At 43.2% G+C, this 103,288-nt stretch overlaps 1 protein-coding gene across 2 annotated transcripts; it reads left to right on the plus strand.

Moving 5' to 3' along the window:
* Positions 1 to 16,993: 16,993 nt before the first annotated feature.
* MAPKAPK5 (MAPK activated protein kinase 5) lies at positions 16,994 to 89,632 on the plus strand. Of its 2 annotated transcripts, none has more exons than XM_044275792.1 (14): positions 16,994 to 17,944; positions 21,052 to 21,125; positions 25,720 to 25,795; positions 48,474 to 48,572; positions 49,673 to 49,825; positions 50,532 to 50,621; positions 56,298 to 56,393; positions 58,631 to 58,711; positions 61,083 to 61,270; positions 68,004 to 68,124; positions 70,900 to 71,030; positions 72,060 to 72,175; positions 79,839 to 79,943; positions 82,727 to 89,632. In XM_044275792.1, the coding sequence occupies exons 1-14, from the start codon at positions 17,909 to 17,911 to the stop codon at positions 82,822 to 82,824; spliced, it is 1,464 nt and encodes a 487-aa protein (XP_044131727.1). In that variant the 5' UTR covers positions 16,994 to 17,908; the 3' UTR covers positions 82,825 to 89,632. The 2 variants fall into 2 exon arrangements, with proteins under 2 accessions (XP_044131727.1, XP_044131726.1); XM_044275791.1 differs by having other exon boundaries at positions 48,474 to 48,571; positions 49,717 to 49,825.
* The last annotated feature ends 13,656 nt before the right edge of the window (positions 89,633 to 103,288 follow it).

Here is a 103,288-nt window from a genome sequence, read left to right on the forward strand (position 1 = left end):
CCATAATAATAAAGTGATGTGCCCTGCCAGAAAGACATCCCTAAGGACCCCACTGTTAATAAAGTGCCCACTTCCTAATAAAGTGGGCACTTTATTAACAGTGGGGTCCTTAGGGATGTCTTTCTAGCAGGGCACATCACTTTATTATAATGGGTGGCACTTTATTCACACTGGCATTCCTTAGGGATGTCTTTCAGCATTTTAAATATAAAGTGGGGGGAAGGAAATGTGCATAACGCCAATCTTGACAGCCCCCCCTCCTAATAAAGTGCCCCCCCCCTAATAAAGTGCCCCCCCTCCTAATAAAGTGCCCCCCCTCCTAATAAAGTGCCCCCCCTCCTAATAAAGTGAGCTCACTCCTAATAAAGTGAGCTCACTCCTAATAAAGTGAGCTCACTCTTACGGTAATAAAGTGAGCTCACTCCTAATAAAGTGAGCTCACTCCTAATAAAGTGAGCTCACTCCTAATAAAGTGAGCTCACTCCTAATAAAGTGAGCTCACTCCTACCGTAATAAAGTGAGCTCACTCCTAATAAAGTGCCCCCTCTTAATAAAGTGAGCTCACTCCTAATAAAGTGACCCCCCTTATTAAGGCATCATGCAGACATCCGTGGAGCACTGTCCATGATATCCCAGCTTGCCGTCCTGCTGAGTGCACGAAGCGCATGGCATCATTGGTTGCTATGACGCTGTGCCCTTCGTGCACTCAGCAGGACGGGATTTCACGGACCATGCTCCATGGATGTCTGGATGACGCCTTAAAGTGTCATTGGATCCCCCCCTTTCCCAACAAGTACAGTACTGTATGTCAGCAGCATATCGCCCCATAACATTGTGTTAGTGGCAGATCCCCCCAATAACATTGTCATCCACTGATGTTCTTAGCTACAGTACCCCCATAATTGTAGTGCTAACAGTTCTTCCATTACTGTATTCTATTGCAGAAAATTACCGTAGTCTCCTGCTGCATATTGTACCGTACATTTCTGAGCGATGTCAAAGCAGAAAAGGCTTTCCTATAAAATTCCTTTTAAACTAGAGGTGATAAAGTACGCCAAAGAGCATGGAAACAGGGCAGCGGAGAGACATTTTGGGCCGCCTCCAACTGAAAAGATGATTCGTGCATGGAGGAAACAAGAGGATCAGTTGGAGAAAGTGGAGAAAAGTAAACACACTCTTCGTGGGTGTGCTGCAAAGTGGCCACAGCTAGACGTGGACATGAAAGAGTGGATCACATGTCACAGGAACAACGGCTTCTCAGTATCCACAAAAATGATCATCTATGAAGCCAAACGTCTTGCTGCAGAGAAAGGCATTGACGACTTCACTGGATCGGCATCATGGTGCTACAGATTCATGAGAAGATGTGGCCTTGCTATGCGCACCAAAACAAGAATAGCGCAAAAAATGCCCAAAGAATATGAGTCCAAGATTCTTTCTTTTCATAAATTTGTCCTGGATTCAAGAAAGAAACATGGCTATGAAATAGGCCAGATTGGGAACATGGATGAAGTTCCGTTAACCTTCGATGTTCCATCGAATAGGACCGTCGATGTGAGAGGCGCAAAAACTATAACTGTGAAGACCTCAGGACACGAGAAAACGCATTATACGGTTGTCTTGTCCTGCTGCGCAGATGGCACCAAACTGCCACCAATGCTGATTTTTAAAAGGAAGACCATGCCAAAAGAGGTGATCCCACGAGGAGTGATTGTCCATGTTCACGACAAAGGGTGGATGGACGAAAATGGCATGAAAGTATGGATCGAAAAGGTGTGGTCCATACGCACTGGAGGACTTCTGAAGAAACCTGCCCTACTAGTGCTTGACCAGTTTCGGGCACATATCACCGAATCCACAAAAACGAGATTTAAGGAAGTGAACACCCATCTGGCGGTAATTCCTGGGGGGCTTACCAGCCAGCTACAACCTCTGGACGTTTCCATTAATAAGCCATTTAAAATGTTCATGAGGGAGGAATGGAACAAGTGGATGGCAGCTGGGAACCATGACCTGACTCCCACTGGACGGATGAAGAGGCCCACCATCACCCAAGTCTGTGAGTGGGTGAAAACATCATGGCAGGCAGTCAACGATGAAATCGTCGCCAGATCCTTTAAAAAGTGTGGCATTAGCAATGCCTTGGATGGCACTGAGGACAATATGCTGTACGACGAATCTGAAGGCAGCGATACTAGTGATACTGAGCCACAGAGTGTGATTAACCTGGACAGTAGTGATGAGGAGTTTTTGGGGTTCCCTGATGAATAGAGGAGTACTGTACCTGGACATTTAAGTCAATAATGATGGTTATTAATGCTGCTGGTTACTACTGTTAATGTTTATAGTGTTAAAATATTGGTCTGTTAATTTATAAAAAGTTTTGACACACCTTTTGTCCAAAATCTTTTTTTTTCCTATTTTCACCCTCTAAAACCAGGTGCGTCTTATGGACAGGTGCGTCTTATAGGGCGAAAAATACGGTATTAACTGCCTTACTGCACCCATCGTTGAGATTTACATATCCTTCATGCTTCTGCCTCCTGGATTACTTTTTTGGAACTCGAGAGATTATATTGTTATGCATATCCGATGGGTGCATTATGGTTTTATTGGTAATGTTGATTCATATGACTGGATTAGATCCATTTTGGATCACGTATATTAATGATTGTATGAATATGACTGAGAGTACTATTTTATATATGTAATATTTCTATTGATATAATCTTTTCGTCTTTCTTCTATGCACGATACTATTATTTAACTGTATGATTATGGCACTGGTTATTAATGCGGTTCTACCGCTATGAACCCTGAGCACATTACACGTTTATTATTATTGTTACTATGTATCAACTATAGGGCCTCATTATGGTAGCCACTATTGTGGCTCTATCTGTACGGACCCCTTATATGTCACCTTTTTTATTATTTTTTGTTATATGATATGTCATTATATGTGCATATCAGGTAGTCACGTCACTAATGGTTATACTTATGATTATGTCATAGTTATTACGCATTGATGCATTTCATAGGCCCATTGATGCTTTCTTCTTATATGATAATTCCTGTGGGTGTGGGGCCTGGTGAGGTCACGACTGGTGTGTACCTGTAGCATTGTGGCAATTGCGTGATCTCTGGTTGAGACATGGATTGCGGCTCACCTGCGTCCCACGGGGGTCGCGGGGTGCGCATGCGCTGGGTGACGCCATCTCGATGCGCTCCGGTTCGTCTGCCTTAGTCGCCGCGCATGCGCGGCGCGCGGACGTGGACGCGCTGAAAGATGGCGCTGCCTATCATGGAGCCTCCCGCGCCGAATCCAGGTAATTTTGATCCATTGTCCCACCCCCATCACGTCCTATATATACCCTGTCTATGCAATGCAAAGTACCTCCTGACGAAGCCGTGAGGTGAAACGCGCGTCGAGGTCCCGCGCCCAGGGTCTGTCATCTCAACTGCCGCCATGTCCTCAGGTACGGTCTGCATTAGCATGTGCTAGATTTATGTGGGGTCCCCTGTATGTGTCCTCACCAGGTTCCATACATTCAGGCGTCTACTAATTGTATTTTTTTAGCCTAGTCATTATCTTACCATTACATTGGATTGACAGTGACGCCCACATTATTAGGGCATATCAGCTGAGACTTTGGGTTCACCCACTATCTGTGGTGCCGTGTGTACCATACCCCTATTGGGGTGACCACCATATCAGATATCTTTTGGGGTTCCCAGAGCCTCAGTCTTTACCCTATCTTTTTGACCGTACCTTACTGCACATCAATCTGTGCAGGTCCATGGTGCTCCTTTTTAATGTACTTACCCTGTGCTTTTCCGTGTACTGTATTATAACATCCCGTTGTTCTCCATCTTTTACATTTTATAATAAATGATATTTTTTGATACAATATTCCACTTGGTTGGTTTTTAGTTTACTCTGGATTTGGTGCAAGTGGTCATTATAGCTGTCTTAGTTGACAGAGCTGCCTTGTTGTAGGTTAACAATACCCTGAGGTTAGGACATAATACTGAAATACTGGAAAAAAACTTTAATGACCATTTTAAAAGGGGTTGTGCGCAATTTTGAAACTGATGGCCTATCCCGGGATAGCTTTTTCAAGCTTGAAAAAGACTCTGTGAAGTCGAAACGTTGCACAGATGGTGAATAAACCATATATGTCTGAAGAAAGAGTGCTGCGGTAATTATTTTCTTTTATGGATTACTGGAGGCTCGTTGGGCTTGGACCTAACACTGCTAGCACCGCCACCTTTGGGACAGATTTTTTAATACTTTTAGTGAGTAGTGCTGTTTTCTTCTGTAAATAAGCTATACCGGGATAGATCATCAATGTCTGACTGGTGGGGGTTCAACTCATAGTAACCCCGCCAATCAGCTGTTTTGAAGAGCTACTGCTCAAAGAGGTCGGGAGCCGGCTATGTGATTCTGCAGCCAGCTCCCACCTCCTGTATATGAATTAAAGGGGTTGTCCCATTTCATTAATTGCTGTTAATCAGTTTCCCCAAGTGTCCTTGAATAATCTTCTAAATAACTTCCATTTCCTAACTTGCACGGTTCTCCTGAAAAATGCCTTCATCTGCGCCTCTGTTGTCTACCTGTATCCCATGGATACGGCCAGATACTTGCGGGGCTTGTATGTGCCGCGCCTGCGCACAATGTCCTACCTTCTCCCCAGCCGGCCGCTCGAGAACGCGCACGCATGGCTGTTTTACAAGCTGGGGAGGCGTGTCCTGCATGCTGGAGATAGTGCCGGGGAGAGAGACTGTCTGCCTGCTACGCTGCTGTCCTGCAGATTCTAGAGGAGGAAGGAGGGCCCTGGAAGATCACGGTGGCAGAGGTTAGTGATTGATATGCTCCCCTGGGCCCTATTAGTCACGGGCCGACTCCTTCTGGGCGCCGGAGCACACGGCGTCCTCGGTTGCTATGACGCCGTGCGCTCCCTCCTGACACCGGAATACAGTGATACATCTTACAGATCATAGCAGTGTATTACTGTTTTCCGGCAGCATGAGGGAGCGCACGGCGTCATAGCAACCGAGGACGCCGTGTGCTCCGGCGCCCAGAAGGAGTCCAGGCAGCAATCCACAGATGCCCCCCCCCACCCCATAAGTGCCCTCCACAGATGCCCCCCCACCCCATAAGTGCCATCCACAGATGCCCCCACCCCATAAATGCACTCCACAGATGCCCCCACCCCATAAGTGCCCTTCACAGATGCCCCCCCCCCATAAGTGCCCTCCACAGATGCCCCCCCCACCCCATAAGTGCACTCCACAGATGCCCCCACCCCATAAGTGCCCTCCACAGATGCCCCCCCACCCCATAAGTGCCCTCCACAGATGCCCCCCCACCCCATAAGTGTCCTCCACAGATGCCCCCACCCCATAAGTGCCCTCCACAGATGCCCCCCCCCCATATAAGCTGGGTAATAGGTCAGTGATAATATCAGACACCGGGAAAGCTGGGTAATAAGTCTATAATACTTATTACCCAGCTTTCCCGGTATCAGATATTATCACTGACTTATTACCCAGCTTTCCCCGTATCAGATATTATCACTGACTTATTACCCAGCTTTCCCGGTGTACAATATTATCACTGACTTATTACCCAGCTTTCCCGATGTCTGATATTATCACTGACTTATTACCCAGCTTTCCCCGTATCAGATATTATCACTGACTTATTACCCAGCTTTCCCGGTGTACAATATTATCACTGACTTATTACCCAGCTTTCCCGGTATCAGATATTATCACTGACTTATTACCCAGCTTTCCCGGTGTACAATATTATCACTGACTTATTACCCAGCTTTCCCGGTGTACAATATTATCACTGACTTATTACCCAGCTTTCCCGGTGTACAATAATATTACAGACTTATTACCCAGCTTTCCCGGTATCAGATATTATCACTGACTTATTACCCAGCTTTCCCGGTATCAGATATTATCACTGACTTATTACCCAGCTTTCCCGGTATCAGATATTATCACTGACTTATTACCCAGCTTTCCCGGTGTACAATATTATCACTGACTTATTACCCAGCTTTCCCGGTGTACAATAATATTACAGACTTATTACCCAGCTTTCCCGGTATCAGATATTATCACTGACTTATTACCCAGCTTTCCCGGTATCAGATATTATCACTGACTTATTACCCAGCTTTCCCGGTATCAGATATTATCACTGACTTATTACCCAGCTTTCCCGGTGTACAATATTATCACTGACTTATTACCCAGCTTTCCCGGTGTACAATAATATTACAGACTTATTACCCAGCTTTCCCGGTATCAGATATTATCACTGACTTATTACCCAGCTCTCCCGGTATCAGATATTATCACTGACTTATTACCCAGCTTTCCCGGTGTACAATATTATCACTGACTTATTACCCAGCTTTCCCGGTATCAGATATTATCACTGACTTATTACCCAGCTTTACCGGGAAAGCTGGGTAATAAGTCAGTGATAATATTGTTCACCGGGAAAGCTGGGTAATAAGTAAGTGATAATATTGTTCACCGGGAAAGCTGGGTAATAAGTCAGTGATAATATCTGATACCGGGAAAGCTGGGTAATAAGTCAGTGATAATATCTGATACCGGGAAAGCTGGGTAATAAGTCAGTGATAATATCTGATACCGGGAAAGCTGGGTAATAAGTCTGTAATATTATTGTTCACCGGGAAAGCTGGGTAATAAGTCAGTGATAATATTGTACACCGGGAAAGCTGGGTAATAAGTCAGTGATAATATTGTACACCGGGAAAGCTGGGTAATAAGTCAGTGATAATATTGTACACCGGGAAAGCTGGGTAATAAGTCAGTGATAATATTGTACACCGGGAAAGCTGGGTAATAAGTCAGTGATAATATCTGATACCGGGAAAGCTGGGTAATAAGTCAGTGATAATATCTGATACCGGGAAAGCTGGGTAATAAGTCAGTGATAATATTGTTCACCGGGAAAGCTGGGTAATAAGTCAGTGATAATATTGTACACCGGGAAAGCTGGGTAATAAGTCAGTGATAATATTGTACACCGGGAAAGCTGGGTAATAAGTCTGTAATATTATTGTACACCGGGAAAGCTGGGTAATAAGTCTGTAATATTATTGTACACCGGGAAAGCTGGGTAATAAGTCAGTGATAATATTGTACACCGGGAAAGCTGGGTAATAAGTCAGTGATAATATTGTACACCGGGAAAGCTGGGTAATAAGTCAGTGATAATATCTGATACCGGGAAAGCTGGGTAATAAGTCAGTGATAATATCTGATACCGGGAAAGCTGGGTAATAAGTCAGTTATAATATCAGACATCGGGAAAGCTGGGTAATAAGTCAGTGAATATATCTATCTATATCTAGCACAGATCATATGGCTACTAGCTAACATGCATTTGGGCTGTAGTGATTTATTGTTTTTGCTGCACAGAATGGGTTTGTAACACAGGTTTTATGTGTAAAAGTGTATTAGAATGCAGGACAGCCACAAGTTACTCCATTAGTTCACTAGCATTGGTCAGTGGTCACTGAGTGATTCCCCAGCAGGGGGAGGGGCTTTACATACTCTGCAGGCTCCATGTGGATGACTCATCCACATGAACGAGCACGGACTGAGCTCTGAGGGTGAGTCATGAGGAGGCGTGGCCTTCACTCAACTGCCTGAGAACCAGGAAGTTATCAGGACATTTACTGCTGGTAAGATTGAAACAGCAAAGTGGGACAACCCCTTTAATGACAGAGTTATCTTCATTGGTGGCGCAGTGTGCCCCCCCAATCGCAGTATTAAAGACATTGGTGGCGCAGTGCGCCCCCCCCACCCAAGCCCCCCAGTATTAACCCCTTAAGGACCGAGGACGTACCGGTACGCCCTATTTCCCGAGTCCTTAAGGACCGAGGACGTACCGGTACGTCCTGACTTAAAATCTGAATTCCGGCGCCGCGGGGGTTAATCGGAACGGGATTTCGGCTGAAATCATTCAGCCGGCATCCCGTAACAACGCAGGGGGGGGTCATTTGACCCCCCCGTGTCGGCGATCGCAGCAAACCGCAGGTCAATTCAGACCTGCGGTTTGCTGCGCTTTTTGCAGTTTCTGATCCCCGCGGTCCCTGACCGCGGGGATCAGAAACTTCAGAGTGCCTAAGATCAAGATTTCACCTTCCCCCTGCACCCCTGCACGATTTGATGGCGGCGGGTGGTGCAGGGGGGGTGTCGCAGGCAGTGGGGGCGTCGCGATCCCCCGCCCGCCTCCCCTTGAATAATCGTTGGTTTCTAGTGGATATACCAGGGTGCCAGCACATTGCTGGCACCCTGGTATAAACGGCTGACATCGTTGATGCGATGTCAGCCGTTTAACCCTTTCCATACAGCGGTCCGTATGGACCGCTGTATGGAAAAGGTTAACAGTGCATGGAGCTCCCTCCCTCTCCCATCGGGGGGCTGCTGTGCCTTTGCAGCCCCCCGATGGGAGAGGGAGAGAGCCCCCAGGCATCCCCCCGAGAGCCCCGTCCTTACCCTTCCCCGTCTGCGAAGTTGTGGCAGACGGGGAAGGTTCCCATGGCAACAGGACGCCTGCTCAGGCGTCCTGCTGTCCATGGTGCTGAACAGATCTGTGCTGAAAGCATAGATCTGTTCAGTGTAAGTAAAATACAGTGCAGAACCCTATATAGGTTCTGTACTGTATTATACAGACATCAGACCCACTGGATCTTCAAGAACCAAGTGGGTCTGGGTCAAAAAAATAAAAAAAAAAGTGAAAAAAGTTAAGATAAAAAAAAAAACATTTATCACTGAATAAAAATTAAAAAAATAAAATACACTACACATATTAGGTATCGCCGCGTCCGTAACGACCTGATCTATAAAACGGTCATGTTACTTTCCCCGCACGGTGAACGCCATAAAAATAAAAAAATAAAAACTATGAGAAAATTGAAATTTTGCCCACCTTACTTCCCAAAAAAGGTAATAAAAGTGATCAAAAAAGTCGCATGTACGCCAAAATAGTACCAATCAAACCGTCATCTCATCCCGCAAAAAATGAGACCCTACTCAAGATAATCGCCCAAAAACTGAAAAAACTATGGCTCTTAGACTATGGAAACACTAAAACATGATTTTTTTTTGTTTCAAAAATAAAATCATTGTGTAAAACTTACATAAATAAAAATAAAGTATACATATTAGGTATCGCCACGTCCGTATCGACCGGCTCTATAAAAATATCACATGACCTAACCCCTCAGATGACCACCGTAAAAAAAAAAAAAAAAAAACGGTGTAAAAAAAGCAATTTTTTGCCATCTTACGTCACAAAAAGTGTAATAGCAAGCGATCAAAAAGTCATATGCACCCCAAAATAGTGCCAATCAAACCGTCATCTCATCCCGCAAAAAATGAGACCCTACTCAAGATAATCGCCCAAAAACTGAAAAAACTATGGCTCTTAGACTATGGAAACACTAAAACATGATTTTTTTTTGTTTCAAAAATAAAATCATTGTGTAAAACTTACATAAATAAAAATAAAGTATACATATTAGGTATCGCCACGTCCGTATCGACCGGCTCTATAAAAATATCACATGACCTAACCCCTCAGATGACCACCGTAAAAAAAAAAAAAAAAAAACGGTGTAAAAAAAGCTATTTTTTGCCATCTTACGTCACAAAAAGTGTAATAGCAAGCGATCAAAAAGTCATATGCACCCCAAAATAGTGCCAATCAAACCGTCATCTCATCCCGCAAAAAATTAGACCCTACTCAAGATAATCGCCCAAAAACTGAAAAAACTATGGCTCTTAGACTATGGAGACACTAAACAATTTTTTGGTTTTAAAAAAAAGTTATTGTATAAAACTTACATAAATAAAAAAAAATTGTATACATATTAGGTATCGCCGCGTCCGTGACAACCTGCTCTATAAAATTACCACATGATCTAACCTGTCAGATGAATGTTGTAAATAACAAAAAAAAAAACACGTGCCAAAAAAGCTATTTCTTGTTACCTTGCCTCACAAAAAGTGTAATATAGAGCAATAAAAAATCATATGTACCCTAAACTAGTACCAACAATACTGCCACCCTATTCCGTACTTTCTAAAATGGGGTCACTTTTTTGGAGTTTCTACTCTAGGGGTGCATCAGGGGGGCTTCAAATGGGACATGGTGTCAAAAAAACAGTCCAGCAAAATCTGCCTTCCAAAAACCGTATGGCATTCCTTTCCTTCTGCGCCCTGCCGTGTGCCCTTACAGCAGTTTACGACCACATATGGGGTGTTTCTGTAAACTACCGAATCAGGGCCATAAATAATGAGTTTTGTTTGGCTGTTAACCCTTGCTTTGTAACTGGAAAAAAAAATAAAAAATGGAAAATCTGCCAAAAAAGTGAAATTTTGAAATTGTATCTCTATTTTCCATTAAATCTTGTGCAACACCTAAAGGGTTAACGAAGTTTGTAAAATCAGTTTTGAATACCTTGAGGGGTGTAGTTTCTTAGATGGGGTCACTTTTTTGGAGTTTCTACTCTAGGGGTGCATCAGGGGGGCTTCAAATGGGACATGGTGTCAAAAAAACAGTCCAGCAAAATCTGCCTTCCAAAAACCGTATGGCATTCCTTTCCTTCTGCGCCCTGCCGTGTGCCCGTACAGCAGTTTACGACCACATATGGGGTGTTTCTGTAAACTACCGAATCAGGGCCATAAATAATGAGTTTTGTTTGGCTGTTAACCCTTGCTTTGTAACTGGAAAAAAAAATAAAAAATGGAAAATCTGCCAAAAAAGTGAAATTTTGAAATTGTATCTCTATTTTCCATTAAATCTTGTGCAACACCTAAAGGGTTAACGAAGTTTGTAAAATCAGTTTTGAATACCTTGAGGGTGTAGTTTCTTAGATGGGGTCACTTTTATGGAGTTTCTACTCTAGGGGTGCATCAGGGGGGCTTCAAATGGGACATGGTGTCAAAAAAAACTGTCCAGCAAAATCTGGCTTCCAAAAACCATACGGCGCACCTTTCACTCTACGCCCCGCTGTGTGGCCGTACAGTAGTTTACGGCCACATATGGGGTGTTTCTGTAAACGGCAGAGTCAGGGCAATAAAGATACAGTCTTGTTTGGCTGTTAACCCTTGCTTTGTTAGTGGAAAAAATTGGTTAAAATGGAAAATTAGGCAAAAAAATGAAATTCTCAAATTTCATTCCCATCTGCCAATAACTCTTGTGCAACACCTAAAGGGTTAACGAAGTTTGTAAAATCAGTTTTGAATACCTTGAGGGGTGTAGTTTCTTAGATGGGGTCACTTTTATGGAGTTTCTACTCTAGGGGTGCATCAGGGGGCTTCAAATGGGACATGGTGTCAAAAAAACTGTCCAGCAAAATCTGGCTTCCAAAAACCATATGGCGCACCTTTCACTCTACGCCCCGCTGTGTGGCCGTACAGTAGTTAACAGACACATATTGGGTGTTTCTGTGAACAGCAGAGTCAGGGCAATAAAGATACAGTCTTGTTTGGCTGTTAACCCTTGCTTTGTTAGTGGAAAAAATGGGTTAAAATGGAAAATTAGGCAAAAAAATGAAATTCTCAAATTTCATTCCCATCTGCCAATAACTCTTGTGCAACACCTAAAGGGTTAACGAAGTTTGTGAAATCAGTTTTGAATACCTTGAGGGGTGTAGTTTCTTAGATGGGGTCACTTTTATGGAGTTTCTACTCTAGGGGTGCATCAGGGGGCTTCAAATGGGACATGGTGTCAAAAAAACTGTCCAGCAAAATCTGGCTTCCAAAAACCATACGGCGCACCTTTCACTCTACGCCCCGCTGTGTGGCCGTACAGTAGTTTACAGACACATATTGGGTGTTTCTGTAAACAGCAGAGTCAGGGCAATAAAGATACAGTCTTGTTTGGCTGTTAACCCTTGCTTTGTTAGTGGAAAAAATGGGTTAAAATGGAAAATTAGGCAAAAAAATGAAATTCTCAAATTTCATCCCCATTTGCCAATAACTCTTGTGCAACACCTAAAGGGTTAACGGAGTTTGTAAAATCAGTTTTGAATACCTTGAGGGGTGTAGTTTATAGAATGGGGTCATTTTTGGGCGGTTTCTATTATGTAAGCCTTGCAAAGTGACTTCAGAGCTGTAGTGGTCCCTAAAAATTGGGTTTTTGTAAATTTCTGAAAAATTTCAAGATTTGCTTCTAAACTTCTAAGCCTTGTAACATCCCCAAAAAATAAAATATCATTCCCAAAATAATTCAAACATGAAGTAGACATATGGGGAATGTTAAGTCATCACAATTTTTGGGGGTATTACTATGTGTTACAGAAGTAGAGAAACTGAAACTTTGAAATTTGCAAATTTTTCAAAATTTTTGGTAAATTAGGTATTTTATTATGCAAAAAAATTCATTTTTTTGACTTTATTTTACCAGTGTCATGAAGTACAATATGTGACGAAAAAACAATCTCAGAATGGCCTGGATAAGTCAAAGTGTTTTAAAGTTATCAGCACTTAAAGTGACACTGGTCAGATTTGCAAAAAATGGCCTGGTCCTTAAGGTGAAAATGAGCCCGGTCCTTAAGGGGTTAATCATTGGTGGCAGTGGCCACAGGGTCCCCTCTCCCCTCCTCCTCAGTGGCAGTGTAAGCCTGGGGCTCCAATCGGTTACCATGGCAGCCAGGACGCTACTGAAGCCCTGGCTGCCATAGTCGGCTCCCTGCTGATGTGTGCACAAAGCACAGAGCAGCAGGGATAGTGTGAAGTCCTATTCACCCTGATAGAGATCTATCAGGGTGAATAGGACAAGGGTTCCAGTCCCTGAAAAAGAAAGATTTACAAAAAAAAAAACCTACACGTTAACAGTAAACATTCATTTTCAGGAGATTTGTGTAGGAGTTAAAAAATAAAAATAAATTATCGGCTATCGTCCTGAAAGTTCACAGATTCGTCTCTAAAATATCAATATTGGTCGATCCCTAGTTTAGATACATATAGCCATCATATAGCTTAGATACATATAGCTGCCATGTGGCTCAGATACATATAGCCGTCATATAGCTTAGATAGACATAGCTGTCATATAGCTTAGATACATATAGCTGCCTTAGAGCTTAGATACATATAGCCGTCGTATAGCTTAGATACAGTACAGACCAAAGGTTTGGACACACCTTCTCATTCAAAGAGTTTTCTTTATTTTCATGACTATGAAAATTGTAGATTCACACTGAAGGCATCAAAACTATGAATTAACACATGTGGAATTATATACATAACAAAAAAGTGTGAAACAACTGAACATATGTCATATTCTAGGTTCTTCAAAGTAGCCACCATTTGCTTTGATTACTGCTTTGCACACTCTTGGCATTCTCTTGATGAGCTTCAAGAGGTAGTCACCTGAAATGGTTTTCACTTCACAGGTGTGCCCTGTCAGGTTTAATAAGTGGGATTTCTTGCCTTATAAATGGGGTTGGGACCATCAGTTGCGTTGTGGAGAAGTCAGGTGGATACACAGCTGATAGTCCTACTGAATAGACTGATAGAATTTGTATTATGGCAAGAAAAAAGCAGCTAAGTAAAGAAAAACGAGTGGCCATCATTACTTTAAGAAATGAAGGTCAGTCAGTCCGAAAAATTGGGAAAACTTTGAAAGTGTCCCCAAGTGCAGTCACAAAAACCATCAAGCGCTACAAAGAAACTGGCTCACATGCGGACCGCCCCAGGAAATGAAGACCAAGAGTCACCTCTGCTGCGGAGGATAAGTTCATCCGAGTCACCAGCCTCAGAAATCGCAGGTTAACAGCAGCTCAGATTAGAGACCAGGTCAATGCCACACAGAGTTCTAGCAGCAGACACATCTCTAGAACAACTGTTAAGAGGAGACTGTGTGAATCAGGACTTCATGGTAGAATATCTGCTAGGAAACCACTGCTTAGGACAGCCAACAAGCAGAAGAGACTTGTTTGGGCTAAAGAACACAAGGAATGGACATTAGACCAGTGGAAATCCGTGCTTTGGTCTGATGAGTCCAAATTTGAGATCTTTGGTTCCAACCACCGTGTCTTTGTGCGACGCAGAAAAGGTGAACGAATTGACTCTACATGCCTGGTTCCCACCGTGAAGCATGGAGGAGGAGGTGTGATGTGTGGGGGTGCTTTGCTGGTGACACTGTTGGGGATTTATTCAAAATTGAAGGCATACTGAACCAGCATGGCTACCACAGCATCTTGCAGCGGCATGCTATTCCATCCGGTTTGCGTTTAGTTGGACCATCATTTATTTTTCAACAGGACAATGAACCCAAACACACCTCCAGGCTGTGTAAGGGCTATTTGACCATGAAGGAGAGTGATGGGGTGCTGCGCCAGATGACCTGGCCTCCACAGTCACCGGACCTGAACCCAATCGAGATGGTTTGGGGTGAGCTGGACCGCAGAGTGAAGGCAAAAGGGCCAACAAGTGTCAAGCATCTCTGGGAACTCCTTCAAGACTGTTGGAAGACCATTTAAGGTGACTACCTCTTGAAGCTCATCAAGAGAATGCCAAGAGTGTGCAAAGCAGTAATCAAAGCAACAGGTGGCTACTTTGAGGAACCTAGAATATGACATATTTTCAGTTGTTTTTATACTTTTTTGTTATGTATATAATTCCACGTGTTAATTCATAGTTTTGATGCCTTCAGTGTGAATCTACAATTTTCATAGTCATGAAAATAAGGAAAACTCTTTGAATGAGAAGGTGTGTCCAAACTTTTGGTCTGTACTGTACATATAGCCGTCGTATAGCTTAGATACATACGGCTGTCATATAGCTTAGATCTTAGAAGAGCTTCTGCCTGTGTGAGCTAGGAGATGATCATGTGACAGTTAGGTTGTGCAGAGCAGGGGGAGGGGAAGGTCAGATTATGCACACCCACAAATATTCATGAGGAGAGCTCAGGCTTTGTTGTTACACGTCCCCACAGCTTTGCTGCAGCATGTAAACAAAGCAAGAATAACAGAACCATGCAAAGGTGTAAGGCTCCATTCACACATCCGCAATTTTGTTCCGCAAAAGCGAAACCATTTATTTCTGTGGGGCAGCACGGATCTGGAATTGCGGGTCCAGAATTCTATTCCTGAAAAAAATAGAACATGTCCTATTCTTGTCCGCAATTGCGGACAAGATTAGGCATATTCGATTATAGTGCCGGCGATGTGCGGTCCGCAAAATGCGGAACACACATCGCCGATGTACATGTTTTGCGGATCCACAAAACACACACGGACGTGTGAATGGACCCTAAGTATGGTTTTTTTCTCTCAAGAAATCAAGCTTAAAGGGAACCTGTCACCGGGATTTTGTGTATAGAGCTGAGACATATAGACATGGGTTGCTAGATAACCGCTAGCACATCCGCAATACCCAGTCCCCATAGCTCTGTGTGCTTTTATTGTGTAAAAAAAAATAACGATTTGATACATATGCAAATGATCCCAAGAAGAGTCCTGTCCCTGACTCATCTCACGTACAGGACTCATCTCAGGTTAATTTGCATATGTATCAAATCTTTTTACACAATAAAAGCACACAGAGCTATGGGGACTGGGTATTGCGGATATGCTAGTGGTTATCTAGCAATCCATGTCCTCAGCTCTATAGACAAAATCCCGGTGACAGGTTCACTTTAACCAGGGTTTCTCAACTCCGGTCCCCGGGACCCACCTAGCGGTCATGTTTTCAGGATTTCCTTAGTATTGAGCAGGTGATATAATTAGTGTCAATGCATCAGGACTTACCACAGGTATTCATTCTGTGGGATAGTCTCAAATCCAGACTGGTAGGTGGGTCCCGAGGACCGGAGTTGAGAAACCCTGACTTTAACTAATGTATCTGTATGTCCTGATGAGTTTTATAAGGTTTTTAATATTTTTTTTTCCATAACTCAGATAACCCCTTTAAGGATCCAGACAATTTCTGCTACATATGTGGCAAATAAAATACTTGTGATCAGCGCAAGAATCTGACAAAGCGGGTGCATCTTGCAGCTTGGGATGCATTTGTGCAGAACTTCCTTGGGAACAGACGAGCTGCAAACTATGCTGAATGAGTAGACAACATGCTTTCAGCATATGAACAACTTGGCTGCTGAATGGCAATGATGTGCATTTCTTACATTCCCATCTTGACTTTTTCCCACCCAATTTGGGACACGTAAGTGACGAACATGGTGAGCGGTTCCATAAAGATAATTCTAGGATGGAGAACAGATATCAAGGCCGCTGAAATCCCAACATGATGGGAACCTACTGCTACAGAAAAAGATGACCGTTCACAAACGCAAAAGCAGATGCCTGAAGCACTTTTGACAGTACCGGGCCTTGCTCAAGTAAGACTTCTAAACTGAAAAACCAGACTTTGAATTTTTTTATTCCATTACATTTTCATACACTGTTTACTACGCAAACTTTGATGTAGATCAGTAATTGTTGGAGTAAAACTCGTTCTGTTCAAAATTATTCAATGCTTCCTAAGTGCTTTATTCATTTAGGCATACTCATGCATAGCAAAATTTGGTGACGTGTTACAACAATTCTGACTTTGGATTTGAAATCCGCACACTGGATTTAGTATAGGACAAATGGTTTCTGCCCAGTAGCAGACAAAAAGTTTTTTTGTGTTGCGTGGTGTATCTGGAGGGTAGAAGAATAGATTGCCACCTGCTCCTCTTTATCTCCCGCACACAAAGCCGGTAGTTTTTCTCTGCGTTAGGCCTCATGCACACGACCGTTGTTCTGGTACGCATCCGAGCCACAGTTTTGGCATTCACTTCAATGGGGCTGCAAAAGATGCAGACAGCATTCCGTGTGCCGTCTGCATCCGTTACCCCGCTAAAAAAATATAACATGTCCTATTCTTGTCCGCACTTTGCGTACAAGAATAGGCATTTATATTGAAGGCTGTCCGTGCAGTTCCGCAAATTGCGGAATGCGCACGGACGCCATCCGCAATACGGCAACGGGGCGCACACGTTCGTGTGCAGGAGGCCTAATACAGAGGCTCTAATCTGGGTGGAGGCACTGATGTACTTTACCTATGTTCCCACTCTTCCATTCAGCGAAGGCTCTAGGCCCAGTATACACACAGGTCAGCGCCAGAGTCTGTGGTGGGAGGGATATTACCCAAATAGGGCTACACATTTCACTAGTAGCACCACCACAGTACATATACATAAAACGCGGGGGCTTCATCCATGGCTGCCCTAGCACTAGTCCACTAGACTGGAGCTTCTATGAGAAGTTCCTCCTGGAGGAACCTGCCAGTCACCAGCAGTAACTGTGCAGTAGTGTCTATAAACCCAAGTGACATCACAAGGTCCTTACGGCGCATAGAGTTTAGACACAACCTGTAACTTGAACGTCCTCCACATTAGAGCGCTCATCACAATGCGCCGCCGGATAAGAAAGCCCCACGTCAGGAGATTATTTCACACAATACACCGAGCGGTCCTTACAAGCGGTGGCGCGTATTGTGGTGCCCTAACAAATGCCTGTTTATTTTTCCCAAAACAGCCGGCAGTACAAAGCCCATACGGGAGTGTTTCCCTCCTTGCGATACTCCGGTCACACCGGACTGTTCAGCCAGGTAAGGGTTCTGTAGCTGTGGAGCAGGCCTCGCCGCGGTCACCCCGGGAGGGAGGTGACATACTGTAGCTGGGGGCGGTCTCTTCACGCTCCTGTTACAGCTCCGGTCCCCCCGCTGCCAGTGTGTTCTCTGTTGTCCTCCCCTCGGTGACATTGTATGGACTCTCACACCGGTGGCTTCATGGTGTGTCACCAGCTCTGACCCGCTGTCATTACGCCTTTGCTAGCTGTCCCGGGGGATGTCTTACAGTCACGACATGGACAAAACAATAAAGGTAGGACAAGAGGACGGCGCTCGTGTGCGCACGGTGTGGACTGACACATGAGCTGATTGTGTGAATGGAGAACGCAGGTCTGACGCGGCTTTCCTGTCTATTAGAAGCTCCTTATGAGTGCGGTGCTGATGTCACCTGTGAGTAATGTGTGACAGGGTGAAAGCTGCGTTTCCCACCGGTGAGCGGAGGAAGGGCCTGTGACTAATGGATGTCTGGGAACGTTCAGAGGAATGGTGAATGGGCACCCAAAAAGAGAAGAGCATCACCTGCCAGGGGAAGCTGGCGCAGGATGGGCACCCTCCTGGGGAAGCTGGTGCAGGATGGGCACCCTCCTGGGGAAGCTGGTGCAGGATGGGCACCCTCCTGGGGAAGCTGGCGCAGGATGGGCACCCTCCTGGGGAAGCTGGCGCAGGATGGGCACCCTCCTGGGGAAGCTGGCGCAGGATGGGCACCCTCCTGGGGAAGCTGGCGCAGGATGGGCACCCTCCTGGGGAAGCTGGCGCAGGATGGGCACCCTCCTGGGGAAGCTGGCGCAGGATGGGCACCCTCCAGGGGAGGCTGGCGGAGGATGGGCGCCCTCCAGGGGAGGCTGGCGCAGGATGGGCGCCCTCCAGGGGAGGCTGGCGGAGGATGGGCGCCCTCCAGGGGAGGCTGGCGCAGGATGGGAGCCCTCCAGGGGAGGCTGGCGCAGGATGGGAGCCCTCCAGGGGAGGCTGGCGCAGGATGGGCGCCCTCCAGGGGAGGCTGGCGCAGGATGGGCGCCCTCCAGGGGAGGCTGGCGCAGGATGGGCGCCCTCCAGGGGAGGCTGGCGCAGGATGGGCGCCCTCCAGGGGAGGCTGGCGCAGGATGGGCGCCCTCCAGGGAAGAGCGGTGCAGTGGTGCAGTCTGACATCCTGCTGTTTCAGTATTTCCCATTGCTGTGCGCAGGAGCTGAGGAAGCAGTAAACCCTGACCCACTCCACTGTTTCCCACCTGTGGTCGGGGCTTAGTCCCATCTCGCCTTACTAACGGTGATATAGGACACCCCTTTAGCAGCTGTCAGGCAGTAGGAGTGCAGACTAAGTACCTGGTAGTAGAATGGAAGGGGTCGGTGCCAATTCAACATCTGGCTGTATCCATAAAAACAGATGTTCAGTGGCGACGTTTCAGTGGGGTCTTTTTCAGGCATATGACTAGTCGCTGCACTTGTCTCACAATGGATACTGTCAGAAGTGCTGGTGCTCATGTTGTGTATGTAATGGAGACATTTTAGAAGAATAAACACCTGCAGGCAGTGGATGAAGGGAGAGGGGGGAGTAATGCAGGATGTCACCTGGCAGTCAGCGGGGGTGGAGAGGCTACGTGCGGGGACCCAGAATCCACATTTTGGAGACCTGGATGGGGGGGGGGGGGGGTTAGAGGTAAGTATCTCAGAGGCTGTGGAGAGGAGCTCAGTATGAACATCTCTATTGCTGTGGAGTGGGCCACAAAATGAACATCTGGAGTGGTGTTGTGGAATAGAGGGTTAGACAAGGCAGGATAGCCACAATCTTTCCTGCTGTACTCATCACCTCCTGGAGACTGTAGTAATCTGTGTTACTTCCCTTTATGTTAAGGGGGGGGGGGGGTCTGTCAGCAGTTTTGACCATGCTGAACTGCTGACAGCGCCGGGTGGGGGCTGGAGAGAGGAATACGAACTAGTGAATCCGATTCGTTCATGACAGTAATTTCCCAGTGGTAGAGGGACTGTCCCTCTACTGCGTGTAAGGCCTCATGCACACAACCTTTCCGTTTTTTTGCGGTCCGCAAATTGCGGATCCGCAAAAGACGGAAGCCATCCGTGTGCCTTCCGCAATTTGCGGAACGGAACAGGCGGCCCATTGTAGAAATGCCTATTCCTGTCTGCAAAACGGACAAGAATAGGACATGTTATATATATTTTTTTTTTTGCAGGGGCCACGGAACAGAGCAACGGATGCGGACAGCACACGGAATGCTGTCCGCATCTTTTGCGACCCCGTTGAAGTGAATGGGTCCGCATCCGAGCTGCAAAAACTGTGGCTCGGATGCAGACCAGAACAACGGTCGTGTGCATGAGGCCCAAATTGAATTTTTTTCCCTGTATAATCAGATAAAAATGGCCGCAGGTCTCTCAAAATCTTAATCTCGCACATGCGCCGTTACTGTGAGTAGCAGCGCATGTGTGAATATACTCATTCACAATCTAAAACCTGGATTTGTAATGAATTGTGACGCGCCCCACAATCCCGGGTTTGGATTTGTTAATCAGGTTAAGATTTTTTCCCGATCCATTTTAATAAGATCGCATAGGGAAAATGCAATTAAGGTAGAGGGACAGTCCTTAAATTACTGTGATTAACGAATCTGATTTGTACGTAGATGTACAACCCGATTTGCTTCATCGCTAGTGCAAACATACCTTTTGTGGAACTTTTATCAGGAGTAGTGAGAATATGAAGTTTTATTCTGCTCCTGAATGAAGGTGGAGTTCAATGTGTCTCCTGGTTGGATGTTACATGCTCAAAGCAGAGGGGAGAGGCTGTGAAGCAGCTCAATGGGATAAGTGTCTGATTGTGGGACCCCCCCCATGATTATGAAAAAAGGAAGGGGGGGGGTTCATTAGCATCTTATAGTGAGGCTCCGACTCAATTGCAATTTAGGAGCAGAATATTCTCACTGCTCCTGATAATGAAAGCTAAACCACAAGATATGTTTGTACTGGTCTCTTGGTGTGGCTTTTTTCCATAGATTTCTATATAGGGGTGAAAAATCTAAATGCAACCAAAATGTATGCTTATAAACACCTATGAATTTCATGACGTTTTTTGCAAGCCCAAAAAGCGGGCCATGATAATTTAAGGTGGGAATTTACTGGATCATTCCCTTTTGTGTCAGATTTATAGTGTAAAAAAAAAAAAAAAAAAGTTATATTCAAATAGGCGCTATTTGAAAAATTAGGAACAAATTATGGTAACGCAGATTCAAGAAAAATGATTTTGTATGTGTAAGTCTGGATAGTACAGGCATGAATGGAGCGAAGAGTGTGGGGGAGTTGTTGGAGATGTATGTATTTCTTCTACCTATATGTATTGTTGTGTACATACAGGAGACCTCCATTCTTGAAGAATTTAATATCAATTGGACCCAGAAGCTCGGGGCTGGAATCAGTGGTCCTGTGAGGTACAAGATTTTATTTTCTTTCTTAAAGGAACACTAAACCTAGATCAGGGGTGGACTACTAAGGTGCAGGCTCTAGGAGACTATTAGACCTGTGCAGACCAATTTTGCCTTAGGCACCAATAATAAAAAAATAAAAAATAAACTGACAGCAGATGTCTAGGTTTATTGGCTATCTGACTCCTAAATCTGGCCATATACATGAATACCTATATAAGGAATGGGAGGAGTCTGGCAGTGGCATATTGCCCCGCTAACCAAAGGATCCGGAGTTGAGATCCAACATGCCAGATCCTCCCACAAACTCATCAGTCAGGATAGGATCAGGAGGCCACCATACACATTAGATGGTGGGCCTCCATCGTTGGGTCCAGCCGATACATGTGTAATGTGTATGGCCGGCTTAAAGGGATTTTACTATTGATGGTCTATTATCTGAGGGTAGGCCATCACTTAAAGGGGTTGTCCGGGATTAAGATTTTTTTTTTTTTTTTAAACAGTTAAATCACTGTTAATAGTGGATTGAAGGTCCCCCCCCCCCAGATGTTTTTAGGTATTTCACACTTCAGATGGGCTCCTACAGTCCCCCACTGATTGTTTACCTCTATGTTTATGTGTGTGATAACTCCCAGCGCAGCATCGCGTTGTTTCCTTCATGCAGCCGTCCCCCTAATTCATATGCCGCCTCTTGCCGCAACTATTCCTCCCTCTTAGTCACGCCCCTAAGCGCTTCCTGGCTCAGTCCCTTCATCCTTGATAAGAATACGCCCTGCCCGGTGACGTCGCCAGACCAGAGGGGCGGGGCTTGGCGCAGTGTGTTGCTGCCCCTTAGTGCGCTCTACATAATCACTGAAGCTGGCTGTGACGTCATCGGGCTCCCTGCGAAGCGGAAGCGGAGGCTTCGCTCTGCAGAAAGAGACCCGGTACGTCACTGAATCTTTGAAAAGGGGCACTTCCGGCAGAGAATTTAGGACAAGAAAACGGGGCATCAGAAAAGTCTTGCAATGGTACGACAGGACTGTATGTAATATTTATGTTCTTGGTGTTCTCTTACAGCAATGTCCCCAATCCCGGACAACCCCTTTAATAAAAGGTGGACAAATCCATTAAAAGGGGTTTCCAGGATTTTACTATTGATTGCATGTCAGAAGGATTGGTTACTAATATATGTAGGATAGGTGATCAGTGTCTGATTGTGGGACCCTCAACAATCACAATAGACTTCCTGGTGTCTACAGATCACTTTTCATTATCCTCGCAGGCAGGATTACAATGCTCAAGGGGTTGTCTCACTACAGCAAATAGCATTTATTATGTAGAGAAAGTTAATACAAGGCACTTACTAATGTATTGTTATTATCCATATTGCTTCCTTTGCTGGCTAGATTTATTTTTCCTTCTCATTATACACTGCTTGTTTCCATGGTTACGACCACCCTGCAAATCCATCTGTGGTGGCCGTGCTTGCACACTATATAGGTGCTAGCCTCTATGATGCCTGGGACCGTGGGAGCTAGGGCTGCAACGATTAATCGATGTAATCGATTATATTCGATAACTGGATTCGTTGTTGACGAATCCAGTTATCGAATAATCGCCGATTCGTTGCTATGCGGGCGGGGTGGGCGGGTGGTCGCTGCATCTTTATTTTACCTTTTTACAATGACGCTCCTGTAACAGCCAGGCAGAGCGGACGGCGGCGTAACGTCACTCACTTACGTGACACGCCTGCTCCGCCTCCTTCATTAATGAAGTGGGCGGAGCAGGTGCGTCACGTGAGTGAGTGACGTTACGCCGCCGTCCGCTCTGCCTGGCTGTTACAGGAGCGTCATTGTAAAAAGGTAAAATAAAGATGCAGACGTGATTAGTCAGACTTATAAGCATCGGGGCCGGGGCTGTTATGGGGAGGGGGGAGGATCTGTCTATGGCACTGCTATGGGGAGGGGGGTCTGTGTATAGCACTGCTATGGGGAGGGGGGTCTGTGTATAGCACTGCTATGGGGAGGAGGGGGGGTCTGTGTATGGCACTGCTATGGGAAGGGGGATCTGTGCACTGTTATGAGGAAAGGGATCTGTGCACTGTTATGCCCATAACAGTGCACATATCCCCCTCTCCATAACAGCGCCACCCACAGATCCCCCTCTCCATAACAGCGCCACCCACAGATCCCCCTCTCCATAACAGCGCCACCCACAGATCCCCCTCTCCATAACAGCGCCACCCACAGATCCCCCTCTCCATAACAGCCCCACCCACAGATCCCCTCTCCATAACTGCGCCACCCACAGATCCCCCTCTCCATAACTGCGCCACCCACAGATCCCCCTCTCCATAACTGCGCCACCCACAGATCCCCCTCTCCATAACTGCGCCACCCACAGATCCCCCTCTCCATAACTGCGCCACCCACAGATCCCCCTCTCCATAACTGCGCCATCCACAGATCCCCCTCTCCATAATAGTGTCGTCCACAGATCCCCCATAATAGTGTCGTCCACAATTTGTTTTAATATGGCCTTTGAACATCATTTTTCAAGTAAGATCATATAAACCTCTCTGTTTTGTAATTTTGTCGTTTTTCCCGATTAATCGTAGAAATTAATCGGCAACTAATCGATTATTCAAATAATCGTTAGCTGCAGCCCTAGTGGGAGCACACATAGGCTGGTGCTTCCTCCTATAGTGTGCAAGCATGACCACCACTCATGGATTGCAGGGTGGTCGTAACCATGGAAATGCACATAATATAATGATATGGAAAAATGAATCCAGCCAGCAAAGGAAGCAATATGGATAATAACAATACATTAGTAAGTGCCTTGTATTAACTTTATCTACATGATAAATGCAACTTACTAAAGTGAGACAACCCCATGTAAAGTTAATACAAGGTACTTACTAATGTATTGTTATTATTCATACTGCTTCCTTTGCTGGCTGGATTTCTCTTTCTATCACACTATACACTGCTTGTATCCAGTGGTTATGACCACCCTGCAATCAAGCAGCAGTGGTCATGCTTAGATATTATAGTACACATAGGCTGCTGCTTTTTTCCCATCACAGTCCCGGCCACCAGAGAGGCTGGTGCTTTTTCCTATAGTGTGCAAGCACGACCACCATTGGTGGATTGCAGGGTGGCCGTAACCATGGAAACGATCAGTGTATTATGTGATGGGAAAAATGAATCTACTTAGCAAAGGAGGCAATATGGACAATCACAATACATTAGTAAGTGCCTTGTATTAACTTCCTTTACATAGTAAATACTATTTGCTGAAGTGAGAAAACACCTTCAACATAAATAACATAGGATCCACCATTCACACAATAGCTGGTCAGTTATAGGACTTATGGACCATTTTTGACATAACTTGTTTTATTCTCCTTCCCCCTGAAGATCCACACCTATAGACCTCAAGCAACAATACTAGGAGCTTAGATAATATTGTATATGTCCTGTCACACAAGCCCTGACACAGTAATGTGGCCTTCATCTATTTATACCAGGGGAGAGAATTGCTTCCTCTTTGGGTCCTGTCCTGTCATCTGGGACATGTGTGGATTCTGCCCAGCCAGCAATAACCCTCCTGATGTATAGCGACCATGCCGGCAGAACATGCCCCTCCACCCATTGTTTGAGATATTTCTACTGCTCGGCGAGCACACCTTCCCTTACACAACTCCACCTTCTGGTTTCCTATTACCATGACTAATGGTCATCACTCCACTGGAACATATAAAACAGGGTTAAAGAGGTGTTCCAGGCTTGTCTCATTTCAGCAGTACCCCCCCCGTCACACTGCCGATTCCGCTACTTCTAGACTGGATTTTGGCTCTTCTGCGCTAAGGTCCCGCCAGATGTTCTCCTGGGTCTTCCTGTTCAGCCAAAATTACACTATGCGGCTGCAGCAGAAGACTCAGGAGCACATCGGGTCTGGACCTTGGCGGAAGAGTCCACAGGAAGTCACAGGAGCATAAAGGACATGGCGGAATCGGCAGTGTGACAAAGGAGTAAGTACTGCTGAAACATTCTTACTTTCACAGGTTAGAAGGGGGCAGGATTTTAGTAAAAGCGTAGAGAACACCTTTGACGTGCTTTTTAGCTCCTGTACGTTTTGTTAGTGATATGTAAAGCTCTGCAGAATACGTTGGCGCTCTATAAAGATGATTATCATTATATATAGATTTTTTTTGCTGTTGATGGAAAATAAACCACTACGTTGTGATAGAACAAGTAATGCCTGGTAGATGCTGGTTTCACCTCAGGGACTGCCAAATTTAGGGTCACATGACCCCCATACGGTGAGGTTGCCAGTGCATCCAGCCGGAGAATGAATTTTCTGGTGTTATGAAAACAACCAAGTGCGGGATTATTAGGACATGTGGATGCGTATTACATGATGGCCGCCATAACAACTGCCAAGTCTTCAAGGGAAAAGAAGTGCGCAGCTTTCATAAACTTAGGGAAAACTGAAGCGTTCTGATTGGTTGCAATGGGCAACCGTTCTAATTAATGAGGCCCAGTCATCTTGTCAAACTGTCTGTCAAATCCATTTTCTTTCATTAAAAAGTTTCTTTTTTTTTTTTGCTCAGAGTATGTGTGAAAAAATCAACGCAAGAACGTTTTGCACTGAAAATTCTCATTGATCGCCCCAAAGCCAGAAATGAGGTGAGTAATTCCAGTCTGCTCTGTACAGTCCGGGAGCTAACCTACTGTAATCCTGTTTTTTATGCTGCAGATGTATGCAGCATTACCCTTGAAGCATTATCAATGTTATAGAAGTATTTTAGCTGTTTTGTTGCCAGAGTTTTTACCTGCCTTCCTTACTAGGCCAACTTTTCAGTTGTAGCAACGGGCCTATCAACTGCAAATAACTAATGTCGTCTGAGCCAACTTGGATGTATTTGATATTATTTTTCACTGGACACCTTAGACCTTTCCTTTGTGCCATTAGATGCCATTTTTTTTTTTATTTTTTTATATTTAAGGAAAAACTGAAAATTATGAAGAAAAAAAAAATTCCTTTTTTTTCCCCCCTAATTGTTAAAAAAAATATTCAAAACAAAACATTTCTAAAACCATTACATTTGTACTCTGAAAATGGCCGCTATTTATGTACTAGTTGGGCCCACCACAAAAGTCTGGAGCAAATTTTGGTGCCCTTTTTTTCCCTTTCGCCCATGACAGCACCCTTGAGAGACCGCCTCCATCCAGGACAGGAAACAGGAACTTTCGTGGAGAGCTCATAAGGAGGAGCATGGCCCCGAGACCACCAGTTCCTGTTTCCTGTCCTAGACAGAGGACGGTTCGTGGAGAGAGGAAAAGAAAAGCTAGGCTGCAGGGCCCCGGAGGAATTGTTCTAAAGTGGGGTTACCTGTTCCGGCATAAGTCTCCTCTAGGAGCCGCCGGCCGGAGTCTGGTGTCTGCTGCTGGGGTCTGGCTTACGCTGCGCTGGCGATACTCTGCAGTCCCGGGCTCACCGAGAGGTGCGTTCGGCACGCCGGTCCTGCCCGACAGTGCTCAGGCGGGCCGGGGCCTTCTTCTTTGCCGCGCGCAGGGGGAACTAAAATCTCGCGATGCCAGCGAGATCCGGGTCTCGGTAGAGACTTCCGGTTTTTGGAACGCACGCAGCGTGCGTTCCGGAAGTAGGAAGAGCCTTCTCCTACTTAGGCCGCAGAGGATTTCCAGCAGGACCCGACCGAGGAGATCGGACCCACAGGCGCACGGTCAGCAGCAGCCCAGCCAGCCAGCCTTACAGGAAGCCAGATTTCCTTTGGATCCGGGGAGTCACTCTCTATCCCACAGCAGTATGGAGGAGGAGAGTGCCCTACGCGCCGATCAACAGGAGGGTCATGAGATCAGACCGGTACTCCTGGTGGGGTAAGGGGGATCATTCCCCACCATTTATTTCATTTTTTAAGCTAAATCTCCTTTCCCTCTTGTTTCTTCCTGCATTTAGACTACAAAAGAGGGCCCTAGAAAGGCAATTTCAAAGACCAGAGGGAAGGAGTGTGCCGTCTGTAAAAAGAAACTGGCCCCCTCTTGGTTGAAAAAGCTATGCCAAAGTTGTATTGAGAAACTAGTGGAGGAGGAGTCCCCATCCCTTCTACAGAGTATTAGGGAGATGGTAAAGACGGAGGTCTCGGATTCCCTGAAAGATTTCAAAAAGAGCTTTCCCGCTGTAGCCTCTACCTCCCTGGGAACCAGATCAAGCACGGCTAATAGATCTGACTCAGATCCTTTAGAGGAAAGCGATACGGGAGAAATCCTAGATAGCCCAGACTCGTCCCAGGATGAAGAATCCACGGGCAGGCCACTTTTTTCCCCCGATGATACGGAAGCTTTACTAAAAGCAGTTCGTGCGACTATGAAAGTAGACGAACCCAAAGACCCAAGATCCGTTCAGGATATCATGTTTGGTGATCTCGGGCAGAAAAAATCTAGAGTATTTCCCGTTAACGAGAATATAACGTTTTTAATACAGAGGGAATGGAAAAGACCCGATAAAAAGTTTTTTGTGCCAAAAAATGTAAAAAGGAAATATCCCTTTGACGAGGCAGACTCAGTAAACTGGGACAGACCCCCTAAATTGGATGCACCTGTTGCAAAAATTTCAAAAAAATCGGCCCTTCCGTTCGAGGACTTAGGTTCTCTTAAAGACCCTATGGATAAGCGAGCAGAGGTTTACTTGAAAAAAGTTTGGGAGACCTCAGCCCAAGCATTCAAACCAAATATTGCCGCCACATCCACTGCTAGGTCTCTGAAATTATGGCTAGAGGAGTTAGAATCTCACATTCAGAACAAGACCCCGAGAGATCAATTGTTAACCGTTTTCCCCACTCTACTTAAAGCAGTAGACTTTATTTCTGATGCATCAGCCGATGCTTTAAAATTAAATGCTAGGTCAGCTGCTCTTTCAAATTCAGCCAGACGAGCTATTTGGCTAAAAGGTTGGTCGGGAGACACGGGATCTAAAAATAAGCTTTGTGCAATTCCTTGTCAGGGCGATTATCTTTTTGGATCCGTCTTAGACGACCTTTTGGATAAAGCCTCGGACAATAAAAAAGGATTCCCTGTCTCCAGACCCCCGAAAAAACAACGTTTTTTTCGCAAAAACAAGAAAGATTTTTTTAGGGGGCAGAGGAAAGACTTCAGAGCTGACAACAAGAATAGGAAAAGCAAGGGGTTTCTCTTCAGTTCCCAATCCTCCTCAACCTCTAAACCATCACAGCAATGACGGTTTCTCTCCCGTGGGGGGCAGACTTTCTCTCTTCCTCTACGCCTGGGAGAAAATCTCCTCAAGTCCCTGGATTTTAGGCGTTATAAAGGAGGGGTTTGGTCTAGAGTTTGTCTCCCGCCCACCGGACAGATTCAAAATCACGAATTTTCTAGGAAACCCGGGGAAAAATCTAGCCTTACAACAAGAGATTGTATCCCTACTTCGGAAAAATGTTCTAATTCCGGTGCCGGAGGCAGAGAAGGGCGAGGGTTTTTACTCCTCCCTTTTTCTGGTCCCCAAACCGGATGGAACATTCAGAACTATTATAAATCTAAAGGATTTAAATCAATTCCTCTCTTACAAAAAATTCAGAATGGAGTCGATCCAATCAGTCATAAAACATCTATTCAGGGGCTGCTTCATGGCTACGATAGACGTAAGAGATGCGTACTACCACATTCCCATTCGGCTAGACTGTCAAAAATTCCTCAGAGTCGCGGTTTCTATAGGAGGTCACATCCAGCACTTACAATACACAGCCCTTCCCTTTGGGATTTCTCAAGCTCCCAGACTTTTCACGAAAGTCATGGCAGAAGTCATGGCTCATGTAAGGGAAAAAGACATTTTACTAATACCTTACTTAGACGATCTCCTGGTGGTAGCAGAGTCAAAATCCATTCTAGAAGCGCACCTCAAAAAAGTAGTGCAGATCCTAGAAGACCTCGGCTGGCAAATAAACGGAGAAAAATCCCATTTAATTCCTTCCCAAGTTTGCATCTTTTTAGGGATGATGCTGGACTCAAAGAAACTACTCTGTATTCTACCCCAGGACAAGATTCAGAGATTAATACAACAGGTTCAGTCCCTGATATCGGCAGAGAACCCTACTATCAGACAAGCAATGGCGGTCTTGGGCAGAATGACCTCAACCATACCAGCGGTCAGTTGGAGCCATCTTCACTCCAGACCCCTACAGTGGCAAATTCTGAAGGAGTGGCAGGGCTCCCTCCGCCCATTAGATACACCTTTCACACTCACCCCCCAAGTGATCCAGTCCCTTCACTGGTGGCTGAACCCCGTAAACCTGTCCCAGGGGCTCCCTTGGATCCAACAAGATTTTGTTACCCTTACCACCGACGCAAGTCCTTCCGGGTGGGGGGCCTGTTGCCAAGGGTACTTAAGACAAGGTGTTTGGGAAAGAGAGCAGAGTCTAGACTCCCAAAACATGAGGGAACTGAGGGCGGTCTTTTTCGCCTTAAAAGAGTTTCTTCCTTTACTACAGGGAAAGTCTATAAAAGTTTTTTCAGACAACGCCACAGTGGTCTCCTATCTGAACAAACAAGGAGGAACCAGATCAGAAAATCTTATGCGGTTAACAACGGATATCTTTTCCCTTATAATTCCTTCTGTGCCGTCCCTTATGGCAATACATCTAAAAGGTTCAGAAAACAAAGTGGCAGATTTCTTAAGTCGAAATACACTAGACCAGGGGGAATGGTGTCTGAACCAAATGGTGTTCGATCAAATAATTCGACTTTGGGGTCGTCCTCATCTGGACTTGTTCGCCACCAGAGAAAACAGAAAGTGTCATCGTTTCTTTTCCCTCAGCACGAGAGATTCACCAACAGGGATAGATGCCTTCTCCCTTCCCTGGCCGAACCAGCTCCTCTACGCCTTTCCTCCATTAAGGCTTCTTCCAAGATTCTTACAGAAGCTGAGACAAGAAAGAACAACAGTGATCTTAATTGCTCCTTTCTGGCCCAGAAGAACCTGGTTCACCTGGTTGAGGAAGCTATCCTTGACGGACCCTTGGATTCTCCCGGAGTGGCAAGATCTTCTATCCCAAGGACCAGTCAATCATCCGAGTGTGAAGCAGCTACACCTAACAGCATGGCTCTTGAGGGGGAAATCCTAGAAAGTAGAGGACTCTCCAAGAGCGTAGTTTCCACTTTACTATCCTGCAGAAAGGATGTCACCTCCTCTATTTATCTCAGGATTTGGAACACCTTCCAGAAGTTTGCCAAGGATCCAGTGAATCCTTTAAATCCCCCACCTATGTGTAGGATTTTAGATTTTTTGCAAGCTGGACATGAAAAAAATTTGAGGCCAAGTACTCTTAGAGTACAGGTATCCGCTTTGAGTGCGTTCTTTGATTCTCCCATCGCTAGCCACCCGTGGGTCCGAAGATTCTTTAAAGCCATCAGCAGGCTTAGGCCTATACCTGGACCTTCAATTCCCCCCTGGGACCTCAACTTGGTCCTTACTAGCCTCACAGAACCTCCCTTTGAGCCACTTAAACAGTTACCTATAAAGATTTTGTCTTTCAAAACAGCGTTTCTTGTGGCAATTACCTCAGCAAGGAGGGTTGGTGAGATTTCAGCCTTCTCTACCTCGCCTCCGTACACTAACATCTTAGATGATAGGGTTCTCATTAAACCAGACCCTTCCTTCTTACCGAAAGTGGTTTCTATGTTTCATAGAACGCAGGACATTATCCTTCCTTCCCTGTGCCAAGATCCGAGAAATGAAAAAGAGGAAAAACTGCACTGTTTAGATGTAAAAAGATGCCTATCTCATTATCTGGAGGTTACTAGTCAGTGGAGGAAAACCTCAAAACTCTTCATTCAGTTTAGTGGGAAAAATAAGGGCCTCCCAGCCTCTTCTAAAACCCTTTCCAGATGGATCGTAAGAGCCATTAATTTGGCCTATTCTTCAGCTGGAAAGGCGCCCCCGGGGGGCTTTGGTGCTCATTCTACAAGATCAGTCTCCACCACTTGGGCAGAAAGGGCTGACGCTACCCTAGAACAAATTTGTAGAGCAGACATGGCGCCTAGCACCTTCTTCCGTCACTACAGATTGGACCTAGGCAATAGAGAACAGCTAGCCTTCGGTAGGAAAGTCCTCCAGGCGGTAGTCCCACCCTAAGAAATAAAGGGATTTCTATTCTAATCGTCTCTCAAGGGTGCTGTCATGGGCGAAAGGGAAATTTAAGATTACACTTACCGGTAATCACTTTTCCATAAGCCCATGACAGCACCCGGGTTTATTCCCACCCTGATATTCATATAAAAAAAAAAAAAAAAAAAGATATTGGGGGAAAAAAAAAAAAAATAATATATAAATATATACATACAAAAAAAAAAAAAAAAAAAAAAAAAGAGAAGAGTGTGGTCTAGGACAAGTTCTTGCGATTAACTGGTGGTCTCGGGGCCATGCTCCTCCTTATGAGCTCTCCACGAAAGTTCCTGTTTCCTGTCCTGGATGGAGGCGGTCTTTCAAGGGTGCTGTCATGGGCTTATGGAAAAGTGATTACCGGTAAGTGTAATCTTACATTTCTGTGCTGCTAGCAAAATGTTTTATTTTGCCAAAACGCTACAAAGTCCTTCAAAGTGACTTTTTAAATGTTGTTCCCCTAAGTTGCTCATCTTGGGGAAATTTGGACATTTATTTTTATTTCTTTAAAAACAATAAAAAATTTAAATAGTGAATTAACCCCTTCCTGCCACAGCCAGGGCAGACAGGGGTTAATTCACTGCCTGAAATTATACAGACAGCAGAGGGCGTTCTCACATCAAGAAGAGCGCGTGGATCCTTGTAGCAGGCTGCTGAGTAGAACTGCAGAGTAAGGCCTCTTTCACACTACAGTATGTTGAATTCAGTGTTTTGCGTTCCGTTTTTCACGGATCCGTTGTTCCGTTTTTTGCTTCCGTTGTGGTTCCGTTTCCGTTCCGTTGTTCCGTTCCGTTTTTCCGTATGGCATATACAGTATACAGTAATTACATAGAAAAAATTGGGCTGGGCATAACATTTTCAATTGATGGTTCCGCAAAAAACGGAACGGATACGGAAGACATACGGATGCATTTCCGTATGTGTTCAGTTTTTTTTTGCGGACCCATTGACTTGAATGGAGCCACGGACTGTGATTTGCGGCCAAATATAGGACATGTTCTATCTTTTCAACGGAACGGAAAAACGGAAATACGGAAACGGAATGCATACGGAACACATTCCGTTTTTTTGCGGAACCATTGAAATGAATGGTTCCGTATACGGAACGCAAAAAACGGACCGCAAAACGGAAAAAAAAAACGGTAGTGTGAAAGAGGCCTAAAGTTGAGATGTCATTATTACCACGCAGTAAAAATTAATCCCTAAGAACAATGGAAGAATTGCGTTGTTTTTTTCAGTCGCCCAATTATTATTATTATTTTTTACATTAAACACTTCATTTGATGTACCCCAAAATATTGCCATTAAAAATACAACTTGCCCCACATAAAACAAGTCTTCATCTGGCCATGTCCACAGAAAACTAAAAAGTTTTATAGCTTTTGGAATGCAGAGATTGGCAAGCCTTAGGCTACTTTCACACTAGCGTTCGATCGGATCCGTTCTGAACAGATCCGCTCATATTAATGCAGACGGAGGCTCCGTTCAGAACGGATCCGTCTGCATTATATTGGCAAAAAATGGCTAAGTGTGAAATTAGCCTGAGCGGATCCGTCCAGACTTTTACATTGAAAGTCAATGGGGGGCGGATCCGTTTGAAGATTGAGCCATATTGTGGCATCTTCAAACGGATCCGTCCCCATTGACTTACATTGTAAGTCTGGGCGGATCCACACGCCTCCGCACGGCCAGGCGGACACCCGAACGCTGCAAGCAGCGTTCAGGTGTCCGCCTGCTGAGCGGAGGCTGAACGCCGCCAGACTGATGCAGTCTGAGTGGATCCGCATCCATTCAGACTGCATCAGGGCTGGACGGAGGCGTTCGGGTCCGCTCGTGAGCCCCTTCAAACGGAGCTCACGAGCGGACAGCCGAACGCTAGTGTGAAACTAGCCTTAAAGCGGTTGTCCCCTTCCCAATACTGATGACCTACCCTCCTCCTCAAGTGCAGCAATATGAAACTTTATAATTACTGAAGATTGGTCGTTGATCCAGTGATTGATTCTAATTGCCAGATTTGGAGTCGATCAGGGAAAAAAATAAAAATAAAATATATAATATATATATATATGTATGTATTATAAATATATATATATATATATATATATATATATATATATATATATATATATATATATATATATAAAAATATTTTTTTTTTTTTTTTTTTTTTTTTTCCTTTCTTACGGATATGCATTGCAGGATGAAGCCTCATGCAGACGACGGGCATATATTTTGTGGTGTGCAAACTGCGGATCCACAAAATACGGATACCAGCCACTTGCATGCTGCAACTTTCTCACTCGCTACAAAATGGACAAGAATAGAATGTTGTATAATTGGCAGAACGGACGCACGCCTGCAGATAGCTCACGAATGACAGTTGTGTGCTGTCCGCATTCTTTGCTAACCCATGGAAATGAGTGGTTCCAGAAAAAAAATACTGATTGGATGTAGACCACGACTGCGGTTGTGTGCATGAGGCCTTATAGATAGAACGGGATGGATATGTCTTTTTTTTTTTTTTTTTTTTTTTTTAAGCCTTATAAATATGGATGAGCAAACTTCAGTTTTTGAAGTTTGTGTATATGGTGAATTGTGTTATGGATTCCGTTACCACGGACCATAATGCAAATCAAGGACGGAATGCCTTTAGAGGTACTCCGTTATGCAGTCCGTCATAATAGTGTAATGACCGGCAACACACACAGGGAGGAAAACAGGGAAGGCCCTGCACAAGGGAGAGGGAAAGGTGGTGACCCCTAACTCACCTTGCAGCTGGTACCTGCCTGCCCTGTCGTCCCTAGACGGGTTCCTCACCCGTGCGGCGATCACGTGCCTAAACCCTGGCTTTCCCTGAAATGAGCCCTAGATAATGAACGGGCCGGTGGGATCGCTAGTCCGCACCACTGCACTAAGTGGGAAACACCAGGGGGAGGACAGACAAACACAGACAAACACAAACACCCAGGTGGACGACAACAACTGTCCACAAAGGTCCAACAGGGATCCGGAGGGTAGCGTTCTGGATCAACTACCAGAGAACGCAGCAACACAGCTCCAGTGGGTCAGAATAGATGTCCAGGCAGGAAGCTCTATATCTGGCAACCAGAGAAGTGTGAGAGGGGAATATAAGGAGGATTGGGAGTGCTGGACAAGGAACAGCTGAGAGAAGGAGCTACGGATCCCTGAGTGAGCCAAAAGGGTTTGTAAAGCAAACCCAGAAAGCTACAATAAGGAAACTTCCCTATCTGACATAGAGCGTGCAGCCAACCGCTGCGACCTCCTGACCCCGGGTACAACGGAGTCAGGCGTGGCTCTTGACACCCTCGTGACAGTACCCCCCTCTCTACGAGGGGCCTCCGGACACTCAGGACCAGGTCTCTCAGGATGAGAGGCATGAAAAATCCGGACTAGCCTGTCGGCGTTTACCTCAGACGCAGGAACCCACATTCTTTCCTCGGGACCGTAACCTCTCCAGTGCACCAGATATTGGAGAGAGCGGCGGACCCGACGAGAATTAACAATTTTGGATATCTGAAATTCCAAACTACCATCCACGACAACAGGAGGGGGTGGCAGCGGTGACGGTTCTAGAGGTGGAACATATTTTTTGAGTAACGACTTATGAAAGACATTATGGATTTTAAAAGTCTGAGGTAACTCCAGGCGAAAAGCCACGGGGTTGATGATGGCTACAATCTTGTAAGGACCAATAAACCTAGGACCCAGTTTCCAAGAGGGAACCTTCAACTTGATATTCCTTGTAGACAGCCACACATAGTCATTCACTCCTAGGTCCGGACCTGGCGACCGTCTCTTATCAGCCATGCATTTGTATTTACCTCCCATATTTTTCAAGTTAGCTTGCACCTTCTGCCATACTGAAGAAAGAGATGACGAAAACCGTTCCTCTTCGGGAACCCCAGAAGACCCCCCCTCTTTGAAAGTACAGAATTGGGGATGAAAACCATATGCACCAAGAAAAGGTGACTTGCCAGTGGATTCCTGACGGCGATTATTTATGGCAAACTCAGCTAACGGTAAATATGACGACCACAACTCTTGGTTTTCAGACACAAAACATCTTAGATATGTCTCCAGGTTTTGGTTGGTGCGCTCAGTCTGTCCATTCGACTGAGGATGGAAAGCTGAGGAAAAGGACAAGTGAACCCCTAAACGGGAACAAAAAGCTTTCCAAAATTTAGAAATAAACTGGGTTCCCCGGTCCGAAACAACATCGGAGGGGACCCCGTGAAGCTTCACAATCTCACTGACGAATACCTGAGCAAGAGTTTTAGCATTAGGTAGTGCGGGTAACGCAATAAAGTGTGCCATTTTGCTAAACCTGTCCACTACTACCAAAATCACTGTTTTACCCGCAGACAAAGGTAAGTCAGTGATAAAATCCATAGACAGATGTGTCCATGGTCTATTGGGAATGACGAGTGGTAATAGAGACCCTGCGGGACGTGTATGTGAAACTTTTGCGCGCGCACAGGTAGAACAAGAAGACACAAAATCCAATACATCCTGACGCAACCTTGGCCACCAAAAACGACGAGACAATAGCTCTAAGGTTGCTTTACTACCCGGGTGCCCAGCAAGTGCCGAATTATGATGTTCCTTTAATAATTCGAGACGTAGGTTCAACGGTACAAACAACTTCTCTGAAGGGCAAGAGACCGGGGCGTCCCCCTGGGACTCTAACACCTTCCCCTCCAAGGCAGAGTGTACCGCAGAGACAACTACTCCTCTTTGTAGAATGGGTACCGGATCACTCACATTACCCCCTCCAGGGAAACAACGAGATAGTGCATCAGCCTTGGTATTCTTTACCCCAGGACGATAGGTAATCACAAAGTTAAACCTGGTAAAAAATAGCGACCACCTAGCCTGTCTAGGGGTGAGACGCTTAGCTGATTCGAGGTACAGCAGATTTTTGTGGTCCGTAAACACAGTGACGGGGTGGACTGCCCCCTCTAAAAAGTGACGCCACTCCTCAAACGCAAGTTTAATAGCTAACAGTTCCCTATTGCCAATATCGTAGTTCTGTTCCGCTGCAGATAGTTTTTTAGAAAAGAAAGCACAAGGACGCCATTTGCCAGGAGACGGACCCTGAGACAGCACAGCCCCCACTCCCACCTCTGATGCATCGACTTCAACAATAAAAGGCTGAGAGACATCAGGTTGGACTAGTACAGGTGCTGAGGTAAACCTCTCTTTTAGAGAGGAAAAAGCAACTTTAGCGGCGTCAGACCATTTAGAAAAATCAGTCCCCTTCCTAGTCATGTCAGTAAGGGGTTTTACGATCACCGAATAATTTTTAATGAATTTCCTATAGAAATTCGCAAAGCCCAAGAACCGTTGTAGTGCTTTGAGGTTCTCAGGAAGATCCCAATCCAAAATTGCCTGGACCTTCCTAGGATCCATACGGAAACCTGACGCAGATAAATAATAACCTAGGAATTGTATCTCCTGAACGGCAAAAACACATTTTTCAATTTTAGCATATAATTCATTCGTCCGTAGGACCTGTAGTACTTGTCTGACATGCTCCTCATGTGTTTTCAGATCAGACGAATAAATTAAGATATCATCTAGGTATATTACCACAAACCTGCCGATTAGATGACTAAAAATGTCATTAACGAAATGTTGAAAGACGGCAGGAGCATTGGTCAGGCCGAAAGGCATAACTAGATTTTCATAATGCCCCTCAGGGGTGTTAAAAGCTGTCTTCCACTCATCCCCCTCCTTGATACGAATCAGATTGTAGGCCCCCCTAAGATCGAGTTTGGAGAACCACCTAGCACCCGCAATCTGGTTAAACAGGTCAGGAATGAGAGGAAGAGGGTATGGGTCTCGGATGGTTATCCGATTTAATTCACGAAAATCTAGGCAAGGACGCAGGCCCCCATCTTTCTTTTTAACAAAGAAAAACCCTGCAGCCACGGGTGAAGAAGAGGGTCTGATGTGTCCCTTAGCCAAACTCTCGGAGATATAATCCTTCATGGCTTGTCTCTCTGGACCTGAAAGATTATATAACCTGGTCTTGGGTAATTTTGCGCCGGGAATGAGGTTAACCGGGCAATCATAAGGACGATGAGGTGGTAACTTCTGACAACCCTTTTCAGAAAAAACGTCCTCAAAGTCCGAAACAAATGTAGGTAGGGTAGTTATGGAGGCGACTAAGCAATTGCTATTTAAGCAATTTTCTCTGCACGGCTCACTCCACTCCAATATCTCCCTGGCCTGCCAATCCACCACTGGATTGTGCGCTACCAACCAGGGTAGGCCCAGCACCACCGGAGTGGGAAGCCCCTCCAGAACATAACATGAAAGCATCTCGTTATGGTGGTCCCCTACCCGAAGGTGTAAATTATGAACGATGTGGGTGAGGTTTCTCTGAGACAGAGGAGCAGAATCTATAGCAAATATGGGAATAGGTCTCTGTAACGTACAGAGAGACAAACCCATAGTGCGGGCAAAATGGGCATCTATCAAATTTACCCCTGCTCCACTGTCTAGAAAGAAAGAAACAGTCTCTGTCTTATCACCAAAAACAATAACCGCTGGCAACAAAAATTGCGATGTACGTATGGAGGAAACGTATACCCCCCGGCTGACATCCTCCACACAGCCTGGGGTTAGTAGTTTTCCGACGGTTTTTTTGTTTCTGAGGAAAGAAGGACAGACGTTAATGAAATGACCCCTCTCCCCACAAAAAAAACAACCCCCACGCCTACGGCGAACCTCAGGAGGACGGACCTGACGAGTAGTTCCTCCTAGCTGCATAGGCTCGTCTATGTCCGTACAGACTAACTGCTGCTTGGGAGGGGTTATCAATGGCTCCGGTTTTTTCAACCTGTCCCTAAGGCGTCTATCTATACGGATAGAAAGGGACATAACTGCATCAAGGGAAAAGGGGGTCTCATACAATGCAAGCGCATCCTTAACCCTTTCGGATAACCCAGAGCAGAACTGACTCCTGAGAGCCGGGTCGTTCCATTGGGTATCCGTAGCCCACCTACGGAAGTCAGAGCAATACTCCTCTACCGGCCGCTCTCCTTGTAGGAGTCTCCGTAATTTTGATTCAGCCAGTGCGACTCGGTCAGGGTCATCATATATGAGACCCAAGGCCCCGAAAAACTCATCCACTGACCGAAGAGCCTGGGAATCAGTAGGTAAAGAGAACGCCCAGGACTGCGGGTCCCCCTGCAGCAGGGAAATAACAACACCCACCCGCTGTTCTTCATTACCAGAGGAGTAAGGACGCAGTTTAAAGTATAGTTTACAGGCCTCACGGAACGTCAAAAACTTGTCCCTTCCCCCAGAAAATCTGTCAGGGAGAGGGACCTTGGGTTCCGCAACAACCTGGTTACCAGTAGCAACCGCTGGGCTTGCGGTCTGTTGTAATTGCTGCTGTTGCTGGAGGACCGACGCCTTCAATCCTGCCACCTCCAAAGACAGGCCATGAAATTGTTCGGACAGAGCAGCAATTGGATCCATACTGGATTCTAAGTAGGTAAAAAAAAATTTTTTTTTTTTTTTTTTTTTTTTATTACCTACACAAAAATAAGGGCCAGATATAATGTAATGACCGGCAACACACACAGGGAGGAAAACAGGGAAGGCCCTGCACAAGGGAGAGGGAAAGGTGGTGACCCCTAACTCACCTTGCAGCTGGTACCTGCCTGCCCTGTCGTCCCTAGACGGGTTCCTCACCCGTGCGGCGATCACGTGCCTAAACCCTGGCTTTCCCTGAAATGAGCCCTAGATAATGAACGGGCCGGTGGGATCGCTAGTCCGCACCACTGCACTAAGTGGGAAACACCAGGGGGAGGACAGACAAACACAGACAAACACAAACACCCAGGTGGACGACAACAACTGTCCACAAAGGTCCAACAGGGATCCGGAGGGTAGCGTTCTGGATCAACTACCAGAGAACGCAGCAACACAGCTCCAGTGGGTCAGAATAGATGTCCAGGCAGGAAGCTCTATATCTGGCAACCAGAGAAGTGTGAGAGGGGAATATAAGGAGGATTGGGAGTGCTGGACAAGGAACAGCTGAGAGAAGGAGCTACGGATCCCTGAGTGAGCCAAAAGGGTTTGTAAAGCAAACCCAGAAAGCTACAATAAGGAAACTTCCCTATCTGACATAGAGCGTGCAGCCAACCGCTGCGACCTCCTGACCCCGGGTACAACGGAGTCAGGCGTGGCTCTTGACACCCTCGTGACAAATAGAGTCCTCAGTCTCCTGCATAACGGAAACCAGACAGATCCATTATGCTGGCCATACACTTCTATTATGATAGAATGCATAAAGGATTGCCTCTAAAGGCATTATGTATTGCATTATGTTCCGTGGTAACGGAATCCACAACGCTCCTCCCTATTTATAACGCAATTCAGTGTAAACTGAAGTTCGCTCCTCCCTTTTTTATAAGCTATGTTACTGCCCTACTTTGCAGTGTAATTGTTTTTCTAATAACCTTGTTTTATTGAAGCTTTAGGTTGGTATCTTTGTTATCCACCTGTTGGGTTTCCTTATTTTCGAGCATGCGTGTATATCTTTGCTTGCGTGCTTTTGTTGCTTTTTGTCTTCTATTATCAGCATCACTTTTTCTCCTTAGACTGGCATGATCATTACCACTCTGGTTTATTCTTCTCTCCATCACTTTGAATGCAGGCTGCAAAAAAAAACACAATGTCTAAGAGTTGTCATGGATTTACCCTTGACAATCGATAGACCAAAGAAATTGGCAGTTTAGCAGTTCAGGATCACGGCTGACGAATATCGCAGGCTTTTTTAATATGGGACACGTTTGGCTCTATGTATCATGAACATTTTCAGGAAAAGACCCACACATCCCATTGACGAGAGGTTCTTTTTTATCTTCTGGTCTGTGTTGGTACTTGTGTGTTAATGACCCACACAATAGGTTTCATGTTAGAATCGTGCTATTGTGGACAACCTATTGTGTTAGAAGGGCCTGGACGCATTGAATACACATTAGAATGGGCTCTCGCCCTTTCTTGGTGACCTGTAATACAGTCCAGCATATGTGCCGGACATTAGCTTCTCAGGGGGTTTGTGGATTTTTGTTTAGCACTTCATATGATGATTAGTTGACCTACAGGAAAGCCTAATATCTATTGTATGGAGAGGGACAGCAGTTCTCAGTGTAAAGCTGTCCATAGATATTTTTTTTTTTTTTGTTTGTTTGTTTTTTAGTAGATCTTAAAAGGGTTTTCCGAGATTTAAATACGGATCCAGACCTATGCTCTCTGAATAGGTCTGGATAGTATGTTATCGGTGGGAGTCCTATACCCTGTACCCCCACCTTTCAGTTATTTGGGAAGGCACCGGCGCTCACCAAGCACATCGCTGTACATTGTATAGCGGCTGTGCTTGGTATCCTGCCCCTAATAACTTCTATAGGGCTCATCTGCGCCTAGGCCATGTGACTAGTGTTGGGTGATTTACCAGTATATATGATATACTGCGGTAATAAGAAACTGCGATATGGCGGTATCGCAGTTTCTTAATTACCTTGATATTTTGTGACGTCACACCTGCTTCTACCACTAGGCAGGCGGCGGCAGTTTGCCACAGGGCACGGGAGCTTCTGACTCCTGTCTCCGCCGTTAAACCTCATAGGCCATGCGGCAGTAGAACGGAGCAGGCGGTGGCGATGACATCATCGTGACCTCCTTTGGCGGGTCATGCACAGCGCAATGATGTGACCACGCTATCGCTCCACCCGTTACCTGCCACAGAATGTTATAGCAACTGCCTTCTCCAGGAAGCTTCCATTAAGGCCCTGTAGCCTGAAGACAGAAGAAACATGTGGCTTGCAGGTGAGTGTAATGTTTTTTTTTGTTTTTTTTTTTAAATAGATCTATGTATGGCAGTACTGGGGGAAGTAACTTTTGGTGGGAGGAAGAGCATAATACAGGTCCTTCTAAAAAAATTAGCATATTGTGATAAAGTTCATTATTTTCTGTAATGTACTGATAAACATTAGACTTTCATATATTTTAGATTCATTACACACAACTGAAGTAGTTCAAGCCTTTTATTGTTTTAATATTGATGATTTTGGCATACAGCTCATGAAAACCCAAATTTCCTATCTCAAAAAATTTGCATATTTCATCTGACCAATAAAAGAAAAGTGTTTTTAATACAAAAAAAGTCAACCTTCAAATAATGATGTTCAGTTATGCACTCAATACTTGGTCGGGAATCATTTTGCAGAAATGACTGCTTCAATGCGGCGTGGCATGGAGGCAATCAGCCTGTGGCACTGCTGAGGTGTTATGGAGGCCCAGGATGCTTCGATAGCGGCCTTAAGCTCATCCAGAGTGTTGGGTCTTACGTCTCTTAACTTTCTCTTCCCAATATCCCACAGATTCTCTATGGGGTTCAGGTCAGGAGAGTTGGCAGGCCAATTGAGCACAGTAATACCATGGTCAGTAAACCATTTACCAGTGGTTTTGGCACTGTGAGCAGGTTCCAGGTCGTGCTGAAAAATGAAATCTTGATCTCCATAAAGCTTTTCAGCAGATGGAAGCATGAAGTGCTCCAAAATCTCCTGATAGCTAGCTGCATTGACCCTGCCCTTGATAAAACACAGTGGACCAACACCAGCAGCTGACATGGCACCCCAGACCATCACTGACTGTGGGTACTTGACACTGGACTTCAGGCATTTTGGCATTTCCCTCTCCCCAGTCTTCCTCCAGACTCTGGCACCTTGATTTCCGATTGACATGCAAAATTAGCTTTCATCCGAAAAAAGTACTTTGGACCACTGAGCAACAGTCCAGTGCTGCTTCTCTGTAGCCCAGGTCAGGCGCTTCTGCCGCTGTTTCTGGTTCAAAAGTGGCTTGACCTGGGGAATACGGCACCTGTAGCCCATTTCCTGCACACGCCTGTACACGGGGGCTCTGGATGTTTCTACTCCAGACTCAGTCCACTGCTTCCGCAGGTCCCCCAAGGTCTGGAATCGGTCCTTCTCCACAATCTTCCTCAGGGTCTGGTCACCTCTTCTCGTTGTGCAGCGTTTTCTGCCACACTCTTTCCTTCCCACAGACTTCCCACTGAGGTGCCTTGATACAGCACTCTGGGAACAGCCTATTCGTTCAGAAATTTCTTTCTGTGTCTTACCCTCTTGCTTGAGGGTGTCAATGATGGCCTTCTGGACAGCAGTCAGGTCGGCAGTCTTACCGATGATTGCGGTTTTGAGTAATGAACCAGGCTGGGAGTTTTTAAAAGCCTCAGGAATCTTTTGCAGGTGTTTAGAGTTAATTAGTTGATTCAGATGATTAGGTTAAAAGCTCGTTTAGAGAACCTTTTCATGATATGCTAATTTTTTTAGATAGGAATTTTGGGTTTTCATGAGCTGTATGCCAAAATCATCAATATTAAAACAATAAAAGGCTTGAACTACTTCAGTTGTGTGTAATGAATCTAAAATATATGAAAGTCTAATGTTTATCAGTACATTACAGAAAATAATGAACTTTATCACAATATGCTAATTTTTTTAGAAGGACCTGTATATAGGGGGCACTACACTACAGTGGGGAAGGAGTATTATTTATTGGGGGCATTATACTGCAGTGGAGGAGGAGTATTATATATTGTGCTCATTATTCTAAAGGGGGAGATCATTATACATGGGGGCATTATACTACGAGGGGTAGTATTAGATTTTGGGGGTTTGGACTAGAGGCTGGCAGAGCATTATATATATATATATATATATATATATATATATATATATATATATATATATATATATATATATATGGTGGCATTATACCGGGGGGCGGGGGGACCATTATAAATGGGGGCATTATACTAGAAGGAGAGAGCATTATATAAATGGGTGCACTATAGGGGACCTTAACGCCCTATGGGGGCATTATTAATATTGGGGGTACTGTGGGGCATTATTATTGGGTACAATATGAAGGGCACTACTACTAATGGGGTTGCTATTGGGGCTACTGTAGAGGGCACTATTTCTACTGAGGGCAGTCTGTAAGTTATTAGGGGTGGTTATCTGTATGGCACTATAATTTCTGTTGAATAGTGTTTGGGGAGCACCAAGGGCACAGTATTGGGTATAGCAGTAGGATGATGATTTAGAGGCACCACGAGGGGAAGGCTGTTGGAAAAGTGAAGAATCTTAGGCTACTTTTACACTCGCGTTTGGTGCGGATCCGTCATGGATTTGCACAGACTGATCCGCACCGATAATACAACCGCATGCATCCGTTCAGAACGGATCCGTTTGTATTATCTGTAACATAGCCAAGACTGATCCGTCTTGAGCACCATTGATAGTCAATGGAGGACGGATCCGTTTTCTGTTGTCAGTAAAAATGGATCCGTCCCCATTGACTTACATTGTGTGCCAGGACGGATCCGTTTGGCTCAGTTTCGTCAGATGGACACCAAAACGCTGCAAGCAGCCTTCAGAGAGTAAAGGTGACTAGTGTTGAGCGAACTTGTGTTTTAAGTTTGGCGTCTAAAGTTCAGGTTATCAAAGAATCGCATTATAGATTCCGCTACCACGGACCATAACTGAATTTAGAATCCATAACGTGATTCTTCGAGAACCTGAACTTTAGACGCCGAACTTAAAACACAAGTTTGCTCAACACTAATGGTGACGGAAAGGAGGCAAACTGATGCATTCTGAGCGGATCCTTTTCCATTCAGAATGCATTAGGGCAAAACTGATCCGTTTTGGACTGCTTGTGAGAGCCCTGAATGGATCTCACAAACGGAAACCAAAACACTAGTGTGAAAGTAGACTAAGATGTCTGTGTGTCAAATTCTTCAGAGACGAGACGCAACTAGTAGAAATCTTCATGGCGGTCTGATCTCTGAATGAAGAAGATGAGGAAGGAGAACATCTACCTCAAAGAAAACATCACTGGATGTAAGAGGTATGTGGGGCTGTATTCTCCTATATGTTTAGCAGCGCTGTATGTAATGTCCACCCGGATATGCCTTTAAGGCCTTGTGCACACAACCGTATTTTCGGTCCGCATATGATTTGCATTCTTTGCGGATTGAATGCAGGCCCGTTAATTTCTAAATCTGTGTGCCTGTGCCTCATTACATGGTGTGGGACAATGGGGCCACAAGGAGACATTACTGTAATGTATGGAGCAACACAGATACATTTAACTGTATAAGCCCTATACAGTATAATGTCTCCTTGTGGCCCCATTCCGTATACTATGGGGGGAAACAAGGAGACATTACTGTATACTGTATGGGTGCAACAAGGAGACATTATACTATATAAGGCAATTGTAGCCCCCATACAGTATAATGTCTCCTTGTGGCCCAAAGTGTTTTTTTTTTTCTTCTTTTAAATGGGTATTTATCACGATATATATTGTTACCGCAATAAATTTCTTAATATTTTAATCGTGGGAATATTTTTGATATCGCCAAGCCCTACACGTGACTGATTAATGTGTCGTCACTGCCTTCTCGAACAGCTGATCGCCGGGGTTCCCAGGTGCTGGACCCCCACCGTTCACATATTCTCTGGATAGGTCCTCAGTATTTAAGCCTCAGAAAACACCTTTAAATCAGTTATATGATTTATAAAACCTGATATAGATGTTAATGAGGAACCAAGGTTCATAACTTTCAACATAATTATGGTCTGACAATCTTAAAGGGGTTATCGGGCCCCTCACACACACAATGTACTTGCCTCTCCTCCCGGCACCCGCGTCGATCCTGGTCCCTGCACGGCTGCCACTGTTTCTCCCCGCGCACGGGTGAAAACAACTGGTGTCCGGGGGGTGGAGGGGGGTTCAGCCAATAGCAGGTGCTGATGGGGACGAGCCTCCCTAGCGTCAGCTGCGATAGGGAGAAGGAGTAGCGACCAGGAGCGACACGGGTGTCGTGGAGATAGGTAAGTACATTGTGTGTGTGAGGGGCCCGGGCATATGGGGGGGCATTTCAGGGGTCGGGTAACCCCCTTTAAAGGACATTTGTCAGCAGATTTGTGGTCCGCAGCACAGACAACTTACATTTGTGTGAATGTACTTTAAACGTGATCATGCCCGCCTGCACTTGTCAATAAAAGTGCAGAGGGCCCGGCATTTGCAGAGAAAACAGAGCCTTGAAGTGTAACGGCAACGCCCCTGTTGCCCCTAGAGGTTCACTTGCATATATTAAAACTTTATTTTTCTCAACCATGCAGACACATATTAACATGGAACCAACACAGATGCCTTCAGCTGCCAGGCGCACGTGTAACAGGCCAGCTACTTTCATAGGGACAGATCTGCTGACAGATGCCCTTTACAGATATGTGCATTGGTTTTTCTCTCAGTATGTGAAAAATGAAACAACTTCACAAAAGGTCCTTAATAAAACCTACCATCTTCTTTTTACATCTCTACTTTTTACCCACAGTGGCCGCATGATTTTGAAGGTAATACCCTGAAAAATCAGTTTTACCCTAAAAAATCGTGCGGCTACTGTGGGTTGGCAGGAACCCGTTCTGGATTGGTACTATGGACATTATTATCTGCACAGACAGCAAACAAACTGTGTAGTCTGTTCCTGCAGTTGTATTCTCTACTTTCGGCCCTCTGCTTCTGTCTAACTTATCGAAGTTACGTTACTGCAAGACCTGAGGATTACACTACACAAGAATAGTTTGCTGTCTGTTCCATTGGCAATGTGTAGTCTGCTGAGGAGCTGTAGGGAATTTTTGATTATAGGGGTTGTCCCACGCAAAATATTCTACAAAAATATTCTTTTAAAAACTCCTGAATACTTTTGTAATTGCATGTAGTTAAAAACATTGTATAGCCACTGAGTTATTTAATAAAATGTATCTGTATAGCGCCACCTGCTGTGTTAGTTTCATTATTTTGTTTGTCCGGCTCACTGAGATGGACTCCCACGCTCAGTTTCATCCTTCAATTGCCTCTTGAGGTGTGGTAAAGCTGCAGAGAGAGGGAGAGAGCTCCAGCAGAAGGGGCATCCCCCCTGAGCTGCAGCAGAAAGTACGCTCCCCTTCAGCTGTCAGCTTAATATAAATCTAGCAGAGCATTGAATGAGGAGATCTCTGGCTCCATGTGAGGTACAGGGCTGGTTCTAGCTTTGTTAGAAAGGTATTGTCATGTACAATATGATCTGAGTTTTATTTTTTACATTAGTCATGGACTAACCCAACTTTTTTTTAAAAAGTTGCTTCATTGTACATTCGAGAATAAGAAGGAATTGGTTGCAAAAGTGTGTGTGTATAGCGTTTAAATCCTTGCTTCCTCAGTTAGTATCATTCTGATACAAAAGAGTTCCCATTTCGGTGGCTATTTAGCTATATAGTAGTAGTAAGTCACAGCAACTGGCTTTCTCAAATAGAATACCTTGTGCAAGGATTCTCCGGCATTAGATACTGGTGACTCATGTGTCAGTCAGCATAATCTGAAGCATGAGTCACTAGTATGTAATACTGGAGATTTCGTGTAGAAGGTTTCCTGACTAGTGAAATGTCTTCAAGAGACAAAAAATACGAGTCCATTTGTGCTGACTTACTACTGTTGATAATACCATGATGAATGTGAACCTACACAGATACATGAATGGCTATTCTTGTGACTACTAGCTGGGCATCAGTCTGCATTTCAGTCATTTATGGAAGAAGTAATATCATTATTGTTAATACTATCATATCTGTAGATGTGGCCAAAAGTTTCAGGACTTTTTGTGAAAACAAGAAAAAAAAAAAAAAAAAGTTTGCTGCTTCAGTGTTCTGGGGTCTTTATGTCAGATGTTTCTGTGGTATACTAAAGTATCATCAGCTTTTCATAAGATTTTTAACTTTTATTGATAAATCTATCAAGTCTATGCAAAGACTCAATATTCTTCCAGTGTTGACCCTTCTTTTACAAGTCTTCTGCAGTTCACCCTGGCAATCTGGATATCAGATCCTGACTGATGACAACCCATACTTGCCTAATCAGTGCTTCAAGTTTAATTTCCATATTTTTGTTTGTCCACCTGCTTTTTGAAGATTGACCACAGATGCTCTATGGGATTGAGATCTAGGGAGTTTCCTGGCCACGGACCCAAAATGTAAATGATTTTGTTCACCAAGCCACTTGGTTCTCATTTTTGCCTTGTGACATGGTGCTCAATCATGCTGAAAGAAAGCATTGTTCATTACCACATTGCTCCTGGATGGTTGGGAGAACTTTCTCTTGGAGAATGTTTTGATACCATTCTTTATTCATGGCAATGTTCTTAGACAAAATTTGTGAATGAACCCACTCCCTTGGATGAGAAGCTTGATCAGGAATGGCAGCAGGCAGGTGTGAGTGCATCTGCATGCACAGCAAGAAGGGCAGGAAAGACACCACCTCTCAAAGAAACACATCAAGGACAGGGATTGGACTGCAGAGGACAGGGGTGAAGTTATTTTCTCAGATGAAGCTCATTTAGACTGATCCATGAATAAAGACTGGTATCAAAACATCATCCAAGAGCAAGTTCTCCCAACCATCCAGGAGAAATTTGGGGATGAACAATGCTTTTTCCTTCATGATGGAGCACTATGTCACAATGCAAAAGTGATAACTAAGTAGCTCGGTGATCAAAACACTGACATTTTGGGTTCGTGGCCAGGAAACTTCACAAATCTCAATCCCATTGAGAACCTGTTGTCAATCCTTAACGAGCACAGAAATTGTGATAAACTCCAAGCACTGATTAGACAAGAATGGTTTTCCATCATTCAGGATTTGTCCCAGAAGCTGATATCCGTGATGCCAGGATGAACTGCAGAAGACTTGTAAAAGAAGGGTCAACACTGGAAATAAACTTTTAAAATATTACAATTCTACTTCAGTATACAAAACGATTGAAAAACCATGAAGCAGCAAACTTTGTGAAAACCAAAATTTGTGTCTGTCCCAAAACTTTTGGCCACAATTGTAAATATCTGATTCCAGTGTGGTGCTGGAGAACCCGCATGTTTTGCCAGACTGGTGCCACTATCCACTTTTTTGCATGAGTTGCTGCTGAAAGAATGCCAGGTTGTCCTCTTGCTTGCAATTAGAACTCTGTCAGTAATCAGTTAACTTAGTAACTAACGCCAGTCCCCTTTTTTCTTCAAGGTACGACTACATATGTTGTGCGCATCACATCCAAACATTGTACAAATACTTGACGTTTATGCAAACAGTGTGCAGTTCCCCCACGAATCAAGCCCCAGGTAAGACCAGGCAATTCTGTGCGATGGAGCTGATGGCCTCAGTAACAACTATGTATTCTGCCACTTGATTACATGTACTTTACTCTTTTGCAGAAAAGTGACCTCCAATAGTTTTCCCTGTAACAAATGTAAGCTGTCGAGTAATAGGAAGACCTAGTTCTGAAGGGTTTAGTCTGCGTTTTCTGTCGATTCTTAATTCCTTATGTGCTGCTATTTTTAGGCATTCGTACAACTGCTATTCTTTTCTCAAGAATATGCATGAACGATGCAGTAAAATTATGCTTCCACTGCACTGAACTTTTCAATAGTCCTTCATCGGTCACTTGCGGTGCCGGAGAACGTGCCCGTGCTGACCCTGGCATTCTGTATTAGAAAACAATAATCAGTTATTGCCGTAAAATGGTCAGTTTGGCACTTGGCTGGTCACCAGATACTAGCTATATTTAGTCTGTCTGAAAGCAGCTGGCTATGTGGCACACTTCTGCTGAACTTTCAAGTGTCAGGGTTAAAGTAGTTGCAGTGGTGTTCCATAATGTATCTGCTCCATTACACGAAGGGCCAGTCACAAGTGTTGACATGTCCAGAACATTTGGTTCTCATCCAACCAGCTCAGACTACCCAGCAATGACAGATAGATACATAGGCGTGAATTTTAGGAAAATGCGCTAATCCACCCTAAACCAAGAATGGATAGCAGCCTTATCTGCATAGTTCCTTACAAGATAAGATATTTACCAGGATAGCAGATGGATAGGTCAAACGTTTTCTGTAATTACAAAAGATATCATTGATATATAATGAGATAGATTAGGGGATCTCATGGCCTCAAGCAGATGTATAAAGCTGGCTTTTTTCAAATAGATACCCCCACTATTAAACTGGTAGCATAGCGTTCCTCTGGTACCACAACACATGGGACTGCACAGAACAGCAGGAACGTTGAGTTTTATCACTGCTGGAAGAGAAGTGCCAGTGCTGTCAATCTGGGGCGCGACCTTCACCCAAACCAAACCAAATCTATCCGACAACGAATGGGGTGGGCAGGGGAGAGAAAGGCAAGGTTGCGCCTTCCGTTGACCAGCATCAGCATTAATTGCATACTCACTGATATTTGACCCGCTCTTTAAATTAACACTTTTGAACAGGGCACGGCTCCTAATTGTTATGGAGATGATGGAGGGGGGCGAGCTGTTTCACAGAATCAGCCAGCACCGGCACTTCACTGAGAAGCAAGCCAGCCAAGTAACAAAGCAGGCAAGTTCCAGAAGCTTCCACCAGCAGTCGTGCAATGAACAACTAAAGGGCTAAAGGCATATTAAAGCGACATAGGTTCTCACTTATTGCCTGCTTTGTTATAATCCGATTATGTGATGCACGCTGTCAATGGCATAACTGTTTTATTTCAGCCACACTTCGTAATTCCTTTTTTTTCTGGGGTTACCATAAGCTTGTACTCTGCTTCAAAGGACTGCAGTGGACTGCGAGTCCTTCATGGGCTAAATCATATGATCAACACAATAAATGGCCGTACTCTCTTGATTCCTGGTTGCTGATTTTATAGTTTTGTAGGTTCATAGCTGAAATTTGTAATTCCAATGAATGAAAAGTTCAGTATTCCCCACTTCCCTCAGTGCAGATGTACAAGATTATAGCTTTCATTTGATTCAATCTCTGCTTCTCTAAGAAGCGTTTCGGTATGTCATTAGTTCCTTGTCCATTGTAGCTTTGAGATTCTTACACACCCTGGTGTTGCCAATCACTTTGGAGCTGAAAGGTTGAGTATATTTAGGGCGTTTCAGGCTCTCTAGTGTGTGGTAAGAGCAGAGATGTTCATGAGCGTGACTACTTTGTTGCCCGATGGGTCTGCACGATTTGGCTTTATTGCAGCTCATCTCACAATAAAGCAGTTACTATCTAAACAGTACAAGTAAATGGACTGACTTGAATTTTCTTTTTACAGATCGCTTTGGCCCTACAGCATTGTCACTCGCTAAACATTGCACACCGAGATCTGAAACCAGAGAACTTGCTCTTTAAAGATAACTCTTTGGTAAGATCCTGCTGATCCTTTTTCCTAAAGATGTTTTTCATTTATTTGCAGTGAGTTTTAGAATTTCACATTTACCTTAAGGAAATGTAACTCTAAGCTGTTACCATTTGTAAAGGTTTAAAAGGCATGTACACCTGGCAGCTGAAGTCATCTGTGTTGGTCCCATGTTCATATGTGACCGTTTTGCTGAGAAAAATGAAGTTTTTATATACGCAAATGAGCCTCTAGAGGAAAGTTGGCATTCCCGTAACATCTAGAGGCTCTGCGCTCTCTGCGCAATGATTGACAGGGCCAGGCAGTGTAAACGGCATCATGCCTGGCTCTGTCAGTCAGAGGGCATGACAGTTGCAGATAGAGAAGAGCCTCTAGGTGTAATAGCAACGCCCCCGTTGGTCCTAGAGACTCATTTGCACATATTGAAAGCTAATTTTCCTCAGTAATGCGGACACATAAGAACATGGGACCAACACAGATGCCTTCAGCTGCCAAGTGCACATGTAACAGGTCAATCAATTTCATAGGTACAAATGCCCTTTAGGCCTCTTTCACACGGGCATGTGCGCCCCGTTGCCGTATTGCAGACCGCATTTGCGGATCCGCAATACACGGGTGCCATTCCATGGGAATTCCGCATCACGGATGCGGACCCATTCACTTCAATGGGTCTGCAAATCCGGAGATGCAGAATTTTGCGGAACTGAAGCACGGAACGGAACCCTGTAGTGCTTCCAAGGGGTTTCCTCCCGTACTTCCGTTCCTCAAAAAGATAGAACATGTCCTATCTTTTTGCGGAACGGACGAATTGCAGACCCATTCAAGTGAATGGGTCCGCGATCCGATGCGGCTGCCCCACGGACTGTGCTCGTGCAATGCGGCCCGCATTTTGCAGGCCGCAGTACGACCACGGGGCGCACACGCCCGTGTGAAAGAGGCCTTAAGACTGCTTTCAGACTGGTATATGTGATCTGTGTTATGGCCGTTTTTCCTGGACCTGCCGTAGCTTAAGTTCCAGCCTGACTGCAGCGCTACTGTCCCATGCTCAGAGCATCATCTGCCTATTACTTGCTGGTCTGAAAGTTGTCTTTTCCTTTTTATATCCAGTATTACAGTGGTCAGGATTATCAGATTGCAGGGCAAGTCGACTGGAATCCTGAAATCAACAAAGGTTCAATGCCACATTAGCTTCAGAGAGTCTCAGTTGGGCAATACAATTCTTAAGAAAACAATATAGAGTAATACTCATCAAGAGACTTCTCAGTCATGGTTGTCAGTGCATGTTACAATGGACCTTGATCCTGGAGTATAGGTCTGCTAGAAAACAAGATGAGATATGCCTCTAAAATAATGCAGTCAGGCATTTTACGTAGCATTGTAGACAGAAGGAAATCAGTTAGGGGCCATCACGATGGAATAAGGGAGCATGTCCAGTAGCTGTGATAGTGATCTTATGTCCATCCATTCTGCCAAGCTGCACATCCACATTGATGTAATGCTACCAAGCAGAATATATAATATATATCTATTATAAATATGGACACGAAAGTCTTTGTATATGTTTTGATCATTCACCACATCCACGTAGCCTCTTTAGAGATGGTCCCTGCTCTAATTTAGCTCAGCACTACATGGCGACCAGCACACACAACACCTACAGTCCACGAGACCTAGTATCCCAACAGCACCCCTTTAGTCACTGGGCCACACCAACCCACTGGCACAGCACTACAGCAAAAAAAAAAAAAGCCACCATGCAGCCCTGCACATGTGACCATATCTCAAAAGCCCACATTTCCATGTGGTCTCAGAAACCAGACTGAGACCAAGTACTGTAGATATTAACCCGTAGGCTAATTTCGCACAAGCAAGTTTTCTTTACAGATGTAGTCTATTTTTAAAATGGGTAGCATCTGGACTAACACTGACCCATTCATTTCAAAGGGTATATGCACATGGGCATTGTTTTTCACTGACTGTCTATAAGGCTGGGTTCACACCTGAGCGTTCTGAAAGGAGCGCTCTGTATGCGCGATTGTACCGGCGTTTACAATCGCGCATACAGAGACAAGCGAACGCCCATTGTCGCGCGTTCCTGAAAGTCTATGTACGGGAACGCTCGACAAAACGCCCCAAAGAAGTTCAAGAACTTTTTTGAGCGTAGGACGTTTTTCAGGACGTTCAAACGCGCTGTAAAATGCTCAAGTGTGAACCAGGGCCATAGGGAAGCATTGGTTTTCATGTGTTGAGCGTTTTACAGCGCGTTTGAACGCGCTGTAAAACGCTCAGGTGTGAACCCAGCGTTAAGGAAAAATCTCAGCTTGTTCTGAATTCATCAGTTTTTCACGCAGCACTGGTCCATTCATGTCAGTGGAAAAAAAAAAAGCGACTACAAGCATGGCATCTGGATGCACTCTATTTTTCACATATGGTTGTTGAGAGATGTTGTGTGTTCTTCAAGTTTTCTTTACGCGTATGAAAACCGGTTACAAAATAGATACAATCTTGACAAAAAAACTGAAAATGGATTCAACTTGCGTGCAAAACCATCAGTTTATCTCTCACATGAATGAGGCATTATGCAGTTTCCTGCTTATTAAAAACCCTGGGGTTGAAGGATAGGGGTTCTGATACCATGAAAAAAACTAGATTGTACAATGTGTATGAATGCAACAACTATAGAGGGAAAAAAAGAGCTGTCCATCCATTATTATCACAAAATGCAGTGCAAACTGCAGACAGCATATTATAAAGCAGGAAGAGCTCAGAAGATTGATGTATAGTTTTGTAGGAAAAGATTCAATAAAACAGGTAATTTATGCATTTAAATCTCTACTCTTTCTGGCTTCAGTTGTACACAGGAGAGGTGTTATCAGTGATTTGATAGTATTCTCTGTGTAAGTGTGTATACATAGATAGCTGTCAGTCACTGATACCTGTACAGGGGGCGGTTTTATTAGTCCTCAATAGCATTCTCTGTGTAAGTGTGTATACATAGATAGCTGTCAGTCACTGATACCTGTACAGGGGGCGGTTTTATTAGTCCTCAATAGTATTCTCTGTGTAAGTGTGTATACATAGGTAGCTGTCAGTCATTGATAGCTGTACACAGGGAGGTGTTATCAGTGATTGATGGTATTCTCTGTCAATGTGTGTATACTGTTAACAGGGGTCGTCTTAAGTTCAGAAATTGCAGATATTTAAATGTAAAAAAGTTTTACAGAAATGTTTCCCACCTTATCAATCTGCCCAACATGCTACCTGTAGACTGCATTGCATTTTCCAGTGACAGGTTATCTTTAAGTGTCAGGATTAGTTGGTTTTAGGAGGCTGAGATGTTGATGCTTGTGCATAATGATTCTGTACTGGCTTCCCCTAAATAAGGTTCTTATGGACTATTTTTGAACTCTGGGTCAAACTATTAGTCATAAAGGGACATTACCATTGATTTTTAAATCGCATACTAACATTGTTAATATTCTATATAAATTTTTTATTTATTTTTTTCTTTACAAAAGATCGGGTGGAGGGTTTTCTGGCTATAATCTTTTGAAGTCACTGCATGTATTATTCCTGTCCTGGCTCTTTTAACAACTTCTTTACTTGGACATTTAGCACAGCAATTGGTCTACCTTGACTTTCTCAGTCAGACCATTCACTGCGGCCAAAGAGGGAAACGGGATGAGTGACTCAATTAGACATCACACATTACACTGATAAATAGTACGGTTTATCCAGGCCTTCAAAGATAACAATAGAGCTGTCATACTGTTATCCAAATTCTACTAATCTATCTTTTACTAGCAGATAATTTCTTTCCTTGCAGTAACAGTAAACTAATGGGTTCATCCTATGTGTGCCTGTATAATATTCAAATGTTATACTTCATTTGTTACTTTTGTTTTTACCACTCAAAAAACATCTGAAGCACATGTACCCTAATCTTTTTTGCACAAATAGTACTAGAATTCTGGTACATTAGTAGTGATTAGTAAATCTACCCCAGTGACTACTAAAAGTACAAAGCTGTTCCTGGTAAGCACTGAAGGTACCACCTCAGCCCTATCATACTGCTAATCGGGGTTTGCTAAAAGTTGGTTGCTGATTATCTAATATTGATGGCCTAACCTAAAGTTAGGCCATCAATTTTAGGCTACATTCAGACAACTGTAAGTGTTTTGCACAGATACCGGCAAAATGCGTAACGTACAGGGCCAGCCCTATATAGAAATACCTATTCTTGTCCAGACAAAAATAGGACATGCTCTATATTTTTTGTGTGGCCGTGGAACGAAACTATGGATGTTCTGTCCGCATCTTTTGCAGCTCTATTCGAATAAAATGGTCCGAACCCGCTCCACAAAATTACAGAACGAATGCAGACCCATAAATACGGTTGTCTGAATGCACCCTTAAAGGGACTTTGTCAGCACTTTTGACAGCTGTGATGGCTGACAGCATTAGGTAGGGGCAGGGAAGATCAGTACAAACGTTATTCTCATCTTGAGTGAGGATATGAACGTGTGTTTTTTTTTTTTTTTTTTTTTTGCCAGGGGTTGTCTCATCTTAGACATTGGAGGAATATCCTAGCGATATACCACCAATGTCAGATAGGTGTGGATTCCATCTCTGGAGCCTGCACTCACGTCCAGGACAGGACACAAAGTGAACAGAGAACAGCCGCGCGTGTACGGTCACCCTCCATTTGTTTCTATAGGACTGACGAAATTAGTAGTGAATGAAGTGACCATGCAATAGAAGTAAATGCAGCGATGGCCATGCTTGCGCAGTGAACTCTCCATTTCTTTTCTTCAGACTTCCAATAATAGCCAAGTGTGCTTGCTCTGCTATTTCCGTAACTGCCATAGAAATGAATGGAGAGCTCACCGTAGTTGCCTGTTCTGGAGATAGGTGCAGGTTTCAGAGGTGGAACCAGCACCTATGTGACTTTGGTGGCATATCCTAGTGATAGGACATCAAAGTCTGAGATGACACAACTTCATTAAGTGGCTAGTAGGCAGAGTTTCACTGTGAAGTTCTCTCTGCATTGAGCCGCCTCACAGCCCTTCTCTGAGTGACAGCTGTAGTGGTTTCCTGGTCGGATGTTGCCGGGGGAAGATATTATGAAGCGGCTCAATGCAGAGCGCACTAAACCAGGGTTCCGCAACTCCAGTCCTCAGGGCCCACTTGCCGGTCAGGATTTAGTGGTATCCCACAGAATGAATACCTGTGGTAAATCCTGATGGATGGACACTAATTATATCAGCTGCCCAATACTAAGGAAATCCTGAAAACATGACCGGCAGGTGGGCCCTGAGGACTGGAGTTAAGGACCACTGCACTAAACAGTAAAGGTAAACCTCCATTACCTGTAAGGAGCAGAATGTGGCAAAATAAAACATCATATTCTCACTACTCAACATTATAAGTTGGTTATTTTATAAATGTTTTGCCTTTTTAATATGGTTTTATTCATTTTTACTCTAAGGCAAAATGCAGAGAAGATAAAAGAAAAATAGGCACACGTCATCTACAAAGCAGCATACATTTTACTAGCTGTTTTGGAGAGCCTTTGAAAAAAATTATTTTCAAAAAGTGATGTCTCCGATCAGCCCTTCCTCATAAAATTTGCAAACTCCAGTCGTTCTAAACATTATATTTCTTTTAACTGTTTATTTGCAGGATGCTCCAGTGAAATTGTGTGATTTTGGTTTTGCAAAAATAGACCAGGGGGACCTAATGACTCCACAGTTTACCCCATATTATGTAGCACCTCAGGTGAGTACTGCTTTATTAAGATGGCTGTTCTACGTGAACTGTTTTTCTTCATTCCCTTATGTTTCCATCATTTGTGTAATTCAGATATTCCACTGTTGCTTCCACCTCCAGGGGGGCACTTATTAAAGGGGGTTTTTCAGGATCCCCAAAGATTTGCTGCAGGCTGGGATTGTCTTAAAATAAAAATTCTACTTTGTTGCTTAAAATTGTACTGTTACAGTTTTTTGTTTTTTTTATTCCCGGTCTTCATTAAAAACTCTTTTAACCTCTCTAGATATGCACTTACATGTGTAAATTCAAGCTTTCAATCCAGAATTAAAACTAGAAGAGCGATACAGAGAAAATAAACCTCTTAACAAGGCAGGGAATTTTACAAGCTGTTTATTTGTCTTTTGTTGGTATTTGCCTTCTAATAAAATCATATGATTATAGCAGCCTGGATGCAGTAGTGGAGGGTACTAACAGCAGAGAGGGAGGAGAAGCAAATGTAACGTGCACTAGCAAGCAGGTAGAGATGGTGCTCTTGACCGGGCATGCACTGTATCCGCGCAATAGCAGACAATGATATCAACCTCCTGTTAAGGAATTATTAAGAAGATGAGGGTTGCAGCAAAAGCAGATGAGCTCTGATGCACAAGATTGCATGAAGCCTCACAGTGCTGCTATAGTATCATTATTCAGTATACTTTTTTATACAGATTTTCTATTCATTTGGGACTAAAAATATTGTTTAAGTTTCAGTTTATCTGCAGGGTATCTTGCGTTCAGTTTCACAGTGAACCGTCAGATTGCTGCTCTGACGGCTGGATTTATAGCCCTTGTGTCCTCCTAACAGGTTATAAAAACTCATGGATAAAGAAAGGCTTACGTGGGTGTTCATTAGCTGTCAGCTGTCCAGAGATAAGGGCTATACATCCAACTGCCAGGGAAGATGCTCTGCAGACTGAAACCTAACCCTGTAGAACAAAAACTGTTGACATTTTAATATATATATATATATATATATATATATATATATATATATATATATATAATTTATATAAAGCCCAATTGAAAAAATTATAAAATTGAAAAAATTCATAAAATACAAATCATACAAAATTGTCCCAAAGGTGTTCATAGCCTTTACGGATAACTGTCACACTTAGACCCTAATTTCAATTTTCATATATGTAGTTACTAATAACATGATATTCCAGAATCAGTTACTATCAGACTGACTTACCCCATATTTAATAAGATTCAGCCCTTAGCAACCAGTCTGCATAAAACTGCAATTTCACTATTCAGTTAAGATGGCCGCCACTGCCCTCACCCTGAGGCTAATCCCACCTGCCCCACTAGCCAGTAACAATAGCCGCCCAACAGTATCAGTAACCACAGCCTTCCCCCTAAAGGGTTAATCTCCTGCAGCACAAAGGGGTCCTCTTACCACATGTTGCTTTCATTTATACACTGAGCAGACGGCAGATCTCCCTTCCCTGGTCTGCGCTGCTCCAACTCTGCATTGTCCCAGTCTGCTGAGTGAGGGAGCGTCTGCCAAGCGCAGGGACAGGGAGAAGTGCACACAGCCCAGGCACTGTTATCAGCTGCTGGGGAGGACCTGGCTTTAATCATTTACTTTACAGTCCCTGGCTGTCAGTAATGTGACCCTGCACGCTGTGTGCTTCTGCGTCCTCTGTCCTTCAACAGAGAGACGGACCATACCTAGCAACCTGATTTTAAGCACAGGTAAAAGTAGGCAGTACAGGGAACAAAACTGTGGAATTAAGGGGTAATTGAATACACAGGGAAACGTTTAAATAGTGCCACCAAGGAGAGATTAATCACCACAAACCAATACTCAAAAAATAAATAATATGACAGTTATACTTTAAAACACAGAGGGTTACTACAAATAAAATCCGCTTAGATGCATAGATCATCTCTGTGATTTGTACATATGCCAGTCCAGATAATCCAGCAGGAGAATTCTCTTCAAACAGTTTTGGCCAGTGAATTGCAAACTGATCAGAGCAAAATCGTCACTCATGTTCCGATTTATTTCGGACTGTTAACTTTTCACAATGTCTTCTTGATCATTCCTCCGTATGGGTTTATTATCCGCTATTGCATCTTGCACAACAAAATGTCATCTATTTCTGTAGTACAACTGTGAGTCATTCATATTACTTACATATGTATAATATAAAGTGCAGCACCATACTGTAAGTCACATATTCTTTCTTAACCATCAGGTTCTGGAGGCACAGAGAAGACATCAGAAAGAGAAGTCTGGAATTATCCCTACCTCACCAACACCATACACTTACAACAAGGTGACACCTTCCCTCACGCCATTGTTGTGTTCGTGTCCGTCTTTTATGCTTTTTGTCACTACAATCTGCTTCAAAGTGTAACGGCTGAGGATCAGCCAGATTATAGCTAACAAGATTCGTAGAAAAGGTCTGCTAGTGTTTATCAGACAATTGCATTTGCAGGTGTTCTGCCAAATCTCTATACCCTGCAAAAAGTCTGTACCGGAAGTGACACGACTGCACCGGAAGTGACGCGGCCGCACAGGAATCAGCTGGAGGAGAGTGTGCGCGGTGCTGCGCAAGCGCACATCCACCGGCTTGGCAAAGAATTATTGCAGCGCTGTGATAGAAGTACTTCGTACACCGCGCGTGCGCACTTAGGGGTATAGAGATTTTGCAGCGCAAAATGTTTCATCTGATCTCCCTACCCCTGAGTGCACACGCGCGCACAAATCATCAGTTGCAGTTCATCCTTACCGCACAGCTGGGTGCTGGATACCGAGGTCACCACATGGTAGCGCTGAACTGCAACCGATGATTTGTGGGCGACTGCGCAATCAGGGGTAGGGAGATCTAATTAAACATTTTGTGCTGCAAAATCTCTATACCCCTAAGTGCGCACGCGCGGTGTACAAAGTACTTCTATCGCAGCGCTGCAATCATTCTTTGCTAAGCGGGTGGATGTGCGCTTTTGCAGCGCCGCGCACACCCTCCTCCAGCTGATTCCTGTGCGGCCGCGTCACTTCCGGTATAGACTTTTCGCAGGGTATAGAGATTTGGCAGAACACAGGCTCTAAAATCGTTTGCCAGCAGGAGATCATACCGTCTAATCATGCTGTGCAACCGGCAATTAATGATTCTGTATTGGGGTGAGAGATGGCATACTGTGGAGAAGATCGCTGCATATAATAGCAGCGCTCTCCTTAACTGACAAGCAGGCGATTGTCAGGAAGAAACCTTCCTTCCCAACAATCGAAATGCTTATCTGCCAATGATTTTACATGACTTTCTAATATACGTTATTAGAGAATTATGTGAACATTTAATAAAAAAAACGGCCTGTGCTACACGCTAAGTGAGCACTGCTATGAATTCAGTCTCCAGGGTCTAATGACCTCTTGACAGCTATCTGTAAGATGCAACGGAAGGCTTCTCAGCTTGCCTCTGCTCACTGCCCCTCCACAGCTATAGAACACGTTTTAATAAGTACTTTATTAGCTGCCTACTCTAAAGGTGGGTTTACTCGCCCCAATACTTGGACCAGATGTTTATTCCAGATAATAGCCTCTTTAAAACGTGCAGCAGATCACCAGATGAACGTGCAAAACGCCTGTTCATCGGGTGACATTATCTTTTTTCATGCGTACACCTCAGTCATCATTTTTAGGCAGCAGACTGTGTTGTTAAGCAGTGATCTGCTGCCCAGAAACAATAACCTGTATAAGGACGAGCGATCGCAGTAGCCATCACTCCTCTTCATACAGTGGAGGTGATTGCTTCCTTCCCAACAATTATATGCTCAATCGCTGCATTTAAATGCAGAATAAGAGTTCCTGCCTTTTTTAAGAGTGCCTGCCCTCTCTCCTCCACCTCCCAGTGGCTATTAAGTACCAGGGACAAACTGGAAAGATAGAGGAGCGTGGAGCTGCAAGTGCAACACGTAGGGGCACAGTACACTGGCTATCAGCACTGATCGCTGGCAGCCTCGCCACCCTCTGTTTCTCCAGCACTTATTAGTTAACCAGAGAACTGCTGGGAAGATAGTGGGAGGTTTAGATACTGGGAAAATTGATTGGAGTCCGCACTGCCATTTATGTGACTGCAGATTCTATCTATGTTATAGTCTTGAGCGTGCCAAGAATTTACATGTTCTTTCTTGGTGCGATCTGGAAAATTGTGCAAAAATAACCTTCAGTCACATGAACAGCGGTGCAGTCTCATTGAAAAAATTGGAATGAAGTTTTCGCATCAAGTTCAGACAAAATCTGCCATATGAATTCACCTTTAGACAGATTGCCATAAGCGTTTGATGGACGGGGGTTCTCACCTCTGGGACCCCCACACCTGTCTCCTGAACAGGGGTCCCTCCAACCCCCATGCCACGGCTGCAGTGAATGGAAAAGGACCCCTGTTCTGTAGATGGTGCTGGTCCCAGAGGAGGGGTACCAAAAGTCTGAGAAGGTAATTGTCTGTCCACCATTAGTTGATTAGCATTGTTGATATGGTTTTATTTTGTATTCTAGATACATGGGAGTAATAAGTGTGTACTCAAGCCTTTAAAATGTTAGATTTATTTGCTTTTTCTCACTCCTGACATTACTATCACACCTGCATCGAGAGTTCAGCTTGTTGCTATAAGTTTATATGTGTATTCTGTGGTTGTCCCTCCCAGAGCTGTGACTTGTGGTCCTTAGGTGTCATTATCTATGTGATGCTCTGTGGCTATCCTCCCTTTTACTCCAAGCATCACAGTCGGACTATCCCAAAGGACATGAGGAAAAAAATAATGACAGGAAGCTTTGAGTTCCCAGAGGAGGAATGGAGCCAGATCTCTGAAATGGCAAAAGACATCGTCAGAAAGTGAGTTCTTGTGCTTGTTTTTCCAACATTAGGTGGTTATTATTTGTGCTAACACCGATTGGAAAATAAAGGAAATGCACATATAGCTTGCAGAATGGTAACTTACAGCTTTCCATGATTGACACTTCCCTACGTATTTGTGAAAAGACCTGTCATAGTTAGATACCAGAATAGAGCCGCCTAGTGGACTCGTCTCCCTGAGCTTGGCACCGAATATAGTGCTCTAGAGTTAAACATGGCTCCGTGTGATCATCGGGCCTGACTTGCTGACCTTGATTAGAGAAGCTTGACCCCTATGACAGGTACTCATTAATCCAGTCAAATTTTGTTGAACAGGAAAGGGAAAGGTTGTCGACAGTAGTAGTTCAACCCTTTCCCAACATCTGCCGTACATGAATTTTAAATTGAATATAATATAACAATCCCTCCCTCCATCATCCACTGATACGCTCTGTTACATGTAAGCCGGCCACCAAATCTGTAGACGAAATATAAAAAAGGTATCTGTGTCAGAATATGGGGCTGCAAAGGAAACCTATGTACTCCTTCTCATCCGCAGAAGTAAATGCTATAAAAATGAAAGCCATAAAACAATATTGTGATATTGTGAACCATTTCCTACATATATATGTATTTCTATAGATATAGATAGATATATATTCTATAGATATAGATAGATATATATTCTATAGATATAGATAGATATAGCTATCTATCTATCTATCTATCTATCTATCTATCTATCTATCTCTATCTAGAATGTTCCAGCTAGAAATCCGTTCTTTTCCTTTGAATATGGTAATTTGGATTTGCAAGCACCATCCAGTTGCATGGCTCAGTTGCGGATAGTTCTAGAACAAATCTGCCACATATGCATCTACCGTTGCAGCTTACTTTAAATTGACACCATAACACAGCAAAAGCCATTGAAAAAGCCACTTTATAAGGTTGCTGCAGCTGTGCCCTAATAAAAGCTGTTTAATTTTAGGATATGTAGGTCTGGCCATGACATTTTTATCCTTGTGAAAATGTTTACGTGCATCAGCACTCATTTGTGGATGGTGCAGGGAAAGATCATTTTTTAATATATTCAATTCGAAGGTCCTATATCCTAATTGTTGTACTTTTTTATAGGTATATAACATTTTATATCTAAATATAATTTATAGTGGATTTGAATTTGATTATATATGAGGCCATATTGTGATATATTCGCCATTTTTTTAATGTATTTTTAAAGTTGTCCGAAATAGGTTCATGGAAAGGACACTGTTCATAAGGTTTCTTCTCTATAGATGTACCAGTCTGAGAAGAGTCATTCTTGTCTCCTTATAGATTTATGACTGAGAGATAAGGATATTCTCTAGACCTATCTGGTACTTACTAATTACCCCTATAGTTGATGTCTATTGGTAAAGCAGAAAATCTGTGGTGTCTGTATGCACATATAACGAACCTTAGCTTTTTTTTAGTATAAGATAATCAATAGGACATATGTATTGTTCTATATTATAAAGGACGTCAATGCATCTATTATCTAATATATTTCTTACTAGGAACGCATGTATTCCTAAGATATGATGAGAAGAATTTTAAGTATAGACTTTGTTAATGAGTCTCCGTTCAGGGAAGGCGGTGTTATTTTAACTAACAATCAATCACCCGTTGAAGTGACAGGGGAGACACACATGTCTGTGAGAGTACAAGGTCTATTATATTCTTATCAGTACCATAAGTTTGATAGTTGGGAGATTTCTAAAATGGTACCTTTTAATGTCTATGCTTTAATTGGTACATGTCTCAAAGTTAATCTATGTAGCTGATTTAGGATTCCATATGTTATGTGTATGGAATGTAAGATTAAGTCAGACCTGGACATTTAACCCTTACTAGTAATGATTCTGGTAGGTTATGCAATAGTGCCACCTAGGTATAAATAAGTAACATTATACCAACAGCAGAAATGCATTCTGGGTAATGCAGTGACATCAGTCGTTATCATATGTACACGCCTAACCGACAATGATTGGAAAACTCCAAGCTAGGAAGGTGTGTCTAACTGATAAGTTTTTGGATAATAAACCACATACAGGAAGGAAAGAGAGGAAGGACACCCCAGGAGAAAATCCCAATGATCAGAACAGACTTTAGAGCTGACTTCTCATAGACCCTGCATATCATCTGCATTCTCGGGTAACGTATAACTTTATTATGAGTAGTATTGATTGAATTAATTGGCCTGATATTTAGTAAGTTCCCGCTTTAGTGCGGATGTATAGTGTTAAAAGGGCTACATCAATATCATCACTATTCAGTAAAGATGCATATTGCTGAATAAAAGATCGAATATTGATATCGGAGAAACTCTCTGATTGGAATATTCACATTCCATAGTCAATCTCAGGCTTGATAATTTATAAGTTGTGTAGCAATACTACCCGATATCCGAGATTGGTCATAGTTTGAGCAGAGAAAGGGTTCATATCTATCCTTATCACTATTAAGTTACTGTGTATAGTCAACTAATTGTGGTCGAGACGGTTGTATTACATTTTATGTTTGAGAGGTAATATGGAACGCTGGTATTTGTGTTAGAGCCATCTAGTGGCAAATTTAGGGCACTGCATATCACTGTGTGTTATATTATTGAATTTTATATTGATTTAAGCTTTTGATTTGTATTTTGTTATTGTATAATAAATCATTTATATTTTTGCGTAGACGCTTATACCATGTTTTACTGATTGCACAATATAATTAAAATTAACTACTAACTCTTTTTTGAGGTGTTTTATATGTCCACCTCTAGGATCAGTTCCCTTTGAAATGTTTCCTTTGATCCGTTCTTTTATATAAAGCATTTGCTTTATAGTTCCGACATAATAAACAAGAAGGCTTAAAAAAAACATCTCATAGAAAGGCCTGCATAGACATAACTAAGATTTTATTTTGTTGTTGTGTGCAGTGTTTTGGAGGTAAAAACAGCATCCACTTTATACTATTTTTGCACTTTTTAGAATTGTTCTTTCTTACTGTAAGATTTTAAACATTTTGTTTAACTCCTATAAATCTGACTATTGGAAAAAGGACAGGAAACCAATATACTGTCCTAGAGCAAGGATCAGCAACCCTCCGCACTCCAGCTGCTGTGAAACTACAACTCCCAGCATGCAACCTGCTCATCTGTTCTTCTAACTCCCATAGAATTAAATTGGGCATTATGGGAGTTGTAGTTTCAGAACAGCTAAAGTGCCAAAGGTTCCTGATCCCTGACCTATAGTATGCTGTTTGGGGGTGCTCCACTTGCTCCATTCTCATGATTGGTGGGGGTCCCATCATCACTGATCACTGAAACAGAGGGGCAGAAGCAGTCTGCTGAATGTTCTGCTCTTTCAACAGTCTTCACCTCTCCTCTGATATACAAACAGAGCAGTGCACAACTTTCAGTGAGCCAATACACCGCCTTTCTGTGCATCAGGGAAGCAGAGCTGAACACAACAAAAGCAATAGTACTTATCTAAGCATTTCCACCACCTTTCTTTCATTGATCAGTGGTCTCAACACCCAGATCCATTAGATAGTAGATTAGAAAGAATACAATAAATGCCTAGTAATCATGAATCCCCATTTCCTGCCACCTCCCCTCACCAGTGTTTGTCGGCAGCAGTTTATATGCATATTGCCCTTCGGTGATTGTTAGCAGCTGTGTATTTGCATGTTGCCCCATGGTGGACTTTCAGACAACTGATCGGCAATGGTGCCAGGTGTCGAACCCCACAGATCTGATATTCGTGACCTGTCCTGAGGATAGGTCTTCAATATTATAAAAACTGCACATCCCTTTTAGATGAGTGAGTGGTAGGTGCACCAGGCTCATGATAACTGGTAACTGTTTGCTGTAATTTTCCTTAGCACCTATATTGTGGTGAGCTATCACATACAATGGTAGCGGATGATATGTCATGATGATAGTAGGTCAGCAGTTCAAGGCCACCAATCACAGTAACCTGTCACATGCAAGTTTATATGTTTGCCATGAGTCCAAACATTAAAGGGATTGTCCCAAGATCTAAAGGGAATGTGTCATCAGAAAATGACCTATTGTTTCAATCATGTTTTTATAATGAACATTTTTTAAATAATTTTTGTTGATGTTGTTATTTTTAATTTTCCATGTCAATATAAACAAAAAACATACAATCCTGCAGTTTTCACACTGCCCACTAAGCCTACTAATAGGCGCCACTTCTTGGTCTGTACAGATCACTTTACTGCGGTTACCTGCTTATCTGTCATTCTAAACTTGCCTGTAATGATATCACCTCTGTGTATAGATAAGACATGATCCACCATTTACATTAGGTGATTGTCAAATCTTATCTATTCTTTCCTTGTACAATGACCTCTGCACAGGTCACAGAGCTGCCTAGACTAGAGAACTCTCCCATTAGAAGTTAGTGTGGTCCCCTCCTGACCATTGTGTCTATCGCCTATGTGGTTGCTGTAAAGCAATTTTCCTAATGCTTTCTAAATGCTGTTAAGAACAACAGACACAGAATAAATAAATCTGTAATCCGAGGGGATGAAAAAACTGATCAGGAAAAAGGGATATGTGTTCCTATTTAGTTTTAACTGACAGATAAAATTGTTAGTGACACATTTCCTTTAAAGAGGCACTTCTGCAAAAAAAAATGTATTCTCTGACCTGCTAGAAAGATACACGATGTAATCTATAGTGAATGTAATCTTCCTACCAGTTTCTGTATTTGTGAATTATCCCCTCTCTTCTGATACTCAGCCGTGTCATGTGACCAACACTCTGACTTTCCAAATAACATAGAAACATAGAATGAGTTTTATATTGATATAGGTTTATATTGGAACCATTTTTGAGTACATAGGATTTTTTGATCATTCATTATTACACTTTATGGGACAAGTATAGTCTGAGAGCCATAGCTTTTTTATTTTTTGGGCGATTGTCTTTGCGGGACGAGGTGACGGTTTGATTGGTACTATTTTGGGGGTCATACGCCTTTTTGATCGCTTGCTGTTGCACTTTTTGTGATGTAAGGTGACAAAAATGCCTTTTTTTATTTTATTTTTTTAGGTTTATCGGACGGGGTCTATCATGTGATATCTTTATAGAGACGGTCGTTACAGACGCGGTGATACCTAATATGTGTACTTTTTTTAATTTTAAATTTTTTTATAGGAAAAGGCAATTTTTTTAATTTTACATATTTATTTATTTTTACTTTTATTTTTTTTCCACTTTTTTTTTATTTTTTTTTAATTTTTTTTATTATCAAGTCCCTCTTGGATCATGAAGATCCAGTGGGGCTGATGGCTTTACTATACTTTGCAATGCTCTTGCATTGCAAAGTGTAATACATTCAGATACCCTGTAGGTGGCAACAGCGGATGCTTTTGCAAAGCGTCCTCTTGCCAGGGCAACCATCGGGGCTGCCATCGCAGCGCAGTAGCCCCGATGGTGGAGAGAGGGAGCCCCCTCCCTCTATTAACCCCATGGATGCCGCGGCATCTATGGGGTTTCCAGAACTTACAGCAGAGTGTCAGCATAGAGCTGACACTCTGATGATGGCGGCGGCTCAGGAATGGAGCCGCCGCCATCAAACAGCAGGGGGGCAGACCGAGCGGGGTGGGGGGGAGGCAGCGCTGGAAGGGGAGGAGGGAGGTGGGAGGTGGGAGGTATGTCACGCCAGCAGAGGGCCACAGCATCTTATGTGTGGGCAGGAAGTCAGTTTCTTTAGGCTACTTTCACACTAGTGGCACAGACCTCCGGCAGGCTGTTCCATCGGGTAAACAGCCTGTCGGATCCATCCTGCCGCTAGTGAACGTGTGCCCCCGGACTGCCGCTCCGTTCCAGTTGACTATAATGGGGGCGGAGTTCCGGCGGAAAAACTACGGCATGTCCGACATTTTTTCCAGCAGCCTCTTGCCGTGCCTCCGCCGGAACTCTGCCCCGCCCCCATTATAGTTAATGGGGACGGAGCGGCAGTTCGGGGGCACACTAGCGGCAGGACGGATCCGACAGGCTGTTCACCTGACGGAACAGCTTGCCGGAGGTCTGTGCCGCTAGTGTGAAAGTAGCCTTATGTATTCCTATGGGAGCCTCAGTGTCAGTCTTATAGAAATGAATAGAGAAGTAACTGACTTCCTTTCCTGTGTCAGTTGGAGATCAGAGAGGTGGTCTTATGACACAGCTGAGGATCAGAAGGGAGGTTATAACTCACAAATACAGTCACTGGTAAGAAGATTACCCTGACTAGTTTACAATCATGTACATTTCTAACAGGTCTGAGAGTAAAAATGTTTGTGGTAGTGCTTCTTTAAACTTCTCTCCTACATGCTTGAGTGCTTCTCCATTCATTTAGGGGGTGGGCTTAATACTTCTGTTCTTGTGTGGATAGGTGATAAGTTTAAATTTGGGACAATCCCTTTAAATTTCTAGCCAGGAAACGATTGTATATTGTACAATATTCAAATACTTTTATTGTTCTTCAAGTGTTTTTTTTGATGCACAAATACTTTATATTTTCAAGGGCAAACATGCCTTTCCAGATTCGATTTGCGATGCTGATGATTGCTGAGAGATTGTAGTATAGTCATGTATTTATATGAAGCTTTTGCTCTTTTCTTCGCATGGCTTGTGAGTAAAGCTCACTTTTCACATGACTGAGGATAGTGTCTAAAACTGTTTTCCCTCCAGGCTGCTGAAGGTTAAGCCTGAGGAGCGTTTGACCATTGAAGGCGTTCTTGACCACCCTTGGCTGAACTCTACTGAAGCTCTAGATAACATTTTGCCATCTGCGCAGATGATGATGGATAAGGTTGTATTTTGATAATTTTCTCTCTGCCAGTTACATAATGTACAGATTGTATAATCGTTTATGTATGCGTTTGGAATTTATATTTGCACAGCAAACTTATCCAGACGTTGCTTTCACATGATCACATGACCTCAATATTGCCTTAGAAGGCTTAAAGGGGACCTGTCTGGTGCACTATGCTAGCCTCACTGCTGTGGTGTCAGTCAGGACCTCTCCTCCGGACGATGATTGATAGATTTCTTTCCTATGCAACAGATATGGACAGAGGCATCTCACAAGGAAGAGAACCATCTTGCCAGCACCACCTCTTGGAAATCGCTCCCTATGAGTCAAAATCCAACTTTCCAACAAGCCTTAGTATTTGACAAGAGAATATGACCAAGCCAAATATCCATCCATAGACGCTTGTTTCAGGGTGCTTGCCCCTTCTCAGTACGGAGTAGGATTCTGGCTGGCTGGCTGGGTGCGATGCTTTGAATGCGGCTTGACAAGGTGCTGAATCTCCTTTAAAGAGATTTAGGAAGTGGTATGGAGACTTATTAGCAAAGCTCTATGGGAAAATAATATGCAAAGAGGTTTCTCCCGAGGAAGAGAAACATCTTGCCAGCACCCTTCCTTTGTCCTCTTCGTTGCATTTCCGGTTCCCATGGGGCATTGCCAATGAGGATATTCTGCACCCTGCCTAAGCTATGACCCAACAGGAAAGAAAACTGTCACACATCATCTGGAGGAGGCGGAAGATGGGGACAGAGAGCTGAAACAGATTCCCTCCCAGCACTGGCGCAGCTTCAACAGGTCAGTGCTCTTAAAATACTGACAGGTCTGTCCATGCGCTATGCTGCCCTTAGTGAGGCTAGCATAGTGCAGATGACTGGTTCCCTTTTAAGCATGGTATAGTCATAGTGCATTGCTTCAGTATAACCTCCAGGATAAAATGGTTGCACAGACCGTTTTTAGGGTATGTTCACATGGGACAGGTGCAGACTGAACCTGCAGACTGCAGCTTATTATAGTAGCAGCAATATAGATTTTCACTATGCCGTACTTAGGACAAATCCCCATGTAACGCATGATTTTTTATTTATTTTCTTCTCACTTTGTGGACAGAGACCCTGTGCCAGCCCTAAAGGCTCTTTCACACAAGCGAGTTTTCTATCAATATGCGATGCTTGTAGCGAACGCATAGTATCCAGAACGAATCCTGACCCATTCATTTCAATGGATCTGTGTACATCTGCGTTTTTTTTCCACACATCATCTTTACGTTCAGGAAAAATATTGTGTGGTGTGTGTGGTGTTTTTTTTTTTTTGAACTTGCGTGCAGAACCATCAGTTTTTCTCTAGGCAGATCCTGACGCAATCCAAATCGCTCATGTGAAAGAGGCCTAAAACACTATTACTAGGGTTGCCAAGGATTTTACTATTGATGGCCTATCCTCGGGTTGAGCCATCAATAGCTGATCATCAGTGGTCCAACAACCTGCACTCCCACTGATCAGCTGTTTTAGAGTAGCTGGTAACTGTAGAGCTACTCCCACTGAAGTGAATGAGAGCAGTACTGCACTTACCTTCCCTGTCCAATACGCAGTGGATGGAGCGGTGTAGTAACGGTACTCTGAAACAGTTGATCAGCCAGAATGTGGGGTATTCTGTGATATTTCTCTGTCAGATAACGCTCATACATTGCCCTTGGCACATCCAGACTTGCACATTGTCTATACTTACAATAAAAGAACTATGGGGCACATTTATTAATACCGGTGTTTTAGGCGGTAGATGCGGTTCAGGCACAGATGACAGGTCTCAGCACATGTTCTATGTTCTCCTGCTGCTCCCCATTGGCTGATACTTGTCATCTGTGCCTGTACTATATGTCCTGGTCGCTGCGCTTGCTCAATGCAGCAGGAGATGCACGGAGTCTGGAAGATACAGCGCGGGCACTGATGAGAGGTCTCAGCACTTATGTGTTCAGCTGCTGCTCCCCAATCGCTAAGGCTACTTTCACACTGCCGTTTCTGGGTCCGCCTGTGAGATCCGTTTCAAGGCTCTCACAAGCGGCCCAAAACGGATCAGTTTAGCCCTAATGCATTCTGAATGGATAAGGATCCGTTCAGAATGCATTAGTTTGCCTCCGTTCAACATCCATTCCGCTCTGGAGGCTGCCTGCAGCGTTTTGATGTCCGTCTGACGAAACTGAGCCAAACGGATCCGTCCTGACTTACAATGTAAGTCAAAGGGGATGGATCTGTTTTTACTGAAACAATATGGATCCGCCTCCCATTGACTTTCAATTTAAGTCAAAACTCATCCGTTTGCATTATCATGAACAAAACATTTTTATTAATATTTTTGTTCATGGTAATGAAAACGGATCCGTTCTGAACGGATACAAGCGTTTGCATTATAGGTGCGGATCCGTCTGTGCAGATACCAGACGGATCCACACCTAACGCAGGTGTGAAAGTAGCCTAATACCTGTCATCTGTGTCTCCACTGTATCTTCTGGTCTCGACACTTGATCAGTTTTACAGACACTGACTTTTACTGACTTTAAAGGGGTTCTCCGGGAATTAATTCCTGGGGAACCCCTCTATTTTCCTGTTGTAAATTGTTGCTATTTGCATTGCGGGTGTATAATAAAGGACAGACGTTCTGCACTTGTCAGCATATTAGCACATGAGAGACTCATCCGCTATCCTCTGGCGTTAAGATAATTTTGTGTCTTTGGAGAGATCCAGAGGAACTAATTAGCATGTGTGGCATTTTCCATTGCAGGTTATGGTTGCTGGGATACAACAAGCCCATGCTGAGCAGCTTGCCAACATGAGAATTCAAGATCTTAATGTCAACTTGAAACCATTGAATATTGTCAATAATCCAATTCTGCGGAAAAGAAAATTGTTGGGGTAAATATTGTCTTTAGTTCTCAACTTGAAAAAGCACGCCCACAAAATCTTTATTCTCTGGACTGTTCTATAAGGTACATGATATAAATTGTAGTGAAAGTAATCTTTTTATAAGTGGCTGTATCTGTGAGTTATCCTCTTTCTTTAGGTAGCCTTATAACTCCAACTACCAGTTAAACTATTACCTTCACTACAATTTACATCATGTACTTTCAAACGGGACAGAGAATAAAACATTTTGTGGGAATGCCTTTTGTTTTTTTTTTTTTTTTAAAGGCCATGCCCAGGCATCCAGTCATTTTCTGACATGTCATTTAGATTGTGTTGTAAAGGATATTCTAGCCAAAGAAAACTGTACAGCCATCTCCTAAATACATGAAATATATGACTTATTAGTATGCTGGTCACATGTTGTCCAATTGTTCCATCATCAACACGTGATATTCAGCTCTTGTTTCACTTCCCAAATTAGGAAACATCACTGTGATATTTCACATTGATCCGCTGTGTCCGAGTATTATCCTCCGGATAGGCCATCAGTATCAGACTGACTGAAAGAAATTGCTGCATCCTTAAAGGGGTATTTTGGTTATGTGAAGTTATCGCCAATCCACAGTATAGAGAATAACTATCAGTTTGGTGGGGGTTCTACCACTGACTCCAGAGCTCCCTTAGAAGCTGCGTTCATGGCAGAGTGGCTGCTCCCTTCATTTCATGGGGCTCCTTGGGGTATGGAGTCCCCGTTTTTTTTGTGATCAAAGAGGGTCTCCCACCAATCTAGGACCCCCACTAATCTAACTTCACATTACTTATGTACCCCTTTAAGGGACTACAGTCTTTTTTTTCCTAATGCCAGTGGGTGGAAGCATTCATTGCCACAGTTCTGCTCCACAGCTTCTGGGCTTCCTACGGTGTATTGATTTACAATAGTTAGTCTGAAGCCCCGTATGAGAGAGAGAATTGTGCTGCTGTGTTTGGCTCCGGCTAAATGTATTGCAGCAAACGATAATTTATGTGGTTTGGTTTCAGGACAAAGCCGAAGGATAGTGTTTACATCCAAGACCCCGAGAATGGAACTGAAGATGCTAATGTTGCGCTTGAAAAATTGCGGGATGTGATTGCACAGTGTATATTACCACAGGCCGGTGAGTCTATTGGCACTTCTACTATTGTCTTTGTTTATAGAAGGCTTGATGACTCTAAAAGGGTTTTTGGTTTGCATCTACACCCTTTAATCATTTATGAGGGTAGCTGTAGTTTGTAATGTATTTTTATTTTATTTTTTTACATTAATTGCTCCTATCTTCCGTTCTGGTCTGTGGTCACATGACCATGTCCATTCTTATTTCCTGTGATGTTATGACCATGAGTGGGGCAGTGTTATGGGAGTGTCTACTTAACTAGCTGGGTGGGAGGAGCTATAAACCAGCTGGGTGTTGTTAGGGGTAGTGCTGAAGCTGTGGCAGAGAAAGGAGAAGTGCGTTATGGGTTTGGTTGGAAACAGCAACAGGAAGTTGGCTTATATGGTGAAAATAGGTCACAAAGAGGCCTCCCTGAAACTTTTTCAGATCTACCAACTGCAATGCACACATTGTTTGAGGCCTTGCTTCCCCAGGCTGAATCGAGCCAGCTGCGAATGGATAAAGTCCATAGGGCTCTGGGAAAGCCCCGCTCTCCAGATCTACCAAGAGACGTAGTTTTCAAACTCCATTATCCGGAAGTGAGAGATCAGATCCTAACGGCGGCCCGGAATCTACCTAATTTACCTGGGCTCCCCACGTCTGTGCACTTATACGCTGACTTAGTGCCATCTACACTCCGTAGACGCAGAGAAATGAGACCGGTGACACAAGCTTTACAGAAAGCACAGGTGCGCTACAGATGGGGGTTACCTTTTGCCCTCTCTTTTCAATTGAACTCTCGCACCCACATGGTTCGCTCACCGTCAGAGGGCTATGAAGTATTACAGCAAGATTGTATATTGTTGGAACAAATGACTACTCCAGCAGCCCCGCCAAGACCACAGCACCCAGCCAGAGTCTGGACAAAGGTGCCATCAACCACCTCCTCTTCACCGCGAGCACCAACTTCCTAAAGCAACACCCTTGAGGATCATCAACCATCCTATTACTCCTGCAGAGATGGAGGACAACCCCTGTCTGAAGAGCCTGGCGCAAGTGTACTCTTATTTCTGAGTCTTTCCTAGGTCCTCTCCACTCTTTCACTTTCCTCGTAACTCCCTTTCTTTTTTCCAAAGGGATTTGGCGTGATGGACTTTCATGTTGCCTCCTGTTCTAGGGTTGCTTGGGGTGGAATCGATGGCTATTTGTGCCCCCTGTCCCCCCATCTAGCCCATGCCAATTTGCTGGCACAGCCGTGTATTATGTTGTTTAGTGCCCATAACCACTATCTTACTGTTTTACTGTTTAAATGTAACTCTGGGGAATATTTTCTTTGATCTGAATATTTGCTGGACATTTTTGGTGGGTGGATGTGGAGAGATCCCTGTAGGGGACAGCGTCGGGTAACTCATTGTATGTAAGCTCCTCCATACTTTAGAGGAGGTGTGGAGTTCACTATCAAAGCTTTGAAGATGGGCAAGGTCCCCGGACTGGATGAATTGTCATCACTTTATTATAAAAAATGTGCCCATTTACTAATCCCATATATTACCCACTATTGCAACCATTTGTTACAGGGAGCCTCACCTCCCTCGGACTTTCTCCCTGCTTAGATACCTAAACCAAATAAGGACCTCCTGTTACCTTCCAATTACAGGCCAATTTCCCTTCTCAATTTAGACAACAAAATATTCACCTCCATATTGGCTCGCCGCCTTAATAGGTTGCTGCCTGACCTTATACATAGAGATCAGGTGGGTTTTATACCTGATAGGGAGGCCCCAGATAATATTCAAAAAATTCTAAATTTAATTTAAGAAGCTAACAGGACTCGCGTCCCATTTGCCGTACTAGCTTTAGATATTGAAAAAGCCTTTCAGGGTTCTGACCGCTATGGGCATCAGGGGACCCTTTTTTTGGGCCATTCAATCCTTATACTCCACTCCCGAAGCTCATCTTAAACTCAATGCGACACATTTTTCACCTATTAAAATCCAAAGAGGTATAAGTCAGGGCTGCCCCCTATCACCGGCTCTATTTGCCGTCGCAATGGAACCCCTAGCAATTCACATTAGATCTCATCCGGACATTGCTGGTCTCTCTGTGGGTAATGTTGAACATAAGCTGAATCTCTTTGCAGATGACCTTCTACTCTCCATCACTAATCCTGTCATATAATTTCCCTCCTTAATGAAGGTGTTAGGCTCCTGCTCCACGGTTTCAGGGCTCTCTATCAATTATTCCAAATCTGAGCTCCTTCTCTGTAACACACCGCCTCAGGTCAGGTCCCTCCTCTTACAAAAGTTTCCATTCCAACTTAAACCCTACTATTTCCTGTATTTGGGAATATCATTGCCTAGAAGGTTAGATATGGTTTATAGAACTAATTATATCCATTTTTGCCGCAAAATTAGAGAGGATCTTGTGACCTGGAGTTCCCTCCCAGTTTCCTGGGTTGGAAGGCTTCACATTATTAGAATGTTGGTCCTTCCAAGGCTTCTTTATTTGTTTAGAACTCTCGCTGTCCTGGGTTCCCAGTACCGACCTAAGGGTTCTGCAGGCAGACATCTTGAAATTTATATGGGCAGATAAATGCCCCCTTATATCTAGGCAGATCATGTGTTCACATAAGTCCTAAGGAGGCCTATCTGTCCTGGACTTTTATCAAATATTACAAGGCAGCTAGACAAGCACAATTGTTCCTAACCCATTTGGAACCAAAGGCATGTCCGCTGTGGATATCATTGGAGCAGTCACTGTTTGCTCCATATATTTGGAGGGCCCTGATCTGGTCTAGCCTCCCCTTACCATCTATTATCCGTTCTAGGTCCCTTCTATCTCATTACTCTTTGCTGCTCTGGAGGTCTGTTAGGTTTAAATCATCGTTGCAATCCAAGCATTCCCCACTAGAATGCATTTTGGGGAACTCTGCATTCCCTCCTGGACTTCAGGTAAATGTTTTTGCATAGTAGAGTGCCAATAAGCTTTGTTCTTTACATAGGTTCTTTATATAGCCTTCAAATGGCCATCAGCCTCACTTAGTTATCAGGCGGTATTGGATAGGATCAATAGGCTATTACTATATGAAAGACTCACAGCCATTCGTACAGACACATTTGATGCCTTTAAATGTTATGGGAGCCCTGGTTGTCCTCCTCCTGTTCCATTGATTTATGCTATTGTATTACTCTATAGATGACTTTCATACCCAAGGTGATAATCATTCACCTTTGCTGACTCTGACCGGCGATGTTCATGACTATGTAACCCCATTGTTTTTCATGTACTCCATTTGAATATTTTTTTGTCTTATTTTGTTCTTTTATTGTCTTGATACTTATATACAGTTGTGTTCAAAATTATTCAACCCCCAATGCTGTAAAGGGTTTTAGGGAATTTAGTGTACATTTGTAATTGTGTTCAGAATGAAATCTTACAAGGACTTTAAGGACTTTTTTAAAGAACCAAATGCAACTAAAATTACCAATTGTTTTTGTAATACAGTATTAATTTTTTTTTTTTGTGATTTATTAATTGACACAATTATTCAACCCCTTAAAGACTACCACTCTTAAGAATAGAGGTTCATTCAAGTGTTTTCGATCAGGTATTGAAAACACCTGTGGATGTCAAGGAGCAGCAATCAAGCATAATAAGCACCAATTTGGCAGATTTAAAAGGACTGAGATACTCGGCTCCTTCTAGACATTTACTGGTGTGTTTACAAACATGGTGAAGTCAAGAGACTGGTCCAGGAAGACAAGAGAACAGGTGATTTCTCTTCACAGGAAGGGCAATAGCTATAAGAAGATTGCAAAGATGTTAAACATACCAAGAGACACCATAGGAAGCATCATTTGCAAATTCAAGGCAAAGGGCACTGTTGAAACGCTACATGGTCGTGGGAGAAAGAAGATGCTGACTTCGACTGCTGTGCGCTACCTGAAGCGCAAAGTGGAGAAAAGTCCCTGTGTGACTGCTGAGGAACTGAAAAAAGATTTGTCAGATGTGGGTACTGAAGTTTCAGCTCAGACAATAAGGCGCACACTGCGTAATAAAGGCCTCCATGCCAGAACTCCCAGGCGCACCCCCTTGCTGTCTCCAAAGAATAAGAAGAGTCGACTGCAGTATGCCAAAAGTCATGTGGACAAACCACAAAAGTTTTGGGATAGTGTTCTGTGGACTGATGAAACAAAATTAGAACTGTTTGGGCCCATGGATCAACGCTATGTTTGGAGGATGAAGAACAAAACCTATGAAGAAAAGAACACCTTGCCTACTGTGAAGCATGGCGGGGGGGTCAATCATGCTTTGGGGCTGTTTTGCTTCTACAGGTACAGGGAAGCTTCAGCGTGTGCAAGGTACCATGAATTCTCTTCAGTACCAGGAGATATTGGATGAAAATGTGATGCAGTCCGTCACAAACCTGAGGCTTGGGAGACGTTGGACCTTTCAACAGGACAATGATCCCAAGCATACCTCAAAGTTCACTAGAGCATGGTTGCAGATTAAAGGCTGGAACATTTTGAAGTGGCCATCGCAGTCACCAGACTTAAATCCGATTGAGAACCTCTGGTGGGACTTAAAGAAAGCAGTTGCAGCGCGCAAGCCTAAGAATGTGACTGAACTGGAGGCTTTTGCCCATGAAGAATGGGCGAAGATACCCGTAGATCGCTGCAAGACACTTGTGTCAAGCTATGCTTCACGTTTAAAAGCTGTTATAACTGGAAAAGGATGTTGTATTTAGTACTAAGATTGAATGTCACTTGGGGGTTGAATAAAACTGATAATGATGTGAGCACAGAAAAGATATTTGTGGTTATTTCATTATAAATGTTATGTTATATTTGTCTGACTTACAAATGCCTCTTTGATTTAATTGTAAACAAGATGACTGAAATGATCAAAATCAATGTCAAACTGGCCAAAACACTCAATTTCAGTGGGGGTTGAATAATTTTGAACACAACTGTATTTATACATTTTACTGCCTTAAAATTCCAATAAATAATCTTTGAAACTAAAAACCATAGTGATCTGGAAAACCCCTTTAACCCCTTAAGGACACATGATGTACCGTTACGGCATGTTTCCCGAGTCCTTAAGGACACATGACGTACCGATACGTCATGTGGTGTTCCGATCACTGCCGCTGCGCTTTCTGCAGTTTCTGATCCCCGCGGTCAGAAAATTTAACATACCCAATTTAACACCCCATAGTCATTTTATGGCGGTGGGTTTTGCAGGGCGGTGCGGGAGACGGGCTGGTGCGGCAAGGCGGGATGGCGATTCCCCCACCCGCCTCCTCTTGAATAATCATTGGTGTCCAGTGGTTATACCAGAGTGTCAGCACATTGCTGACACTCTGGTATAAACGGCTGACATCTGTGCTGCGATGTCAGCCGTTTAACCCTTTCCATACCGCGGACCGTATGGACCGCGGTATGGAAGAGCAGAGGTTTACAGTCGGGAGCTCCCTCCCTCTCCCATCGGGGGGCTGCTGTGCCTTTGCAGCCCCCAGACAGGATGGTGTCACAGAGGGAGGGAGCCCCCCTGCTTACCCTTCCCCCATCTGCGCGGTTGTGGCCACAACTGAGCAGACGGGGAAGGTTCCCATGGCAACAGGATGCCTTCTCAAGCATCCTGCTGTCCATGGTGCTGAACAGATCTGTGCTAAAGGCATAGATCTGTTCAGACAAAGTGTAAGTAAAATACAGTACAATACACTATATAGTGTACTGTACTCTATTATACAGACATCAGACCCACTGGATCTTCAAGAACCAAGTGGGTCTGGGTCAAAAAAAAGTGAAAAAAGTAAAGTTAAAAAATAAAATACACATATTAGGTATTGCCGCGTCCGTAACGACCTGATCTATAAACCGCTCATGTTACTTTCCCCGCACGGTGAACGCCATTAAAAAAAAAAAAAAAAAAAAAAAAAAAAAAAAAACTATGAGAAAATTGAAATTTTGCCCACCTTACTTCCCAAAAAAGGTAATAAAAGTGAAAGTCGCATGTACGCCAAAATAGTACTAATCAAACCGTCATCTCATCCCACAAAAATCGTACCCTACCCAAGATAATCACCCAAAAACTATGGCTCAGACTATGGAAACACTAAAACATGATTGATTTCATTTTTTAAACCAAAAAAAATAATTGTGGAAAACTTGCATAAATAAAAAAAGGTATACATATTGGGTATCTCCGCGTCCGTATCGACCGGCTCTATAAAAATATCACATGACCTAACCCCTCAGATGACCACCCTAAAAAAGATTAAAATAAAAAACTGTGTAAAAAAAAAAGCCATTTTTTGTCATCTTACGTCACAAAAAGTGTAATAGCAAGCGATCAAAAAGTCATATGCACCCCAAAATAGAGCCAATCAAACCGTCATCTCATCCCACAAAAAATGAGACCCTACTTAAGATAATTGCCCAAAAACTGAAAAAACTATGGCTCTTAGACTATGGAGACACAAACATGTCAAGAATGGCCTGGATAAGTCAAAGTGTTTTAAAGTTATCACCACTTAAAGTGACACTGGTCAGATTTGCAAAAAATGGCCTGGTCCTTAATGTGAAATAAGGCTGTGTCCCTAAGGGGTTTAAAAGGTTGACCACTTTGCAATATTCTCAGTTTACTCACTGTACTTCTGTCCCTGCTGCTGTTCTCTTCATTAACTTTCATCCATGTTCTTTTTCATGTGCTTTTTGTGGGTGGCAGCTGTAAATAGGGCCTGTGATTTTTATTTTTACAGCTCTGGCTCCTTAATATGACATTCCTCAAAATGGTTCCATAGGCTGCCCCGTCTTGCCAGCATTGCCCTCTCCTGTTCTGTCTTCTACTACACAGAGCATTCCGCGTCTGTGCAGTAGAATCAACTCCTGCCTCCAGTGTCCTGAGCTCAGAGAGCAGCTAATTAGTATGAGCGGCCAGTTTGCACTTTCGCCTCTAGCCAGCCTCTACCGGACAGACACGGACTGCTTGTTGTTTTTACAGCAGCAGAAGCCGGTCCATAAAAAATATGGATGAAAGTTAATGAAGACTGCAGCAGAAATACAGTGAGTAAAGTAAAAATGTTGCAAAGTGGGTAACCGCTTTAACGTAGTAACATAGTTTATATGGCTGGAAAAAAGACATCCATCCAGTTCAGCCTGGTATCCTGCAAGTTAAAGGGGTTTTTCCAAGTTTTACAGGATAGGTGATAACTTATTGATCAGTGGAGGTCTGACCTCTGGGACCCACATCTATCCCGTTCCCCCATCCTGATGGAGCAGCAGGCCAAACATATACACTGCCACTCCATTTCTTCTCTATGGGACCACTGGAAATGGTCGAGGACTGTACTCGGCTATCTCCGGCAGTCCCAATGTATTCTGTGTTCATCTGCAAGTCAAATATTGTAGTCCCCAATGTGTATATGTCCTTATGTATATGGATCTAGATTTTACCATCTTTCTATACCTCTCTGTATGTAGTTAGGGGTTTTATAACATTGGTGGACAAGTGGAGATTAATACCACATTTCATTGGTGGTAACAGTGGTTTAGCAAGCTCTATGCTTACCATGCTTTCTGATCCAGCAATGTCTGCTCATACCGCTTCCTTCATTCCTTTTTGTCGCAGTACATTGTAATGAGATGTTAATTTTTTCATGTTTTATTGATCTTTATCTCAGGTGAAAATGAAGATGAAAAATTAAATGAAGTTGTGTTAGAAGCCTGGGAATGCAACAGAGACTGTAAATTGCTCAGAGACACGTTACAAAGTTTCAGTTGGAATGGTAAGTTCAGAAAAAGATGTACATGGCCAAAACTTCTTATAGACGTTAGATTACCGCTGACCAAATGCAAATCGGCCAGTGCTTATCACCCACCTATTCCCAACTAATACCCAGAAATAAGCTCTGTACAAAAAAGGGCTGTCATAGAGGTGCCTGAGCCATCTACTGTACTTCAATGCTACCGAAACCTAATGAGGTTTTCTGTCCATCCGACACAATTTTTTTAAATAAAGGGACAATATCTGCCCAACTCACGACGTCTAGCAGCGCCTGTATAGCAATGCACAGAGGCTGTTTAGCTCCATGCCTTACAGGCTTCATTCATAGTGCCCTAAATATGATCAGCTGGGCTGTATGCCTTGGATGATTGATATGAACTAGCTATTTATTTGTATTATGAAGGAATTTTTCCTAGACAAAGCCTAAAGCTAGCCATACACATTAGATCTTTGTCAACCAAACCTTCCTATTTCGGCAGGTTTGGCCGACTTTCTATTGGGTATGGGGCCTACTTTCTTTTCCCAGTGGCATATGACCCCTTTGTTCTAAGGAGAGAAGTCACTGTCAGAGATGTCTGGCAGCAGCCTTCTCCCCATTTACTACATACATATGAATGGGATGATCAGGAGTGAAAGCTGTCAGCTTTAATGGAAATGTGTCACCACATTTTTTTTCTGACGGTTAAAACCACATAGCAGTACATCTTTTTTTTTTTTTTTTTTTTTTTTTTTTTTTTTACTAATCTGATTATTTTTCTATTTTTATTTTCTGAACATGATTATGGGGGCGGCCGTCTTGCCTGAGCTGTTCTTAACAGCATTTACAAAGCATTAAAAGAAATTGCTTTTTGGCAGTCCCATAGTCCATAGACACAATGGTCACACCTCATTGACTTCTATTAGAGAGTTTTTTAGGCCTGCTCTGTGACCTGTGCAGAAGTCATTGTACAAGGAAAGAATAGGTAAGCTCTGACAATCGCCTATGGTGAATGGTGGATCCTGTCTTATCTATACGCAAAGGTGATATCTCCTTATCATTACAGGCAGGACTAGTTTAATTTATAACTGCAGTAAAGTGATCTGTACAGACCAAGAAGTGGTGCCTATTATGCTCAGTGGCCACAGTGAAAACTAGAGGATTTATGTTTTTTGTTTAAATATAGATAGTGACCTGGAAAATAAAATAATCACATCCATACAAATGTGATTTAAATAATATATCATTTTCTGATGACACATTTCCTTTAAGCTGGAATAACTCCGGTTCCAGTCATTTAATCCCTCAGATGTTACTGTCAATAGCGACCACAGCGCCAGATTGGTTAGGCAGAGGGAGGGGGAACTCCCTCTGTCCTCCAATCAGAACCCCAGTGGCAAAATCTAGGGGGTTTGATCAATTGCTATGGCAGGCTTAGGGCTTTGTGAAAGCTCTCAGGTCTGCCATAGTAAAATGCCTGTTAAGGCCTACATTAGGGTAGGGTGGAGAATTTCCATGGACTGCAGAAGAATCCTATTGCAGTGTGTGGTATAAGCAATTGAATGATGACCTGTTTCAACTCCCTTAAACAAACTAAAAAGGAAAGTAACTAAAATACAAAACATTTTTAAAAATAAACAATGAAAAATAAATATAATTTGTATTTTCGCTTCCAAAAATGTCTGAACTATTAAGTTATAAAAAAAAGTATTCATCCCATATAATGAGCACCTTAATGAAAAATCATCAAAATGGACAAATCGCCATTTTTTGGGTTACTTCACCCCTCCCAAAAAAAAACTGAATAAAAAGGGGTCAAAAAGTCATATGTATCCCATAATGGTAATAATAAAAACTCCAGTTTGCGCCACAAAATACAAACCTTTACAGAGCTTTGCAAACAGTAATATGAAAAATTTGGATCGCCATAATCGTACTGGCCCGCATAATAAGTGTGTCATGTCATTTTTAGCACATAGGGAATGCCTTGAAAAATAAATAAATAAAACGTATAATTGCATTTTATTTTTTTATCAATTTCACCCCATAAATTGTTTTTGTTTACATTTTTTCTGTACAAGATATGATTAATTAAATGGTGCCATTAGAAAATACTTCTCCTGCCAAAAACAAGCCCTTGTTGGTGACCAGAAAAGTCAAAAGTTATGGCTCTAAGGCTACTTTCACACTAGCGTTCGGGGCTCCGCTTGTGAGCTCCGTTTGAAGGGGCTCACAAGCGGCCCTGAACGCAGCCGTCTGGCTCTAATGCATTGTCAGTGGAGGCGGATCGGCTCAGAATGCATCAGTCTGCTTGCAGCGTTCGGGTGTCCGCCTGGCCGTGCAGAGGCATGCGGATCCGTCCAGACTTACAATGTAAGTCAATGGGGACGGATCCGTTTGAAGATGACACACTATGGCTCAATCTTCAAACGGATCCGTCCCCCATTGACTTTCAATGTAAAAGTCTGGACGGATCCGTCTGAGGCTACTTTCACACTTAGAATTTTTTTTACAATATAATGCAGACGGATCCGTTCAGAACGGCGCCACCGTCTGCATTATATGAGATCCGTCTCAGACGGATCCGTCTCAGACGGATCCGCTCTGAACGCTAGTGTGAAAGTAGCCTTAGAAGGCAGGGAGGAAAAAATGAAAAAAAGGTCCTGACCAGGTTATATTAGCTAGTCAAGTGAATGCATTGGACTTGTGCCTTCATAGAGTGATTTTATGTTTTGGCGTTTTTGTTAATGAGCATGTTAGTCACTTATTTCATACACGATCCCATCATGTTAAATTTTTTCTTTTAGGTCAAGGTTTTACAGATAAAGTCGATCGCCTTAAACTTGCAGAAATAGTCAAACAAGTTATCGAGGAACAAACAAATTGTCAAGAAGACTCGCAGTAGCTAAAGTGTTTTTTGTTTTTTCATTTGTTTTTATTTTTTTATTTAATTTTTTTAGAAGAAAAAAAAAATCTTGCATCTTAAATACCTGTAAAATAGTTTTATGTAAATTATATCACTGAATTTCCACAGTGCTTGAACATACAGTGGAAAATGTAGATAGACAGACATTTACGAGAAATCATTGGTACTGTAATTTATTTAGAAAAAATTATGAACTGGATTCAGTGGGGTTTTTTTTTTTTTCACACTACTGTACTGTTAATAGGTACAATCCTAGCAGGGAATACACAGCTTTGTAATACCCTATAAAAGTATGAGCCCTCTCCATCTTTTGCCCCTAGATAGCCAGCAAGCTGCTACATACAAAGCTGCTCGAGCCTTCTACCACCAGATAAGACCAGAACTTACTGCTGATCAATACGTTGCAGGCTTGGATGGTAGTCAGTACATTAACATACTTGAAGATAGCTTTGTGGAATGTGACCGACGTGGTTACACTGGCTAGCAGTTTCCTCAGGAATCATCGGATAGGGCACATGCCTTTGAATTGTTCACCAGCTGCTCTGCATATGTGCCAGTATAATTCGGAAAGAAATAGGGCTTTCAAATGTTACTAATACTTTAGAAATCTGTAAACTCTATCTCTGTAAATGGACAAAATGTTAAGAAATTACTAACCCTGTCAAGTTTTTTATTTATTTATTTTTATTTTACAGTTAACTCCTTTTCCAGTAGGAGGCACTATAGCATAGTAATACAGATACCGTATGTTTTATCTCTTTTTTTATTTTTGTGTGGTGCTTTTTATTTTCTACTTTTAGCTGCACAGTTCTGAGCTTTAATAGATTGTAAAGTAGATAACTTGGTTTTCTATTTTCACTTTTTTTTTTTTCTTTTTTAGACATATACTTACTGTGCCTGAACACGCAGTGATGAACTGCAGACTAAAGTGCCAATTCTTGGTTTCTCTATAAACATATGTCTTAGCAACAGTGTTTGTGTCTTATGACGCCGTTCAAGACATCTGCAGCTTTCTTTGCCAGGGGCATCTCCCCTGCTTCATCTTCTGAAGCTTCTTCATACTAGGGAGTTCAGTGGAATGTGCATTGGTGCGCTCTTCCAAATAATGTGTTCTTTATTTCTGTTTTGTATTTGTTCGTTTTTTTTTTATATGCTAGTCTGAAGCTAGCCGTACTCATCAGAAAAATGTCAGCCGAACCTGCCAATTTCACTATAATGTCTATGGGGACCTCCCGACTCTCCCCAAAGGCAGCTGTTGGTGGAGATGAGGATTGGGTAGTCTGGTTTCAACGGATCCTTTTGTTCTCAGGAGCTACAGCAAGCGGTGTCTGACAGTGGCGTCTTCTCTCCCCCCATTCAGGGCACATGCCTGCACAGCCAAGCATGTATGTATGCGGAGGAGTCGGGAGGAATGGCGTTCGGCCGACAGCTGTCTTATGTGTATAGCCAGTTTACATTTTATTCTTAATTGCTGTCTGTAATTTGCTTCAGACTCAGTGTTGTCCTACTGGTTGAATTTCACCTGATCATTGACCGTGTCCAAAAAGACTTTAAATAGAAAACCATATTGTATTGACTTTTATCTATTACAATCAGCTGATGTGTGAAGGCCATATCCAGTGGTTCTATCCATTGCATGAATGCCTGCATACTTTACTGCTATGCTGGAATCAAAGACACTTATAGCTGCAGTTCATAGATTAGAGCAATTTCCACTTTATTGTACATATCAGAATGTGAAATGTAAAGCAACTCTAAAAATGTCCTCGTTGCATCCTCTGAGTTGGTGCCGGGTGCTGTCCCACCACCGTGGCTGTAAAGGCTAGCATTTCTTCAGTTGAAAAAAAACAGCTGATTCATTAGAGATCTAGTGAAATGAAAGGCGTACAATCTACCATGTCCCAGCGGCACTCTGGGTGAGGTTTATTAAAGGGTTTGTCTGACCATATATATTGATGACCTCTCATGAGGATAGGTCGTCAATCAGCTGTTTGAAGAGGAGACGGTGCTCCATGCAACAAGTAGTCACTCCATTTAAGTGAATGGAGCAAGTACTTGTATTACACTGCACTTCTGAGATGAAGAGGATTGTAGCACTGTCTCCTCGTCAAACAGCTGATCCGCAGGGTGTTGGACCCCCATGATCAGATATTGATGACCCATCCTGCCGATAGACTTGGGGGGGGGGGGAGGGGGTGCGGACGGCACACCTATTTCAATGAGCGGTGGGTACGCGTCTCCAGGGAAAATAGTAAGCTTCCCCGTGCTGATCGGACAGTCTGTGTATACAAGAAGAAGTATGAAGACATTTCGTCATTTCATTGGAATTTATTCCAGATGTATACACAGAGTGCCCTATCCTGACAATTGGTCATCAATATGTATAGCCGGACAACCCCTTTAATGCAACTATGTGGCATTAAAAAGTTGCAAAGTATGGCACAATCCATTATTATGTCATAATCTGCAGCTTTCTGAGCTTCCACAGCCCATCAAATATACTCTAATTACATCAGAAAACGGCTTAGGGTTCTCTGGGAATTAGGTAAAATGGCCCCTAGCAACCTGTCCTAGAATATGAGCAGGCAGGTTGCCTCCACTTGCAGAACTGCCTAGGCGGATGAGGCAATGAGGCCTCGCTGCACACTATGCTCTGGCCCTTGTATGTACTCTCCACTGGTAAGCCTTCCCGTCAGGCTGCTCAGCCAAGATGGCATATTGTAGGCAGGATCACATCATTACCATCTATAATGGAGCAGTGTAATGAAGCCCCACCCCCACTCGGCATGACGGCTCTACAAGTGGTGACAACCAGTCTTGTTCACATTCTAGGACAGGTCGCTTGCAGTCACTTTAAATAATTCCTGGAGAGCACCTTTAATATAGCTCAGGTCTACACGAGCCCCTCGCTGGCATAGATTTGAGTTTCTTGTGCTCGGAGGGGCAGATATGCTCTCTTATAAATTAGGCACATCTCATTCTGGCATCCTGGGTTATAGGAATGCCAGTTTTCATAAATTTCCCAAAATCTGTTTAATTTTGCATGTTGCCATTTTTATTTTTATTTTTTATATAATATATAAAGGGTTTTCTGTGAAGACACCTATCAGATTAAACTTGTCCTCCATATATAAGTACTGAGAGGCATTGATGGACCATGTCACAAGGTAGCACACGTATATTATAGATGCTAATGCTTTTCTAACTGAAATCGTCCTAGCCTTCAGGTCCCGTAGCAGGAAATCAGTTTTCTATACGTTTTCTACCGAGTTTTTAGATCTCAGTTATACCACAATGGTACACCGCACTGACTGGATTTCTTGCTGGGTTGCCTGCTCATTGGCTTGCTGGACATGAAAGCCAATGATGTGGTTGAGCAGGTTTCTGTATAGGCAAATAGTGGTGGGCTTGTGGAATATAGTACAGGACTGCCATGGAGGACATTTGTACCATCTGTGTGCTGTAGGACATTAGTAGCACTCATCATGATGACGACCAAAGCATCAGTATTCCCTGGGGTACCTTTTTGTAACTACAGAATGTGTAGTCTTCTGTTTCTGTTCAGTCAGAGTTGCATATAGTCAGCAATTATGGATGCCTTTTATGTTTGCAATTTTGCTTGATTTTGCAATTAACTAATTTGGAAACAGAATTTCCATCGCACATTTATCGTGTCTCATAGGTAAAGCATTAACCAAGTTTTCAGCAGATGCTGCCTGATTTAATGGGAGGTGCTGTAGGTCTGAATTGTGATCCCAATATGCGTGGCCTCGTAATTTGTGGTCAGACCACAGGCTTGTAGTTAATAAGTGTAACTGACAACCAGTTTGTTTTATTTAGTGTATCATAATTACACATTTCTTTTACCAATTTTATCATTTGGAAATGCAAAGAATAGTATATCTATTTTCATTGTAATGTGTCTGGCAGCTAGATTTGGTTATAAATGCGGCATTGTTGATTTTCTGTAATTTTTCACAAGAAGAGAAAACACTTGTAGAACAGTTCACAGTAAGACCCAAGGGAAGTTTCACCAGGACCGACCTTTTATTTAGTGCAGCTGTTAGGTGCCATAAGATATACAGCCAGTTGGAGGAGCTCTGCACTAAACATGCCTTGTAAGGTAAAGCATGCCCAGTTCTATGGCACTTTAGTATGAAGATACCATGGATGTAGATACGTTCTCTTGAGGACCACTTTGCCTTCCTTAACAGATGAAGGTAATGTGTCTGTCAAGGTGATAGATTCCCTTTAAATGAGTTGTAATGGCTGCAATATCCATGCTTACAAGTTTTAGATTATTTAAAGTCACCTGTCAGCAAATTTGTGCCTATGAAACTGGCTGACCTGCTACATGTGCGCTTGGCAGCTGAAGGCATCTGTGTTAGTCCCAAGTTCATATGTGTCCGCATTGCTGAGAAAAATGATGTTTTAATATATGCAAATGAGCCTCTAGGAGCAACGGGGGGCGTTGTCGTTACTCCTAGAGGCTCTTCTCTCTCTCAACTGCAGCGCCCTCTCCACTTATACAGGGCCAGGCAGTAAAAATATCATCACACCTGGCCCTGTCAGTCAAAGTGCAGAGAGAGCAGAGCCTTTAGGTGTAACGGCAATGCCCCCGTTGCTCCTAGAGGGTCATTTGCATATATGAAAACTTCTTCTTCATTTTTCTCACAATATGGGCACATATGAACATGGGACCAACACAGATGCCTTCAGCTGCCAGGTGCACATGTAACAGGTACAGATCTACTGACAGATGTCCTTTTAATAAACTATACATTATAGCAAATACAGGGTTTGTTCAGAATTGTGAAATAAGAAGTGCAATAAGTAGTCAGGTACAACTTGTGTTTTCTATTTCTTTCATATCTATGTAAGGAGCTTTAATTGCAGCATTAATAATATTTAATACCTAAAGAGCACCCCATGTAGAGTAACCCTGAAAGAAGCAGGGTTTAATAATCTATTATTTATTACTCTTTTATTAGGTTTAATATTCTAAATCCGAGAGTGGTTCATTGACTTGTGATGTGGTTGTCAAACTCTCATGTGACAAGTCACCCTGGTTTTGGTGCGACACGTGGGACATACACTGATCTCTAGAACAAGTGGGTCTCTGTTTCCATTTTTAGAGTGTTTGTGGTTGTACATTTGTCGTCTTCTCCCTTCTCGGCACACACACACACACACACACAGCCATTTTAATCTAAGAATATTTTTGAAAGAGACATTTTTAAAGGCTATGTACACCTTTTCATAGCCGTTTTTTATTATTGTATTTTACTCATTTTGGGCTAAAATAGCACTTTTATATTTGTCTTTATTAAACATTTTCAACAGTTTTTCCTTTACAGCGTTTAGTGCATCAAAAGTCTGTTGCTCTCCCCTTCTTAGTAAATCTGTCAAAGAGCTGTTTCATTTGTAACCCTTATCTCTGATCTCCTGATAGCTCATAAACATTATTTAAGCTACATTCTTATCAGATTGATATAAATGTGGCTATATTGAGTGTTTATGACTGAGAAGGGAAAGCAACATTCTGCAGAGACACTGAAAGTGAAAGCTGTAGAGAAAAAGCAGTTGAAAAGTTTTAATAAAGACTTTTTAAAACAAAATGAGTAGAGTGCAATGATAACGAATATAATGAAAATGCCCCTGAAGGTGTAGGCTTTAGGATTGTAAATTAAGATAGGCTGTCAGTCACTACTTTTTTCAGTCTCATTGTTTAGCATCAATCCGGGTGAACATGTTCCCCAAAACCACCATTTTGAGAAAATTAATTCCCTGAATATTTCAGGTATACTTTTATGCTTGGCATAATTTTATTTATCGTATAGTTTGTGTAGGCATCAGCTATGATTTGATAGGAAGACCTAAATATGAGATCATTTATGATACCAGCCATAAGTAAAAGTCAGCTGTGAATCTCAGCACAAGGCCTAGTTGTTATAAAGGCCACCTAATTTTGTGTCCATTGAACTTGATTAGTTTGTTTTGGGAGGTTTGGTCTGTATATTAGAGGATATTGACCTATTGGCTTATTTACCTCCAGCTATCAGTGAGTGAATGGATTTCCACCTATGGGGTCAATCAAAGCCAGACAGCTGAGGTTCATGTTGGATGTGGTTTGTCATTGACTGACGTTCCAGAGGTTTTACATGACTATGTATTAAGTGTTTCATGCTGCCGAAGTCAGGATTTCAGTCCACACTTGAAACTTTATATGTATTTATGTACAATCTAGCAACATTGGCACTCCTCATTCCAAACTACAATATGTTTGACTTCCCTCTCACCCTTACTGACTCCGACGTGACGGTTATTTATTTCATTTCTGTAGAGCTGACATAATGCCCTAAGTGGGATGGATTATGTTCCTAGTACACCATTTAGTCTAGAAGAGTTTAAGTAAGGCCTGGAAATATTTCATTTTTTTCTGATTGTGACCTTGACGTATTGTGTATCGTGTTCTTGTTTGATCTCGGTGATTGATTTATAGTATTTTGAGTCAATGTTTCTCGTTTAGGAGATAAAGATAAACTGGTGATTAGTAGATGACGAATTCAAGCAGTTTTAATTAGATTAATTTACCCTTCTTCTTACAGGCGTTATCTACCTGGCCTTTATTCATCCGGTATTCACTATCGTGGTACATTCAGTAATGACACGCACATTGATTAATCGTTATGTAAGAGAACTTTTGTATCCCCGTATCTTTTACTTTATGTACAACCAAAGAATCGTATGCACCCATCCGCTAAAAACTTTTTACCTGCTTGCATGTGACAAGTTACTGATCTGTGGAGGTATATTGCCTTTCCTTCATTCCACTGTGGTGGTGATCTGGAGAAGATATGTGCTCATAACTGACCTTTTTAAAGATTTTCACAAATGTAAAACAAAACTTTTGTGTCCCATCCCCAAGTTTTAGCTGCACCTTGCATTCAGGTCCATTAGAAAGGGGTTAAACCAGTAAGTAATCTTCCAATCCTAGGATCCACAGCGATCCCACACATGTGGAGTTCTTGAGTCCCCTCTCTAAATGGAGCAGTAGTGCACATGTTGGTCCCTCTCTCCTGTCACTTCTATGGGATTGGCGTAACTGGCGCTTTCAGTCCCATAAAAGTGAATGGATTAAGGGACATGCACACGACCCCTCCATTCAGAGAAGAGATTCCTCGTTTACAAGATCACTGTGGGTCCTAGATGTCAGACCACTGCCTGTGGATAGGTGATACTCTTTATGGGACAACCGCTTTAAATAGTGACCATTTTTGGTGCTATTTTACTCATTAGTGAATTGCTTGTATAGTATTTCACTAGTATTTTTGAATAAATGGAGTCATTTACCGTATATTTGCTGTAGGGCCACTTAGAAATTACTGAGTTGGCGGCAGAAGAAAACAAATTTCCTATGATATTTTTTCCTGTATTCTGACAGGAATTATGCCAGTCTATAGTCTATATTCCCAGTATGGCTGCCTTGCCTAAAATGTAGTAAGAGACTGAAGAATTTCTAAGAAGTTCGAATTTCCCAGACAGTTATTTTTGGAAATTTCCCTACACTCATGAGAGCAGTTCAATATTATATAGCAATAATACAGCAAGGCAGGTTAGATAGTAGAAGTAGAACGAGCAGTCTCGGTTGACGTTTAAGTCTTAAAGGAGCCACCGGATTCTGCCTGAATACTGCCTTCCTCTGTCTGGAAGTATGGTGCAGGATAGTGTTTGTGGAGGGAGCATACTGTCTATTACATCCAACTGGAATTATGAAACCGTTTCTTGTAATCCTCACTTTGTCCTATGATGTTGAGGTTGATTCTTCTTAAATGCACCTGCTGGGTAGTCATCCTCTACTTGTCTCTACGTTGACTCACAAGACCATATTCCTCACATTTTGACTGCTTAGCCTACAAATGGCATCCTCCGATGTTTTCTGTATGGAAGAGATTCACAGTAGAGGCCCATAGGATACCTGAAGATCACTAGCCCAACAGAGGGCTATATGATGCTAACTCTCAATGTATGGAGCAGTTTACAATTTTTATCATTTGAGTAGATGTCTCACAATTAGAGCTGTTTCAAGTACCCTGACCACAAGGGTTTTGTGTTAGTTTCTTCACTTTGAAGGCAAACTGTATATACTGTACAGTATAGTTGTGGAAATTGCCTGTGAAGCTTACATTTATCTTAAACTTGGGTGCTAAAATCCTAAATCCCAACATGACTATGTACAAATGCACTAATATCAAATGTAACAGCGAGCCTGTCTTTATGGTTGATACATTCATTTTCATATTTTCCATGTTCTTTATCTTCAGCTTTATAGGAAAGCAAAAGGAAATGTTGCATTTTAAGTGAAATTGTTCTGGAGATGAGAGAGAAATTCTAGAAGAGTATCTGTGTCTAATCTGTTGCTGTGGTTAATCATTCTTTAATCTCATGTTTTGAGCATACTAAGCATATTTAATTTATCTTGCAATGTGTATTATATGATGTCATCTTTTCAGATCAGTATTATATTGTAAATATCCATGAATGTATATAAAATGATTTTACTGAAACTTATTGTCTCTTGTTTTTTTACTACTGAAATGTACACAATTGTGATAGTCTGCAGGACCTCCACAGATAATTGAGACCATCAATACAAATCTGATTGGGCAAAGCATGCTGTAACTTGGGCCAACAGTATACTATTTTCCTATGTAGGAAAAAGCCATGTTTTTTAAAGTAGCAAAGCTCTCATCATTAAATTTTTATTTTTTGTCACATTTCTCAAACACCTCTGAGTTCGTATACAGGATGGTCCAAGAATATGGAGACAAAACGGTTTGTGAAACGGTGGTTGAGAACACCATCCTGTGCGAGACATTTTTCTAAGAGGAAGTGGGCAAATCTGTGAGGGGTGGTGTCCAACACAACAGCCATTTTGAAAGCCGCCATCTTGGAACCAAGTCAATATTTTTAAATGGGAAGGGGTGCATGTGATATATATATCTGATAGAAAGTTTGATAGGTAATCCAAATCTGTGGATGTGACATACCTTTATTCTTGCCAAAGTTATTAACAATTTTTCCGCGACATAGAACCCAATGACAGTCCACTACAGAATACTCTTTATTTGCGCCCTGTTTCGAATCGTAAAGGCTATACTCTTCTCCCATTCACAATGCACCAAGAACACCTCAGCAGAATTGCTTGCATCGGCATCCAGGATCCGCTGTTGCATGTGTGCCACACTCTGGATTTTCATTGCATAAACCTTGGACTTGACCCCACAGGTCCAAAGGGGTGAGATCGGGGGAATGCGGGGCGCCACGACGCCCAATCAACTTCCCCGGAAACTGCCGATCCAAAAAGTCATGGACGTCACATCCATAATGTGGGGAGGACACCAATCCTCCCAGATGAATACTGGGAATGTGCCATCTTCAGGTACTGTGCTCCTCAGAGATAAGCACAATCTCTGTCCTTTCTTTGCATGTTAATCTTGCAGCCATATCTGTGTTTGTAACAGAGAAAAAGAAGTGGGGCACATGCTCTAGACGCAGGGGGTTGAGGGGGTGCCTGGGCAGTCGATTGCAATGGTGAAACGGGGAACTATCAGCTCTTGCTTCACAGTTCAGCGCAGCTGCGCCTCTACCAAGCAGTCCACACATTGCGATGCTGGGCTGTGTTAGAGGAGCGGTCAGGCTCGGGAATCAGCCGCCTCCTACACAGCCCAGCAGGTGTGTGTGTATGACCGCATCGTTCTGCTGCTGGGAATGCCAGATGTGCATGATCATAGGAGAAACAGGTGACTACTCACTCTACTTTAGTAATGGAGGGAGCACACCTGAAAGGGTCACAAAATGTGAAGATTACTTTGAGGCACCAAAGTGTGGGCATTACTACTGTGAGGGGGCACTATGTGGGTATTACTACTGTGAGAGGGCTCAATGTGAGCATTACTACTGTGACGGCACAATGTTGGCATAACTACTGTGAAGGGGCTCAATGTGGACATTACCGTGATGGGGGCAGGTGCGGAGATAACTACTGTGAGGGGGCACAATGTGGACATACCTACTTTGACGGGGCACAATGCGGATGTTACTACTGTGATGGGGCACAATGTGGGCATTACCACTGTGTTGTAGCACTAAAGGGATAGCAATGCCCTAAATTACCCTGTTATACCATTTGGATGGCTAGGTCTTCCAGGGCAAGCACATCGCCCCCTGCTTGGGATTTAACAGGACGGTTATCATCCCTTCTTTATGTGGTTATTCTTTTTGTTCTATCACCACAGGGACCTTGTTCTGGTCCCAGTGGACATCACATCGACACGCCAGTGAAACCCTGGATGTTGTAGGATTAGTATGTTCTTTCATTTGTCACAAAGTGGATTGGTACCGCCACGTATCCTATGATATATAATATCCGGTAGCATATTGGGGGTCATTTACAAGGACCAGCTTGTTACGCCGATCTTTGTTCACCCTCTGCACTGCTGGAGGATTAGCCTAATTTATGAATTAAAGGGGTTTTCTGAGTACTGATGACCTATCTGCATAGGTAATCAATATCTGATTAGTGGGGGGCTGACATTCGACACCCCTGCCGATCAGCTGTTTGAGAAGGCAGCAGCGCTTGCAGTGGTGCCAAGGCCTTTTCACTGCTTTCCCTAGCCAAGTGGTGCTGTAATTGGTGAGTAGCGAGATAGCCGCTGCGCTCAGAGGAGCAGCGGTGCCTTCTCAACCAGCTGATCGGCAGTAGTCCCTGCTGTCAAACCCCCAACAATCAGATGCTGATGACTTAAGTGCACGTCTGGCAGTCCCTGAACCTGGAGTAACAACTACTTGGACCCCTGACTGGAGTAGTTTTTACTCCTCTTTTTCGCTCTTTTTTTCAGGCGTAAAAGATACAAAATGTGTTGGGGCCAGAGTTCAGGACCCTGTCATTCCCTCACCACTCCTAAATAGTTACAAAAAGGGGGCTTGCGACAATTTTTACACAGTTTTTTTGCTATTCACCCATAACCCCAAGTGGGATTTAGTGAGGATAAGTTATGCATTGGGCAGAGTTAGAGGCGTAGCTTAGTATAAAAAAAATATTGCAGCTGCGCTGATATTGTTCCTCTTTTTGATTTACTAAAATTGGGGGGAAAGTGCGAAGGGGGGAGTGGTTTGCTCCATACTGAATCCTTGCCCGAGTGCAGGAGAGCCTAGCTACACCTCTGTAAGATACATGCGTAGGAGATCTGAGTAAGACTAAAGATGCCTTCTCTTAGCTTTCCCTGAGCCAGTGATGGGTAACGTCCGGCACTCCAGCTGTGGTGAAACTACGACTCCCAGCATGCTCCATTAATTTCTATGGAGTTCTGAGAACAGCCAAGCAAGTGTGCATCTTAGGAGTCATAGTTTTACCACAGCTGGAGTGCCGGCGGTTAGCCATCACAGCCCTAGGCCATGTGATATCATATTCATCGGTCACGTGACCTAGGTGCAGCTCAGCTCCATGGAAGTGAATAGGGCTGAGCACGATACCAAGCACTGTACTATGTACGATATAGTGAGCTGAGAAAAGGCCAGGGCTCTACTGTTATCAACAGTGCCTTCTCAAACAGATGATCGTCAGGGTCCAAAGTGTCAAACCCAATGATCAGATACTGATGACCTATCTAGAATATAAGTCATCAGTTAAAATATCTTGGAAAACCCCTTTAGCAGTCCTGATATGTAACAGGTGAATGGCGGTTTATTGAGATCTAGGCGTGCCGTATATACAGAAGTACTGCCTGCAGCAGCACTTCATGTCTGACACTGTCTGTGTGGAAGCAGATCTCACTTTGTTTTCGCTGTTTCCCCTGTATGTGTTGTGTTTTGTAATTTTTTTATTTTATTTTTATTAACAATATAATCTCGCTGCCTTAACCCTTTCCTGAGGTGGCGATTTTAATGTTTTTCTATTTTCCTTCCCTGCCTTCCCAGAGCCATAATTTATTTTTATTTTTCCGTTCACATATCCATATGAGGGCTTGTTTTTTTGCAGGACAAGTTGTACTTTCTTATGACACCATTTAATATTGTATAGGATGTAGTGGGAAGCGGGAAAAAAAATGTGGTGGCATTGGGGGGAAAAGAACACAATTCCGCCACAGTTTTAGGGGTTTTTCTTTATGGCGTTCCCTTTGCAGTAAAACTGACTTGTGCTCTTTATTCTTAGTACAAATCCAGGGATACCACATATGTATAGTTTTTCGTGCGTTTTGATACTGATTTTTTTTTTTTTTTTTTTTTTACTTTTGAAACAATTATTTTTTTCTTTTATCACCATATTCTGACCCTCATAATTTTTTTTTTTATCGTCTATAGAGATGTGTGGGGGCTAATTTTTTTGCAGGAAGATCTGTATTTTTTTATAATACCATTTTATGTGGGGGGTGTATAACTTTTTGATCACTTTTTAAATTTTTGGGGAAGTAAAGTGGCCATTTTTTATTTTTTTTTTTGTTCCCCAGTTACGCCATTTATGGTATGGGATAACTTTTTTTTTTTTTTAAGATTTTAATAGTATGGGTGTTTTCGCACAAGGCGATGCCCATGATGTTGTTTTTTTTTTGTGGGGGAAGGGGGGGAAGGGGGGTGATTTGAATGTTTATAAAAAATAAAAATGTTATTTTTCAAAACATTTTTTTTACCTTATTTTTTACTTTTTGTTAGGTCCCCAAGTGGACCACGACTTGCAATTATTCGATTGCAACTTTGTACAAAATAATGGTAGTTGTTCCATTATTCTGTACAGAAATCACTATATCCCAGTTCAGTGCTGCTGGCCTGAACTGGGATATACTAATAATGAGCCTGGAAGCCTAGTACAGGCTCCGGTTCATTATTACAACAGGGCACTTTCCCCGATATTTGCCGGGAGAAAGCACGCCTGACCCGGAAGCGGGCGCTTCCAAGTTTTAGCCTTCTTAGACGCCATGGTCACGTTTGACCATGACATTTGAGGGGTTAAAGGGCATTACCACGGGTGTCTGCTGTATAAAACAGCAGGCACCAGGTGGCTATGGCACTCACTCTGCTCTGGACCAGGAGCCATCTTTAAAGAAGGGGTTAAAGAATGGTGGGAAGGGGTTAAAGAACGTTAATATGAAAAACAAAAACATTATTCTATATTACTGTTAAAAACGAGGAACATCCCCAAAAGGCAGATGAATGCTGGTGGTATTTTATAGTATATGCCCAATTCTGCGGACCTACTGCCCCAACACCCACTGTCATTGCACCCTAAAGACTTGTATTAGGTCTGGTGTCAGTGTGTGTTGGGAATCACAGTACTGAGGATGATGAAAATTAAAATCCCCCATTTAAAAAATTATATATATCTCTGTATATGTAGCGCGGTGCCCAGGGATCTCACTGCACTTGCTATTATCCCTGGGCGCCGCTCCGTTCGCCCGCTGTGGCCCCCGTTACTGTCTCCCGCACCGTATGCTAATTACTACTAACTTCGCAACAGGGAGGAGACATCAGCTTGCTACTCTCCCTGGGCGTTCCTTCTCTCTGGCTGTAGCGCTGTCTAATTGCAGCGCAGAGCGTCACAGCAAGGGAGGAAAAAACTCACCTTCTCCCTGGCTGTGACGCTGTGCGCTGCAATTAGACAGCGCTACAGCCAGAGAGAAGGAACGCCCAGGGAGAGTAGCAAGCTGATGTCTCCTCCCTGTTGCGAAGTTAGTAGTAATTAGCATACGGCACGGGAGACAGTAACGGGGGCGACCGGAGCGGCGCCCAGGGATAATAGTAAGTGCAGGGATATTCCTGGGCGGTGCGCTACATATACAGATAGTTATCTTACAATGTTTGGGCCCATGAAAGGTCCTCTTTAAATAAATCACGATGGAGGGGGAGAAATGTGACACAAAGGGTGTGATGTGATATGACATGGAGGGGGAGAAATGTGACATTGAGGGGGTGAAATCTGACATGGGGGGGTGATGTGATGGGGGGGGGGGGGGGACAAAAATTTAGCTTCGCTTGTGTTGGCAAAAATCCTTGCACCGGCCCTGTCACTAATAGTTTATGTGGAGGTGTAATAGCTGTGTTACATACAGGTATTTGCCATTAATGCTGAGTTAAGCCTTTCTAAGCGTTTCCCCTCAGGTTTTATGTGCTTTAATATTCAAATGTCAAGTTCTGTCTCCCCTCACGGATTCCTGACATAACAGTGCTGACATTGAAATGTCTCTTATTGTTATCTGTGGAAACGCTATGAACTTCACTTTACATCCTTTGTTCGGAATACCACATTTGACTTGTTTCCATATACCTAAGGCATAATATTTTTATGGCAGCATCTTTTTAGTCGGCTGAAACTCTCTAAGGCGTCAGACGCAATTTACACCTATAGTAACCAGCTCAAAGTAAGTATGTGTGCGATGCCAACATACTAAACTAGCAAACACCAATAAGTAAGCATGGCACAACTGATAATGAATACACTTTATTTCAACAATGTAATAGATAAAAATATAAATACATACAATGCAGCAGTAGATGAAAAACAAACAGGATATATAGAAAATCGCAATCTGGATAACATGATAAAATAGATATTTTTATATAGCCGGTCGATACGGACGCGGCGATACCTAATATGTATACTTTATTTTTTATTTATGTAAGTTTTACACAATGATTTCATTTTTGAAGCAAAAAAAAAAATCATGTTTTAGTGTTTCCATAGTCTGAGAGACATAATTTTTTTCAGTTTTTGGGCGATTACCTTGGGTATGATTTTTGCGGGATGAGATGACTGTTTTATTGGCACTATTTTGGGGTGCATATAACTTTTTGATCGCTTGCTATTACACTTTTTGTGATGTAAGGTGTTCATCTGAGGGGTTAGGTCATGTGATATGTTTATAGAGCCGGTCGATACGGACGCGGCGATACCTAATATGTATACTTCCCCCCCCCCCCCTATTTATTACCAATTTTTTTTTAACTTTATTTGGGGAAAATTATGTTTTTGTTTATTTTTACTTGAAACTTTTAATTTTTTTGGGGGGAAACTTATTTCACTTTATTTTTTTGGTCCCACTTTGGGACTTGAACTTTTGGGGGTCTAATACTTTACAATAAAATACTTCTGTATTGGAATGCATTGCCTGTATGAGTAATACTGCGTGTATTACTCATACAGCTTCCGGCCGCTCGTCACTGGAAGGCAGCGCAATGCCTTCCTTAGGCATCGCGCTGCCTTCCATGCCATCGGGTCCCCCCCTACAGCTTCATGGGGACCCGATGGCGGTGCCGCCGCACGCTGCCACCACAATAGGTAAAAGCTGAAAACCGCAGGTCTGAATTGACCCTGCGGTTTGCGGCGATCGCCGACATTTAGTCTAGGTGCCTGCTCAATGATTTGAGCAGGCACCAGCTTCCGATCACCACCCACCTTGCGGCGGTGATCAGAAATACACTGGGCGTACAGGTACGCCCTGTGTCCTTAAGTACCAGGACATAAGGGCGTACCTGTACGCCCTGTGTCCTTAAGAGGTTAATGTACTGTAAAAAAATAATAAAAAATCAGACATCATATAATACATGAATACCTTTCTAACAAAGCTAGAACCAGCCCTGTTCCTCACATGGATCCAGAGAGCTCCCCGTTAATTGCTCTGCTAAATTTATTCCAGGCTAGGAGCTCAGGTGGTGTGTCCTTTCTGCTGCAGATCTCTCCCTGTATCTGTCACAGCTTTTAACAGTGGATACAGTTGGTGGCAGTTGAAGGATGGAACTGAGCACATGTGACCTTGCTCATCCAGCTCAGTAGATAGATGTGCATATTACTATACAGATTAAACACCAGGTGGTGCCATTATAAATGAAGGCAAGAGAATATTTCACAACAGGAACATTTTTTGTAAATTAAACTAAATTACAAAAGTAACTAGTTTTTCATGCGGAATTATATTAACATTACATGTAATAGTGGCACAACTCCATTAACTTTGTCGGAAAACACAATGCAGCTCTCCTTTTAAAATTAAAAACAGCAAAATCAACCTTTCCTAAAATGCCACCGCCTGTCTACCAACAGTAGATGGGGCTGGTGGCAGCTAAAGACTGGAACTGAGCATGTGCATCCACCTCAGTGAGGTGGACAGAGAAATAAGGAAAGGAACAAACAGCAGGTGGTGCTATACAGATACCATTTATTGAACAACTGTGGCTATACTATTTTCTAGTAACATTCAATTACAAAAGAACTCAGATCCAGATGCTGCTTTGAAAAATGTAGAATATTTTTTCATGGGACAAACCTTTTAACAACATAATACTTTGCATTGGTTAATGTCTCAATTCTTATTATGCATTATTCCAAGAAGCCCTGCTTGTTCAGTGTCTGCACAAGGCTTGGTCTTGTTATTTTTATTCTAGGAAGTAGAGTCTGGACATGACTGTGACGTAGGCTCTGTTGCTTCATCTGCTCTTGGGTAGGAGTGACACACAGAACCAACACTTAGAAACTTGGTTAATAATTGGTGACGTCATCACCACCTTATTTACTATGCAGGACAGCTTAGGTGTCACGCAAGTTGAGACAATTTAGGAGTCAGTCAGTTGCAGAGGAGGATTATGAAGTACTTGCTTAGTGTAATACCAAAGTGAAATGGAGCAAGTGCAGTTGGTGTACCTATTGTGCTGTGGAAACTTGTGATTCAAGGATAAGAAATTCCTGAATGTTTGCCACCTTGCTGTGTGCTGGACAAGGTGTGGCTTACAGTAGACTAATATCGCAATGTGTTCACTTTGTGCTTGTTCTCTTGCTTGAAGTACCAATACTGAAACTAGCCACTTACCAAGAACAAGAACCTACCAGTATGACACTAAAAAGTAAAGTGTTTTCCAAGACTTTAATACTGATGACCAATTCTCTGGATAGGGGTCCCACCCCCACTGAAAAGCTGTTTGAGAAGGCACCGGCACAACACCAGTCATTTTATAGCTGTCTTGCCCAGCCACATTCACTTCAATGGGGCTGACCTATGCCTAGGCCACGTGACCAAAGAATGTGCCGTCACTTGCCCTAGGGAAAGTGGTGAGCCCTTCTCAAACAGCTGATCGGCATGGGCCCCGGGTGAATGTCTACACCATGTTCCTTATCTCTCGGCTACCATGCTCTGCGTTCTATGGAATGCAGCTGTTCAGTCATCATACAATAGAGCCATCAAAATGCAGAACAGGGAGTAATGTAAAAAAAATGTGTGGGCTTGTGCAAAGTTTTAAATCGTTGTCTGCAAATTTCAGCAGATCATGCCGACAGCTGAAAAATTCCAACCTGACTGATGACATTTTTGGCAGACAATATGCTGTCAATAAACAGTTACTAGTAGGTGTGCGCAGCTCTACAACAAGATAGGAGGATCAATTATCGTGTATTGCAGCTGGGGTCGCCAGTAATTCCCTTGCACACAAACTTTTTTTTTCTGTTTTTTACGTTCCGTATATGTTACAATATGCAAAACCATTCATTTCAATGGAGCCACAAAAAAAACTGAAGGTACTCCGTATGCTTTCCATTCAGTTCAAAGATAGAACATGTCCTATTATTGTCCGCATAACGGACAAGGATAGTACTGTTCTATCAGGGGCCAGCTGTTTCGTTCCGCAAAAAACGGAATGCACACGGACATAATCCGTATTTTTTGTGAAATCCATTTTTTGCGGACCGCAAAATACAGAAAAAGCCATACGGTCGTATGCAAGAATGTCAAATGTTTTCCGGTGTGCCATTCTTCTATTTACGCAGCCAAATCCACAGTGTTTCACATAAATTGACAAGCAGTCTCACTCTATCCAAGCGAATACAGGACACAGGCTGCAGACATAGTGAAATACCACCCAGATAAGCACTGCATGCAAGTTATTTATTGTACAGAAGTAAAAATAACAGCAAGCATACAACGTGCCAATACTGCGTGCCCAACTCGAGTTTCACATTTGCTGCTTCTGGGGCATGGCCAAAAATAATTAGGCTTTAAACAAAATTGAATGCAGAAAATAATGTAAACCCTCTGATCTCTATTCATCCCTTCATTTTCTATTAAATAAAGATTAACCGCATCTATCACCTTTTCAATGAGAATAACAGTATTGTGCCGTAAAAAAAAAATATTCATAGCGCTTTATCTTTTCCACATTTTTTCACGTTACACCCGCAAACTTTAAATGTATTTTATTGGGATTTTATGCGATAGACCAACACAAAGTAGCAAGTATGTCTAGTGCAGGGGTGCACAACCTTTTCTGGTTGGGGGCAGAATTGTCAGCCAGAACCAATTCCAAGGGCCGAAAATTAAACTTAAAGTGGTATTACCAGCTAAAATGCTAGATTTATGGCATATTGAACATATAGTGTATATCATAAATGTCTAGTTACACTTACATCTGCCCTTCCCCCTGCACTGCTAAGGGCGTGGCTACAAGAGCTGCCCTGAGTGACATGTCTGCCTGCTGGGAGACTCTGCAGCATGTTGTATGTGTAGGACTACAAGTCCCAGCTGTATAATGACACTGCTAAGGGAGTGAATAAAAGAGCTGCCCTGAGTGACATGTCTGCCTGCTGGGAGGCTCTGCAGCATGTTGTATGTGTAGGACTACAAGTCCCAGCTGTATAATGACACTGCTAAGGGAGTGAATACAAGAGCTGCCCTGAGTGACATGTCTGCCTGCTGGGAGACTCTGCAGCATGTTGTATGTGTAGGACTACAAGTCCCAGCTGTATAATGACACTGCTAAGGGAGTGAATACAAGTGCTGCCCTGAGTGACATGTCTGCCTGCTGGGAGAATCAACATCATGTTGTATGTGTAGGACTACAAGTGCCAGCTGTATAATGACACTGCTAAGGGAGTGGATACAAGAGCTGCCCTAAGTGACATGTCTGCCTGCTGGGAGACTCTGCAGCATGTTGTATGTGTAGGACTACAAGTCCCAGCTGTATAATGACACTGCTCATACACACAGGATCTTCCCCCTACCTTCTTGTGCAAAGCTCTCTCTAGTCTGTCAGCTCCAGTCTGTGCAGCTGAAGGGGTTAAAAATCCTAGGAGAGAGCAGACAGCCCGGCAGTGAAGGGGGCGTGGCCAGCACAGTGACGTCTCGTTTACAGGCCTGTAAACAAACTTTATCAGAGCAGGGAGAGAAGCTGACATCACAGGTCATGTGACCCTCAGTCAAATCTGATAAACCAGGCACTGCAGATAAAGTGAGTTAATTGTAAAGTTATATTTGCCTAGCTAGGAACATAGAACAAAAAAATAACTCGGACAACCCCTTTAAATAGAGTCCAGCTGTGATGTATTCTCAGTATAACTACAGCTGTTCTGCGGAGGCCTCAAAGGTTGGTAGAGAACATCAGTAACGTGGAAAAGGTCAAGGGGTATGAATACTTTTTCAAGGCACCAAATCTGCATGCGTTACATGTAAATTTTCTTGTGGATTTGATGCCGCTTTGCCTCAGATTTCACCCACCCATTGAAAATGGTGGAATCTGCACCAAAAATGTCAAAATGCACAAGGCAGGTCAATTTCCATATGGAAGGATAAAGCAAATTGTAAATGCAATTTGTCTAATCTCATACATCTTGCAGGCACTGTGTATTATGCTTTGGGTTTTCTACACAAGAATCCATGATGAAAAACTGTAATCTGCAATGTGTGCAGGTAGCCTAAGATGGCTTGTTGAGTTTTGATGACTTTTTCTTTTTGCTTCATTGGATGTAAATTTGAATTGTAAAAAAAAAGTCTGGTTACGTCACTGTCATCCACTGTCAGCAGTATATATCCCACAAAAAAAGAGCAAATTCAGTGATTAGTATATATAGCTTATGTAGTTACTGGACATGCAACTCCTTGATATATATATAGACTGAGTGTAGACTTATTAAAGATAATCACTATCTGATCTAAGCACAAGGACCATTTATACTACCCGATAATCTGCCTGTGTAAAGGTGCTGCCGATTATCGGATGAACGAGCAAAACACTTATTCATCACGTAATAGGATCATTTGTGCGACACCTTAATAATCGTTTGCCGGCAACAGATCATGTAATCTAAAGAGCATCTGCTGCTGGCACACATTGATTCTGTATGGGGATGAGCATTGGCATTAGTGATCACTCCTCCCCATACTGTGGAGATTGCTGCATATAAATGTAACAGTCTCCTCCACTGATGAATAGGCGGTTGTCAGGAAGGAACACTTGCTTGCTACATCGGGCCATGTAAAGGGGCCCTAAGAAAGAAGCAAGCAGTTAGTGGGTTAGACAATAATGAATGCACATATCTAGAGATCTACAGTACTGATATAAGCATGAGGCAAAATGTATAAAGATGCACAAGGAAAATATTTTATTTCTTTACAAAATACATATAAAAACA

The sequence above is a fragment of the Bufo gargarizans genome, chromosome 1 (assembly GCF_014858855.1).
Source record: "Bufo gargarizans isolate SCDJY-AF-19 chromosome 1, ASM1485885v1, whole genome shotgun sequence".
NCBI lineage: Eukaryota > Metazoa > Chordata > Amphibia > Anura > Bufonidae > Bufo > Bufo gargarizans.

What these genes read in the sequence shown, in the direction of transcription:
- MAPKAPK5 (XM_044275792.1), top strand. Translation starts at nt 17,909, where the DNA reads ATGTCTTACAGTCACGACATGGACAAAACAATAAAG. An exon ending in GGAATCAGTGGTCCTGTGAG is followed by an intron (nt 21,126 to 25,719) that starts GTACAAGATTTT and finishes TTTTTTGCTCAG; the next exon opens with AGTATGTGTGAAAAAATCAA. An exon ending in ACAAAGTTTCAGTTGGAATG is followed by an intron (nt 79,944 to 82,726) that starts GTAAGTTCAGAA and finishes TTTTTCTTTTAG; the next exon opens with GTCAAGGTTTTACAGATAAA.